General features: G+C 38.1%; 10 protein-coding genes and 1 long non-coding RNA gene across 19 annotated transcripts; 8 read left to right on the top strand and 3 right to left on the bottom strand.

Moving 5' to 3' along the window:
- The first annotated feature begins 15,006 nt into the window (after positions 1-15,006).
- LOC139779933 (uncharacterized) lies at positions 15,007-18,821 on the top strand. Its single transcript, XM_071718455.1, has 6 exons — positions 15,007-15,095; positions 15,207-15,402; positions 15,483-15,665; positions 15,824-15,928; positions 16,024-16,281; positions 16,604-18,821. The coding sequence occupies exons 1-6, from the start codon at positions 15,091-15,093 to the stop codon at positions 18,407-18,409; spliced, it is 2,553 nt and encodes an 850-aa protein (XP_071574556.1). The 5' UTR covers positions 15,007-15,090; the 3' UTR covers positions 18,410-18,821.
- Positions 18,822-22,029: 3,208 nt separating this feature from the next.
- LOC139779937 (uncharacterized) lies at positions 22,030-24,102 on the bottom strand. 2 transcript variants are annotated; one of them, XR_011720059.1, is made up of 3 exons: positions 23,865-24,102; positions 23,587-23,765; positions 22,030-23,464 (listed from the first exon to the last, which is right to left on the bottom strand). It is a non-coding gene; the product is annotated as an uncharacterized lncRNA (long non-coding RNA). The 2 variants fall into 2 exon arrangements; XR_011720058.1 differs by having other exon boundaries at positions 23,587-24,102.
- Positions 24,103-24,532: 430 nt separating this feature from the next.
- On the top strand, positions 24,533-37,506 carry LOC139779934 (putative nuclease HARBI1). Of its 4 annotated transcripts, none has more exons than XM_071718460.1 (6): positions 34,611-35,096; positions 35,251-35,410; positions 35,705-35,912; positions 36,129-36,269; positions 36,458-36,725; positions 36,910-37,506. In XM_071718460.1, exons 3-6 carry the CDS (start codon positions 35,725-35,727, stop codon positions 37,435-37,437), a joined length of 1,125 nt encoding a protein of 374 aa, XP_071574561.1. In that variant the 5' UTR covers positions 34,611-35,096; positions 35,251-35,410; positions 35,705-35,724; the 3' UTR covers positions 37,438-37,506. The 4 variants fall into 4 exon arrangements, with proteins under 4 accessions (XP_071574557.1, XP_071574561.1, XP_071574559.1 ...); XM_071718458.1 differs by having other exon boundaries at positions 34,615-35,072; positions 35,660-35,912; XM_071718457.1 differs by having other exon boundaries at positions 34,615-35,096; positions 35,660-35,912.
- LOC139779953 (uncharacterized) lies at positions 28,567-29,734 on the top strand. Its single transcript, XM_071718482.1, has 2 exons — positions 28,567-28,571; positions 28,624-29,734. Exons 1-2 carry the CDS (start codon positions 28,567-28,569, stop codon positions 29,732-29,734), a joined length of 1,116 nt encoding a protein of 371 aa, XP_071574583.1.
- LOC139779952 (uncharacterized) lies at positions 30,432-31,724 on the top strand. The gene has a single exon (XM_071718481.1). The coding sequence runs from the start codon at positions 30,432-30,434 to the stop codon at positions 31,722-31,724; it is 1,293 nt and encodes a 430-aa protein (XP_071574582.1).
- On the top strand, positions 31,728-32,435 carry LOC139779951 (uncharacterized). Its single transcript, XM_071718480.1, has one exon. It carries the CDS (start codon positions 31,728-31,730, stop codon positions 32,433-32,435), a length of 708 nt encoding a protein of 235 aa, XP_071574581.1.
- Positions 37,507-37,905: 399 nt separating the features above from the next.
- LOC139779936 (uncharacterized) lies at positions 37,906-41,439 on the bottom strand. 3 transcript variants are annotated; one of them, XM_071718464.1, is made up of 9 exons: positions 41,311-41,416; positions 40,993-41,028; positions 40,736-40,884; positions 40,183-40,239; positions 39,898-39,957; positions 39,676-39,753; positions 39,329-39,588; positions 39,050-39,239; positions 37,906-38,720 (listed from the first exon to the last, which is right to left on the bottom strand). In XM_071718464.1, the coding sequence occupies exons 3-9, from the start codon at positions 40,827-40,829 to the stop codon at positions 38,584-38,586; spliced, it is 876 nt and encodes a 291-aa protein (XP_071574565.1). In that variant the 5' UTR covers positions 40,830-40,884; positions 40,993-41,028; positions 41,311-41,416; the 3' UTR covers positions 37,906-38,583. The 3 variants fall into 3 exon arrangements, with proteins under 3 accessions (XP_071574565.1, XP_071574566.1, XP_071574567.1); XM_071718465.1 differs by lacking the exon at positions 40,993-41,028 and having other exon boundaries at positions 41,311-41,439; XM_071718466.1 differs by lacking the exon at positions 40,183-40,239.
- LOC139779935 (alpha-tubulin N-acetyltransferase) lies at positions 41,245-119,206 on the bottom strand. 3 transcript variants are annotated; one of them, XM_071718462.1, is made up of 9 exons: positions 118,242-119,206; positions 105,739-105,888; positions 101,783-101,954; positions 85,950-86,091; positions 79,974-80,076; positions 79,686-79,773; positions 78,443-78,492; positions 46,486-46,800; positions 41,389-41,529 (listed from the first exon to the last, which is right to left on the bottom strand). In XM_071718462.1, exons 1-8 carry the CDS (start codon positions 118,343-118,345, stop codon positions 46,512-46,514), a joined length of 1,098 nt encoding a protein of 365 aa, XP_071574563.1. In that variant the 5' UTR covers positions 118,346-119,206; the 3' UTR covers positions 41,389-41,529; positions 46,486-46,511. The 3 variants fall into 3 exon arrangements, with proteins under 3 accessions (XP_071574564.1, XP_071574563.1, XP_071574562.1); XM_071718463.1 differs by lacking the exon at positions 46,486-46,800 and having other exon boundaries at positions 41,245-41,529; positions 118,242-119,200; XM_071718461.1 differs by lacking the exon at positions 41,389-41,529 and having other exon boundaries at positions 41,587-46,800.
- A 6,304-nt stretch (positions 119,207-125,510) lies between these two features.
- On the top strand, positions 125,511-127,660 carry LOC139779950 (uncharacterized). The gene is made up of 2 exons (XM_071718478.1): positions 125,511-125,882; positions 126,956-127,660. The coding sequence occupies exons 1-2, from the start codon at positions 125,511-125,513 to the stop codon at positions 127,658-127,660; spliced, it is 1,077 nt and encodes a 358-aa protein (XP_071574579.1).
- Positions 127,661-127,668: 8 nt separating this feature from the next.
- LOC139779949 (uncharacterized) lies at positions 127,669-129,423 on the top strand. Its single transcript, XM_071718477.1, has one exon. The coding sequence runs from the start codon at positions 127,669-127,671 to the stop codon at positions 129,421-129,423; it is 1,755 nt and encodes a 584-aa protein (XP_071574578.1).
- A 12-nt stretch (positions 129,424-129,435) lies between these two features.
- On the top strand, positions 129,436-130,362 carry LOC139779945 (uncharacterized; the record flags this gene model as incomplete). The annotated part of the gene is made up of 1 exon (XM_071718471.1): positions 129,436-130,362. A coding segment is annotated over exon 1 (927 nt), but the record flags the coding sequence as incomplete, so codon positions are not given.
- Positions 130,363-130,380: the final 18 nt, after the last annotated feature.

The following is a 130,380-nucleotide window of genomic DNA, read 5'->3' as shown; positions in this document are numbered from 1 at the left end:
GTACTGCGTAAGTAGTCCAATGTGACGTCACGGGGTCCAATGTGACAGTGCGAGTTTTCTGTATTAACGTTCTGCAAAATAGTGACGGTGGGTATGAAAACTTTCGTTTTCAAAACATATAACTTCCATCAAAAAATTATGCCGAAATAAGCATATATACTTTAGTTAAAGGCAGATATGTAATTGGAGCCTTGCAAAGTAAATTTTTTCTTGTCATAACTTTTTGATATGTATGGATTTCTAGGGATTCTACAGTTAAAAAAAAATTCATAAGACGTTTGTCGGGATCTAGGTTCAATACCAACTTGCGCACAAAAACGTTTAATTGTTCTGTATCTGAAATATTTACGATAAATAATATCGATGTTCAGTGGGGTCCAATGTGACGCAGGTTGATGGGGTCCTCTGTGCCACGCTTACAGAACTATCTAACCTACCTACGTGACAGCGCGAGTTTCCGTAGTGTGTTTCGATCGCGGAATAGTAAATGTTAGTACCCAAATTTTCCGATAAAATGAAATAATTTCCATCGATAATCATATCCACACTTTCATTTTTTCTTTTTTTCACCCTTTAGTTACAGATCACATGTAATCGAGTCGCTGTGAGGCAATATTCGTTGATCTCTGCTAGGTTACGACAAAAAGTGAGGTTATAGGACTTTGTTTTCAGTTTTCAATTTCTTAGGTCATCTGATGAAACAAATATGACACGATTATTGATAAATTGGTTCTCTAGCACAGTCTTGGTTTTTCAATTGACCAAAGATTTGTAATAAACAAGATTTAAACAGATCTCTTCTATGTGTCACAGGGTACCCTACCTTTCACATTACATGTCACAGTGTACCCTACGCTATGGCTCAATCGACCCCACGCGTGGGGTCCACTGTGACAAACGCAGCATTTCGAAATATCATTATTTTTGCAAAATATTTCTGAAAATTTACTTCTTAAATCATTTACAAACAAAGTTTATTATATTAAACATCGAATAGTTTCATTTATATTATAGTGAAGTTATTAAAATTTTTAAATTCACATTTTTAATGTGATTTGAAAAAACGTGGTTCAAGGGTGCCCACTCTCCCCTACTGCGCCTGTACCACACGTTAGTATCCCACGATTATTTGATAAGTACTAAAAGAGTACTGGAGGGAGTACTGGAGGGAGTACTGGTGGGAGTACTGGAGGGAGTACACTGGGGGGAGTACTGGGGGGAGTACTGGGGGGAATACTGGAGAAAGTACTGGAGGGAGTAATGGAGGGAGTACACTAGAGGAAGTACTGAAGGGAGTACTGAATGAGTATTGGATGAGTACTGGGAAGGGGTACTGACGAAGTCAGTATGGTCGAATTTAGTAGTACTTTGAGTACTTATGTCTCCAGTACTTTCACCAATACTTTTTCCAGTATTAAAAACAGTACTACTTTTTCATAAGGGTTTGGAAAACATTTTTGAAAACATTTTTAAAAATGTTAAAAATAATGGGTTAACAGACCATTTTTTCATTGAAAAAGCATTCATTTTAACGTTTAAAAAGACATTTTTTTAGTGTTTAAAAACGTTTATTTTAACGTTAAAGAAAAATGTTTTTTTAATGTTTAAAAAAGGTTTATTTTAACATTTAAAAAGACATTTTTTTAATGTTTGAAAATGTTTATTTTAACGTTTGAGAAAATGTTTTTTTATGTTACAAAAACATCTATTTTAACGTGTTCTAAAATGTTTTTTTAACGTTTGAAAAACGTTAATTTAAGATTTGAATAAATATTTCTTTTACATTTAAAAAGTTTTTCTTAAATATTTGAAAAACAACATCTTAAAAATTGTTTTTTTATATATTTCTATTATTAGTTGTATAAAAATCTTAGTATTCGTATTAAAAGAACATTTTTCAAACGTAAGATGTTTTTCAAACATTTAAACAACCTTTTAAATGTGAAACAATTACACAGGCACACAAAAAAAAAGTGTCTTGGCCGAGACACTACACTAGTGTATTCCCATGTACTTTTTTCCGCTGAATCCGAATCCGAAGTCAGAATTGTCAGATTGGCTAAAATTTATGAGATAACCACAAAAAAACAATTTTTTTGCCTTTAATTCGTGTTTTTGAGCATTTTTTGTGGTTATCTCATAAATTTTAGCCGGAGGGTAGTGGGGAGACGTAGTGGACGAGTTGGCCCGGAGTGGAGAGGAGTAAGAAAAGGGTTTTGAGAGAAGGTAAAGAGTAAGGGAAGATGAAGTAGGGTGCGGAGCTTGTTAAGGAGGTTCGGAGGAAGCCGTGAAAGTGGAGGAGAAGTCGAGGATAGCGTGGTTGAAGAGTAGTGATGAGAGAAAGTAAGGGAACGCTTGAGAGGTTAGGATGAGAAGCAGGAAGATAAAGGGGCCAGGTTACACGATGAGGAAGCTGAGCGAGTTGGCAGCATGGAGTTTCGATCGAGCGATCGATCGACCTGTCGCGAGACAGAGGGATTGTCGATGGTGGCGCGGCAGGTGCGAAACGGAGCAGGGAGTCATCGAGACGGGTCGATGGATCGAACGATCGAAGGGGCCGGCCATATAGACAGGTGATAGAAGGAGAAGGAGAGAAAGCGACGAGGAAGGGAGTAGATTAAGGGTGAAGATGGACGAGGATAAATTGGTGGATACGAGGAGGGTAAGAGAGAGAGAGAGAGGAGAAGGAAAGGAGAAAGGAGAGGAAAGAGGAGAAATGTAGGAGTTTGAAGGGGACGGAGGAGGACGAGATTACGGAAAGGATGGAGGAGAGTCTGTTCGGAAGGGTTAAAGGTAAAGGCGGAGGTGAAAGAGGTAAGCGAGGAGAGAGGAGAAATGGAGGAGTTAAAAGGGGACGGAGGAGGACGAGATTACGGAAAGGATGGAGGAGAGTCTGTTTGGAAGGGTTAAAGGTAAAGGCGGAGGTGAAAGAGAGTGAAGGTGGAATAAGGAGGGAAGGCGGCGAGCGAGAGGATGGAAAGAGACGGAAGGAAAAGGGAAGAGCAGTGGCAGAAAGGAAGGAAGTAAAGAGGTGGCTGAAGCAAGGGAGGCGGAAGGAGACGGCCGGATGGAAGACGAAGGGAGGGGAAATGAAATATAAGGTCGCAAGGGAAGATGATGTTATAACACAGTTTATTTTCAGAGAGAAGGTGGAATAAGGAGTGAAGGCGGCGAGCGAGAGGAGGGAGAGAGAGAGACGGAAAGAAAGGGGAAGAGCATTGGCAGAAAGAAGGGTAGCAAAGAGGTGGTTGAAGTAAGGGAGGCGGAAGGAGATGGACGGATGGAAGACGAAGGGAGGTGAAATGAAATGTAAGGTCGCAAAGGAGGGGAAAGAAATTGTAAGGTCGTGTGGAGAAGGAGATCACGAGAAGGATGGAGGAGAAACGGACGAGGACGAAGTTCAGGGGAAGAAAGGAGGAGAGAAGGTAGAATAAAATAGAGGAGTGTGGTGAGCGTGAGGAGGGTGAGAGACGGAGGGAAAGGAGAGCAGTGGTGGATAGGAGGGAAGCGGAGAGGTGGCTGAGGGAAACGGACGAGGACAGGGAACAGTTGAGACAGGAAGGAGGAAAGCGAAGGTACGCGGAACCGGAGGAAGCAGAAGAAGATAAACAGAGGGATGAAGGAAGAGGGGGGAGGGAGAGGGAAATAGAATGAATTGTAAGGTCGCATATGGCCAGGGCGTGTGAGGGAGTGATTTGTAAGAGGTTTTGGTACGTTCCTCATAAAAAAACGCCTTGTAAACCCTACGGGGATACACAATAAATCTACATACATACATACATACATAAATTTTAGCTAATCTGACTTCGGATTCGGATTCAGCGGGAAAAAGTACATGGGAATACACTAGTGTAGTGTCTCGGCCAAGACACTACACTAGTGTATTCCTATGTACTTTTTCCCGCTGAATCCGAATCCGAAGTCAGAATTGTCAGATTGGCTAAAATTTATGAGATAACCACAAAAAAACAATTTTTTTTCCTTTTAATTCGTGTTTTTGAGCATTTTTTTTGTGGTTATCTCATAAATTTTAGCCAATCTGACAATTCTGACTTCGGATTCGGAATCAGCGGGAAAAAGTACATGGGAATACACTAGTGTAGTGTCTCGGCCAAGACACTTTTTTTTTGTGTGCCTGTGTTATTAAAGCCTATCTTAAAAATATCGGGCCTGAATTTTTGTCTGGGTGGCCGACACCCACTCGAAGAATTAAAATAATGTCGAATAAATATTAAATAAAAATTTTTTAAAATCATTATTGCAAATAAATGAGTAATGTAAAATAAATATTAAATTAATGTCGAATAAATATTAAATAAATGTTTTTTCAAATTACACAGGCACACAAAAAAAAAAAGTGTCTTGGCCGAGACACTACACTAGTATATTCCCATGTACTTTTTCCCGCTGAATCCGAATCCGAAGTCAGAATTGTCAGATTGGCTAAAATTTATGAGATAACCACAAAAAAATGCTCAAAAACACGAATTAAAGGCAAAAAAAAATTGTTTTGGCCGAGACACTACACTACTGTATTCCCATGTATTTTTTCCCGCTGAATACGAATCCGAAGTTAAAACTGACAGACTGGTTCAATATTATGACGTATCCTTAAGGACTTTCTCCGGTCCTTATACTAGAGAAAATCGATTTTCTTTAGATTTTCTTGAAACTGTGAATATACGTTAATTTAGGTGTGCTTTATGCGTGGTATAAATTTCAGTACCTCTTCCGGTATAAAAAATAAAGATACTGAGCCTCAAAGTTTCAATTTTTACCAAAAAAAATTTTTTAATTTAATTTTTTTTTATTTTGGCATTTTTTCCTTATATAACTCGACGAGAGGAGCAACTTTGGTCCTTTTGACCAACCTCGTATCTTTTACCGTTTGGCCTGGAAAACCTTTTCATTAGTAAAAGTTGAAACTTGGATATATGTGGGGAGACGTAGTGGACGAGTTGGCCCGGAGTGGAGAGGAGTAAGAAAAGGGTTTTGAGAGAAGGTAAAGAGTAAGGGAAGATGAAGTAGGGTGGCGGAGCTTGTTAAGGAGGTACGGAGGAAGCCGTGAAAGTGGAGGAGAAGTCGAGGATAGCGTGGTTGAAGAGTAGTGATGAGAGAAAGTAAGGGAACGCTTGAGAGGTTAGGATGAGAAGCAGGAAGATAAAGGGGCCAGGTTACACGATGAGGAAGCTGAGCGAGTTGGCAGCATGGAGTTTCGATCGAGCGATCGATCGACCTGTCGCGAGACAGAGGGATTGTCGATGGTGGCGCGGCAGGTGCGAAACGGAGCAGGGAGTCATCGAGACGGGTCGATGGATCGAACGATCGAAGGGGCCGGCCATATAGACAGGTGATAGAAGGAGAAGGAGAGAAAGCGACGAGGAAGGGAGTAGATTAAGGGTGAAGATGGACGAGGATAAATTGGTGGATACGAGGAGGGTAAGAGAGAGAGAGAGAGGAGAAGGAAAGGAGAAAGGAGAGGAGAGAGGAGAAATGTAGGAGTTTGAAGGGGACGGAGGAGAGTCTGTTCGGAAGGGTTAAAGGTAAAGGCGGAGGTGAAAGAGATAAGCGAGGAGAGAGGAGAAATGGAGGAGTTAGAAGGGGACGGAGGAGGACGAGATTACGGAAAGGATGGAGGAGAGTCTGTTTGGAAGGGTTAAAAGTAAAGGCGGAGGTGAAAGAGAGTGAAGGTGGAATAAGGAGGGAAAACGGCGAGCGAGAGGATGGAAAGAGACGGAAGGAAAAGGGAAGAGCAGTGGCAGAAAGGAAGGAAGTAAAGAGGTGGCTGAAGCAAGGGAGGCGGAAGGAGACGGCCGGATGGAAAACGAAGGGAGGGGAAATGAAATATAAGGTCGCAAGGGAAGATGATGTTATAACACAGTTTATTTTCAGAGAGAAGGTGGAATAAGGAGTGAAGGCGGCGAGCGAGAGGAGGGAGAGAGACGGAAGGAAAGGGGAAGAGCATTGGCAGAAAGAAGGGTAGCTAAGAGGTGGTTGAGAAGTAAGGGAGGCGGAAGGAGATGGACGGATGGAAGCCGGAGGGAGGTGAAATGAAATGTAAGGTCGCAAAGGAGGGGAAAGGAATTGTAAGGTCGTGTGGAGAAGGAGATCACGAGAAGGATGGAGGAGAAACGGACGAGGACGAAATTCAGGGAAAGAAAGGAGGAGAGAAGGTAGAATAAAATAGAGGGGTGTGGTGAGCGTGAGGAGGGTGAGAGACGGAGGGAAAGGAGAGCAGTGGTGGATAGGAGGGAAGCGGAGAGGTGGCTGAGGGAAACGGACGAGGACAGGGAACAGTTGAGACAGGAAGGAGGAAGGCGAAGGTACGCGGAACCAGAGGAAGCAGAAGAAGATAAACAGAGGGATGAAGGAAGAGGGGGGAGGGAGAGGGAAATAGAATGAATTGTAAGGTCGCATATGGCCAGGGCGTGTAAGGGAGTGATTTGTAAGAGGTTTGGGTACGTTCCTCATAAAAAAAAAACGCCTTGTAAACCCTACGGGGATACACAATAAATCTACATACATACATACATACATACATAGTAAAAGTTGAAACTTTGAGGCTCAGTATCTTGATTTTTTATACCGGAAGAGGTACTGAAATTTATACCACGCATAAAGCACACCTAAATTAACGTATATTCACAGTTTCAAGAAAATCTAAAGAAAATCGATTTTCTCTAGTATAAGGACCGGAGAAAGTCCTTAAGGATACGTCATAATATTGAACCAGTCTGTCAGTTTTAACTTCGGATTCGTATTCAGCGGGAAAAAATACATGGGAATACAGTAGTGTAGTGTCTCGGCCAAAATAATTTTTTTTGCCTTTAATTCGTGTTTTTGAGCATTTTTTTGTGGTTATCTCATAAATTTTAGCCAATCTGACAATTCTGACTTCGGATTCGGATTCAGCGGGAAAAAGTACATGGGAATACACTAGTGTAGTGTCTCGGCCAAGACACTTTTTTTTTTGTGTGCCTGTGTTATTATTGCAAATGAATGGAAATTCCTCCGTAGCCCTCGGCGGGGGAACAGGTGGATAAATGGTAGGAGAGTGAAAGGAGATGAAGGGAGAGATTGAGAGGTGAGGAAGGTGTTGATTGAAGGGGGTAGATAGGGGAGTACGAAAGGAAGACGGGAGAATGGAGGCAAAGCGGAAGGTGGTCTGGAGGAGACGGGAATCGTTGGTGAAGTGGCACGTGGAAAGTGAGGTTAGGGAGAAGGGCGGGATTGAAGGAATGGAGGTAGCAGCCCAGGTTACACGACGAGGGAGCTGAGCGAGTTGGCAGAAGGGAGTATCGATCGGGCGATCGATCGATCTGTCGCGAGACAGAGGGATTGTCGATGGTGGCGCGGCAGGTATGGAACGGAGTAGAGTCCTAGATAATAGAGAAGCGACATTGAAGGGAATGGTCTGATTGGCTAACTAAATCACGTGACCCAGCGCCATTTTGTTTCTCGCTTATGGGTAAATAAGTAAGGTTAATAGATACACGTCTGTGTCTCGCTGCACGTGAGACAGCGCGAGACATTACATGGTTCTGTGAAAGGCCCCTGAGGTCCTGATTCTGTAACAATTTATGAGGAGCTGAGCTTTGTACGAGCGATGTGCTCCCGCCCTTCGAGAGGGCAGCTCCAGCGTGGCGCGAGCCTCGGGGCGCCACGTGCATGCGCGATCGGTCGGTCGTTGTCTGAACTCAGAAGAGCCCGGTGTGTCGTTGAGTACAGACGTATCTAACGTGTGATATTATATAGATATAATAAAGAGTTCAAAGTAAATCTAGTGTGTGCTTCCTGTTCATTTCGTCTCACACCCATCTAAGACAAATAGCCAATAGGTTATGGGCCCAGGGCACGCTTCTGCAGCGTGAGGTTACAGTCGAACGTGTAACGCGAAGTGTGTGAGACGCCGGCAAAGGGAATCGAGAAGAACGGAAGTATCTAGAAGAATAGAAGCATCTAGAAGATTAGAGGGTAAGTAAATAATATTCCTCGCTGCTGACGAGCAAAACGAGAGAATTCTCAGCTAATAAGAACGTTCGTTCGATAAAGGCTGTTAGAAGGAGATAGATGTTTTTGCCTTCTTCTTGAAAGATAGAAATAGAGGTAACAGTGAAAATAAGAGAATTAGAGAATAGATGTATAAAGAGTAGATGCGAGAAATTAACTAAATTCTAATAGAAAGAAATAGATGTGTGAGATGGAAAGAGATAGATATATGCCGCTTGGTAACAAGCTGGCGGGAAAAGCGATGTGCGTGTGCAAGTCCGATCGTGAACAGCGAGAGTCATTTTTTTGGCGCGCGAAAGTCCGATCGTGAAAAGTGAGAGTCATTTTTGGCGCGAGGGACGTGTTGCCGGGCACGCGCTGACGCATGATCGATTGGAAAAACATAGCATCGATGCGACGCCATAACACATAAATATAAATACATGAATGTGTGTGGAATTTATTTTCAAAATCGTCATGCATAGGGTCGGTGATCAGGCATGACTTGCAGTGCGGTGTAGTTTGATCGCTGTTTAGGGAGGCCGCGTAAATTTGTAGGAGTCCCGTGCGCGTGCGTGATCAACCCGATATCCTATAGATCTTTTCAGCAGTGCTGGAGATCGCACGGGATGGTGGTGTGCGTGTGCGGATGGCTCTGCAGAGGCGCGTGGTTTCTCGCTTTCAGATCATTATGAATTGCAGTGCGTTCTGTATGGTCTCGTAAGCAATAAATAAGTTTTGTTGTTGAGAAAAACTCGACGATAAAATTATAAATTATTATTTGTCAATATAAATGCTAATGTTCAATTGACATTTAAATCCCTATCTAGATGGAAAAAGAGACGGAAAATCTTCCGATGGATGAGGACAGCCGTGATGCGCTGGTAGAGTACGACAGCGACAGCGATAGCAGCGTGGTCACGGTGGTAGAGAAAGAGACAGGAAAAGATAAAATCATGAGTAAAGATGAAGAAGAAAAAGAGAAAAAGAAGGAGACTGAAGAAAGGGGTGCAATCCCGAAAAGCAGCAAACCCAGAGTAATAGAAAATGTAGACGTGAGTAAGAAATGGGCAGAAAATCGTCCTGTTCTACCCATAGGGACAAAGTTACTATATGAAAAACAAGAAAAGATGGTAACAAGAATGGATACAGTGTCACAGATGCTAGAAAAGGTAATGACGAAGGCCACCGAAATGATGGAAAATATGGTGGAAGTCTCCCGCATAAATCTGGAGAAAGAAAGAGTGAAACTTAGACGGTTAGAGGTAAATAACAAAAATACGCAAAATAAAGTAGAAAACAATATACAAACGGTTAAAGAATTAGAAGTAGAGTCTAAAAAGAAAAAGTTAGATGAAACAGTTTGTTCGGCCGAGAAAAATAGAAGTTTAGAGACAATTAAGAGCGCTTTAGAGGTAGAATTAAACAGTCAAAGGTTGCATATTAGAAGAGAATATAAGCTGACGCAAAAATCCAATTTTGATCTTTGGATGGACTATTTAAAATCCGAGTTAATGAATAACGATTTATTAGATGTAATAGATTCAAATATTGAAAGTCCAGAAAATCTTTCCGAATTAAAAGTTGCTAAGAGAAAAAGTCTAGTTAGAGACATTATAATCAATCATTTAGATGAAAATTATCATAAAAGGATTCTACATGAGAAAGATCCAAAAGAAATTTTGAAGAAATTAAGAGGTTATAAAAAGAGTGAAGTAAACGTTACTCATGCATCGGTACGAACTAGACTTTATCAAATTAAAATGAAAAAGGACGAAAAAGTAAGTGATTTTTGAGAACGCTTTGATTCAATAATTAGAGAATATGAATCATGTGAAGACGCGGTACCTCTCACAGAACAAGAAATTAGATCTGCATTTTATCAAGCTGTGGCAATTAATGTGCCGGAGCTGAGAAATGTAGATTTAATTAGAAGACAAACCAATCTTAAAGAAATGAACATTGACGAAATAAAATCTTTCATGATGCAGTTAGAGGCAGAGACAAAGAGTGAAGTTAGAGAGAGGCCAGAGAAACCAGAAGTTAGAGTGCAGAGGGCTACCGCAGAAGATAAGAAGCAGGTAAAATGCTATAGATGCAACAAATTGGGCCATATGGCGAAGGACTGCCCACTAGCGGGATCAGATGCCTGGTTCTGTTATTACTGCCAGGAAGTTAGAGGTCATAAGGGTGACAGTTGCCCGAATGCTGGAGCCCAGGCGAACAAATCTAGAGGAAAAAGGTATACAAATAAAACCGTTAATAAAAATATAAAGAAAAAGGGTAGATTTGCGCAAAAAGGTACAAAAAGAGTAGATAATAAAGGGAAAATAATCAAAGTACAACCAGCCAAGAAACCTGTACCATCGAAAACAGCAATTGAAGGAAAATCAGAAGCAGGTAAATTGTGCATGGTTAAATTAATAGAAGATAAAGATAGTTCAAAAGAGTTAGTCAATTTCATTGTAGATTCGGGTGCTACAGATCATATTGTGAATAAGAATATTATTCTGTCCAATTTTGAAAAATGTAATGATAGAGTCATTAAATGCGCGAATAAAAATGAGCTTGCAGACATTTCAATAGATGGTAAAGGAGATCTTCTGTTAATAACGAATGAAAAAGAAAAGAGAGTCATTAAATTAACAAATGTAATTGCAACAAAGGAAGTATCCGAAAATTTATTATCTCTAAGTGTTCGAGATTACGTTATCACGTTGCGCCATCTCATCAGATGGCAGCATCGATCGGGTATCGACAGGCCGGATCGACGCGGCAGCTTGCGCAAGCACGGGCGCGCTCATCGCGAGCTTCTCCCTCGCGCCAGTGTGAAAACATGTCCGCGCTGTGATCAGACGTACGACGACCACGCGGTGCGTTTCGATAGTAGAACTGTATTACAGTGCCCATTGCAGTGATTGAAGCTGCCGAGAAGCTTTACTAACGTGTGAAGAGACCGCTCATCAACTTTGGTGCATCAACACGACTACTCAGGCTCACACGTGCGCGAGTGCCGACCGCCACGTGTCTCACCGGCTCACGGGCCACTCACCACACCAAGACAATTAATATAATTGATCTTGCTCATCTTCAAACATTCACAGACTTCTCAATCCTACACCGCTCACGGATTCTCAGGTCAGATTGTATCTTTTTGACGTATTAAAGACGGCTCAGACTGTGGTCTGAGTTACACAAAAAATAAAGGATTAATTCGTTAACACCCTCCACGCGCGTCCTTCTCATCCCGCTTCCATCGCCGGGAATTATCAGCGATTTCGCGAACACTAAGAAAGTTGGTTGATGCAGGGTTCAGTATTTATTTAGATGATAAAGTGTTTAAAGTTTACAATAAACTGACAAATAAAATAGTCTTTGAAGGAATCTATGAGAAACCAAATTGGATTATACAATTCGAGGTCAAAAATAATAATATAGAGGATGATAAAAATGTAAAATGTGCTGTGTATAGATGTAGAGCAGAAATAGTTCCACATTGTGAGCTTCCTGAACAATCGCAAGCAAACATTCAGACCAATGAATTATCAATTTCGGAGGGAGAGTTAGATGAGAGGAAGAATGTTGGCTCTGCGATTGGGAGGGAGAATGAAGGAGAGCTCGCAAATGTGAATGAAAACATAGAACATAACAATGCTGAACTCGATCAAGTCATTAAGTTAGAGGATATACAAACATTAGAGAATATAGAAGAAATGTGTGAAAGCTCAGTAGTTGAAAAAGTAAAGAAGTTAGAGAAAATAAATGAGGTGATGTTATGGCATGTTAGATTAGGTCATGCGTCGTTAAACTATTTAAGACAGCTACAAAAAGTAGAAAAGAGATTAGAAAAAGTTAAGTTTGATAACTCCATATTAGAGTGTGAAGTCTGTATAATGGCAAAGATGGCAAAATTGCCGTTTAAAGACAACAGAAATAGAGCACAAAGATCACTACAGGTGATACATACGGATATCATGGGTCCAATAAAACCTACATCTTATCCAGGACGAAAGAGGTTTATAATAACCTTTATAGACGACTACTCTAGATTAGCGAAAGCCTACTCCTTGAAGACGAAAGATGAATCGGGAAAGGCTCTAGAGAAATATCTAATATCCGCCAGAAATCTACTAGGAAAAGAAGAAAAGCTATGCTATGTGAAGTCAGATCAAGGCAAGGAATTTACGGGAGGTGCATTTAAAGAAGTATTAGAAAGAGAAAAGATAGAAGCCATATATGCACCACCGTACACTCCGGAACACAATGGAGTTGCAGAAAGGTTCAACAGAACGTTGCAAGAGAAAGTAAGAACATATATGTTTGACTCGGGATTACCAAAGAGTATGTGGGAGTTAGCAGTTGACGCTGCTGTGCATGCGTACAACAGATCTCCACACAAAACTATAGAATATGAGATCCCGTTGAAGAAGTTCTCATCAGAAACAAGTTGTCATTTCGAGCAAATAAAGAGATTTGGATGCATTGGATATGCTAGAGTACCAAAGCCTACGTCGAAATTTGACAAGAGAGCTATTAGAGGTGTGTTGGTAGGATATACTGACACTGGATATATACTCTGGCATCCAAGCACAAGAAAATTTATAGAGTCCCGACACATTCGATTTAATGAAAAGATAACATATAAAAATGTATATCAAAACAGTCAAACAGAAGAAGAAAAAGACTCAGATAAAAATTGGATGAAAGAATTCGTAGAAGATGAGGAAAAGGGAGAACAAAAACTAGAGATTCCTGAGAAAAAGAAAAGAGGTAGACCGAGAAAACAAACAACACAACTAGATGAACAGAAGCAGAAGGTCGCACGAAAGGAAAGTGAAACTCCAATGACTAGAAGTAAAACCAAAAGAAAACTAGAAGATAATGGAGACACTAATGTGCGGAGAATATTAGAAGACGTTAGCTTTGCTAATTACAATAATGCGAAAAATATTCAACGGAATATAGAGAATAAAGATGAATTACACCAATGTCTTATGGCATTGTTGAATAGAGAGCCAGTTACTTATGAAGAAGCTATGTCAAGTAACGAAAGAGAGAATTGGAAGATTGCAGTCAAAGAGGAACTTGAATCTATGTATGCTAATCAAGTGTGGGAACTTGTTGATAGACCATTAGAGAAATTAGATGGAAAACGACCTAATATAATAGATTCAAAATGGGTATATAAAAGAAAATTAGAGGCAAATGGATCTACCAGATTCAAAGCAAGACTTGTGATCAGAGGTTGTAAAGATAGAAATGTGTATGATTTAAAAGAGACATATGCACCCGTTTCAAGACTGTCACTGGTTAGTTCTATATTGGCAATAATAAATAAGTATAACTTATACGCTAGTCAGCTAGATGTTAAGACTGCGTTTTTGAATGGAGTTCTAGAAGAAAAAGATGAAATATATATGGAAATTCCAGAGGGAGTAGAAGTAGATGAAAACACCAAGAAGACAAAGGTGTGTAAATTGAATAGAGCTTTGTACGGATTGAAAATAAGTCCGAAAAGATGGAATAGGAGATTTTCAGAAGAGGCTAAGAAACTTGGATTAGAGAACGACCTACATGAGCCGTGCCTGTTCACGTGGAGGAAAGAAGGCAAAATAGTGATCGTACTGCTATACGTAGATGATATGTTGGTTGCAAGTAATGATCAGAAGAAACTAGAAGAAATCAAAAAGAAGTTGAGTGAGACATTTGAGACGAAGGATCTTGGGGAACCAAAGAACTTTCTGGGAATAACAATAGAGCGAAACAAAGAAGAAAGTTATATGTACATTCATCAGACGCGATATACTGAGAGCATATTAGAAAAATTTCATATGAATGAATGCAAGCCTCAGAGCACTCCTATGGTCACCAGAAAAGTGAGCAATAAAAACAAAAAGAGTAAACTAGAAGAAAAGAGTATTAGAGAAGAAACTAAAAGAGTTCCTTATAGAGAAGCTATAGGAAGCTTGATGTATCTGGCAAATGCTACACGACCTGATATAGCCTTTGCAGTGAACTATTTAGCAAGAAGACAATTAGAGCCCATGGAAGAAGACTGGCAAGATGTAAAAAGAGTCTTCAGATATCTTAGAGGAACTGCAAATAGAGGATTGATATTTGAAGGCAAAATAAATGAATTAGAGTCGCTGACAGATGCGAGTTTCAGAGATTGCATTGATTCTACATCCACTGGAGGATACATAATCAAATTATTTGGAGATGTGATAGCATGGAGAAGTCATAAACAGACATATGTCACACTCTCTACCTGTCAAGCAGAGTATCTAGCAATGAGTGAGGCCTGTCAAGAAGTAATCTCGTTAGACAAGTCACTCAGGTATGTTGTTGGAAAAACATTTTTGCCTGTAACAATTTGGTGCGATAACAGAGCTGCAGGAAACTGCACTAAGAAGGATGGAAGTCATAAACTTAAAATGTTTGATGACAATTTAGAAGAAATAAAGAAAAAACTTAGAAGAAAGAGAAGAAACTGGAAACAGAAAACATATGGCTGACACTCATGGAGATTTTATCAAGCAGTGTGTTGATCAAGGAAAGGTAAAAGTCGAATGGATTGAGACCAAAGAGAACTTGGCAGACATTATGACAAAACCTTTACCTTTAGAAGCATTTGCATATCTAAGAGATAAAATAATGAATTTAGAGTTTGAACAAAATTAGAGATTAATTTTACTCGAGAACTAATTCTTCGTATGTTTCAGATAAAGGAGAAGATTAGAAGATAAGAGGAAGACCACAGATCGCTCGCCCAAAGGGAGGGAGTATGAGGAGTTGAGCTTTGTACGAGCGATGTGCTCCCGCCCTTCGAGAGGGCAGCTCCAGCGTGGCGCGAGCCTCGGGGCGCCACGTGCATGCGCGATCGGTCGGTCGTTGTCTGAACTCAGAAGAGCCCGGTGTGTCGTTGAGTACAGACGTATCTAACGTGTGATATTATATAGATATAATAAAGAGTTCAAAGTAAATCTAGTGTGTGCTTCCTGTTCATTTCGTCTCACACCCATCTAAGACAAATAGCCAATACAATTACAGAATAGAGATACTTGGTTATATCCCGGTTTCCTGCGTATTCTCCTATTAATTATGACGTAAGTACTCTCATGTATATAAATCTTTATTAAATATAAATTATTCTACCTATTGAAAGGAATATTAAACTTCATTGTTTTTTATGAGAAACATTCTTTTTTCCTCTTCAGGATAAAGTGCTGTGTACATACATGTAAAAATATTTATAAAAGTAAAGGACGGAAGGTAGGAGACGAGAACAACAATGAAACTCTTATGTTTCATCGTTTTCCTAGAAATAAAGGACAGAAAGCTAGCTGGATTAACAGTATTAGGAATATTAATGGATCTACTTGGGAGCCTAAGGATCCATTGTTTGTGTGCTCTGTAAGCTGCAGTGTAGCAATAAATATGTACATATACATATATAGCGAAGTCATTTACTGATAGCATGCATATTTTTTCAGGAGCATTTTGACAGGTTTTCTTGGGAGCTTATTAGAGAAGATGGTAAGAGGAAACTCAAAATCGGAGCAATTCCTTCAGTTTTTAACGATAATCTCCCATCGAATAAGCCATTTAATGAGCATACATATTCAATGCCATTACAGGACATTAGTAACAGAAGTGATATTGTTGCACAATTATCTGTAAGTTTATTGAATAAAATTACTTATTTAACTTTTCAAATATTTATCAATTTATTAAGAATACTTGTAAACATTTTTGTAATTAACTTTTTATAAAATATTTGTAGTCAATTATTGAAATATTGTAATTTTATGACATTTTTAACATAATGTTAAAGGTTAAGAAGAAAAAATTACGTTCATTATGTGATAATGATCACACATATATATGTCGACCAATCTGCTGCAATGATGGAAATGTGCCTGAAATAGTTGTCAGTTCTGTGAGTTGTTCTGTTATGCTTATTATTTCTGTTCTTAATCTTGCAGCACCTCATACCATATTTAAAATATAATTGTTTTTTATTTTCCTCTTTAGGTTGAAAAAACAATAATATCCAAAGATAATGAAGAGAATGAAGCAGACTCATTACAAATAGAGACTGAAAAGACCGAACCAAATCCATTACAAATAGAGACTGAAGAGAATAGAACAGACCCATTACAAATAGAGACTGAAAAGATTGGAGCAGATCCATTACAAATAGAGACAAGCTATGCAACAATACAGCTCGGATACAATGGTTCAGATGTAAAAAGAGATTGTTTAGATGTCTGCACATCAACTGTTAATTCTGTGAGTTGTTTTTTAAATATTGTAACGACTTCAGTTCTTGCCTTTATATTCCTGTACCAACACCATGATATATATCCTTGTACAATAATTTGTTCCATACCTGACTAGTGAAGAAAGTCTGAAAGATACTTATTTTGTTCCATTTAATATGTATGCGTCATGTATGTACACATACGCGTACATAAGTATATGAATCTACTAGATGGAATAGCATGGGTATCTTTCAGATTTGCTATACTAGTGTAACATGGGACAAATCATTATTTATGGGTGTAGATGAAGAGAAGGAATAATTTTCAAAATAATTGTTTATTTTTCTCAGGTTGAAAGAAGTGCGTTGAATAATTTGGATTTAATGCAAATTAGTGCTGAAAGCAAAGAGATATCTGTACACTCTCATACTATGACACAAGATGATACACTTTCGGATTGGCTAACAGAAGTGAAAAAGGACATTAGTACTCAAACTACGAAAGAGCAAAACACTAACTTAAAAATTACATCTTTAACGGAAGAAAATGAGCAACTTAAAAAACGCTTGACAGAACTCGATAAAATTCTGAGTAAGATACTTGGACAAAATGGAAGGGGAATGGGAACAATAGATAACATTTATGTGTTGAATTACCTGGTGAACAGAAAGTTGGAGAAGAAAGGGGGAAAACTGATAGCATGTTTTGTGGATCTTAAGGCGGCGTTTGACTCGGTAGATAGAGGGGTATTAATAAAAGCGATGAGAGAAAGAGGAATAAGGGAGGGGCTGGTGAGGAGGACGGAGGAGATTCTGAGGGAGACGAAAAGTAGAGTAAGGGTGGGAAACGAAATAGGGGAAGAGTTCTGGACGGGGAGGGGGGTAAGACAGGGGTGCCCGCTGAGTCCGTTACTTTTCAACATAATGTTAGCAGATATGGAAGAGGAAATGGGCAGAGTTAAATGGGGAGGGATAATGCTAGGAGGTAAGAGGATATATACGTTGGCGTATGCCGATGACGTAGTGTTAATTGCAGAGGATGAGGATCAAATGAGGAGTATGCTTGAGAGATTAGAGGGATATCTAGGTAGGAAGAGGTTGGAGTTAAATGTGGAAAAAACTAAAATAATGAGATTTAAGAAAGGAGGAGGAAGGGACTGTAAGAGAAGATGGAGATGGGAAGGAAAAGAAATAGGAGAAGTAAAGGAATTTCGGTATTTAGGATATGTGTTCCAAAGGAACGGAGGGCAGGAGGCACAGGTAAGAGAAAGGATCAAGAAGGCGGCAGCGGTGATGGGGAAGGTTTGGGGGATAGGGAAGAGAAGATTTGGGAAAGACTGGGGAAAAAGAATGTGGCTGTTTGATAGACTGGTGTGGACGGTTATGGGGTATGGAGCAGAAATATGGGGATGGAAAGAGAGGGAAGGAATGGAAAGGTTGGAGGAAAGGCATATCAGATGGGTCTTGGGAGTAGATGGAAAAACGCCGTGGTACTTAGTTAGAGAGGAGCTCCAAAGAGAGAAATTAAGAGGGAGGGCGGGAATAAGCGCATGGAGATTCGAGAAGAAGTTAGAGGAGGGAAAAGGAAGTGAGCTGGCGAGGTTATGTTGGGAGGAGCTGAAGGGAAGGGAGAAGGAAGGGAGAGCAGGATCGAGCTGGGAACGGGAGAGAGAAGGGTTCTTTGAAGAAAGAGGAGTGGGGTTAAAAGAGCTTGAAAGGTTGAGAGAAGAGGGAGACGGTTGGCACCGCAAGCTAGTTGGAGGAGACAAGGAGACGCAAAGGAAAGAGAGATGGGAGAAGATCGAGAAATCGGATTATAATAGGTGGTACAAGGTAATAAAGGGAGAGGGTATCCCAGGATATCTGAAGAAGGGATGGGGAGAGAGCAGATGGAGAAGGGTGGCGAGGTTTAGATTAGGGAGTGAAATGAGAGAAAGCAGGTACTGGGAGGGGGAAGAGAGGAAGAAATGTAGGATGTGTGAATATAAGGAAGAAACGTGGGAGCATGTGTGGGAGGAATGTAGAAGGTGGAAATCAGGAGGAGGAAGTTGGCAGGAAGCGGTGGGTTGGGTTTTGGGTGAGGAAGGGGGAGGAGAGGAATGGATGATGGAAATAGAGAGGGAAAGAATGGAAGGGAAAGGGGAGTCGGAGGAGTAAGGAGAAGGATTAGGGGATGAGAGAAAGGGAGAAGGAAGAGACAGACAAGGGAAGGAGGAGGGAGAGGAAAGTAGAATAAAGGAGAGGAGAGCAATATGCGGAAGGGCTGTAGGTGAAGGCGGAGGAGTTTCTGAGGGATACGGACGAGGACAGGGAGGAGCCGAGACAGGAAGGATGGAAGCAGACGGACGTAAAACCGGAGGAAGCGGAGGAAGACAAACAAAGGGGGGAAGGAAGAGGGGGAGGGAGAGGGAATTTAGGCAAATTGTAAGGTCGCATAAGGCCAGGGCGCGAAGGGGAGTTTATGTAAGAGGTTTGGGTACGTTCCTCACAAAAACGCCTTGTAAACCCTACGGGGATACACAATAAAAGAGGGGGTCCAAAAATGGCCGTTTTGTGCCCCGCTGGGAAACCTGTGAAACATTTTTTTCCACCTTATTTAAGGTTGAAATAAGAAGGAAATAATAGTCATTTACCCAGGAAACCACGGGAAATATTTTAAAATCTATAATAATGTGTTTAAAACGTCTGTTAAAGTAACTGTGTTTGAGCGGTTTAATAAAAGGTGAAACGTTTTAAAACAAGCACTACATTTCCATTTAATGAATTTTGCATCATGAAATTGTATATAATATTTTTATTACATTTAAATACATATTTTTTATTACATACATATATATATATTTTTATACTTTCTGTATATACACATATATGCAGTCACATCTTTTTATTTTTGTTCTGTTTCTTTACTAACTACGTCAACCATTTATGAAAAATATTCAGATATATTTGAAAGATTACGAGATTTAATGTTCAGAATCTGATTCAGATGAACCATCATAATCATCTTCAAAATAATTATTTAAATAATCTGCAGGTAAATGTATTGTTGGTTGATGTACAGCAAACCCAAAGTACCATAGAATTGTTGCGACGTGAGAGCAGCAACCGACAACTTGTTTTCCTACTTTGCAGCCACATGTGTGACCAATAATTGCGTCTATACCACTCTTAGTTTTGTCTATAAGAACGTAAGAAAAATACTTAATACTAGAAGAGTGCCTAGAACGAAGTCGTACTTTAATTAGGAGACTGTTTTGTGATTCGACATTAATTTCAAAGTGCTGGTAATCCATATTCCTCGTGTCTTTTGAAACATGAAATTCAAAGTCCCCGTTTTATAAATGTATTTACATATGATAAGCGTATATGAGCAATTGTGTTATATGTACGGCATTTATATACAATTTCATGATGCAAAATTCATTAAATGGAAATGTAGTGCTTGTTTTAAAACGTTTCACCTTTTATTAAACCGCTCAAACACAGTTACTTTAACAGACGTTTTAAACACATTATTATAGATTTTAAAATATTTCCCGTGGTTTCCTGGGTAAATGACTATTATTTCCTTCTTATTTCAACCTTAAATAAGGTAGAAAAAAATGTTTCACAGGTTTCCCAGCGGGGCACAAAACGGCCATTTTTGGACCCCCTCCTTTATCTATCTACTTGGACAAAATGAAGTATTGCGTAACAGCAATAAAAATATGTCCAAGCAATTGGATACCTGGAAAAATATTAAGAAGAGAGAAGAAGGAATATTAAAAACTTTTAATAAAGATCAAAGAGAGGCACTCCGGAGAAAGAATTCTCAAGGTGTAAAGTGGGAATCAGCTACGTTGAAGCAGGCCTTAATATTGAAATTGAAATGTGGCTCGTCGGGATATGAAGAAGTGAGAAAACTATTTCCTTTACCAAGTCTTCGCACTCTACAAAGAAGAACAGAATATATTGAATTCAGACCAGGTATCTTGAATAAAGTTTTTGAGCTCCTTGCAAACGAAATTCACAATTATAGAGAAGAGTGGAAAGACTGTGTGTTAGCACTTGATGAAATGTCAATAATACCTGGAGAAGTAATCGATCCTAGTATTAATGAATCTATCGGCAGAGTAACGTTTGGGTGTCATGAAGGTTTTGCAAACAAAGCTTTAGTCTTTGTCCTTGGTGGTATTGCTTTTCGGTGGAAGCAATGTATTTGCTATCATTTCACTAGTTCTAAAACAAAAAGTGCCGAGAATGATGCTACAGGGAAGACATATGTTGAAATAATAAAGAATATTCTAGAATGTGCTGAAACAATTGGACTGAGCGTACACTGTGTCATTAGTGATATGGGCTCCGACAACAGGAGCATGTGGAAAATATTCGGTATAATGGCAAATCGAGATAAAGTGATACATGGTATATCTCATCCTGCTAGACCCTCATCTCAGTTATACATATAATGCCGGATGTTCCTCATCTCTTCAAATCTATTAAATCTATGCTCGTAAGCAATAAAGTTATATATCTTCCAGAAGATGTGGTACAGTGTGAAAATCTGCCTTCAAACACAGTTAAAGTGGAACATATTTTAGAGCTTCTTGATACTGAGGCACCTTTAGAACTAAAAGTTGCTTTTAGGCTGAAGAAAGAGAATTTAGACAAAAAAAATCGATTTAATGGTATGAAGGTTTCAACTGCAAAATCTGTATTCTGCCAACGTACATCCTCTGGCCTTCAGCTCTTAGCACTTTCAAAAGAAGATCCTTCTTACATCACAACTGCTTGGTTTGTACGTGTCGTCAATCATTGGTTTGACCTAATGACTTCAAGACATCACAGTTTAGCACTAAATAAAAGCAACGAAAAAGCTTATGAAAAGGCTATATCTCATCTCAAATTAACCATAAAAATATTTTCTGAAACGCGTATTGGGATAGATTATCGATGGAAACCAGTACAGTGTGGAGTTCTTATTGCCACTAATGCTATTCTAAGTTTACAACATTATTTTCTAAATGAAAGAGGATATAAATATTTGCTCACTGGAAGATTTACGCAAGATTTCTTGGAAAATATTTTCTCTTGCATAAGATTCCGTCAAGCTGTACCTAATGCTTTGACATTTAAACATCTTTTGAAGACTATCTCAATTGCACAATTTTGTACGGCAAATGCAACAAGCAGTTATGATCAAGACGATGGTGAAATAATTATTAACTTTTTAGATAATTCAAAACATGTAAATATGAAAAACATACAGTGCAAAGATCCTAAGTTAAATTTTTCCATTGATATACCTATTGTGGCAGATGAATGCATTGCTTACTTCGCAACATGGGAGAGAATAATACTATACGATATGGCAGGAAGTGCGGTGCACAGCGTGAAAAATGTATATTCGGTATGCGATATCTGTTATAATGCTTTGTTAAGGCAAGAAGAAGAGCCGCATTCATATGAACTTTTGACAGAATTAAATGCTTATGGAGATCACTGTTTAACCAAAGTATCTGAGGAAACATTTAAAGCTATCTGGAAAGCCGAGTTAACATTCAGACTAGTCAGAGAGGATCTTATGAAAACTAAAAACGTTAATGTTTATGACGTACTCGTAAACTCTTTGCAATATGTATGGGCATCGTCTGCTGTACCATGATGCCATGATATCACAACTAAAGTATTACGTCGATATTTTACTATAAGGTATAAACAGTACGGACAGATGAGAAAAGAAGAGCTAAAAAAACAGAGCAATGTGTTCAGTAGTAAAAGTGTAGCTATGCACAAAATTATAAAGTAGAAAAGTTTATTTGTTACAACACATTTATTTTCTTTACAATATCTCTAGTATTATGTTCTAGAGTAATTTATCTCGCATTGTATTAAAAGGTGAAGATACTTGTTTCGTTGTAACGTTATAAACCATTACGTTCATTTATCTTTTATTTCAATGCTAAGATATGTTTAGTTGTATTGTATTTCAATAGATTCTGCAATATTGATATACGCTGTGATAGTAATAACGTTATGAACCATTACGTCCATTTGTCTTGTATTTTAATGCTAAAATATGTTTAGATGTACTTCAATACATTCTGCAGTATTAATATACGCTGTGATAGTAATATATATACGCTATGATAGTAACAAACTATTACGTCCATTTGTCTGGTATTTTAATGCTAAGATGTGTTTAGTTGTATTGTACTTTAATACTTTCCGCAATGTTAATATACGCTGTGATAGTAATATATACGCTATGATAGTGATATATAGTCGAAACAGTTAATTATTACATAAATGATTTTTGTTCATGCATTTCGTGAATGCGCTTTTATGTCATGTTTTTGTTATTGGAATTCTTTATTGAAAAAATAAGCTTTTTTGTCATTTTTATATATGTTCCGCATATTTTATAAAACTAAGATTTTCATAAGAAAGTAAAGCATGTAAAAAAAGTTGAAGGAATAAAAATATATTTAAAATTTATTAAAAATGTATGTCTTCAAAAGGATCCCAGGTAGCATAGTGACGTCAAATTACGTATTAATAACGTCTTAATGACGTCTCTAACGTCAATAAAACGTCATTAAGACAGTTTTAAACGTCATCCTGCTACCTGGAATAATATTACATGATATATCGTATATATAAACAAACCTTATGATTATTACAAATTTGTGTCACAATGATAGGAAGATGAACAGAAATACCTATTCTGGCAACATCATACAATTAATATGTGAAAAATAATGCATTCTTAATTGCTTATTTCCATTATGCTGATTAAATTTGTTACAGTGCATTGTATTCACTTTGTACTTACATATTGGATGAAGCGAGTAGAATTACATTTTCACAGATCTGTACTTTTTGTCTCAATAATGTCTTTAACTCTTTATTATTCTTGACAGTAATAAGTAATAATTCCTTTTTCTTATTAATACGAGCTTTCTGAAGTTTGGATTCAACTAACAGCATTCCCAACTTCTTCCAAACTTCTTTCCTTTCTTCATTTTCTCTTTCAATACAAGATTTCAGCTGTTTCGATACATAAACTAGTTTTAAAAGAGGACCTTCGTCTCGATGAGTTGAAAACAATACGAAGCATACGTTCTTCACGTAATCTTCTGGTCGAGTTTGAAGAAACACAGTAGGGATAGCAGATAACTTCAAACATTTTCGATTGGAATTTTTTTCCCATTGATGCTCTTCGAAATGCAACTTACATAAAATTTACATTAATTATGACAAGTTTAGTTTCTTATAATAGTCAAATTAATACAAAGCCTGCCATGCTGATTAACGTGAACTAAAATTTAATACTCTGTCAAAAAAATACATACCTCACAAAGATACTTTTCTTCCATTGTATAATAACTTTCATTGCTCTTAGTGCCTTGTACAATTTCATTACTCCATATTTTTTTCAGTAGCTGATCTTTCGGTAACTTGAATAGTTGAAATATATTTCCCTCTGATGTTGTTGAGCATGACAAAGCAACACATTTTCTTGCCATTGTAACTACAAAATAATAAATTCATTATTTTCTATAAGAGAAACAAAATATTTAACATAATAAATATCCTTAGAAAATATTTACATCTTATCCTCCTTACTTACATTTTTCTTTTTAACTTTATAGGTTGTCCTCGTCGTTTTACTTTTTGCCAATTCCAATACATGGATGAGCGCCCAAACTATACCTCACACGTCATTTTACGCTAACCTGCTTTGACGTCTTCTCCTATTCCATATGGAGAAACAAAATGGCGACTTTATCGATATATCGCACCTATCGATTTCAATGTCGCTTCTCTATTATCTAGGACTCTAGAAAGTCTAGAACGGAGCAGGGAGGCGTCGCGACAGATCGATGGATCGAATGACCGAAGAGGCCGGACAGATAGACAGGTGATGGAAAGAGAAGGAGAGAAACGACGGAGTGGTAGAACGAGGAAGGAGAAGAGGTGACGAGCGTGCGTGAGCTGGACTTTGAAGGCAAGGAGAAAGGAGCTAGGGGAGTAGATTAAGGGGGAAGATGGACGAGGATAAAGCGGTGGAGGCGAGGGTATGGATACGGGCGAAGACGAGGGACATAGGAAGAAAGGTGAGTAAGAGGTAGGCGGGAGGAGCGGGGACGGATCAGGGGGGAGGGAGTTGAGAAGAGGGGGGGCCAAAGGATGGGGCCGGTTCAAGAGCGGAGGAGAAGGAAGAGGAAGAGGAACACGAGGAAGAGATACTTTGATTTATGATTCGAGTTTTGACTTTAAGATTGTTGTTTGTAAGAGGCTTTTGATTCTGATGTTGAGATTGATTTGTATTCGTTTTGTTTTTGATGTCTGTGTAAGAGGTTTGGGAACGTTTCTCATAAAAAAATAAAACGCCTTGTAAACCCTGTGGGGAAACACAATAAATACACATACATACATACTAAATGTTTCATGTTGAATTAAAAAATTTTTAATCCCGCAAAGTCGAAATAATTGTTCGCCATATTGGATTAGCCATTTTAGAATATTTAATACATATTCGTTTTTAGCATCCGCATCCTCGAAAACCCCTATATGCCACGTTTAGAATATATCCAATAATTTTTAAAAATAATCCTCAGCCATATTAGGTTCGCCATTTTGAAATTTTGACTTCAGAATTGGAATCAGCAATCCAAAAAACTATATATATATAGTTATAATTATAATTTTGTACATTTTAAGTGGGTTTGTTACTTTTGGCCACGCACAGAACTGAATCTCCTGCCCCACTGTGCATTGATTTCTGAAGGTTTTTTTAAATAACGTGAGAGGCGAGGGGACTTACTCAGAAAGCACCCCGAATACAGTGAGAGGCGAGAGGACTCGCTTTAACAAAGCACCTCGAATACAATGAGAGGCGAGGGGACTCATTTTAATAAAGCACCCCGAATTACCGATACGGTAATTAAGGGGTCTGAAATCGCACTGTAACCTCCTCGTGGTAGGCCCCGGAAACTACAGATTTTGTAGGCAAACTGCAGGCGTTTTAATTACATAATCATATCTTTTTATTGTGTAGGTACCATATTGGATCCGCCATTTTAAATTTCTGAATTTTGAGTACGGATTCGAATTCAGCAACCTCGAAAACCTTTTAGTATCAACTTGCTACACAATCGGAGCATTTTTAGCAATTTCGTCCGCCATATTGGATCCGTCATTTCGAATTTCTGAATTTTGAGTACGGATTCGAATTCAGCAACCTCGAAAACCTTTTAGTATCAACTTGCTACACAATTGGAGCCTTTTTAGCAATTTCGTCCGCCATATTGGATCCGCCATTTTGAATTTTTGAATTTTGAGTACGGATTCGAATTCAGCAACCCCAAAAACCTTGAACTATCATATTTTATAATAATTGGAACATTTCTAGTATTTTGGCCACTTTTTCAGTTTCCTGGCCCACTGTGGCGTGGGTTTAATTTTTCATTAATGTACCGATTTTGAACAAACACAAATTTGCAAGTTAAAAACTTGCATATTGCTTCCACATCATTTTATTTAGCTTATAAAGTTTCCTAGAAGGAAGCCAATTCATTATATGCTAATAATTTGAGAAATTTCTTATAGAGAAAAATTTATGAGTTAAAAAAACGGGCACAGTAACAACTGTGCCGCAAACACCGTAGAACTACGTCAACTGTCACTATTTCATGTTAAAGTATTCAGCGAAGGAAAGTAGAATTTGAAAAATATATATTTTTATATCTTACTTTGTAAAATATTATTTTATACATATATCTATATCATCGCAGCAGTGTTGGGTGAGCCTTGCGTTGTATTCCTGTCAAAGATATGTCTCGCAGATGTCATGCTTTTGCTTCCCTGGAGGCCTGCTTATATTAGCCCCCAACTGAAATTTACTTACGAGTTAGTCTTACCATTATGCGCCGCCTAGCGGCGTCATTTCGAACTAGCACAGAAAGATGCGCTACTATGCATCTTTCTTAATTAAGAATATTTTATAATATTTTAAAAATAATTGAAAAAAAGGATTTGTTCGAGATTCCGCTATCGCGTTGCGCCATCTCATCAGATGGCAGCATCGATCGGGTATCGACAGGCCGGATCAACGCGGCAGCTTGCGCAAGCACGGGCGCGCTCATCGCCAACTTTTCCCTCGCGGAGTAGAGAAAAACATGTCCGCGCTGTGAGTAGACGTACGATGTGTGCTCTGTGCGTTTCTCGAGTGGAAATACGGACAAAGTGCCCATCGCAGTGATTGAAGCTGCCGAGATACTTTGCTAACGTGTAAAGAGACCGCTCACCAGCTCTGGTACATCAACACGACGACTCAGGCTCACACGTGCGCGAGTGCCGACCGCCACGTGTCTCAACGGCTCACGGGCGAATCACCACGAGCGAGGCAATTCATATAATTGTCTCGCGCATCAAAGACTTCTCATTTATACACCGCTCATCGTTTCTCAGGTCAGATTGTACATATTTTGACGCATTAAAGACGGCTCAGACTGTGGTCTGAGTTACATTAAACAAAAGAAATAATTCGTTGACACCCTCCACGCACGTCCTTCTCATCCCGCTTCCATCGTCGGGAAATATCAGCGATTTCGCGAACATTTGGTCCTTCGAGCCGGATGCGTGGAACTTATGGTGTAACTCAGACACAGATCATGTGAAAAGGGCATGCCTTTCGCGAAGTGCCACGTAGACATTATCGCGCCTTCGCGAGTGAAGTATAGACATTCTCACGCGCGCTCGCGAGTGTTATACAAAGATGTTCACGCGCTCTCGCGAGTGTCATATAAACATTATCACGTGCTCAATACATGACTCTCGCTTCGCATAGCGCCTTTCTCTCCCGTTTCTCGAACGTTCTCGTCTCGTGCAGCATTTCTCACACGTTCCTCGACGTTTCTCAGGTTTCTCATCGTGCGCAGCTCAGGGACGACTCATCATGACGGATCCCGCCAAAACCGGGACGGGCGGAAAGACCCCGCCATTGCTCGAACTGCCGGGCGACAAGCGCACGTCAGAGCGTCAGGCCTCACCGGTGCGGCTGTCCGCGGAGCTCACGCTGAAGGTGCAGACGCAGATGAACCGCATCGCGACGGTGCGGGCCATTAGCCAGACGTTGCCACCTACCGCGGATGACACATCGGTGGATGAAATCCTCCAGATCTCGATCCAGCTCGAGGAAGTGCACAAGGCGTTCCTTAAGGAACACGCCTATTTCGAGGTCTCATGGCCGGCGGCGCTCATCGCTCATGAGTACTTCTCCAAGAACGCCTTCGCCGTGGAGGCGCAAGAGTGCATGGCGGCTCGTCGCTCTCTGGCGAAGCTTAAGGGCGCATTAGCGGAGAGGCTTGCTCCGAAGGCGGCGCTTGAACCGGCGCAGCCCTCACAGTCTCAACAGAGACTGCCGGACATAAACATCCCGTCCTTCAAGGGCGATTACGCTGCATGGCCCACGTATCGCGACCTATTCAAGGCCGTTATCTATGATAGCCGACAAATCACTGACGTGGAGAAACTCCACTATCTGCGGCTCTCATTGGAAGGCCCACCTGCTCAGCTCATTTCCGGACTGCCTCTCACCGCCGACTCGCTCAAACCATCCTGGGAAATGCTCGTCGATCGATACGAGAACAAGCGCCTGCTCATCCAGTCATACCTTGACCAGCTCCTTGTCAGCTCAATACCGGTGCAAAGGAACGCCGCAGCACTGGACAAGTTGCTCAACACCTTCAAGGAAGAAATCAAGGGCCTGCAAGCCTTGGACGTCTCACAAGATCTGGGGGACTGCATCCTGGTGTACCAGCTGTCTAGGCAGCTGGATCGCCAGACGAAGGAGCAGTGGGAGACGTCCCTTGGAGCCACGCGCGAATATCCGCGATTCGAGCAGCTCGAGCGGTTTCTCACCTCTCGAGCACGAGCACTCGAGAGGATAGAGTCCACGGCCAGCTCAGGGAGCACGGTCGCCCCAACATCCAGGCGTTCGGCGACAGCTCAACATGCGGCAGTTCAACCGGCCCGCACGGAACCATCAGACGGCTCCACTGTGTACCCGTGTGACTGCTGCAACGGCACGCATTTCGTTGTGACGTGCACCAAATTCAGGGATCTCTCACCGGTCGACCGACAGAAACTCGTCATCTCACGGAGGCTCTGTTTCAATTGCCTCGGCCGCCACAACGTCCGCTCATGTAAGAGCTCACGGGGGTGCAAGAAGTGCACCAACCGACACCACACGATGCTGCATGAAGCTCATCAGGCGAACTCATCAGCGAAGCCGAGCACCAGCTCAGCTGCGTCAGCTCAATAGGAAGATGGTGCAATCGTCGCTCACTTCTCTTCGGCCCGCTCATCACACTCAACATTATTAGCTACGGCCCTGGCTCAGATAAATTCATTTGTGACTACTCAGGCGTACGGCTTCTCATCGATTCAGGTTCAGAACTCACCTTCGTTTCTGAATCACTCATTCGGCAGCTCAACATTCCTCGTCATCATTCTGTCATCATCATTACTGGAATTGGGAGCGAAAAGTCAACTCAAACTCGAGGAGTTGCCTCACTCCAGCTCCGCTCACTTCACTCAAGATCAGACGTCATCATTCAAGCTCACATTCTGCAGACGTTAACCAACATCTTGCCATCATTCAACGCTGCACCACAGGAATGGCCGCATCTCACCAAGTTAACCTTGGCCGATCCAGATTTCCTCACGCCACGGCCAGTGGATATCATCATTGGAGCTGATTCATATGGGCAGATCATCAAGTCCAACATCATCAAACAAGATCCATTGATGCCAATTGCGCAGCTCTCAATTTTTGGATGGCTCGTCCTCGGACCTGTCGACACATCATCATCGGCATCTGCTGCAGTGCATCATGCCTCGATTCAGGAGAGAGAAGATGCTCTCGACGAGTTGCTGGCGAAATTCTGGACACAAGAAGAAGTGCCTGCAAGTAATACTCATGATCTTACGCCTGACGAGCAAAGATGTGAAGAATATTACAAGAGCACTGTTTCGCGGGACTCAACAGGTCGATACACGGTTCGACTTCCGTTAAAATCATCACCTGATACTCTTGGGGATTCGTATCACACTGCGCATCGATGCCTGCAGGGCTTACTAAGAAGATTCGCACGAGATGACAACTATCGACGCCTGTATCATCAGTTCATGACAGAATATCGAGAGCTCAATCACATGACGGAGGCTTCACCCGTTTCCAGCCAGCACGCGCAATATTACTTGCCACATCACGGCGTGCTCAAACCAGACAGTGCAACCACCAAATTACGTGTGGTGTTTAATGGCTCGAGTGCATCTACTTCCGGTCGCTCACTTAATGATCTCATGTACACGGGAGCCAAGTTGCATTTAGACGTCACAGACGTTTTGCTCTGGATTCGACAGTTTCGGCATTTAGTGGCAACTGACATCACCAAAATGTACAGGCAAATCAACGTACATAAGGATGACTGAAATTTACAACGGGTCCTCTGGATCGACAAACAACTCAAGGAAGTGGAAAATTATCTAACAACGGTCACGTATGGTACCAAGGGTGCCCCGTTCTTAGCAGTGCGAACACTGCTGCAACTGGTGAAGGATGAAGGCCATAAGTTTCCCCTTGCAGTGCCGCCACTCACTGAGGGTCGATATGTTGACGACACTTTTGGAGGCGCCGACACAGTTCAGCAGGTAAAAGAAATTGCAGTGCAACTGAAGAATTTGTGCATGGCGGGCGGTTTTCCATTATCAAAGTGACACGCGACTCATCAAGATGTGCTCACTGCGGTTCAAGCAGAAAAGGACCAGGGCTCACAAATTGCATTTGACGATTGCACAACCAAAATCCTCGAATTAAAATGGCTTCCTTACGAAGATTCCTTCACATTCTCAACAAGGATCTCATCGCACACCAATCATTTCACCAAACGCCTCGTTTTGTCTGAAGTGGCTCAGATATTCGATCCACTAGGCTTTGCATCACCAGTAGTGATCAAGGCTTCATAAGCTCCGATGGGATGAACCACTGCCATCCCAGCTCTCATCACGGTGGCTCACCATCAGAAAAGAACTCACCAGCTTAAGCAGAATCTCAATACCTCGATGGTATAACACATGGAGTACCTCGTCAGTGGAATTTCACGGCTTTTCTGATGCTTCTCAACTAGCAATGGCTGCAGTCGTATATATCACCGTCCGCAGCTCTAACGGCGCCACGATTTCATTGGTGTGCTCCAAAACTAAGGTAGCACCGCTCAAACGGCTCACCATCCCGAGACTTGAACTCACCGCAGCACTGCTGCTCTCAAGGCTCATGCGATACGTTCAAGCCACCTTGAAGTTGAACGTTACAGCAATTCACTTGTGGACGGACTCTGTTGTGACACTCACGTGGATCAAATCTTATGCATCGCGCTGGAAGGATTTTGTGAGAAACCGAGTTTCTCAGATTCAAGATCTCACTGCAAAGGCACACTGGAGATACGTACCTGGTACATCCAATCCAGCCGATTGCGCATCACGAGGATTGACTACTTCTCAACTTCAAAGCCACTCATTATGGTGGACGGGACCACCGTGGATACTCACACCTGAAGCATGGCCATCACAACCCGCGCTGTCGGACGAGTTGAGCTGCAGTGAGGCCCGTCCTGGCATTGCGCTACATGCAGCGGCATCTCAGTCGGACTACTACTGGGACCTCATATATAGGTACTCAACCCTCAATAAATTATTGAAAGTAACAGCTCTCTGTTTCAGGTTTATCTCTCTCTTGAGAAAGCGCCGAGCCAAGTCACTGGACTTGCACTCAGCTTTGGAGAAGGCCAGACTATTCTGGATTAAGGCTACTCAAGCGGCATACTTCACGCATGAGATCAAGATGCTCACGGCCAATTCGAGACTACCACCTACTCACGCATTCAGTCGATTGACTGCGTACATAGACGCTCAAGGGGTTATCCGAGTTGGCGGCCGCCTCAACCAATCAGCACTAGCTCAAGACAACAAACATCAGGCGATTCTACCTCGCCACTCACGGTTCTCAACTTTAATCATCGCCCACGCCCATTTGCGTACTCTACATGGAGGAACACAGCTGACATTGGCTCATGTCAGGCAACAATATTGGATCATCGGCGGACGGGCTCCGGTGAAGTCTCATATCTTACGGTGTGTCGTGTGTGCTCGGCAGAGGGGGATCCGTGCTTATCAACTGATGGGCCAACTACCTCTCTCTCGGGTTACGCCGTCACGTCCGTTTGCTCATACAGGAGTCGACTATGCCGGACCGCTCACCATCAAGACATGGAAGGGACGAGGTGCCAAAACATACAAGGGATGGATCTGTGTGTTCGTCTGCTTCTTCACCTCCGCAATTCACCTCGAAGTAGTCAGTGACTACTCATCAGAAGGATTCATAGCAGCCTTCCGAAGATTTTCAGCGAGAAGGGGAATTGCTTAGACCATGTACTCGGACTGCGGGACAACTTTCATTGGAGCAGACGCCGCGCTCAAAAAAATGTTCGTCCAAGGCGCTCAAGAACATCAACGGATTGCTCAAGTTTTGCAACTTGACGGCACAAGATGGGAGTTCAACCCACCAGGCGCTCCACACATGAAGGGCAAGTGGGAGGCGGTTGTAAAGTCCGTGAAGTTTCATTTGAGACGGACCATCGGGGAGACTCTACTCACGACGGAAGAACTAACAACGTTGCTTACGCAAATAGAAGCCATTCTCAACTCAAGGCCTTTGGAACCGTTGAGCGACGACCCTGAAGACGTCTCAGCGCTCACCCCAGGTCATTTTCTCATTGGAGGTCCACTCACTACCATACCCGAGCCATCTCTGATCGACCTGCCAACCTCGCGACTATCTCGGTGGCAGCTCATCCAGCAGCATGTTCAACATTTTTGGGCGCAGTGGTCGGCGCATTATCTGCAACGCCAGCAGGCGATATCCAAGTGGCATCATCCTAACAACAACATCAAGGTGGGTTCGATCGTGCTGCTCACCGACGAACGCTCTCCACCGTGCAAATGGCCACTCGCAAGAGTAACGGCTTTGCACCCCGGAAAGGATGGACTTACTAGGGTGGTCACCCTTAAGACGGCCACCACGATGCTCACCCGGCCAATTGCCAAGCTTGCCATATTACCCATTTCATCAGGATAAAGGATCAAGAGTAAGGAATCATCAACAAGGTTGCTGATGGCGGGCGGAATGTTCGAGATTCCGCTATCGCGTTGCGCCATCTCATCAGATGGCAGCATCGATCGGGTATCGACAGGCCGGATCAACGCGGCAGCTTGCGCAAGCACGGGCGCGCTTATCGCCAACTTCTCTCTCGCGGAGTAGAGAAAAACATGTCCGCGCTGTGAGTAGACGTACGATGTGTGCTCTGTGCGTTTCTCGAGTGGAAATACGGACAAAGTGCCCATCGCAGTGATTGAAGCTGCCGAGATACTTTGCTAACGTGTAAAGAGACCGCTCACCAGCTCTGGTACATCAATACGACGACTCAGGCTCACACGTGCGCGAGTGCCGACCGCCACGTGTCTCAACGGCTCACGGGCGAATCACCACGTGCGAGGCAATTCATATAATTGTCTCGCGCATCAAAGACTTCTCATTTATACACCGCTCATCGTTTCTCAGGTCAGATTGTACATATTTTGACGCATTAAAGACGGCTCAGACTGTGGTCTGAGTTACATTAAACAAAAGAAATAATTCGTTGACACCCTCCACGCACGTCCTTCTCATCCCGCTTCCATCGTCGGGAAATATCAGCGATTTCGCGAACAGGATTATAAACCCAATAATAAATAAATTTAAAATATTTTTTAAATATTTTGGAACAAGATTATAAAACAATAAATATGTAGATTTAAATTAATATTTCAAAAATATATTTCAAATATTTACGAAAAAATTGTCTGGGTGATAAAGAAGAACATTTTTATAAATATTTTTAAAAGATTCTTAAAAATGTTACGACAAAAGGTTTTTAGACTATTTTAAAATATTCCTAAAACCATTTTAAAATGTTTCTTGCAATATTTTTATAGAAATATTGAGAAAAATTTGTTGAAAACATTTTGTGCTGTATGGGAAATGCAATTAAATGTTTTTAAATATTTTTTTCTGTTTTTTTTTACAACAATCGATTCCTTTCATTATTCTACGTATATAAGTATAAAGTTAAAATCATCGAAAAGTGAATACTTTACGAGATATTTATATTCATATTTTATATTAAAAAAATTATGACAAAATTTTAAATATCTCAGAAAATTCTTAACGAGAAGAAAGATAACTTTATTATAGTGTTTTGAAATCGTCTCAACGAGATCTACAACTTTTATTTCAAGGAAAAAATCAAGTTCACTTTAAGAAATTAGTCGCCTTTAAAATTTCTTGAAAACGATGACATCTACGACATGACTCATATCAGAATCATATGTCCTCCTTTAGACCATATAACTTTTGTCCAAAACATTTTTTCATATTTTTCGAAATATTTGCTTGCGTCTATTAAAATTACTCACTCTACATTCTGAGTAGTATACGAGAATTTACGAAATAATATATTGTGCACCAAGGAGAGAAAGTAGCGTTTTTCAAACGAGTGTGAAGTTTGCCACCCGAGCCGAAGGCTAGGGCGGCAAATCACATGAGTCTGAAAAAGCTTTCGACCCGAGGTGCACACGATATTTTTCACAACACCTTTATGGAAATGTTCGACTTTTGAATGCCTGTAGAGTGTGTGCGTTTGGTGTTCCATTCGTACAGTTTATACGCGTGTATCGTTAAATAGAAAGAGAAAAATAGAGTGACGCAGGGGCGAGGCCCCTGGTGGGGGGTGTGGGGGGGGGGCGACGCCCCCCACACAACACGAAATTAAAATGATAATAAAATTTCAAAAAAAAATATAAATAATTTTCGAATAAGATACAAACCGTTTTCGGTCTAAGCTTAGATCTTATAGGCAGCTCAATATTAATTTCTGTGTATATGTATTATTATAATACATATATGTACATATATATTCCAATTTATTACTGCGCGCCGATCACAGTCGGATATAAATAATTTTAATTATTGCACTAAATCTGATTGATTTGGGATTTTATTTAGGGATATTATGTAAATAGGTATAATTAGTTATCTCATTATTTAGTGATATTATTATAAAGAAAAAACAATTCCAAATCAGTACTTTTAATACAAGTAATTTTTGAAATAGTAATTATTTATTAAAATTAATATAATTTTTACAAAGAAAAAGTTTTATTAGTTAGTAAATTTAATATTTACATTACAATTTTCAAATTGGAAGATCGGATTATTTCCTCGATTTTGTGTTTCCCATTACTTTACTTTCTGCCCGCTATACGGGGCAGAAAGTACCAATTTTCCTCCCTAGGGAGGAAAGTAAGCCCTGGCATGAAATTGGCCACTTTCGCCCCTCTCTACAGGCATGGAAAGTCGGACTTTCCGTGGAGGTGTTGTGAAAAATAATATACTACTGTGAGATATTACAAGTACGTCCTGAGAATTTACGAAAAATAATATATTATTGTGATATATTACGGGTGCGTTCGGGGAGCTCGCTATTAGCGCTATTCGGCACTATCGGTGTTCGGGGAGCACGCTACCAATCCAACCAACGCCATCGTGACGTCACTGTCGGTAGCGTTTTGACGTCATAATTCGTGCTACCAACGCTCTTGCCAGAGAGGTAGTGCACGAATAGCGTTAAGCGTTGATAGCGTTGGTGGTGTCTCCCCGAACGCATGGTGACCGCATGTATGTATACAACATACAAATCAGGTTAGGATTGAAGTGCAGTTTTTACCGAATCGCACTTTATTTCTGCTCTGTTACGTATACTTTGCATGGAAATCATACATTAATACAATATAAATAATTGTGAACATAAATGCCATCCTGCTAACCGTTGACTTATATTTTTTACTGTTTGCAGCTAACTCGAGAATATTGTTTACTGAAGAAATCTTCAAATTGCGGTTTTGCTGGTCGAAGTTTTCCGGCAAAATATTAACTAGCGTCGTTTCGTGTTCTACTCTTTGCCGAGTCACATTCCTGTATGTTCGAGCGTTAATATTTCTGCTTCCTGTATACTTGTAAGTTTTGTATATGCGACATTTTTACTACGTTTACGCGAGCGCTACTTTTGTAGTAACTTATGATAATTCACCCGTTTACGCGGAGTAAATTATCGTAAGTTACTACAAAATCCCGTTTACGCGAAGGAATTATCGTAAGTTACTACAGAAATAACGCTCGCGTAAACGTAGTAATAGTTTTATCATAAACATAATATAAATGCGAAATTTCGTTATTCTTAACATGGATTTTTGGTCTATTTGCAGTTGTGTTTGTAAGTCATTGAATTACGTTTTATTATCTAAAATTAGTAATAACCGAACCTAAGAAAATGGAAGAAGAAGAAGTAATAGTCGCAGCAGCAGTGCTGGTACTGCGTAATTTAATTTATTCATCTGAAAGTGATGAAGAAGAAGTACAAGTAATAAGGAATCCAAGAAGAAATGTTGCTAGAATTGAAAATTATGTTGAGCAAATAATACCAGCATTAACAAGAGAGCAATTTAAAGCCCACTTCAGGTATAATTTACTAATTTTTTTTATACGGAGTTATTTTGTGTGTGCATGCGCGTGTGTATGTATTTGTACGTGCGTGCGTGCGTGCGTGCGTGTGTGTGTGTGTGTGTAACATATATACAAGTCATATTTTGTAATTATTTGTAGTTATGTAATTTTTAATAATGTTACTAAAATAGAAATATTGTATTTATGTATATGCATAATGTGTGATTTCAGGATGGTTCCTGAAACCTGTGCTTATGTTCTATCTTGTATAGAGCACAAACTACAAAGGACAACATTTGGAACACCAATGATCTCTCCACGCACACAGTTCCTTTTGGCATTATGGCGACTCTCTACTCCAGATTCATTTAGGTAAGTGTTCATATATTGCAATGATAGTGTTCAATAAAATAAATATTAACACTTTTATTTTTATACTGTATGAAGGATTTCATTCTTTATGTATAAATGTCATTGGTACATAGAAAGCTATTTTGTCGCAAATGTAACCCTTGTTAAGTTTGCTATGTAATTTTTTACATGCGTTTTTTTATGTTTAGGTCTATTTGTGAACGTTTTAATGTTGGTAGAAGTACTGCACTGTACATAACAAGAAGAGTTGTTAAGGCACTTGTTGATCTTGCACCCGTCATTATTAAATGGCCTACGGGAGAACGAGTACATGAAGTTTGGGAGGGATTTCGAAACACGAGTAGTTTTCCAAAAATAATTGGTGCCATCGATGGAAGCCATATTACCATTCCAGCTCCGAAAAAGAATCCTCATTGTTACATAAATCGAAAAGGTCGTCACTCCATCCAAATTCAGGTACGTTTAGTGTTTTATTCCAATTGTTTGTTATCAAATTTTATGTAATTATATATTTTTTATGTGAATGGCTAAATGTTAACGAAACGTCGGCATAATACTGTTCCATGATGTGGCCTTTCATACTAACGATATCAAGGAATTGCGAAAATTTAAACTAGAATTTCTTTTTTTTACTGTGTAGGCTATTTGTGACCATAAGTGTCAATTTACTCACTGCTATATTGGACATGTCGGATCTGTCCATGATCAGCGTGTGTTTCGCCAGTCTGAAGTTCAACATTACTTGGGAGATGAAACGAAATTTCCTCAAGATAGCCATTTAGTCGGCGATCAAGCATATAAGCTGCATGAAAATTTACTTGTACCGTATCGAGACAATGGTCACCTAACCGAAAGACAACGAAATTACAACTTTTGTCAATCTTCAGCAAGAATTGCTATAGAGAGAGCATTTGGGATATTGAAAGGAAGATTCCGATGTCTTTTAACCACACTTGCAATGGATCGAGTTGATCTAATCCCTATGCACATTCTTGCATGTTGCATATTACACAATATTTGTCTGATGAGAAGTGATGAATTAGATATTGAAATAAATGTGGACGAAGGCGAAGAAGCAAATGTAGCGGATGAAAATGTTCCTCTTCCTGGAGCAGCTGTTGCCAAAAGAGATCGTATATGCCAAACGTTAAGAATGAGACATGTATAAGTACTTATATATGTATATTATTTGTAAACTTCAGTTACTCTGTTTTCAAAATAAATGGTTTAAATACAACTTTTATAATATTAAACTGTACATACCAATGTATATACATATATGACTTTGTAGAATTCGGACAAAGCTAGTCTGCTAAGTATACATAGCTTACCTTTCCATTTCTCATCTAATTTTAAAACGTCAATTGGCTCCCTCACTACACTTGTTACTAGTTTAGTATCTTGCTTCTTTTTCTTATTGTTTTCTATTGCACTCATGTAAAGTTTAATTTAATACAACTGTTCTACAACCCACTAGAACCACAAATAAATTTATAGAATAATGAGAATACTGATTATAATTGATTCTATATTTTACTTTCATAATTATTACTTCATTTCATATAACATTTATAAAATATCTAACTTATCTGCTTTCTGTCCGTTACATTTACGCACAAGTAAAAAAAATCATTCGTTTTATTTACAATTCTTTTTTTTATTAGATATCAATTGCAAATTATACCATTATACAGTATTGCCTGAAACAAGCATGGTATGCGAAAGATAATATATATGTATCATAATAAACAACGCGCAATAGTATAAGAAATTTTTTATAATAAAAGACAAGCAACTCAGTGAGCATATTTTATAGAAATATTCGTAGAACGCGACACGTGTTACATACACATCTGCCAAAGACTCCTTTCTGTATCACATATTTCTAAGTCATCAAAATAACTATTATATATTCTTTAAAAATCTCTTCCTTAAATATTGTAACTTTCTTATAAAGCTTTATCTTTACGTATTATATACGTAAAGTAACATATTTGTTGTAATACACATTTCCTACTACATATATGGTAAGAAATATTAATTACAAGAAATATGTAAACAAACATAAAAAACAAAACACAAAATATAAATCTAATTTGTTTTTATATAAATAGTAATGTAGCAAAATAAAAAAAATTATTAATCAGCGAATGTGTTTGGCCCAAAAGCGTTGGAGATAAAAAAAATTATTAATCAGCGAATGTGTTTGGCCCAAAAGCGTTGGAGACAACTTCGTAGGCTATGTATTAACAGAGGACGTCAGCGATTCCAGGATCGTGTTGTGTCACCATCGTGTGCAGAGTAACGTCGCATTTTAACGTGATAGTCTTTCGAGTAGTTGATCCAACTTGTTCATTATTTTTTCATTTGATTGTAGCCTTTCCTTATGTCTTCTCTCCTTATTTTCTTCCATAGTTTTTTGGTCCATCGTTGCATCACCCTTTCGTTTACCTGCAAATATACATAAAAATATTTTTTTAAGCTGTGCATCTAAAGAAGACGTGTCTTTAAAGCTGGTTTTACATTAATCGCAAGTAATTAGTTGCGATTTGAGATTGCCAATGAGCGTTGATGAGCTTTATATATGTAACGCGATGCTCATTAATTATCGCAAGTCGCAACCGACTGTTTGCAACTAATGTAGAACTAGCTTTACTATAACTTGGATTAGAGTATTATACATAGTCTACAATGGCCGTAGTAGTAAGCATCGAGTTTTGTATCAAATTACTACAAGTAATTCTTAATTTCAATCATAATGCAAATGTATGCTGACTTACGAGACCCTCTAACATTGAATTTGGAAGATTGATCGTCAGAAGAACTGCAGAAGCTTGTATTTTCTAGTGCTTCTGTTTCTAAAGCAATAGACAAGCTTGTATTTGCTGCTTTGTGTGTTTCTGCGCCAGTAGACGAAATAGTTGACATTGGTGTCATATACGGCTTTTCACCGAGAAGATTCTCCATCACCTGAACAGTTTATGCACAATATTATTAACTTTCGTCGAAATAAAAAAGATAGTGTCACTATTTTATACATGTATACATCGTATACTAACATCATAATATTTCCACGTTCGTTTATTATTTCCAGATTTATTGTTGTGATCCTTCACATTCTTGTATGTTCTTTTCATAGTATTTACTCTGGTCGTACATTGTTTGGCTGTTACAATGTATCCTTCGTTGTTTAATACTTCAGCAATTTCTTCCCATGCCTTTTTGTGAGTGATTTTGCCCGAATACATGGCTCGTTCCCGCTGTCTGTATGCTTCTAATAAAAGCAAAATCGCTTCATGACTCCATCTCGTAAAACCACCTGTTCGGCAAATAAAGATATTTAATATATATTTTATGTATTATGCATGTATAAAAAGATTACAAACAATATCTGAAATTTACTTACCCTCCATCGATTCTTCATCCTCCATTGTGCGTGCATCCTCTTCATTAGTTGTTACTGATGCAAAAGAATGCATTTCTCCTTAAAAAAAAACGCTTTTTAAAACATTAATTATATATAAATTATATATAAATTATATATAAATATATAAATATAAATATAATCATATAATAAATTAAACCATTAATTAGGAAGTAATTAGGAAGAAGAACAAATTAAACAAACCTGATGTTTCGATTGAAGAAACCGTATTTGAAACGCAGGGGGTAAGTATATTTTCGGTTCCTAAAAAAAAATATATAAATAACTTTAAAAAGTTAAGACAAGAAATGTACCAATGTATTAATATTATTATAATTATATACAATAATATATTATAATATTATGTATAATATTTTATTATGTTTTTATATAAACTATGTACGTATCATATATAATATTATTTATGTCACATGTGCCAGGATAAGAAAAATTGTTGCCAAGCATATAGATTTGTTATTAATAACTCACCACTACCATACCTCTCATTCCGTGCATAATTAAGTAAATCTGTCCTATAAGCCATATCTAAATGCAAGTAAAAATTAAAACGTATTAAGCAAATAGTGAAAAAAGAGACAAATGTAAACATGTAATAATGAAAAGAAAAGGATGAAAGAAACAATTAAAATGAAAACATTAGTTATAGGATTATATGACTATTATATGATTATAACAGTATTATACATGGAAAAAAAATGTAGCACAAGAAAAACAATAGCCCTGATATGCATCACAAACAAAACAAAGACTACACAAAGTAAAAAATAGTTCAAGATGCACACGTAGAAGTATAATAAATAAAATAGTTATAAAAATAAGCCAAAAAGTTAGTTATAAAGATAAATCTTCAAGTAAACTGTTATTCACCCTTTTTTCTAACATTTATCAATGCTCTTACTTAATTATGTAACATTCAGTGTCCGTTGTAATGAAAATAAAACGAAAAAATAAGTCGAAACTTTGCAACAGTTAAAATAAAAGTGTAAATATTGACCTGCTTTATCCAGTACTTTGAACTTACCGTTTTGCGCTCTTTTAAACTCCTGTGAAGTAAGTAATAATGTAAACGTTTCTTGTGTATCTTCATCATAAATACATAGTTTTATACGATCCATGACCAACAGAACCCGCAATTAGACGCTGATAAACAATATTTCCCGAACGAGTTTGCTGCAAACAGGAAAGGATCTTACTCAACAAGGTTAACTGGATGACTTTCTGTTCACAATTATCCAGATAATATATTTTTTCTATGCCAAATTTAACAATTATACTTACAGAAACCAGAAATATTAACGGACGTATACAGATTAGCTGCAAACAGGAAAGGATCTTACTCAACAAGTACTACGTTTACGCGAGCGTTACTTCTGTAGTAACTTACGGTAATTTACTCGTTTACGCGGAGTAAATTATCGTAAGTTACTACAAAATCCCGTTTACGCGAAGGAAAATCTCGTTTACGCGAAGGAATTATCATAAGTTACTACAGAAGTAACGCTCGCGTAAACGTAGTTAAGGTTAACTGGATGACTTTTGTTCACAATTATCCAAATAATATATTTTTTCTATGCCAAACTTAACAATTATACTTACAGAAACCAGAAATATTAACGGACGTATACAGATGAATATAGTGGAATGCAGCTCGGCAAACGGCAAGTTCCACCGCGGTTTTTGTTTTGGCGCCTGTGCAACGCACGCTATTTGCTGTTCGGGGAGCTATCGCGCTATTGGCTCCGCGAACAGTCTTGGTAGCGTTTGCGTTGGTAGCGCGGTAGCGAGCTCCCCGAACGCACCCTATACAAGTACGTCCTGAGAATTTATGAGAAATAATATACTACTAGAGATGTTATAGAAATGTTCGAAGTATATTATATACGGTACGTATATTTACAGTACGAGTACAGAATATTCGAATGATATCATGTGCTGTATGGGTTCTACATTCCAATATGTGATCTAAACTGTAATTGTCATGCATCTCTAAAGTGTCTACACAAATTCGCGTACGAATGTACAAGCGGCTTTCTTTCTTTCTATATGCATTACGTGTGTGTATTATTTTGGTAAATGGTCGCCAAATTCGAAGTAAAATACTGCAGGGAGAGCTGCGATCGTTTTTCGTTTTCTCCTCGTTACTAAATACAATTAAATAAAGTATTGATACACAATTTATAAAATTATTACTGATGGATGTGAAAAAATATATTTATCAAGATTGCCGGAAAACACATACACATGACGCGCACACAGGAAATGCAGATGCCAAGTTTCACAAGAAAGAGGTCTGCAACAGGACTTGTGTTCCAAAACAATCCATAAGAAAATTCCTCAACGTCGCATTATTCCTACATATTTTTGTGTCTATAATTTTATTAGGTTGTGATGTGGTCTCCGTTTACAAAACAGTATAGGTATCTTACCATCAGATAGCACACATGTCTAAAATCGGGACATAAAATGTCTTAAAGACGTCATTAAGACGTCTTATGTCCCGATTTCAGACATGGTACGTGCTATCTGGGTTGTTAATAGATGTAACGATAAACCCACGAATATGATCGCCGGACTATATAAATATATATATATAAATATAATTACACGTAATTACAATGCGCGCGGTTTAATACTTTTTGGCGCAAATATAGGTTCATTTAGTGAAGTTCGTTTGGCTACACGGAAAAAATGGTTTACTAACAACATTTTAGCTAACAGCAGTTTAATTGAAAATGATCAAAAATATTAATGAAACAAAATACGTCATGCTCTTGTTTTAATAAAATGTTATTTGTTTTACTAATATTATTTATTATTGACATTAACAATATTATTTTCAATGAGACTAATGCTGTTAATACAACATTACTTTTTTCCGTGTAGCTTCGTACAGTTTCTACACTTTTTCAATACAATCCATGATAACTATTGTCTCTCAAAAGCAGAAATTGATGCATATACTGAGAGCTTTCCACACAATATTCTAAAATTTTTTGCAATATTGTTTTACAAATAGACAATACAGTTGATTAGTTTTCATTATTCCGGTAATCGTCAGCTTTTTGTGCACATGATACGTACTTATTAAGTTAATTCTTGAATAGGTATATATGTATATATATAATGTATATATAATATATGTATATACGTATACAATTCATTCGCTTCTGATATATGTATGAATAAATGCATGGATGAATTATTAAAAAAAAGTGGATTATTTATTTTATAAAAACGATTTCTTAATTTTCGAACGCAAATCATGAAATGTAGGATAATTTTTCTCTCCAGTCACTTTATATTATAAATTTTTTAGATTCTTTTCCTGCAAGATAGATCTATTTTTCGTATTAAAATGACAAAATAACGAAGTAAGACAATAAATAATGCGATTCTTTAACGTGGACATTGATTTATTTTTGCGTCAGATTCCGCATTTACGACACGTCGCTATAACGGTTTTCCAACGAAAGGAATTAGAGAAACGCTTCTGCTATATTCAAAGATATGAAAAGAAAAGAAAGTTATAAAAATCGTCTACAAATCGCAGTGCTTCAACTGTGAGTAGCGACTATTATATATGTACTTTTTTCTCCTAGATTCACAATTCTATCAACATACACAGAGATAAGGAACCCAGATAGCAAAGAGAATTGAAAAAGAATTCTTTGAATTCCCGAATTATGAAATAAATTCTTTTTCCGTACCATCTGCTCTAAAAGACTCAAAGTTCGAGGAATTCATTTCTAGGTAAAAATATACATTAACTTAGCCTGCGATGACTTTGACCTTAACATATATTATAGAGGTCATCCTCCTGAGTGACCTTGATAAAGTCTTACAATTAGCCGTCGCTCGTTGTTTATCTAAAAGTTATGAACAAAAAAAGTTTGAGACAAGTTTGTGTCAGTGCTAAGAGAAATAATTTGCTGATACAAGCATATACATGTAGACTGTCTATACACACATATCAGCAAAATACTTCTCTCAGCACTGAAAAAATAACATATTATATACTATTACTGTATCCATTACATGATGATATTGCGTTTGATACAGCAATTACAGAAACAAAAGAAATGTAATTTACTCCTTTTCAAATTTTTAAATAAAAAATTAAGGTCCATCCCCACCCACTCCCGCTTATATGTGTACTGTCTATATACACATATCAGCAATAAATTACTTCCCTTAGTATATATTGACATTTCGTATAGCTTTCAAACTTTTTTGTTCATAACTTTTAAATAAGCAATGAGCGACGATTAAGTTTTAAGGAAAAGTTACTCAGGGTCGACATGTCCTTGACAACATATGTCAAGGTCAAGATCATCAGAGGTGGCTAAGTTAATGTATATTTTTACCATATATAGTTCCAATAAGTTTAGGTGCAGTTCCCAAACAAGTTAAACCTGCATAAATCGTATTTAATATAGCGATCGAGAACAATAAGAGATTTTGAAAATTGGAACGCAGTTTTATTCCAGAATGAAATAGATAGGAAGTACAAAAAAAAAACATTTAGCTTGAGCGCCGAGTATCTCACAAACTCTCCTTTTATCTTAGCGCATGAGGATTTTTGCTTACGAGAAGGTACTGATGCATGTATATTATAGCCACGTGGTGGTCCCTTACGGAAAGAAACTACAGCCAGTAAATATTACACTTGTGTAGTTACTACAGGACCACCTGTAGTTATCACAGAAAGGAACACAATAATCTGTAGTTATTACACGCTGTAATTACTTAGTGCGTGAAATCCCTGTAATATGGAATACACGTCTAATCATGAAGGGTGAAATCCACTACACGTGTAATCCACTATATATGTAATATACTACACGTGTGGTAAGTGACTTCCCAGGTAGCAAGACTCGTCATTTTGACGTCAATTGACGTCAAAAGTCTGTCATTTTGACGTCTTTTGACGTCATTTGACGTCAAAATGACGAGTGCTTGCTACCTGGGTTGTGTAGTAGACTACACGTGTAATCCATTATATGTGTAATATACTACACGTGTGGTAAGTGACTTGTGTAGTAGACTACACATGTAATCTACAAAATGTGTAATACACTACTACACATGTGTATTAAACGTAATGCTACCAGTAATCCATAAAATTTGAAATAGCGAGTCTTATCATATATGGAGGGGTAAAAACCACAGTGGTGTAAGTCAAATTTTTAAAAATATTTTCTCGTGTGCATAGATGCAATTTATATATTGTACAGATTGCATCTATACACACGAGAAAATATTTTTAAAAATTTGAGTTACACCACTGTGGTTTTTACCCCTCCACCTCCATATATAGTATACTTTTACTTCAATGCAGCTGTATATATATAAATTATTTCTATAAATATTGTTTGAAATTTATTAGATTTAATGTATCACTTTTTAACCACATTTTATTATTTTTTAATTTCATATTTTATAAGTAATTTCATAATGAGCCGGCACTGGTTTCTGACATTCACCCGACTTTAAGAAATATTATATCATATATCCAATTTAAAATTTTATTACTCTTTTTAAACTGAATTTGTTTCTTAAGATGATTTTTGAAAAATTATATATTTGTGCTGGTTATGACATATGTAGACTATATATAACACTTACATCAAATTAAGAAGTAGTCTACCACGTAAGGCAGTTGGCTCACGATCCAGAGGTCCCGAGGTCCCGAGTTCGAATCCCACCAAGGTGTGTTTTTCAAATACAAGAAAATATTTATAATCATAGACTGCATCTTAAGAAACAAATTTAGTTATAAAAAAGTAATAAAACTAAGAAAAAAATAATTTTTTTTTATGCCGGGTGAATATCGGAAATCAGTGTCCTCTAGTATTAAGAGGACTGCAATCTTGTAGTCCTGTAATCCTGTAATATTTTCCTGTAATCCGAGCGTATAGTACGAAAATATTACAGTATATTACAATACTTCAGTCTGTAATTTTGTGTAATACTTTTATGTAGTTCCTGTAATATAATTTTCTGTAATCCGCTGTAGTTTCTTTCCGTAAGGGGTAGCGCGCGTTACTAGCGCTCACAGTTTTTTTTTTTCAAATATGAAATGTGAAAAGGAATTCTTTTTGACTCTTCGTCAGTGAAAATTAATAAGAGGGAATTCTTTGACAAAACTGACGTTTAATCGTAATATTACATTAATCCATATCGTAATATTAAATTATTCTCGACGTTTCGACACTTGTTTTGTGTCCTTATCAAGAGTTAACTATCTATCTCATACTAGAAATTAGTCGCACAACAAATTTTCCTTGAAGTTTAACACTTTGTCAAAATTTCAATATGAAGGAGCCGCCGTCCATCCTTATCGTGCGATGTAGCACCAAATTAATATAACCGGAACGGAGACATGTAAAAAGCGTCGTTCCGAGTCGAAGGACGGAGTCAAACTCTTTCTAGTATGAGATAGATAGTTAACTCTTGATAAGGACACAAAACGAGTGTCGAAACGTCAAGAATAATTTAATATTACGATATGGATTAATGTAATATTACGATTAAACGTCAGTTTGGTCGAAGAATTCCCTCTTATGAATTCTTTTTGAGTTTATTTCGAATAAATTACGCGAATTCATAAAGAATTTAAAAAGGTGAATCCTTTTTGAGTTCATAACGATTACCTGTGCTATCTGGGAAGGAAAATCAAGTTTAGTGTTAACCCCAGATTGATCCGCTCCGTCCTAAGCTCCTCCAAGAAAACATAATAATAATAATAATAATGATGAAGAAGATAACTACGTGTCAGCCTAAGTGTCAGGGTCGTTTCACCACAAAGGTGAATGGTAGAACTTGAGATCCAAATGGCCGTGTTGATTGGTGCCGGCGGCCACTTCCTGGCCGCACGATGGCGACGGTTTCACGTTCTTCTCCATTTTCTCGGCCTCCAGCAGAACAGGGACGAAGGGCTTGGTTTGATTGTCTGGCACGACAGGCGTCGGGACGGTAGTCATCTCAAGGCTACGCTGTTTCTGCTCATCCTCGGAGTAGAGGCTCAACGAACGTGGTCGTTCTAGCTTCAGCGGTGGTGGCGGCGACGCGCTGTCACCGTTGTTGCTGAAAAATCAACTTGCCCGTCAAGTCGCGATAGGTGACGCAAGCAAACGATATGCGATCAGCAGCGACATACAATCGCACGTCTCTCTGTCTGTGAGAATTTTCTTTCGTATATCGGTAAAACTAAGGAAAAAATTCGAAGAGGAATTTATAAACACATAAGAGCGCGCTCGATTGTTTTATTAGTTATAAATTAAAAGAAACAATTGAAAGAGGCGATGCTGAAGTCATCTGTTTTACAGACAAAATGTAATTTTCGCGTACATACGTGCCAGTTTTTATTGTTTCTATTAGAGCTCCCGGTCAGAAACGTGTTTTAAAATACACGGGTACACATGACACGTGTAGTCGTTCTACACCCCATACAGCACATGTAGATTATACTGAGAACGTTCGAAGGATATCGCAGCAGTATATTCTCGTATATATTGCGTATATTCTCAAAACATTCGAGATACGTACTACGATTTACTGTGGACATACTGAGAAGATTTCTATGTCCGCCTTCTTCTAGTTCGTACTGTTCGTAGTATATACTGAGAATATTTCGCAGTAAATACCAAGAACATCACAAGTACCAATATAGAACTAAGGATAGAATGTGCACGGTATATGTACTTATTATGTTAGATTAAATTAATAAAATTATGTTTGTTGCCTCCTGCACTGTGCTACGTGAGATATAAGGATTAAGGCGACTTAAACTGATCCGCAGCAAACAATATCAAGGTTTAAGCATTTTGCAGCTTTTTTTTCTTCCAATGGATTAACTGCTGCAGTACCCAGGACAAGCCAAACCTGCATATAACATGTGAGATAATATACCGAAAAAACATAAAAAGATCTGAAATTGGAAGTGAGCTTAGTTCCAAAATATAAGATATGGGAAAATTTGCAAAAAACCCATAGGCATGAGAGATTTTGCAGCATCTCGCAGGCTCGCCTCTTATATTGAACGCGTGATGATTTTTAATTACGAGAAAGTACGCCGCGTGGCGGCAGCGCGTGTTACTAGCGTGATGGTAGATTGAGAGCCACCGCACAAGACTCTCGTATGGTCACGTAGCGTAACGTAACGTGAGTCAACGCACAAGAAATGTATCGGTTAGAGCCTCCGCACAAGCTCTCGCATAATAACGTAACGTAGATCAACGCACAAGAAACGTATAACGTCGTAACGGCCGTAACCAATACGTTTCTTGTGCGTTGGCTCACGTTATGTTACGCTACGTAACCATACGAGAATCTTGTGCGGTGGCTCTGAGTCAAATTAAATTTTTATAGGATGAGTTATTTTAATCGACGCAGAAAAATATCTCAAAAAATATGAAAGATACGGAAAAATGTTTCAGATAAAAGTTGTATGGTTTAAAGGGGGACACATGATTCCGATAAGAGTCATATCATAGATATCGTCGTTTTCAAGAAATTTTAAAGGCGACTAATTTCTTAAATAGAACTTGACTTTTTCTTTGAAATAAAAGTTGTAGATCTTGTTGAGACGTTTTCAAAACACTATAATAAAGCCTTCTTTCGTTAAGAATTTCCTGAGATATTTAAAATTTTGTTATAATATTTTTAATATAAAATATAAAATATTTCGTGAAGTATTCTATGACTTTTCTATGACTTTACCTTCATACTTTTATTATTATAAAATAATAAAAGAAAGCGAATAATAATGTTGCATTCGCGCTGAGTTCGTCAGCTTCGCCCGGTATTTTCCGCCGCGGAGCGTCCTTAGCAATGGGCGTTGCTATGAGTTGTTGATACAGCCCGGCTGTTAGATTTCCTTCTAACTGAAACTCGAGCGGACGTTTCGGTTCGCGCTCCGCAATTGTAAACGTACGCAATAAACCATCCTTTCTTTGCTAAACCTGTGTTCCCTTATTCCGTGGGTCGCGAGTGAACGCGCGAGCGAGTGCGGGAGTGCGGAGTGAGTGTGCGGAAGCCGCCGGAGTGCAACATTTTGGGGGCTCGTCCGGGATAGGACGAGCGTTCATTGAGACGAGCAGAGAGACGAGCGAGATGGCTTCGTCTGCGGCCCCCTCGAGAAAGAGAACGCGGGACGAGACCCTACCACAGGCCACGACGCAAGCCGAGACCCTCCAAGCGGTTCTTCAGGAGATGCGGGCGATGCGCGAGGAGCAGGCGCAGAGGGAGACAGTTTTTACAGCGGAGCTACAACGTCGGGACGAGGAGCTACTACTCCTCCGCCAACAGCTAAGTCCCTCCAATAATAGAGCGTCCGGGGATTCAGGGACGCATTTCGCGCTACCTGGCGCTACCGGGGGCGAGTGACGTGCGCGCGGACCCCACGGCCTATGCCGCGAATTCGGGAGTGAGCGACGCGCGAGAGAGTACGGGGGCGCGGGGCGCGATTACGGGCGTAAACGACGTGCGCGCGGAGCTCGGGTATAAACTTAAGCCCGACGTTCATGACGGATCGGTCCCGTTGCGGGAGTTTTTCTCCCAATTCGAGATTATCGCTCGCGCAAATCATTGGAGCGACACGTCAAGGACCATCGCATTGGCCTTTTGTTGTTTAAGGGGAAAAGCGCGTTCGATTCTGAACTCGGTCGAGGACGTTGAAAACCTAGAATACGCAGAGCTGAAATCGAAGCTTGAATTGCGTTTCGGGGAGGGGCACCTCTCCCAAAATTATTACTCCCTCTTCACCTTCACGAATCGAAAACAGAAATTTGGGGAGGACTTTGCATCTCTCGGCTCCGAGTTGGAGAGACTTGCTCGGTTGGCGTACCCCGAGTGCCCCTTCGCTGTTAGGTATAAGATTGCGTGCTCACAATTTATCTCTGCCTTAACGGACGGCTTTGTGAAGAGGACTCTCCAGTTGGAAGGAGTTACCTCATTGAAATTAGTGGCAGAGAAGGCGAAGGCCGTTAAAGCCATACAGGGGGAAAATTTCGGAGGATTCGGGAAAAGGAGGGAGAATTTTGGAAAACCTTTGGCCTCAAAACGAAGGCGGCGAAAAGTCCGAGGGAAAGAAAGAGAATAACATCCGCAAAGATTTTTCGCGCAATTATCGCGGAAACCGTGTCTCCGCAAAGGAATGCTGGCTTTGTGGTAAGGTTGGGCATTTCCGGGCCGAATGTCCCGCGAACACGGAAAAGGGAAACGCGGAATAGTTACTATCAGCGGAGGGAGAGTGACCCGCGCAGATAAAACCCCGGAAGTTACAATTCGTTCAATTAGTAATAAGTGTGATTATGATAATTTTTGTTACAAGGGGAAATTAAATGGGAAGGATTGTTCTTTTAAAATCGATACGGGTTCCGATGTTTCCATTTTGAGTAGGAAGTTTCTCGGAGAGATTAAAGGGGAAATTCGGGTCGAGAATTGTTCTCTTCGTTATCCCACGGGAGAGAGGGTCCCTGTGGAGTTTAAAATTGAGGTAGAAGTTCGAATAGGAAAATTTTCTGAGAAGGTTTTAATGTACGTGGCGGAAATTGACGATCAGTGTTTGTTGGGGAAAGATTTCTTAGAAATTATAAATCTAGGAGGTATTTTTGATTCGGTTTTTGGAAAAACGGAGTCAGAAATCGAAAAGGTTTTGTGTTGCTCTCGGGTAGTAAATTCTTCCGAAAAAGTTCCTTCTTTCTTAAGGGGATCCTATGGTGGAGGCCGAACTTCCTCGACGTCGGTAATGTCAACATTTCTAATCCTGTTTTCTATGTTATATATCTATATCTGTCCTTGTCTAACAAGAGGCATCTGTCTTTGTTCGATTGCTGCGCCATCTCTCGCTACACGCAATACTGCTCTTCCATGTCATCATTGCTAGTGCACGTTTGCAATAATGCTTTAGCACAGATAACTTTTTTGTTTAGAGTCTAAACCTAATTCTGACAACGGTATCGTATTTTTGGATGTAATCCGCTGGGCACTCCACAGTCTTTTTGTAACAATACATTGTAGAATTTTTATATAGAACGAATGTTTTCGCAAGTTGACGCATTGCTATATGCAGTTCCTAAAATTATTATTTTTATTCTCGGTATAAAATCACGTGGTGTGCCCTTTATTTCTGAATATGCTTCAACTTTGGAGAAGGATTTTTAAATCCGTAAAGCCAAAAAAAGATATCTGTGCTAAAAGAAATGTCGGTATTACAGACGACTTTAGGATCCCCTTAAAGGAGCTAGTTGAAAAAAATTCTGAAATTTGGACGCAGGACAGAGGGAGGTTTTTGCTGGATTTTTGGATGAATTTCAGAATGTCTTTTCTGAAGACGTCGTTGCGGGAAATTGTGGAGTCGTTAGTCATGAGATTAATTTGAAGGATCCCACCCTGATTAAACAAACTCCCCGACGTGTTCCTTTCCGAATGCGAGAGAAAGTCGACAAAATCATTGAAGAAATGAGGAAACAGGGCGTGATTGAGGAGTCGCATAGCCCTTGGGTCTCTTCGGTCGTTCTTGTCAAAAAGAAAGATGGATCAATCCGTTTTTGTATCGACTTTCGGAGTCAACGAGGTTACTGAAAAGGATTCTTTCCCCTTGTCCAGGATTGACGACATCCTGGACCAATTATCGGGTAATAGTTGGTTCTCTACTTTGGATTTAAAGAGCGGATACTGGCAAATAAAGATCCGCCCGGAAGATCGCGAGAAAACGGCTTTTTCTATCGGGAATGGATTATGGCAGTTTGTCGTAATGCCTTTTGGTCTCTGTAACGTCCCTGCCACATTTAAACGTTTGATGAAAAAAGTTCTACGAAAATTATCATCAAAGATTTGTTTGTCCTATTTGAAATCTTTTCGACATTACCTTCTGGGGCGCAAGTTTATCATTCGTTCAGATCACGCTTCCCTTAGATGGCCCATGTCCTTCAAGGACTTAGAGGGACAATTAGCTCGCTGGTTGGAGAGACTCCAACAATATGACTTTGAGATTGTTTATCGTAGAGGTCTTTCGCACGGAAACGCCGATGGATTATCCAGCCGTCAGTGCGAAATTGACGGCTGTACGTTTTGTGCTAGAGTAGAGGAGAAGAACTCAGTCGAATTAGAGAAGACAGTCGCGCGAATAATTTTGCTGGGAGAAACCTTAGATGAATGGAAGAAAGACCAGCTAGAGGATCAAAGTATCGCGACAATTTACCAAGGCAAGGAAACGGGGATACGGCCGTCACGATCTGAGATTTCGGCAGGAGACGTTTCCGCTCAAATTTACCTTTCCTATTGGAACGCTATTGTCTTGAAGAGTGGAGTTCTTTATAAGATATGGGAGGCTCCTAGTCTAAAATCCAGGATTTACCAACTTATTGTTCCACGAAAACGAATTAAACAGATTTTAGAAGAATAAGAGGATGATATCTATTTATAATCGCTCCAGCTATTCTGTAAAAGTCGCCTACACGTGGAACATACTGAATTTGCATTGTTTGCTGAACGAATTTGAATATGGATTTAAGATATTACAGAATAGCTGGAGCGATTATAAATAGATATCATCCTCTTATTCTTATGAGAGAAGCTAATGCTCAGATAGCCCAACAATTACTCCAGAAAGCGAGAGAACCAAATGTTGTTAAAGCCTTGGTTGAAGCTGAAAATCTCGCCACCAGAAACGTTCAGAGATGGGTTCTATTAAGTGCTGAAGAAGTATTAGACTTTCCAGTTTTAACTCTTGAATACCTAAAGAACTTTACCATCGGAGTATACCAAGTAAAACTTGCACCATCGTACATTCAAGATAAACAAAGAAATGAAGATGAAGAATTGCACATTGAAATGTTAAGAGATAGGAACAGACTACCAGAACCGGGTTTGTTGCGAGCAAGAGTATTTTCTCGCTTTCGTAATGCCGCAATACATCAGCTTTGGATCGCATATCGATCTACAAATAAGGACGAAAACGATCAAAAAAATGAAGATCCTATACAAGGGCACGCTATTACTGCACGTGCAAATTCAGTGCTCGCACTGTCGGTACCTGTGCATACATTGCTTCTATCATCTGGTTTATGGGTTACGCACGACATCAACCTAATATTCATTATCCTTCAAACCAGATAATCGAATCCATTCGTGATTCAGCGAACCGACCGCAGCGACGTAACATCAACGAGCGACTCTAATCATATACATTGACCGGTCCTTTTCAGGGCCAAAAGATGTACAAAATCCGATCGCGCAACTTCCACGCGGTGTACATTTGGTAATGCTAATGCCGACGGTGCACTGATTATAAGAATATACACGCGCCTACATTCACACACACACACACACACATTCACACACACACACACACACACACACACACACACACACACACACACACACACACACACACACACACACACACACACACACACACACACACACACACACACACACACACACACACACACACACACGCGCGCGCACACGCACACGCACACGCACACGCACACGCACACGCACCGCACACGCACACGCACACGCACACGCACACGCACACGCACACGCACACGCACACACACACATGCGTGACACACATGCGTGACACACATAAAGATGTGACCTTAAAGAATTATTGTCGTGGATACTCTAAGAATAGAATATCTCCAATATCCTCATTTTTACCATGTTCAACATCTGATAACTCGAAAAGTAGATGGTTTTCGGACTTCGTGCCCATTAACACTTTCGATCAGGAGATTATGAAGTACAACATACTACAGTTTCAACCAATTTGACCGGGATCCTGGAAACGTATCGCGAACGGTGCGTTTCGGGAGATATTGCGTTGGGCACATCGTGTTGTCCACACCGAGAGCCTCGCGGATATTTTGCGTCGTACTGTGCGGGCAAGTATCGTCGCGCTCGCTCGAAAGGGGATCTCGCGAATGTATTAATTGAGATATTGTGTCGTACTCGCGGGGAAATCGCGTCGTACTCGTGGAGACATCGTGTTGTATTCGGGTAGAAATTGCGTTATGTCGGAGATAGTGCGTTGCACTCGCCGAGGGTCGAGCAGAAGCTTCGAGTCGTTATATCGAGACTCACTGATGTGAAATTGAGACCCACCACATATGAAATATATTTTTATTGTTATTATTTATTCTGTGTCGATTGCGTTACGCTCCCTCTCCACCTTCGCTCCTCACAACGTAGAACTACGCCCTGAGCTTGTGTCGAGGCTGCAGAAACGGATATCGGGGACCGAGTGGTCTAACAAGGGAAGGGTCAACCCTCGGGGTCACCGATTTTGTCGAAATTTTACTAAAATGTAGTATTGATATAGAAGTGACAAATGCTGTACGGAGACGATGCGCTTCTCAACCGTTGCCGAGAAATCGCGATGTACTTATATTACAGTATACATCATATACAATATATTTATTATTATTATTATTACTTTTAGACAAAAAAATGTTTATGATTATAATTTTAAAACTGTGCATAAAATGTTCGTAAAATATTAGCGATTTTGAAAGTAAATAAAAATATATATATATATTGGCGGGGATATTTACATAATATTAAAAAAATTGTATGTATATTTATTGGTTTATTTATTAGTTTTGTATAGGTATAAAAAAAGGTTACAATAAAAAAGGCGTACAAAAAGAGAATATTATAATAAAATGATTGCGATTATTCGTCGTCTTGCTCTGTAACTTTACAAACTTTAGAGCGATTGAAATAAAAAAAAAAGTGAAACATAGAACTGACTTACACCAAGCACACTTTATAAATCCAATTTTTTCGCAACCACATTTTGTTTTTAATAATGAGACAGGAAAACACACGTCATTAACATTCAAAAAGCTCGGCCGTTCGCTCGTCAGTTTTGATGCAAACCATGCGTATTTAATCATAAGTGAAAATACCGGAGCATTTAACTGATGCAATATTAAAGAGTGAATTTTTATAACATCTTCACGAGATGCTATTTCTCTTTTTTCTTGTAGTAATATAGGAGCCTTTTTTTATTGTAACCTTTTTTTTATACCTATACAAAACTAATAAATAAACCAATAAATATACATACAATTTTTTTAATATTATGTAAATATCCCCGCTAATATACATAATATTTTTTTATTTACTTTCAAAATTGCTAATATTTTACGAACATTTTATGCACAGTTTTAAAATTATAATCATAAACATTTTTTTGTCTAAAAGTAATAATAATAATAATAAATATATTGTATATGATGTATACTGTAATATAAGTACATCGCGATTTCTCGGCAACGGTTGAGAAGCGCATCGTCTCCGTACAGCATTTGTCACTTCTATATCAATACTACATTTTAGTAAAATTTCGACAAAATCGGTGACCCCGAGGGTTGACCCTTCCCTTGTAAATGTGGTGCGCGTAATCGCACCTGGCGCCCAATTGGAATGTTTCGTCGGGAAGAACTTATACGGGAGATACTTTGGAGAAATTGATACCGCGAGCTACCGTCTGTTTAGTAGTTAATTTGCGGCAACGCCCCTTCGGCTAGCGAGACCGAAGAAAAACGGGTCGCAAAGTTAAGAAATTAGTCGCCTTTAAAATTTCTTGAAAACGACGACATCTTTGACATGACTCATATCAGAATCATGTGTCCCCCTTTAGACCATACAACTTTTGTCCAAAACATTTTTCCATATCTTTCGAGATATTTGCTTGCGTCGATTAAAATGACTCACTCTATATTCTGAGTAGTATACGAGAATTTACGAAAAATGATATACTACTGTGAGATATTACAAGTACGTCCTTAGAATTTACGAAAAATAATATACTACTATGAGATATTACAAGTACGTCCTGAGAATTTATGAGAAATAATATACTACTAGAGATGCTATATAGAAATGTTCGAAGTATATTATATACGATACGTATATTTACAGTACGAGTACAGAACATTCGAATGATATCATGTGCTGTATGAGACGTTACACCTGACACGGGTCACCGCGGGTACACGCGTACCCGTGTATTTTAAGGGGGTATTCTAGTGTAACATGCGTTTTTTTAAGCTTTTTTCGGGATTTTTTACAAGAAACCAGTGAAAATTGTCCATATTAGCTTTTTATGTATATATTTTATTATCTTTAGAGAACAAAAAATATTTTTTTGAGCTGAATTAATGAATATAAATATTAATGAAACCCTATCGAATACATGGCGAAAAAAATAGCTTTTATGATATCTCAAGATCTATTTGACCGATCAAGTCCAGCTTTTGCGTACATCCTCAGCAGGTGTGTCGCTATAGCTCGAACTAGAATTAAGTAAAAAATTTTTTTTACAATTTTTACAGCCTTCGAAAGATAAAAAAAACTCGCGAAAATCCATACTTAATTTTCAAAGTGCCGCCATTTTTTAAATTTTTATTCTAGTTCTTGTTATAGCCATACTCATACTAATTAAGAATCTTTTTGTATTTTTTGTTTTGGACAAGCAGAATGGACGCAATCATGGAAGCCATTTAGGGCGCTTTTTTTCGCCATGTATTCGATAGGGTTTCATTAATATTTATATTCATTATTTCAGTTAAAAAAATATTTTTTATGTTCTCTAAAGATAATAAAATATATACATAAAAAGGTAATATTAACCATTCTCACTGGTTCCTTGTAAAAAAACCCCGAAAAAAGCTAAAAAAAGTGCATGTTTATACACTAGAATACTCCCTTAAATTACTCGCGTGTATGTTTGCGTTCGTGTGTCACGCACTCGAACTTTAGAGTATTTATATTTATAAAATACGCGCGACCAATTCTATGTCTTAGCAAAATATCACTCTGGGCTGCTGAAGACACTCGGATGATGTTTTTGAACGCTCTGTTTGTTTATTTCGTTCGACAGCTTTTTAAATTTGTTTAAAAAATAAGAAACATATATTAAATATATTAGGACTTCCGTTTCCGGTTGGTTAGGTGTGAGACGACGTATTTTGTGTGTGAAAAGCGGAGTGCGAGTGTGAAAGGTAGAGTGAGAGAGAGAGTGTGTGACGAGCGAGGAGAGAGATCAGAGAGTGAGAGGGAGGGTGTGAGGAAGCGCGGAGGGTTCAGAGAGAGAGAGCCCGTGGAGGCAGAGGAGAAACAAGAAGGTTGAGGTTAGAGAGGCAGACGTAGAAGGAGAAGGGTATAGAGCGCTAGGGTAAAGAGCTAGAGAATTCTGGGGAGTTCGGGAATAGCGCGGGGAAGCAGTTCGGCCATAGAGTAGGAGGATAGGAGATGGCACAGTTCGCGGATAAATTAGGGAAAGAGAGACGCGGTAGTACGGGGAATATAGACGAGCTTTTCAAGAGGAAAAGGGATACAATGGAGAAGGAAGAAGGAGCGGTTGGGAAAGGAAAAGGGAGCGAGGACTTTTTTAAGAAAAGCAGGAAGGTTGAGAGAACGCCACCGGGGGGGGGGGGGAGATGTGGATATGAAAGAGTTGCTGAGAAAATTAGGAGAGGAGCTGCGGGAGGGGTTCAGGGGGGTGAGAGAGGAATTAAGAGAGGTGGCGAAGGGGCAGAGGGAGGAAATGGTGGAAGAAGTAGAGAAGATAAGGAACAGGTTAAGGGCGAGAGAGGAGAAATGGAGCAGGGAGAGAGAGGAGTTTAAGAATAGAATAGAAGATTTGGAACGAAAATTGGAGGGGATGAAGATGGAGTTAAAGGAGGGAAGTCACGCTGGAGGAAAAGGTGTAGAAGGATGCGGAGGAGGGAGAAGGGAGGAGGGGAGAGGGGAGTCTGATTGGAAGGAGAGGGTGGAAAGGCTGGAAAGGAGGTGTGAAGTGAAGGAGAGGGGAGAAAGGAAGAGAAACATTTTGATAAAAGGAGTAAAAGAGGATGCGGGAGGAATAAAGGGGGGAATAGAGGAGGTGATGAAAAAGATAGGAGTGGAGGTTAAGATAGAGGAAATTAGAAAAATAGATGCGGGAAGGAGAGAGAAGGGAGGTATGGCAGTGGTAAGAGTAGGAAGTGAGGAAGAGAAGTCAAGAATAATGAGAAATAAGTAGAAATTGAGAGATGAAAGTACTTGGATAGAGGAAGATTTGACATGGGAAGAAAGGAGGATAAAATGGAGGGTGAATCAAATTGCATGGAAGGCAAGAGGAGAGGGTAAAAGGGTACGGATAAGACAGGGAAAGGTATGGATAGAGGGGGAGTGGTGGGTGTGGGATGAGGTAAGAGATGTGCTCAGGGATAGTAGAGGGAGGTGTTAGAGGCAGGGCAAGGGAAAGAGGAAGAAGGCAAGAGAGATGAAGGACAAAAGCAGGGGGAGTAGAAGAGGGAGAGGAACGGGTAGGGTAGATGAAAGAAGAGTAGAAAAAGAGAAGAAAAAGAGGGAGGAATTGGAGAAAAGTTTTGGAGGAGGAGGGGGAGGAGGAAGAGAGGGGAGAGAGAGGAGGGAAGGAGAATATACAAGGTGGCTTTTTGGAATGTGGCGGGGTTAACAAATAAAGATAAAGAGTTCTGGAAGGGGCTGGAGGAATGGGATGTAATGGTGTTATGTGAGACGTGGGTGGATGGAAAGGGATGGGAAAAGATAAAGGAAAGTCTGCCGAGAGGTTACGTATGGAAAGTGCAAAAAGCAGGGAGGAAGAATCGGAAGGGAATGGCGGTAGGAGGAATAATAGTAGGGGTGAGGGTAGGGGTTAAAATGGAAAAAAGAAGGACAAAAAAAGATAAAGAAGGGATGATATCGATAAAGGTAAGGTTAGGGGACGAGTGGAGGAGTAGGAGTGTATATAAATAAGGATATGGACAGGAAACTGGAAGAGCTAAAGGAATGGGTGGAGGAGATAGAGACGGGAGTGAGGGTGCTGATAGGGGGGGATTTTAACGCAAGGACGGGGAAGGAGGGAGGTTTCGTAGAAAAGGGAGAGGAAGAGAAGGGGGAAGGGGAAAGAAGAACGAAAGATAGCAAAGTAAACGGGTAGGGAAGAAAGCTATGTAGGTTTTTGGAGGAGCATGGGTGGGCGATTTTTAACGGGGGAATTAGAGGAGATGAGGAGGGAGAATGGACATATACAGGGGGGAGAGGGGAGTCGGTGATTGACTACGTGTTGGGGGACAGGAGGACAAAGGAGAAGATAGAAAGGGTAATGGTGGAAGCGAAGGTCGACTCAGACCACCAGCCAGTGACGGTGTGGGTAGAAGGGGTGGAGGACGGTTTGAGTAAAAGGATGGGGGCGAAGGGAGGAAGTGGGAAAGGAGATTGGTCGGAGGAGGGCAGGAAAAAATTTAAGGATTTAGTGGGGGATAAGCAATTTCAGGGAGGGGGAGTGGAAGAGGAGTGGCAGGGGCTGAAAGGGAGGATAGGGAAGGTATTAAGGGAAGTGAATGGGAAGGGAAAGAAGGGTGGAGAGAGGGGCTGGTGGGATGAGGAATATAAGGAAGGGAAGAGAAAGGTTGGGCTCATGCTAAGGAAATGGAGAAGGGAAGGGGGGAATGGGGACAGTTATAGGAAGGAAAAACAGCGATACAAGTAGCTGTGTGAGGAAAAGAAAAGAAGGGAAGCGGAGATAAAGGAGATTAGGACAGAGGGGCAGGTATGGAAGGTGGTATACAGGGAGAGGAAGAGGAGGAGGATAGGTATTTTAGAGATTTGTTGGGAGGAGTGGAAAAGAGGGTGAGAATGGGAGCAAGAAGAGAGGGGGAGTTGGAAGAGGAAGAGGAGGAAATAAGGAGAGAGGAGGTGTGGGAAGTGGTGGGAAAGCTTAAGGAGGGAAAAGCGATGGGAAGTGATGGAATTCCAAATGAAGTATGGAAGTTTGGAGGGGAGGTGGTGAAGGAATGGTTGTGAGAGGTGTGTAATAGAGTGTGGAAAAGAGAGGGTTGGTCGGAGGATTGGAGGGAGGGAATTATAGTGCCCATAGGAAAGAAGGGGGAGAAAGTGGGGGACTACAGAGGGGTGACTTTAGCACAAACGGCGTACAAGGTGTACGCTGCCGTTTTGGCGGAAAGGCTGAGGAAGGAGGTAGAAGGGAAGGGCTTGCTACCGCCGAGTCAGACAGGGTTCAGGAGAGGGGTAAGGACCACGGACAACATCTATGTGTTGAATTATTTAATAAATAGGCAGGTAAATGGGAAGAAGGGGAAGATGGTGGTGTTGTTTGTGGACTTGAAGGCAGCTTTTGACTCGGTGGACAAGAGGATACTGGTGGAAGCAATGAGGAAAAGGGGAGTGAGGGATGGCTTAGTGAGGAGATGTAAGGAGCTGTTGGAGGAGACGGTATGCAGGGTGAGGGTGGGAGAGAAGCTGGGAGAGAGGTTCTGGACGGGAAGAGGACTTAGACAGGGGTGCCCGTTAAGCCCGAGTCTGTTTACGTTGCTGTTGGTGGATATTGATGACGAGATGAGAAGAGGTGGTTGGAGTGGAATTAGGTTGGGAGAGAGGAAGTTATATACGTTGGCGTATGCGGACGATATAGCGATGTTGGCGGAGAGTGAAGAAGATATGAAGGGAATGATGGGAAAATTAGAAGAGTATTTGGACAGAAGGGGACTGATATTGAATAGTGGAAAACAAAAGTAATGCGATGTAGAAAAGAGGGGTAAGGTGGAAAAAGGTGAGCTGGAGATGGAAGGGTAGGGTAATTGAGGAGGTGAGGAAATTCTGTTATTTGGGTTATGTAATAAAATATAATGGGAAGCAGGACGAACACGTAATACAGGGCCGTAGAGTTACCGCGCGGGCGTGTATTACAAGTGGCGTAGACCGCCACAAATTTTGACACCGGTTTCAAGGAAATCGATCCGTTAATAAAAAATAATCCATTAATGAAAAATTAAACTTATCCTCCAAAATTTAAAAAAATTTTGGCATTGGTTTCAAGAAAATCGGTCAATTAATACTTATTATTTCTCGAAATTTGAATAACTTCCAAACCGATTTCCAAAAAATCGGTAACAAAAAATTATTTATAAAAAAAATTATCTATAAAAAAAATTCAGCTTGATATCTCAAAGTTTGCGGAAATTGGAGCAATCACGTACATTTTTTTTAAACAGAAATCGGAAACCCCTTTACTATTAGCAATTTTTCTAATTCTATTACATTCTTTAGTTTTTTCTACCCCTATTTCATATATAATTCTTTAAGATTTGGTCAATTATTTCCCGAAAAATTGGAAAAATTTCGGAGCCGGTTTCCAAAAAATCGGTAACGAAAAATTATACACTTTATGGCAATCCCCGGAAAATTCTACTCCTACTCCATATATAATTCTTTAAGATTCGGTCCATTAACGAATGAGTAGTTCGCGGACAGACAGACAAACAATTGGGTTTTATATTATAGTATGAAGTATATATATGATATATAAACGGGTTTTCAAAAAATTGGTAACGAAAAATTATCCATAAAAGAAGAATTCAGCTTGATATCTCAAAATTTGCGGTAATTAGAGCAATCACGTACATTTTTTAAAACAGAAATTGGAAACCCCTTTATTATTAGCAAATTTTCTAATTCTATTACATTCTTTAGTTCTTCCTACCCCTATTTCATATATAATTCTTTGAGATTCGGTCAATTAATTCCCGAAAAATTTCGTAACCGATTTCCAAAAAGATCGGTAACGAAAAATTATACACTTGGCAATCCCCGGGAAATTCTATCCCTATTTCACATACAATTCTTTGAGATTCGGTCCATTAACGAATGAGTAGTTCGCGGTCAGACAGACAGACAGACAGACGTCAGGTACTTATAATAATATGACTAGATTTTTCGCCCGCTCTTCGCGCGGGCTCAAAATCTATTCCCCTCTTCCAAACTCACCCATTAATTAGGAGCACCAATAGAACCCCATGAAACCTCCAATTTTCAACCCCATAGTAGCCATCCCCATAAAATTAGTAATCTTTTGGTACCAGTTTTACAAGATCATCAACAAAAAATTAGATAAATTTTGGCACTGGTTTCAAGAAAATTGATCCATTAATAAAAAATTATCCATTAATAAAAAATAATAGAGGGTAGTGGGGAGACGTAGTGGACGAGTTGGCCCGGAGTGGAGAGGAGTAAGAAAAGGGTTTTGAGAGAAGGTAAAGAGTAAGGGAAGATGAAGTAGGGTGCGGAGATTGTTAAGGAGGTTCGGAGGAAGCCGTGAAAGTGGAGGAGAAGTCGAGGATAGCGTGGTTGAAGAGTAGTGATGAGAGAAAGTAAGGGAACGCTTGAGAGGTTAGGATGAGAAGCAGGAAGATAAAGGGGCCAGGTTACACGATGAGGAAGCTGAGCGAGTTGGCAGCATGGAGTTTCGATCGATCGATCGATCGACCTGTCGCGAGACAGAGGGATTGTCGATGGTGGCGCGGCAGGTGCGAAACGGAGCAGGGAGTCATCGAGACGGGTCGATGGATCGAACGATCGAAGGGGCCGGCCATATAGACAGGTGATAGAAGGAGAAGGAGAGAAAGCGACGAGGAAGGGAGTAGATTAAGGGTGAAGATGGACGAGAATAAATTGGTGGATACGAGGAGGGTAAGAGAGAGAGAGAGAGAGGAGAAGGAAAGGAGAAAGGAGAGGAAAGAGGAGAAATGTAGGAGTTTGAAGGGGACGGAGGAGAGTCTGTTCGGAAGGGTTAAAGGTAAAGGCGGAGGTGAAACAGGTAAGCGAGGAGAGAGGAGAAATGGAGGAGTTAGAAGGGGACGGAGGAGGACGAGATTACGGAAAGGATGGAGGAGAGTCTGTTTGGAAGGGTTAAAGGTAAAGGCGGAGGTGAAAGAGAGTGAAGGTGGAATAAGGAGGGAAGGCTGCGAGCGAGAGGATGGAAAGAGACGGAAGGAAAAGGGAAGAGCAGTGGCAGAAAGGAAGGAAGTAAAGAGGTGGCTGAAGCAAGGGAGGCGGAAGGAGACGGCCGGATGGAAGACGAAGGGAGGGGAAATGAAATATAAGGTCGCAAGGGAAGATGATGTTATAACACAGTTTATTTTCAGAGAGAAGGTGGAATAAGGAGTGAAGGCGGCGAGCGAGAGGAGGGAGAGAGACGGAAGGAAAGAGGAAGAGCATTGGCAGAAAGAAGGGTAGCAAAGAGGTGGTTGAAGTAAGGGAGGCGGAAGGAGATGGACGGATGGAAGACGAAGGGAGGTGAAATGAAATGTAAGGTCGCAAAGGAGGGGAAAGGAATTGTAAGGTCGTGTGGAGAAGGAGATCACGAGAAGGATGGAGGAGAAACGGACGAGGACGAAGTTCAGGGGAAGAAAGGAGGAGAGAAGGTAGAATAAAATAGAGGGGTGTGGTGAGCGTGAGGAGGGTGAGAGACGGAGGGAAAGGAGAGCAGTGGTGGATAGGAGGGAAGCGGAGAGGTGGCTGAGGGAAACGGACGAGGACAGGGAACAGTTGAGACAGGAAGGAGGAAGGCGAAGGTACGCGGAACCGGAGGAAGCAGAAGAAGATGAACAGAGGGATGAAAGAAGAGGGGGGAGGGAGAGGGAAATAGAATAAATTGTAAGGTCGCATATGGCCAGGGCGTGTAAGGGAGTGATTTGTAAGAGGTTTGGGTACGTTCCTCATAAAAAAAACGCCTTGTAAACCCTACGGGGATACACAATAAATCTACATACATAATAAAAAATAATACTTATCCTTCAAAAATTAAAAGACTTTTGGCACTGTTTTCAAGAAAATCGGTCAATTAATACTTATTATTTCTCGAAATTTGAATAATTTCCAAACCGGTTTCCAAAAAATCGGTAACAAAAAATTATCCATAAAAATTATCCATAAAAAAAAATTCAGCATGATATCTCAAAGTTTGAGGAAATTGGAGCAATCACGTACATTTTTTTTTTACAGAAATCGGAAAACTCTTTACTATTAACAATTTTTCTAATTCTATTACATTCTTTAGTTCTTTCTAACCTTATTTCATATATGATTCTTTAAGATTCGGTCAATTATTGAAAAATTGAAAAAATTTCGGAACCGGTTTCCAAAAAATCGGTAACGAAAAATTATTACACTTTATGGCAGTCCCCGGATTGCCTAAATTATACCATCCCCGAATCACTAAACGGGTGGACGCTTTTATTCGCGGCGATGAAAAGTATTTGCTTCTTCTTTTTCCTTCTCCCGGGAAAATTCTACCTCTACTTCATATACAATTCTTTGAGATTCAGTCAATTATTTCCGGAAAAATAAAAAAAGATCGGTAACGAAAAATTATACACTTTATAGCACTCCCCAGGAAATTCTACCCCTACTTCATGTACAATTCTTTGAGATTCGGTCATTCGGAACCGGTTTCCAAAAACATCGGTAACAAAAAATTATATACTTTATAGCACTCCCCAGGAAATTCTACCCCTACTTCATATATAATTCTTTGAGATTCAATCAATTATTTCCCGAAAAATTGGAAAAATTAGAAAAACCGGTTTCCAGAAATTTGGTAACCAAAAACTGCACACATCATGGCGCTCCCCGGACCGAATCCTAAAGAATTATATATGAAATAGGGGTAGAGAAGACTGAAGAATATAATAAAATTAGAAATAGCCCAATATTTCAAAATTTGCAAAAGTTAGAGCAACCACGGGAATTTCTAAAAAAATTCAATTTTTTTTAAAAAAGAATCCCTTTACCGATTATCGCCAAATTCAATACCAACTTTCTTTGAATGATACTCTATCGATTAAAAAAAAACAGCCTGATATATCAATGCAGTTAGAGCAACCACGGACATCAAATCCACACACGCACGCACGCACGCACGCACGCACGCACGCACGCACGCACGCACGCACGCACGCACGCACGCACGCACGCACGCACGCACGCACGCACGCACGCACGCACGCACGCACGCACGCACGCACGCACGCACGCACGCACGCACGCACGCACGCACGCACGCACGCACGCACGCACGCACGCACGCACGCACGCACGCACGCACGCACGCACGCACGCACGCACGCACGCACGCACGCACGCACGCACGCACGCACGCACGCACGCACGCACGCACGCACGCACGCACGCACGCACGCACGCACGCACGCACGCACGCACGCACGCACGCACGCACGCACGCACGCACGCACGCACGCACGCACGCACGCACGCACGCACGCACGCACGCACGCACGCACGCACGCACGCACGCACGCACGCACGCACGCACGCACGCACGCACGCACGCACGCACGCACGCACGCACGCACGCACGCACGCACGCACGCACGCACGCACGCACGCACGCACGCACGCACGCACGCACGCACGCACGCACGCACGCACGCACGCACGCACGCACGCACGCACGCACGCACGCACGCACGCACGCACGCACGCACGCACGCACGCACGCACGCACGCACGCACGCACGCACGCACGCACGCACGCACGCACGCACGCACGCACGCACGCACGCACGCACGCACGCACGCACGCACGCACGCACGCACGCACGCACGCACGCACGCACGCACGCACGCACGCACGCACGCACGCACGCACGCACGCACGCACGCACGCACGCACGCACGCACGCACGCACGCACGCACGCACGCACGCACGCACGCACGCACGCACGCACGCACGCACGCACGCACGCACGCACGCACGCACGCACGCACGCACGCACGCACGCACGCACGCACGCACGCACGCACGCACGCACGCACGCACGCACGCACGCACGCACGCACGCACGCACGCACGCACGCACGCACGCACGCACGCACGCACGCACGCACGCACGCACGCACGCACGCACGCACGCACGCACGCACGCACGCACGCACGCACGCACGCACGCACGCACGCACGCACGCACGCACGCACGCACGCACGCACGCACGCACGCACGCACGCACGCACGCACGCACGCACGCACGCACGCACGCACGCACGCACGCACGCACGCACGCACGCACGCACGCACGCACGCACGCACGCACGCACGCACGCACGCACGCACGCACGCACGCACGCACGCACGCACGCACGCACGCACGCACGCACGCACGCACGCACGCACGCACGCACGCACGCACGCACGCACGCACGCACGCACGCACGCACGCACGCACGCACGCACGCACGCACGCACGCACGCACGCACGCACGCACGCACGCACGCACGCACGCACGCACGCACGCACGCACGCACGCACGCACGCACGCACGCACGCACGCACGCACGCACGCACGCACGCACGCACGCACGCACGCACGCACGCACGCACGCACGCACGCACGCACGCACGCACGCACGCACGCACGCACGCACGCACGCACGCACGCACGCACGCACGCACGCACGCACGCACGCACGCACGCACGCACGCACGCACGCACGCACGCACGCACGCACGCACGCACGCACGCACGCACGCACGCACGCACGCACGCACGCACGCACGCACGCACGCACGCACGCACGCACGCACGCACGCACGCACGCACGCACGCACGCACGCACGCACGCACGCACGCACGCACGCACGCACGCACGCACGCACGCACGCACGCACGCACGCACGCACGCACGCACGCACGCACGCACGCACGCACGCACGCACGCACGCACGCACGCACGCACGCACGCACGCACGCACGCACGCACGCACGCACGCACGCACGCACGCACGCACGCACGCACGCACGCACGCACGCACGCACGCACGCGCACACACATACTCACTCACACGCACACGCACACGCACACACACACATACTCACTCACACGCACGCACACGCACACGCACACGCACACATACGGACATTTTTTTAATGCAATATTTCGACGTTTTAGAACACTTTGAACATATTAGCATCAAAAACTCAAAACCATTCTTTTCTTTGGTTTCTTCTACCCCTATTTCATATATAATTCATTTAAATTTGGTTGATTAGACCCAACTTTATACGCAATCATAGATTCATATGCGAAATTTATGAAAACAAAGCTTCCTCTATGAGGAAGCAAAACCGGTTTCCAGAAAAGCGATAACAAAAAACTATACACATCATGGCACTCCCCGGAAGAGTCTACCACTATTTCATACACTTTTGGTAAAAATTCGGTCCACTAACGAATGAGTAGTTCGCGGTCAGACAGACAGACAGACAGACAGACGTCCGGTACTTATATATATAGATCCGAACTGGTTTCCAGTGGCAATTAAACCCATCTTCGAAAAATTAATAAAATTTTTGAACCAAAAAATTGAAAAAATTTCTGAACCGGTTTCCAAAAAAATCGGTAACAAAAAATTATACACTTTATAACATTCCCCGAGAAATTCTACCCCTACTTCATATACAATTCTTTGAGATTCGGTCAATTATTTCCCGAAAAATTAGAAAAATTATGAGGAAGCAAAACCGGTTTCCAGAAAAGCGATAACAAAAAACTATACACATCATGGCACTCCCCGGAAGAGTCTACCACTATTTCATACACTTTTGGTAAAAATTCGGTCCACTAACGAATGAGTAGTTCGCGGTCAGACAGACAGACAGACAGACAGACGTCCGGTACTTATATATATAGACTAGCTGGTTACCCGGGCTTCGCCCCGGAGGACAAATGTAATAAGACACGCAAATAGTCTCTCTCTCTCTCTCTCCCCTCTCTCCCTCTCTCCCCCTCTCTCCCCCTCACTCCCCCTCTCTCCCTCTCTCTCCCTCTCTCTCTCTCTCTCTCTCTCTCTCTCTCTCTCTCTCTCTCTCTCTCTCTCTCTCTCTCTCTCTCTCTCTCTCTCCCTCTCTCTCTTTCCCTCTCCCTCTCCCTCTACCCCTACTTCATGTATAATTCTTTGAAATTCAATCAATTATTTCCCAAAAAATTGGAAAAATTATAAAAACCGGTTTCCAAAAAGATCAGTAACAAAAACTATACACATCATGGCGCTCCCCGGAAAATTTTACCCCTACTTCATATACAATTCTTTAAGATTCCGTCAATTAATTCCCGAAAAATTGAAAAAATTTCGGTACCGGTTTCCAAAAAGATCGGTAACGAAAAATTATACACTTTATAGCACTCCCCGGAAAATTCTACCCCTGTTTAATCTATAATTCTTTGAGATTCGGTCAATTATTTCCCGAAAAATTAGAAAAATTAGAAAAACCGGTTTCCAGAAAATTGATAACAAAAAACTATACACATTGTGGCACTCCCCGGAAAATTCTACCCCTATTTCATGTACTTTTGGTAGAAATTTGATCTATAATTCTTTGAGATTCGGCCAATTATTTCCCGAAAAATTAGAGAAATTAAAAAAACCGGTTTCCAGGAAATTGGTAACAAAAAACTATATACATAGTGGCACTCCCCGGAAAATTCTACCCCTATTTCATATACTTTTGGTGAAAATTCGATTCAGGGGTTTGGGCTGGGCGTTGATGAGTGAGTGAGTGAGTGAGTGAGTGAGTCAGTGAGTCAGTCAGGACATCTTCCTTTATATATATAGATTTTGTCATAAATTATTTAAAAATGTCTTATATGCTATATTATATAATTTCATCTTTAATTTTTTATTTATCAATAATTTTCCCTACCTAAAAAGTACCATTTTGATCTTTCTAAATAACTCAACTTTTTTTAAGATATCAGTCTGTACTATATTTTTTCTTGAACACTTCTGAAGTAAAAAACTTTAAAAGGATTTTTTTATACTGCATAGAAAAAAAAGTGTGCAAATTAGAAACTTGCACATTGCTTCCTCATCATTACAGATCGCTACCATTGCTCCTATTTTATTTCGCTCACAAAGCTCCTCTTATGAGGAACTTTGTATTTTATTTGATGCATAATTATTAGTATTTATTAGTTTGGCCTCCCCATAGAGAAAGCTTTATGAGCGAAATAAAATAGGAGCAATGGTAGCGATCTGTAATGATGAGAAAGCAATGTGCAAGTTTCTAATTTGCACATTTTTTTTCATTTTAAATTTAACCTTTTTTTATAAATTGAAAAAGGGTCAGCTTAATAGCACAAGTGGGTTTTTACAATTGACCCCATGTCAAATCGATGTTGACTTTGGAAGTTCAAGCTACATGGTACATATATGGACTTTCGAATATGAACCTTTGATCGCATATAAAGCTGGATCTAATCAACCAAATCTTAAAGAATTATATATGAAATAGGGGTAGAAAAGACTGAAGAATATAATAAAATTAGAAACAGCCCGATATCTCAAAATTTGCGGAAGTTAGAGCAACCACAAACATTTCTATAAAAATTCTAAATTTTATTAAAAAAGAACCGCTTTACCGATCATCGCCAAATTCAATCCCAACCTTCCTTACATGATACTCTATCGATTAAAAAAAAATGCATCCCGCTATCTAAAAAATTATGTAAGTTAGAACACACACGCACACGCACACGCACACGCGCACGCCCACGTCCACGCCCACGCCCACGCGCACGCGCACGCGCACGCGCACGCACGCACGCACGCACGCACGCACGCACGCACGCACGCACGCACGCACGCACGCACGGACATTTCGTACAGAAGTGATTTTTCGACGTTTTAGAACATTCTAATAGTCCAAGATCCCAGGGCTCCCAGACGTAACTTATTTTATGAAAGACAAAATGTGGGACATTGAGTAGTGTTATATGAACTTTGAATACCTGCGTACCTGCAAAGGTGGTTAGACGGCCGATTTACAGGTACCAGGTGAGAAAGGTAAGTAAAAATAGGACTAACTTAACTTAAATTCTGACGGCTGATTTTTATATATACTTTATAAAATATTATTACAAAATAATATTCAATACTGCCAGACACTTTCCGCCGGCCATAACTTCCGCCAGACGCTTTAAAGCTCCCAATAAAAAAAAATGAACTTTACTTGCATTCTGACGCTTGATTTTTATATATGTTACTTAGGGGACTATTTCAAAACTATATGTGCTTAGCCAGACAAATCGTAAGGGCCAAACATCCCCCCAGACACCAAAAACATTCAGCCGTGAGTATGAGCGCGAGGGTACTATGCACGCGTTTTAGAGCGAGTGAGATATCTATGTGAAAGTACGACTGTCGGTATTACAGACGGCTTTAGGATCCGCCTCAGTCTACTGTGTGCGTGTGTGTGTGCGTAAATATTTCCAGTATTCAATAAAATATAATGGCAGAGTTATTAAATTGTGCGTTTTGTAGAAAGTCCGATGAGAACTTATCATTGTTTACGGAAGAGACTTTAAAAAAGTGTCAAAAAATTTTAATTCAGAAAAAGATACATAACCTAAAATATAAAGATGTAGTTTTGCCAGTTGAATTGTTTGAAAGTGGTTATTACAAATAGTGTTACAAATCGTTTACAGGGTTAATGAAAAAATATTACTCGGAAAAATTGGTAACGACACAAAAATCTACCTCAAATGAAAATTCATTAAATATCGCAGAGGATACATCTACAGCATCTACATCAAGTCCACCAACTATTTCTGTAGTTGAGGATCCATCTACAGCATCCACCTCAAATCCAGCAACTAGTATTTTACCTGAGCCTATTGTAATACCTGAGCCAGCTGAGTTACTCAAACCGGCTTTATCTAATTCTGAAGGACATTGTGTGCAGCTGGAATGTGTTGTTGATTCCCCCTCTCAAAGCAATATTTCGTTTGAAAGCAACGTTAGTATTGATGAAAATGAACAAATTTGTATATTTTGTAACCAAAAGACAAAAAAACATAGATCAAAAAGACTGCTATTACATTCATCTAATAAAAACGATTTTCTGAATAAGATAGATGAAGAAGACGAAACATTTGCGGAGTTGATTAATAAAGTTAAAAATTGTATTCATACAAAAATATATTATCACAAAAATTGTCAATTGGAATATTCTTATAAAACATCGTCAAAGAAAAAAACAATTAAAACAAACTGGCAGAAGAAGCTGCTAGCGACGATAACGATAAAGATGATGATGATGATGATGATGACTTGAATATAGAGTATCATGATTGGCTTGATGATGAAATTTCTAATGACCCTAACGATGATGACCAGGACGATTAAGGGACAGTAAAATACTTTTAAATGAATAATTATTGATAATTAACTTATTATTCACAAAAAAAACAAATCAGTTCACATAGATATCTCACTCGCTCTAAAACGCGTGCATAGTATCCTCGCGCTCATACTCACGGCTGAATGTTTTTGGTGTCTGGGGGGATGTTTGGCCCTTACGATTTGTCTGGCTAAGCACATATAGTTTTGAAATAGTCCCCTAAGTAACATATATAAAAATCAAGCGTCAGAATGTAAGTAAAGTTCATTTTTTTTATTGGGAGCTTTAAAGCGTCTGGCGGAAGTTATGGCCGGCGGAAAGTGTCTGGCAGTGTTAAATATTATTTTGTAATAATATTTTATAAAGTATATATAAAAATCAGCCGTCAGAATTTAAGTTAAGTTAGTCCTATTTTTACTTACCTTTCTCACCTGGTACCTGTAAATCGGCCGTCTAACCACCTTTGCAGGTACGCAGGTATTCAAAGTTCATATAACACTACTCAATGTCCCACATTTTGTCTTTCATAAAATAAGTTACGTCTGGGAGCCCTGGGATCTTACTCTATAAACACTTTGCCAAAGATACTAGGTGCGCAACTAAGTTTCCGGGTTTCACACATAGATGGCACCAATAACACATGTACTCGACTTACATGTCTGAAGTTGTCTGAAGTTATAGCTTGGACATCTGTTAACAATAACCAGTCGTTATATAAACACATATCGCAACGCAAAAATATTTTTTCTAACAACGGAGATGTCGAGTTTTGTGCCAAATAAACAGCATTTGCGGGAAGCTTTGCTTTTCTGCTTTAACTTGAAAAAAAAATGCAGCTGAAGCACGTCGTTTGCTTGAGGAGGCTTACGGCGAACATGTACCATCGAAAACTACCTGTGAAGATTGGTTTAAACGCTTCAGAAGTGGCGATTTCGACACTGAGGACAAGGAGCGCTCCGGAAGACCAAAAACAATTGAGGACGTCGATCTGCTAGCGTTATTGGATGAAGATGATACGCAAACACAAGATCAACTTGCGGAGGCATTAAACATGACTCACCAAGGTATTTCCAAACGTTTACATGCCATGGGAAAAATTCAAAAGGAAGGAAAATGGGTGCCGCATGAGTTAACTGAGAGACAGATGGAAAATCGAAGAGCCACTTCCGAAATTTTGCTTTTGCGGCATGAAAGAAAGAGTTTTCTTCATCGAATTGTTACTGGCGATGAGAAGTGGATATATTTAGAGAATCCCAAACGCAAAAAATCGTGGCTTTCACCTGGTGAAGAATCAACATCGACGGCACGGCCAAATGCTCTGCGTTTGGTGGGACCAGAAAGGAATCGTGTACTATGAGCTGCTGAAACCGGGCGAAACTGTCAATGGGCATCGCTACCGACAACAACTGATCAATTTAAACCATACATTGCTCGAAAAACGGCCAGAATGGGACACGAGACACGAACGAGTGATATTGCAGCACGACAACGCTCCGTGCCATCGCAGTTCCATCGTCCAGGACACCATCAAAACGCTGAAATGGGATCTGCTACCGCACCCGCCGTATTCGCCAGACCTGGCGCCTTCCGATTATCACTTGTTCCGGTCGATGGCGCATGGCTTGGCTGGGCTACACTTGACCAATTTCGAAGAAGTGCAAAATTGGTTGGATGAATGGTTTCGGTCCAAAGACGCGTCGTTTTATTGTCGCGGTATTCATGTATTGCCAGAGAGATGGCGAAAATGTATAGCTAGCGAGGGACGATACTTTGAATAAACCTTTTCTTGTATTTCTCTTGAAATTTTCCATTTTTTATTGATCAAAAAAACCCGGAAACTTAATTGCGCACCTAGTACCTGAAAAAATTTTTTTTTCACGAAAACAAAGCTTTCTCTATAAGGAAGCAAAACTACAAATTTTTAAAGAAATCTATCTCTTTCCTTTATTCTTATTCAAAGTTTATTAAAAATAAAATATTATGTATGTATGTATGTGTATTTATTGTGTTTCCCCACAGGGTTTACAAGGCGTTTTATAAAAAATAAAATATTAAATAAACGATGTTTATCAAAATGATTATAAAACCGTCAACTACAATATAGACAGATATTTTGTGAATTTTTTCAGACTTTTTAAAATACTTTAAAATAGGAAAAATAACGTCGGACGCGACAGACCCATGTGTAAATTAGGAAGGCCCCAAAAAAACGTATACAGGGGTGGTGGGTTAAAAATATATTTTTCAATAAAAAATTTTGTTACTTTTGAAGATGCGTTCTTATTATTCCAATAATGTGTGTATTGAATGGCCAATAAACGGAAATTTATATCTATTTATTTGCAATTTAGAAAATTTTTATTTTTTTTAATTTAAAATCTATATTGTTATTATAAAATACAAATTTTTAAATTTTGAGTTTCTCTTTATGAAGCAATGATAAATAACTTTGCTAATTTTGAATAATCTTATTTTCTTTGTTAAATATCTAATAATTGTTATGTCATATAAGATTAGTGTGAAATTTGAACTTTCTCCCTTATGGAAAAATACACTCAACTTTTGGTGTTAACCGTTGAAAAAACACCATAGAAAGTCCTCTGTACCACTTTTTTCTCTGGCAAACAATCATTAAGATATCACAAGCTAAATATATATTTAAAAAGTTACCAAGTTTTCCTTGAATATTTCAAAAAGTATTATATATTATATAAAATATTATATAGAAAGATGGTACAATAAAAAATAGGGGTTTTTATTTAAAAAATTTGACTTATTGTTAGGCCCTATTGGGCTCAATACAGGCCCTGGATCCAAAATCCAATAAGATCGTCTATTGGCCCCCTTCAAACCTTTCAACTTTTATCTGAAACACTTTTCCAAGCCGTCAATTGACACTTAACGAAAATTAACACAATAACATTTAAACGATAAAGGAATCATGGCGACACTGATTAAATCGACATAGAACATTAAAGGTTAACACTCTGTTAACACCAAACCAACATCCAACGATGAGGATCAATCTCCAACCTACACTAAACATTGAGGCTTAATCCCTAACCTACACTTATCATTGAGAATAAACTCCCAATATACACTCATCATTGAGGATTAAACCCATAATTTACCTAAACCTTAATGGTCAACACTCAATCTACACCTAAATTTAAGTGTTGACACTTAACTTTGATGACAAACACTAAATTTACGCCCAAATTTCAGTGTTAACCATCAAAGTTGAGTGTACTTTTTCATAAGGGCTTACTTATTTATTCATTAATTTTAATATTTATTTATTGATTTATTCATTTATTTACTAATTTATTTATTCGTGTTTTTAAAACACGTGTAACCCGACACAAGGGTAGTACACGATACACGTTTTTGTTCACGTAAATGCTAATTACATGTGTAATTCGTGTACCCGTGTACACGTGAAATATATATACCCAGATAGCAATGCCTGATGATCAGATTTCATCACGTCATGATCTTCTGATATTGATCGAAATGTGATGTATGTCTTGTGATCATATTGTGATGATACACATCATGAGTACAAGTTAACATGTATATGAGGAAATATATGAGCTCAGATATTGACGTTACTTAGCCAACTCATGATAATCACATGCTGATCCTGGTGGAAATAATTTTACAACAATTACCGCGAGCGCTAGTACCTCACGCTGCCGCGACGCGGCTATACCACGCGTCACTTTCTCGTAATCAAATATCATCACGCGCTAGTATAAGAGGCGAGCTTGTGAGAAGCCTAATTATACAATAATGTTCTTTGCTGCAGATCAGCTTAAGTGATACCTCTGGTATCACATAGTGCAGAAGTCTGCGAAGCAATTTTTGATAAATTGTTGGATACGTCTTACTTATTTATTTACATGTTTTTAAATAATTTTATTAAGTCGTCGAAACGTCGAGTTAAGTTAATGTAAGAATCTTTGATATTTAAAGTCAGTTTGGTCAAAAAATATATATCATACGTCTCTATTTTTTTTCTTTCCCAACGTGAAGTTGACTCCGTCTCTTCTCCGTTTGCGTGTATACTTATTTAATCCTGGAAAAGGATTTATAATTCTATAAAACCAATAAAAAATGGCATGTACGCGAAAATTAGGTTCTGTCGATAACTCCAACATCGCCTTAAGAAGAAAAAAATATAGACCATGACAAAAATATAAACCGTGACAGACTTGCGTGAAACTGCATTTTTTCTTTTTCTTAATTCCAAAAATCAGTCTCTTGAAATCAATCTACGTCGTTTTAATTCTTTCTTCTTTAAGTTTCACATTTTTAACAAATGTGATAACAATCTAACACAGAGTGGCGCATAACGAAAGATGTGGATTAAAACGGGTAGATATTTAATTAAAACTTTAAATAATATTTGCTTTGAGATTGACAGTAGCCTATCGAAATCTCAGTACGCAACTTTTTAATTAGCAATTCTTATATACAATAATATATAAAATTTATTTTGTACAATTGTATGCGCAGTTAACAATAAGCATGCTTCGCTTATATGCTGACAAACTCTAAAACCAAAAATGATAGAATGTTCCGCCAATATAGATTAACAATAATAAGAGGTTTTATTTCGACTCAATTGGCATTATATAAAGTTGACACAAACGTTAGGACGTTTCGATCCTTGGTTCGGATCCTTATCAAGCAGTCTACAAAGCAATTTGGTCTAAAGTCATAATCAAAGTCATATTTTAAAATTAACGGCGCAAAGTTAAAAGCAATGTAATACCTACTAATAAAAAAGAACCATCACTTTCACATTAAACCCATAAAAATTTTTGCCGAAAAAATCATAAGTGTAAGATGTAGAATGTCGATGGTAGTGACTTGAATTGATGCAGTATAAATGCGCAAATTAAAACCATTATGCCGTTGTAAGAAGTAGCGCACGTGTTGTCGAGGCGTGCATGTTCATGCGAAAACTCTAAAACGTTAAAAAACCGCACAATTTTTTGTGCAAATATAAATTATAACTCAATTAACAACGAAGGGGCATCGAGCCGTAACTAGGTGTTAATGTTAATGTATTCAATATAATTTAAATAACAGACGTTTCGGTCACATATAGGACCATCTTCAGTGTCGTACAATTAACGCAATTTGTTAATATCGGATTAACATTGAAAAAATTACATGTTAAAAATTAAAACCTAAACTAAGCGCAAACGTTCGTTGGATTCGGGGTACGTCATGATAAAAGTTCGTTTCGTTCGTCGTGAGATAATTTGTCGAGTCAGCATTATCTGTGACGTGTTCTCTTACAATGATATGGCAAAATACTCCTGGCCAGGACCTATATGTGACCGAAACGTCTGTTATTTAAATTATATTGAATACATTAACATTAACACCTAGTTACGGCACGATGCCCCTTTGTTGTTAATTGATTTTTAATCCTGCAAGCCTTTACTTCTATATAAATTATAACATTAAAATATATATATAATGCTATGTAAAACTAACTATAGAATATCGCCCACATTGAAAAAAAAATTAATTACGTAAATAGATCGGGCGAATAGAAATTTTATTGCTCTTATGTCCATTTCTATCAACGCAGATTAACTTTAATCTCGGTTTAATTTACCTTTCATCTTTTTCTAATTTTAAGAGTTAGATAAAGATAGAAAGTAAGTTAAACCGAGATTAAAGTTAATCTACATTGGTAGAAATGGACATTATTCAAATAAATATCAAGTTTTGCAACTTATATTACGATTATTCGTGCATTGACAGAATTTACCCTTTTGCGAACGAATAACTTACTCAATTACTCCGATATTTATAATTAAAAAAAAAATAAAATAAAAAAACTGAAGACAATCGCCAGGATTATTTTTCAGAATACTCGTACATTTTGGATTGCATCGTGATGTTTTAGATTATAAATAAGGTGTCGAATAAAGTTCAAAAAGAACCTTTATCTTTCACATGCCATGTACAAAGTTGAAAGACATCTAGATTCCTGTTTACTTTCACGTCGGTCGAAGGGAAAATAAACTATGTGCGCAGCAAGTTAGCAAATAAAACTTTATTAACTCATATATAGATGCTAATAATTACATACAAACTTATAAATTATAATTTACATAGGGCGCGTTAAATAAATAGGATGTCCAAAGTCTCACACTCATAAATTATATAAATTAAGCAAAAATGTGCATGCGTGCGTACATGTAAACAAATATTGGCTTTTAAGCATATAAAAAAAATTCTCTTAAATTTTCTACACTTCGCTATCTCATTCATTTCTCTTTGTAAATGAAACTAATCCATATTTACACATTGCGATATTACAAATATTCGCAATATAAAAATCCTCTAGTGCTTCTCAGTATCTTTCTTTATATATCATCAATATTATTATTATTTAAATTATAATCATTATTTTACACGACCTATTATGTATGTATAATATCTTTAATATTATTAATGTATGTAAGTCGACAAGTTTAATGAACTGTATAAGTAATTCAATCGTTTGTCGACGTACAGAGAGGAATGTGTATAATGAAAATAATTCCTTCAAAGAGAATCAAACAACTTTAATGTAATTTATACAAATTTTAACATGTGCATATCTCACCAATCAGTTAATGCATCGTGACGAGTTAAAGAGGATTGGCTTCTAGATTCCATTCCATACATTTTTAGAATTAAAAAAATAATGAATACAACATATTAGTATTATCACAAGACTATGTAATATCAGGATGAAAATCTTTTATTATAAAATGTTTATTTAGAAACATTGACGAATTATACGTTCGATTTCATACTATTTATATTTTTCTCATTTAAAACACAAATTTATATCAAAGTCCAGTCCTACTTTCAATTCACAGGGTCTGAAATCTGAGATTTGGATAATCGAGATAATCGAAGTAAAACCCGGAAATATTTATCTGCCTATGTCCTGACAACAGGTAGCGTTTATGTACACCATGTAATAATAGTTTCTCTCTCTCTCTCTCTCTCTCTCTCTCTCTCTCTCTCTCTCTCTCTCTCCCCTCCCTCTCCCCTCCCCTCCCTCTCCCCCTCTCTCTATATCTATTTCTCTCTGAGAGGATTATCGCTATATCATCACATGTCTAATTAATCTACCAACTCTAAAATGGACTTTTCAATATTGCAAATAACAAAATTAAATCGATAGTTATTGACGCAAGACATTATAACAACAAATTATTTGAAGCATCTTGGATTATTTAAAATATTTTAGATATCTTGAGCACACTTACAATTAGTACGATTAATTAAAGCTTCGGTGGTACTTGTTACAAGGGAAAACGTTTGTTTACGGTGCAACAATGCGAAAATAAATATAAATGCAGGCAACACGTACTTTCATAAATTTTCTCTCACAGTTCCGTTGTTTAAAATGCGTTACGTCCGCCGAGTATCATTTTGCTCTTTACGGCTAAAAACTTTTCTCGAAGTTTCTTAAAAATTAAATTTTTATTGCATACAATGAGAGAATAGCCTTCCAAGATATCACAACCAAAAGAATATTATTGCACACAACAATATCTTTCCTGTGCAATACTGTTATTATACGCATAATAATTAAATATTAAGGAAAATTATAAGGCAAGCACAGTTCGTAGGCTCAGACTCGCAATCACCTCAACGATCATTGCGTGAATTATACTCACCCGGTATGCGGCTCGGCTGATTGACCAAGCATCGCTGTGTTATGGATTATCTAAAAGAAAACGTCAATTTGTATTATTAGTCATGCTATGCGGCGTATTATACAGGTAAGGAAAGTATTCAAAGCCTAAAAGAGATAATCTCGAGATTGTACGATTAGTTTCCAAATACGCACTAACATTAGATTCAAACGAAGAAAATTTCTGTTCAGATATCCATCATATCTATATTTTGCCAATACAAAATTTCTTACGCTTGATTGCATTTGATAGCAATGAGAAATGATAGATAGGATTGTAGGACCGTACCACGTATATTTTTAGCAACAATTAAAAAATTTTAATTGTTTTTATATAATTAAATTCTATATATATAAAATTAAAAAATAATGCTATATTTTATTATATTCTACATTTAGAAATAAACATTCAAACTTTGCAAATATTAAAATTCGGTGATTTCAGCGATGTCATATACATTACATACGTATATGTACACATTTGGAACTCTCTCTCTCTCTCTCTCTCTCTCTCTCTCTCTCTCTCTCTCTCTCTCTCTCTCTCTCTCTCTCTCTCTCTCCCTCTCCCTCTCTCCCCTCATTCCCCATACACATTACAATTTAATGTAAATAAATTATACATTTGCAATGCGATAATTATTATAAACATGCGTTGGAACTGATAAAGAAGATACGATAGCAATTTAAAAAAGGGATCCTGGAGTGACGGCCGAAAGCGCCCTCATTTAAGCGGAATTAAAAATGTCGATAATTTTGACATTTCTAATAATCCCGTTTCCTATGTTATCGGTCTTTCTTATTAGGCTTTTAATCTTAGCTTCAATGATGCAACGCTATTCTTTGATCTAGTTCGAGTTGCGAGAAACTTTCGATTTGTACACGTAAGCGTCGTAAGCTATATAATTTGTATATTAAGCTAACATTTCCTTGAAGTGACAGTTGTATTATAGGTACAAAAAGTGCAACACCAAGTAATAGTATTAAATACAATTTTCTTAAGTTTTTATTTACCATCTCGATGGTAAATTTTAAGTCTTAAATTTACCATCTCGCACATGATTTCTGTACGTAACTTTAAACGTAACTATAAATGGGTTTTCCATTTCTGTAAAGCCAATTCGAAGAAAATCGGGCGAACTGTAAATATCGGTAATTGCCGTCACTCCAGGATCCCCTTAAAGGTTTTTTCAGCTACTTGAATTACTTCTCTACGTTGTTGTACTCACATTTGCCATAGAGCAGGGCGGTCGCGCCGCGGCGTATCTACCGAATGCACTACGCGAAACGGATGCCACATACGGTATCCCGTTGAGACTGAAAAGCGATATATCATTTTCTTCTGTACACTCACCGGCAGGAATGCCTGGACATTTTGATATGTATATGACATATATATATGTATATGTATTAGGTATGCCCAGGCATTCCTGCCGATAGAATGTACAACAGCAAACGGTTTTACGCCTTGCATCTGTCGCCTCGTAATCGCACGATGTTCGACTTGACGCACCTACCTAGCACCGTTCCTTCCGTTGTTTTCGTTGTTGCCTGACGTATCGTCGTCCAAGCTCGCTCTAGGAGGTAAGCTGTATCTGTTGCTCCTTACGTCTCGACTCTCTGCGAACACGAAAACGATGACAGATGAGAATCACACACACACAAAATTTATGAAAACGTAAAGACAAAAGCTTTCACAAACAAATCTGTTTGTATAATATCTCCCATAGCCCAGTAGCTAGGTAAGTTTACCCTGCAAAAGGTCGGGTAGTTTTGATTTTTGGATATGCTTTATATTTTGGGGTCTTAATGAAAAATCCAAGTTTTCGACCTTGGCGCACACCCGGGCGCGCCGCCATCTTGAAAAAATGGAGCACAAAACCGGTTTTTTCGGAATATCTCCTTACCAGTAGGTATTTGGGCAAAAATAGTTATTATCTATTTTGTAGAAGATATAATTCCCTACAACTTTTGTCTGAAACATTTTTTCGTATATCTAATAGATAGCAAGCTACAGCACTGTCAAGTGGAGCAAATTATTAAAAATATCACAAAAGGCTCCGTTTTAAACATATTTTAAATAGAAACAATAAAAACAATATATAGAAACCTTTTATATTTTTTGTCGCTTTGATGGTCCCGGTTTGTTGGTAACTATGTCCTCACAAACAATATAGCTTTCGGTGTTGTTTTGTGAGTCATAATTCTCGATCTCCTCGTGAATCTGCGTAACGGAAAGCGTTTCTCCTTCTTCATTTTCACTGTCGATCAGAAGCTCTGGCACATTTTCACACGATTGTCCATTGCAAAATCCACAAATAATGGAGCACTTTAATCCAGCTTTCCTGCAGCCACATGTTCCTCTACATCCTTTTTTGCAATTGCATGATATTACATTGAGCAAGGCCTGAGGAGCTGGATCTTTTGTAGTTTTTACAGGAGTGAGCCCATTATTACTACGTTTCCAGCCCCACTCCTGTGGAATTTTTTCAATTCCATACCATGCTTGCACTTGATGGTACGTCCTGAATGAGTGATATCGTGCAGCATCTCTTGTTGGCGGCAGATTAGCAAGATTAAATTGATTTTTAGTAGTTGACTTTCTAAAACGTTGGTAGCGCACTGCATCTAATGTTTCATTTTTTATGTCACCACCATACAAAGCGAAAAATATTTTGAAAATATTTTACATATATTTATTCTATTTAATTATAAATAAATAATAATTAATTTATATGTTCAAGTTGGCGCGCAGTATTTATTGGAAATAGTATTAAAAATTCACACGAAAAATTATTTCGCGAAAAAAATCATCATATGCCTCGGTGATCGAATTAATAAAATATGCTTAAAAAGGAGCCTTTTGTGAAATTTTTAATAATTTACGGTGCTGTAGCTCGCTATCTATTACATATACGAAAAAATGTTTCAGACAAAAGTTGTAGGGAATTATATCTTCTATAAAATTGACAATAACTATTTTTGCCTTAAAACGTACTGGTAAGGAGATATTCCGAAAAAACCGGTTTTGTGCTCCATTTTTTCAAGATGGCGGCGCGCCCGGGTGTGCGCCAAGGTCGAAAACTTGGATTTTTCATTAGGACCCTAAAATATAAAACATATCCAAAAATCAGAACTACCCGACCTTTTGTAGGGCAAGACCTATTTTTTTCCCCCTGCTACTGGGCTACAATGGAAGACGCTAATATGTGAACATCCAACGTTCCTAAATTTCGTTAGAGATCCTTATTTCATTAACTTTATAAACAAACAATTAAGAAACAAATGAAAAAGGGGGTTGAGAGTGCAACGCGGTTATTGTTAGTGTGTAAGTTATTCGTATAACAATTTTTAATTATTAATCAAAATCAAATAATTAGGACTCTCGATACTGAACAATAAAAATTAAATCTGGCCATGAGAGTCAACGCGGTTATTTATGCATGATAAATCAAATTTATTTATTAACATCATCAGCGGTATAACAAATACAATTTAATATTCTCACGATCTCCGTTACGCTATGAATGAATACTTCGGGACTGGAAAGTCGGAAAGCCAATCTGCTCGTAACGTGTTGACGTATGGTTGGAATGTGATGTCATTGTTTGTGTAATGTATAATGTATATTAGTTATGAGTCTAATTATTAAAGTTCCGAGACAACTCACCAAGTAATCAGGAGAACGCAAGTATGAGAATTGATATCGTGGTCATTTTTAAATCCGTTGTTCAGCAATTGCGATTAAGACAAATTTTAGACAAAGAAACATTATTTTCGAAGCGTCTAGTCTCTGAGATGGCACATATAAAATAACAAAAAAATAGCCTCCACTTACAAACGGATACCGAATTTTTATACCACGTATATGTTTCAATTTTGAATAAATTGTAAACCGTGCCCATTCCCACTATATGTTTTAGTCATTCGTAATTTTATAATTTAATTTCAGTTTCTTTTTACACTTATATTTTACGTACTTTAACTTATTTATTTATTAATTGTCCTTTTTTACTGTTTTGTTATTTAACACAATGACTCATCTCGCTGTATGCTATTTATATTTAACGTGTAACTTCAAACATTATGTGGCAGTCTCCTCGCACATCATTGAACATGACAGTTCTCTGATTTTATATGTCATCTTAATCGCATTGCTGAACAACGGATTTAAAAATGACCACGATATCAATTCTCATACTTGCGTTCTCCTGATCACTTGGTGGAGTTGTCTCGGAACTTTAATAATTAGACTCGTAACTAATATACATTATACATTACACAGACAATGACATCACATTCCAACCATACGCCAACACGTTACGAGCAGATTGGCTTTCCGACTTTCTAATCCCGAAGCACTCATCCATAGCATAACGGAGATCGTGAGAATATTAAATTGTATTTTTTATGCCGCTGATGATGGCTCAATGTGGAGCCGAAACGTTCGGGCGAAGATGTAAAAAGAATTAATAAATAAATTTGATTTATTACGTACAAATAACTGCGTTGTCTCTCATGGCCAGATTTAATCTTTATTGTTTTAATTTTAATAAGATAGTACATAATTATACATATATAATACATCGAACGTTCCCGCTCTACTTTGAGTCATCTTCAGCGATGCAGTAACAAATAAAATAAAATAATCTCATGTTCTCTGACGAGCCAGATGAGTACTTCCAGATTGATTGATCTAAAAGCAGTGCATTTCATGCTAGGAGATCCGAGTGAAACTTTGGCTAATGATCATAGTCCAAATAATCCAGAGAACATGAGAATAAAAAATAAAGCCGTGCTAAAACATTGAATGATAAGTCATATCTCAAGAGGAGGTAAGCGATAAAATTGAGTTAATAATACAGTTATGATATAAAATGAAAACTAAATCATCTGGCTAACAAATAATGACTAAAGTTGAGAAGTAATAAATAATAATTAAACCCATTTTTTACTATGATATAGCATCTATAGTTTAGCGACTACTTGCCAAGTTGATATAATCAAGTATTTCGAAAATTTCGAAAAATTGTTTAGAAAGTATTTTAGAGAAACATATTTTTATCATCTTTCTAATGTATGCAAATTATAAAAATTTGTTTTTGTACGCTCGCTTAGTTTTCCATCCTCTTTATATCGTACTAGACTACAGACACAAACTCCGGGGTTCTCTTCAATCAATCTTTAAGTAGCTCTACACTTGACGATATCCGTTAAATATACCAGTTATCGTTTCGTCGTATTGGTGCCACTCATTGTTTTGCGATCGCATTTTTTTTCCATGTTTAATGCTCCGTTTTCTAGCGTATAAAAAACGCTCATCGATTTCTTGTCAACGCATTATTATCAATAAAATTAGAGTGGATTGTACATAATTAGCATAAATGTGACTCAAGCAGTGGCTCGGCCGTCTAAGGACGGAGCTTGATCGATCGTAGATATAACCGAGGCATGAATCGTCCTTAGCACGGCATTGACCGCAATTTTGACCCTCCCAGAGCGTACATTGCCGATTTAGGACGCGAGAAACTCGATGCGAGTGACTCGCCTCGTAGGGCGATGCGACCTTCAGAACCAGATCGACAATGTCTGACCTTGCCATCCGTATAGATACCCGGGAAAAAAAGATTATATATAATTATATATAATCATATATAAATATATGTGATTATATGTAATTATACAATATGAAATTTGGTGCTTTATATATAATTATATGGGTCCATATATCATTATATATGGGCATATATAATTCCAAATATAACTAGATATGAACAATAGATCATATATGCATTCATGTATGGATACATATAAGATTCATATGGAAGTATATATAACCCTATATGATTATATATAATTATACAGGCGATTAAAATATATTTAAATATATATAAATGTTTTATATACAGTTTGACATATTATATATAAGTTCATATAATTTATATATAAATTATATATAAGAAGCATTTATCTATGTAAATTATATATGATTATATATAATCATATATAAACTTTAAATTCGGATTATCCAATAGATGACATTCGATAGGATTCGTTTCTCGTATTTAAAATTTGACAGACAGTGGTATAAAAATGTCTCACGTCAAGCAGTGCCAAAGTTATAATATATGGAATAAATCATTTCACTTTTGATTCTATAGCTTTTGAAAAAATATAAATCTTAATTTATCAATGCTTTATTATCGAAGTTAACAGTTCTTTTTTAATATATATTGACTATATATGGTCATATATGATTATATCTATTTACATATGGAGGGGTAAAAACCATAGTGGTGTAAGTCAAATTTTTAAAAATATTTTCTCGTGTGCATAGATGCAATCTGTCACACTGCAAATTGCATCTATGCACACGAGAAAATATTTTTAAAAATTTGACTTACACCATTATGGTTTTTACCCCTCCATATATATAATCTCATTATATATGTTCATATATGATTATATATGATTATATATAATTATATATGATCATATAGAGACAAAATTCATATATAATTGAATTATATATAATCATATATATTTATATATAATTATATATAATCTTTTTTTCCCGGGTAGACACCTTGAAATTCAGCGAGAAAGACGTCATGGGAGCTCGGATTGTATCGTGGGGAGAAAAATTGAAGTCGGTCATTTCGGAGAGAGCACGAGTAACAGAAAGCAAAAAATTTTCAGAGGAGAGAAGAATATCGATCACCTTTTTTATATTTGTCTTTCAATCATCGTTATCGTACTCGGCATTCCAAAATAATCTCGTTTCCGTGTTGAATTTACGGAATTAATCGCATATGGCGCTTATCGTGTCATTGATAACGAAACCGCGCGAAAAGAACGATCGATACACAGATTTTGCAGAAATAGCAAAGATCAAATCTTGACGTGAGACTTATCATTCACCGCGTATATTACTGTATGTATAGGTATTATCTTTCGCCGAAAATAACGGCACCGCTTTATTATAAGACATAAGAGAAGCATTTTACACGGTGCCTTTGTTCATATCGGAGTGTTATCTTCACTTTAATATAATTTCACTTTGGCATAATACATTTTAGTGTTTCTTATAATAATTCTCAGGCGAAAGAGAAATGGTGCCTTTTTCAGCCTCATTCTATTATTACAGGATTAACGAGGAATTTTCCTAGTTTTCGTACTACCCCTTCCTTCCTTTGCTCACACGCTCCATGTCCTTGATTATTCACAACCATGAAGGCGGAATAATCACTGTACTTATAAGTCAATGTAAGCATAGAAAACTATTACAATCACAGAAATTATTACAATCGTTTGGTTTATCATTTGTTTTCTAAGTTCTTTATCACATGTATTTGTAACGATAAAAAAAAGATTATAGATATATCAGGAATATAATAGAATTAATATAGATTATTATATTAATAAGTTATTAAATTTTTCCATTTGTCACACGTAATTCAATAAAAATGTATGCAAAAGTAGTAATTACGTACCGTCATCGAAGAATCCTTCAAAAACGACGAATTTATTGTTCTGCGGAATAATCTTCGAGAGTCCATAGTATTTGTGTAGAAAAGCCAAGAACTTCTCCGACGGTCGATCGATCGCTAATTTCACTGGCCTAATGTTCTCCTCCTATGAATCAAAACATTTTTATCAGAAGTATAATAAAGATAAGAATACATCAAGATCAAAATATGAATAAGCAAAAAAACATAAAATTTATAACTTATAATTTATAAATATTATAGCTTCAAAATAAATATTTGCGTTATTCCAATCTTAATCCGGGAATAGCTTATACTTATGGTTAGTCGTTTTTGCGGAAACGATCATCTAGGTGTTTTGTTATACCCCAATTAAAAGTCGCTATTATTAATTATAATAGTGTATATTAATGATTGTCCTGCAGTTTATTAGTATTTGAGATTATTATGTATACAGGGTGTCCCATTTTTATCTTCTCCGAAGGCGAATTACTCAAAAACTGAGCTTGGCAGACAAATATCTTATATCTATAACAGTATTTCAAAAAAGTTGTATTATCTGGAGGAGAGCAAATACGGGGTAAAATCAATTTTCGAAAAAATTATTTTTAAAGGTCAAATAAAAGACATTTTATTCTGGCATAATTTGATTTAAAATATAAAATATCTCGTGAACTATTGATTCTTTGACAACACTACTTTAATACTTTTATACATATATTGAATAACTAAAAGATTCATATTATGTAAAAAAAATCATATAATTCCATTAAAAAATGACGATGACCTTCATATGACCTTAAAAATCGATTTTTTAGAAAATTGATTTTAGTATTTGTTCTTCTCCAGATCATACAACTTTTGACTGAAACATTTTTGCCTGTCGAGTTCGGACTTTTCAAGTAATTCGCCAGGAAAAGGTAAAATGAGATATTCTGTATGCATTTAGTCAATATTTTCTAAAAAAGTAAGGGAAATGAAAGAAATGGTTATAGATTCTCGATAAGTAACGAAAACTACTATAACTGAGCTTTATTTTTTCGCTGTTAAATGTAAAAATCAGGTGAATTAGTCTCAGATTAAATAAATTGAATATCATGAAAGAGCAAGATATTAATTATCTGCTTCTAAGCAAAAGAAAGACAACTTAAAAGATTAATTATATATTTATACGTGCGTACTTCTTTTAATATCATTCGCATAACACGCGATATTATTTCGCCAGACTTTTAAATGCTGAAGTTTTTGATTGATTGATAGGATATATGGTACATATACATGCGACCGTGGAAGAATGCAGCAGTGTAAATGTGATTAACTTTCATAGGTCAGGCTGCCACGCCGCTGGACGCGATTAATCGCGTTTAATGCGAAACCGCGAGTTTCCAATATTAGTCATTTCACGTAAAAAGAGCATGATTAGGAAAAAACGCTCGTCGGTGTATTACGAAACACAAAGCGGCGAACCGTGCCGAAACAAAACGGGCAGGACGAGTTCAGTCACCTTGCGAGTTACCTTCGAGCGTAACACCCGGCCGCCCTCCGCATATTGTGCACGATATAATGACTTTTTGTCACGCGCCTATTTAAGATCGGTCACGTTTTATGCGCGATATCTCGGATTCTGACCACGAGAAAGTCGCGGCGACCACGAAATAGATAGCCTGTGCACTATAAAATCACAACCGCGTGAGAGATAAGGAAGTTCCAGCGATTTAAAACGAGCGTTGCAGATGATATCGGCATTGATGCTAGAATAATACTGCGTTTTTGATTAGGCAAGCTTTTCTACTTGGGCAATAAAATTGTACCATCGTCTTTAGTACGTATAAGACGCTGTGCTGTATAATCGCAAGAAGTCTCGTCAACATATACTTTGTAGTCCAGTCGCTAGGTCGATTGAGTATAATTTTCGAGATTGATGGCTTAAGTTGATGTTTTTTGGGTCGTAGAACAAGAATCTGTAAATAGTTTTTTCGTAAGTCGATGCAATAAAAAGTTATTAACAATTTATTTGTTTAAATTGCCCTAGCGATCAAACTATACATCCTATAAAAAAATGAACTCGAGAAAATTTGTTTCTCTTTTCACGACGAACAAAATGGCGTTTTAATTTTTCCAAAATCTTGATTATTGACGGAAATATGTCAATTTTTAGGTAATTACTGCCTACGCGTCGCGGCGTACCCTAGGCGTGCGCGATCGCGCTCAATTGTACCGCATGAGTTTTGCTCCTTTAATTTTAATTTAATTTATTTTTTTTTATTTTACAGAATTCTAAGTTTTTCTCTTTGTTACGCGCGTATTAAGAGACACGGTAGTGTCTCGCGCCAAGTACACGCGGAGCGAGACCGACCGTGATATATACTATACTTTAAGTACTTCGAGAAAAATTATTTCTCGCTGAAATTTTCTTTCAAATGTAATTATTAATTTTAACTTCTGCGTACTCTGCTGCTTGTCAATTATTCCAATTAATATTTAATTATTATTAATTTATGTATATCATGTATTTTTGTTAAAAAATATAAATCGCCAAGTTACAATCTATGTTTGAAGTGCTATAATTAATAGAAAAATTAATAGAGCATATTTTGTATTTGCCAATACAAATGTTTTATTTATTTGTAATTAATTTTTGTTTAAATATATTGCATATTTTAAATACGTGGTAAAATCGATTGTTTTAAATTTTTATACAATAATATTAATAACGCTAAAATATCGATGATACATCATTAATATCAACATTATATTTTTTTATATTTTATGGTATATTTTACTTGCATAAACACCCGAAATTTGTTCAAAATTAAGCAAACTTTTTACTAAAGCGCATCCATTTTTTCTAGAAAAATTATTAAAAATCTTTTAATTTAAATGGTTTAGTATATGTTTTTGTTTCGCCAATAATTGATTAACGAGAAAAATCTCTATTTTTATAATCGACAACGTTTGGCTAGTGTCGTGACAGTTCGACCATTGGTTTTGGTCGAATTAATCGTCACGACTTTTTCGACCATGGGTTTTAGTCGTTTCTAAACGTACGACGCCCTACACGGAATGAGGGAAGTTCCAGGTCCGCATCCTGGCTGAGGTAATATTTTTCGCAATAAATTTAATAATTTAATAATTTAATAAAAATGAGATGCTTATATATGTAAGTATCAAAGATTATATCAATTTAGAAACGACCAAAACCCATGGTCGAACAAGTTGTGACGATTAATCCGACCAAAACCAATGGTCGAACTGTCACGACACTAGCCAAACGTTGTCGATTATAAAAATAGAGATTTTCTCGTTAATCAATTATTGGCGAAACAAAAACATATACTTTTCTGTTATTATACACCGTTGACCTAAATATCGGTGGTTCCATCTTACAATGTGTTATTGCGATAAATATTACCACATGCCTCGGTGGTCGAATTGGTACGACGCCCTACACGGAATGAGGGAAGTTCCAGGTTCGTATCCTGGCTGAAGTAATATTTTTCGCAATAAATTTAATAATTTAATTTAATAAAAATGAGATGCTTATATGTAAGTATCAAAGATTATATCAATTTAGAAACGACCAAAACCCATGGTCGAAAAAGTCGTGACGATTAATCCGACCAAAACCAACGGTCGAACTGTCACGACACTAGCCAAACGTTGTCGATTATAAAAATAAAGATTTTCTCGTTAAATGGTTTAGTTGTTTATGATTTTTATGTAAGGGTGGTTTTTATGTGATAGAAAAGTACATCCTGCATAAAAAAATTTGTCATATTTTAGATTTATAAAAAATTCTGAAAAAATATGTAAAATTTCTCAGATACCCTCAGAAATAATTGGATGAGGATTTTCGGAATATTTCAGTATCTGTATATATGAAAATTTCTAATAAATATATGCGCGGATTTTCTCATATTTATTCAAAGTTCTTACAGTGTTTGCTGGTATCTATATAAAATTATCTAGATAATCATCCATTTCTTTATTTGCAAATAAAGAAATGGAATCATCTTTATCTTATCTAGATGAAAAAATACAAAGTATATTCATCTTCATCTTAGGTGAAAAATCATGTCATCTTATCTAAAAATTATATAAGATAGTAAGATTTTCATTCTTTCTGCTATTTCTTTACCGCCATTTAAATTAAATTAGATTCCAGAACGTTATATGTATAAAATTGTGTAGAGACCTATTTTTGAAAGAATATATTTAGATTATTTATACTCCAAGAATGTGTCATTACACTCGAAAACAGATCAACTTCTAGTAACGGTGAGGAAGATTTCTTCTGCAATATTTAAAAAAAAAATTAATAAGCAAACAATTATTAATAATAACATCGAAGCAATTTTGTATTTGGAATCTAAATCGTAGCAATTCCAATCTCTTATAAATTTTCCAAATGTTAACAATATTTTTCTTAAATATAATACATCCCGGCCATCGGTGCCAATAGGTGGGATGTCTCATAGCTCAGTGTGAGTGCGATAGACTCATATGCTAGGGATCATGAGTTCGATCCCGATCACCCCACATATTCCTCTTTAAAAGGAGGTATCCCTTTTAAGGGACAAACAAAATAATTTTAAGGGTTATAAGAACTCGAGGTTACATGAAGGATCCCCCGATTAAGGGGTAGATATTGACTTAGGGTAGACCGGGGACAAAAGTAACAGAGTACAGTTGTAACATCGTGAATATTTCTTAAACTATAAAAGGTAGGGGAGACCGGGGCTAAGCCGACAACGGGGCAAACTTGACACTAGGCTTTTTGCCAATTTAAATCTATCGTAGAAACTTGCCTTTCCTACTGTAAATGCGTCTTTATGTGCCAGTATTATCAACGGAATTTGGTAACATTCTGAGTTATAGTGTAATTTTTAACGCGACATAAGCGTTTTTGATAGTGAAAAGTAATTTTTCTGATCTTTCGAAAATGTCTACTCTTTCATCGAGCTTTACTCTTGCGAATCTACCGGTAAGTGATTTTGATGGGAAATTTGATGCTCTATATGAATCCGATAATCGTTTTTGCATATTTTCAAAATTTTCATGTTTTTGAAGTGACAAAAGTGAAAAACGACGTCCGGGGCAAAGTCAACACCACGCCGTTTCGTCGGCTCCCAGTAACTAACAATGCTTGTCATGCAGCCGTATGGCTCATGACAAATGTATGCGCACGTCCGATCGCGAGTTTACCTGCATTAATTGTTTTTCAGACATGAGTTTAGATGAAGATAATTGAAAGTTCAACAATTTTTGTTCTTATTATTTCAAATGATTGTTCTAGCTACTTTATTCCAAATTTTTGTACTTTTTAAATACACAATAAACAATGTATTTTCATTTTCAGACAGTAAAAAATAAGTTCCAGATCAAATTGTGTCGATCAGACAAAGTGTTGAGTTTGCCCCGGCGGGGTGTCGAGTTTGCCCCGGCATTTTTCAATTCGAAAATTTGTCTTCGCGTCACTTTTCTTTTCCTGGCGGCAAAACAAAGCGACGTACAGCAAAACTTCCTGAATCAATTTTGTACCTGAAGAAACACTCTTTAAATATGTACCATTGAATTTGCCTAAAAATTTTAATTAAATATTAAAAATTGTCTTTGAAAAAATAGTGTCGGCTTAGCCCCGGTCTCCCCTACGTGTGTGGGACCGCGAGGCGAGATCCGCTAGATGAAGCGGCATTTGTTCCTTAGTTCATTGCCGCCCCTCGCGGAACGTGCACGTGTGCAGGAGAAGAAGTTACTTTTTTCCTTCCTGAAGTAAGTTTTCTTACGTGCATAAAATCTGAAATATTTTTCTTTCTTTATGCCGAAGGTATAAGATTTTATCTTTATATGTTTTAGTGATTATCTATGTTGATGATTTGCATAATACGATTGACTTTCATCCAGATATTTATGTAAAAAATTTACTTTGAATCATAAAATATCATTAGGGGACAATTGTAACATCAATGCCTGGGGACAGTTGTAGCGTTACAATTGTCCCCGTTGCTCGGGGACAACTTCAACTTAACCTAACCCCGTTTGGTTGGTCTTATTTTAGTGTTGTTTTTTACAATGTTATTTGTATTTTTCTTCGTAGAATGCCGCGAACAAGAAAACGCAAGACGCAACGGGGCACGAAAGAAGTAAATTTATACGAACAGGCGTTTAATACTGATATTGTCATGTAACAAATTATTTTATCATTAAAGTTGCATTTCTTATAGAAAATTCGTAAGATTGATTAATTAAACCTACTAAATAACCATTATTTTGTTTATAGATGATGTGGTACAATCGTCCCCCTCTGCTGTTACAATTGTCCCGGGGGTTGGGACGGTTGTAACAGTATTCCTCATATTCTTTAAACAATAATAAATTTTTTCCTAGTGAAATTACTGAATTCAGCACAAGAAAATTTTGTAGTCAAATAAATTCTACATCTAAAGGTACAGGTCTTTTTTACGTAGATATTATATTTTAACTGTTATAAAATCTTAAACTCAAAATGTTACTTTTGTCCCCGGTCTACCCTATTGTAGAAAGCACATGTGCATCTCTTTCAATGTTTCTGTGTTATCATGCGAAATGGGTTTTTTGCAAGTTTTCCCATATTGTAAATCTGGAAATAGCGTACTCCAATTCTATTAGAAATTATAGTCTCGAGATTTATTTAATAAAGTAAATGCAGGTTTGGCTAGACCTAGGTACTGCAAATAAAATCAAACGGATTTTTTTTTTAAAGCGGTGCCAATAGAGCGCCTTTTTAGTTTAGCACAACAAATAATAAGTGTCCCGTCAAAACGTCTTCTTATCTTAGACAAAACATTCGAAAAACTTTTATTTTTAAGAAATAAAAAATTAAGGGTGTTGTGGATGGTTCAAAATGCTACGAAGTTGATAAAAACAAAATTTTCTTCTTCAAAAAAGGTAAAAAAAGGCGCTAAGTACACGCAATGTCTTTTGTAAATTCGAAAATCTAACCCAAGTGGTAGTTTAATTTCTCCTTAACAAAATTATATCACAAAATTATGTTACCTAACTTAACCCAAGTGACATGTATTTCAAAAAAAAGATGTGTGTTCGCAATCGAACCAAAAACCGGCGTCGGTTAATTATTACCGCGAATTAAAATAATCATTCTTTCAAATAATTTCTGTCAAATTCTGCCTTTCAGTTTAAAGTTGTCTAAATTCAAAGTAAGAATAGATCCGTTCGCAGAAATAACATCATATTTCCTGGTACACTGGAAGGGCAGAAAAACAGAGCTCAGTTTTTGCCTATACCGACTCGCCCCTTTGTCTCGGGGACTCGGTGCGCGAGGCACACACCCGGGGCAAAGCGAGCGAACGATATTTCAAAACAGTTGATCAGTTGCCGGCCTCGAGATCAGTTTGACATTCGTCAAATACGAATTTCTCGGGAGGTCGACAGCTGATTGGCTCAGCTGATTTTTCGGCTCGTTATCGGGGGTCCGGAGGATTCGAGAAAATTCTGAAGTCGTGGGAATAAAACCTCGGACCTTCGCGCGCGAGCCCGCATTCGACTAAAGTATTCCAGCAAACGTATATCTAATAAAGTCTCTCGTATATCCGTTGCTTGCGGTTATCGTATACTTGCTTCACGCGCGGGAACATCCGTCGTTCACGAAACTATCTGTCCGTGGCTCGCGGCATAAAGATACTGTAAATACTTTGTAAATACTGTACATAATTAATTTCATTATAGACTTTTACATACTGAATAAGACTTCGACATTAAATTCAAAGTTCCTTCTTACTCGCGACTCCTTCGACCATTCGCGCACAATGTGAAATCTTTAAATTGCGGCAATTGCAAAGAAAATGTATATATATATTGCTTTGAAAAATAATTGTTGTGCAACTACTTTTAAAAAATAAAATCCAACTGGTACATATCTTTTGTTCCCATTAAAGGATCTTCCTATTCCAACCCAAGTGGTAATAGCTTCTTAAATCTCCTTAACAAAATTATAATATCTATTACAAAGAATTATTTTAATCACAAAGAATTTAAGAGGTAACAGTACAAAATAAAAATATTTAATTAAAATAAAATAAATAAATTCTTGTAAAAAAAAACTTGGCGCTGCTTTTTTACTCCCGTCACATTTTTCCCTAAATTATGTTTATTGTTTTTTTATTTAATCAATAATGTTTAAAATTTAATGTTTAAATTTCGAAGTCTAGCAGCGCGCAGCGCCAAGTTTTTTTTACAAGAAAAATTTATTTATTTTATTTTAATTAAATATTTTTATTTGGTACTGTTACCTCTTAAATTCTTTGTGATTAAAATGATTCTTTGTAATATTATAATTTTGTTAAGGAGAATTAAGAAGCTATTACCACTTGGGTTGGAATAGGAAGATCGCTTAATGGGAACACAAAGATATGTACCAGTTGGATTTTATTTTTTAAAAGTAGTTGCACAACAATTAATTTTCCAAGCAATATCTATATTTTCTTTGCAATTGGCACAATTTAAAGATGTCACATCTTTTTTGGAAATACATGTCACTTGGGTTAAGTTAGGTAACATAATTTTGTGATATAATAATTTGGTTAAGGAGAAATTAAACTGTTGGTTATTTGAATTTACAAAATACATTGCGTGTACTTAGCGCCTTTTTTTTATTTTTTATGAAAAAGGTAATTTTGTACGCGTGATATCGTTTTGTAGCGTTAAGCAGGGATCGGCAAAAAATTTTTATTTTTAATTATTTAATTATTCACAAAATTAGCAATAACAATAAATTAAATTTTTATTGAATTAGCAAATCACAAAAAATTACTAATTGCATAAAAATTAATAATATTTAGATAAAAGTGAAGTACAGATTACTTAAAGAATTCGTAATTTGTCAGAGAAAAATTTCTAGTTCGTAAAAGTTAGTATTTAGGTAAAAATAAATTAATTTATTTTGCAAATTGGTAATTAGTAGAAATAAATTCTTTATTATTAAAATAATTAATAGTTGTCAAAAATAAATTACTACTTATTTGAAAATTAAAAATTAGTAAAAAATAATTATTATTTTTTTCAATAAAAAATAACTAGTCTCTACTTACAATTAGATAAATTACTTATTTTAAAAATTGTTAATAGTTGAATATAAATAATTTAATTATTGCAGTTAAAGGTGGTTTAAAAAATAATTATGTTAATGTTATATTAAATATATAAACTGGTTTGTCCACTTTCAAAAACTTTGCTATTATAATTTTTATTATGATATATTTAGTTTAAATATTAATTAATCCTTTTAGAGTCTAATCTTTTTTGTGTGTGAGAAGAACATATTTAATTTCATTATTTTTTTAAATGTTAGAGATTGCTGAATACGAATATAAAATTTACCAAAATTTATTTTGTTGTTATTGCTTTCGTAAATAATTAATATTTCCAGACACCAAGATATAAAATATATTTCTCGTTCTTTCAACTTTTACAAGATAGCAATTTACAAGACATTTACAAGACAGCATATGCATACGTGTGTGATTTTGGATGCACCTTCCTTCTTAAAGATCTCCTCGGTATCAGCTCCCTCCGGTTAATATATAATATTATATGATATATTGATGATCACACACACACACACACACACACACACACACACACACACACACACACACACACACACACACACACACATACGCACACACACACACACACACACGCGCGCGCGCGCGCGCGCGCACACGCACACGCACACGCACACACATTCCTTCACGCACACGCACACGCACACACATTCCTCCACGTAAACGGGGGTTCTGTAGTAACTTATGATAATTCATCCCGCGTAAACGAGTGAATTATCGTAAGTTACTTATACAGAAGTAACGCTCGCGTAAACATAGTAACGGTCACGACTGTCACTTATACATATCTCCGACCCGCTGATATTTCGCCTCTTGTGACACCTACATCCTAATTTCGTGGCACTTCGATCTTTGCGTGACGCGACCGAAATTCGGAATTAAACGATCGTAGTATTTAACAATGAGAGACCACGGTGTTATGCGCGAACGCGATATGTATTTCTAGGTTATAACTGATGACTGACAGCCCGCTGTCCGCGCGAGCGCACTGAGCGACGAGCGCACACGTACGCGTATATGCTGTCTCTTTTCAGTGTAGCAACATTGTCATGGAGGGGACCCGGGGGAACGCTCGAGATGTTCTCAAACGCCATTTATTGAAGCAAAAGCAACCGTACGGCGACGACGATGACGACGTTTCTTAATTGTAATATAAAATGTAACATTTCGGACTTTGCATCGTAATATCTCCGCTCGTAGGGCACGTAGCGGAAAAATAAAAACACTTTTATTATATAATTCAAACCCAAGCTATCGATCAAGTCTACTTAGAACTTGATCCGTTCACTCGTTATTAAGATCTCAAAATCTCGGGTACTCGCAACTCGTGCGTTCGCGTAAAAGAGTCACGGTGCGGACTCGCTTCGCGTGTACTTGGCGCGAGACACTACCGTGTCTCTTGATTTAATATCATATTCTGTATTTTCTTTCAAAGTCCGGAGCCTTTCAGATCAATTCACAATTTAGATAAAAAGTTATAAATTTTTGAATATCCGAGTTTTAAGTACGTAACCTTATGGTGTTACAGAGAAAAGTGTAAAAAAAATTTAAAAAATGTGCAAGTAGAAACTTGTACATTGCTTCCTCATAGTTTTTAAGTGTGCAAGTGGAAACTTGTACATTGCTTTCTCATAGTTTTAAAGTGTGCAAGTAGAAACTTGTTTAAGTGAGCAAGTAGAAACTTGCACATTGCTTCCTTATAGTTTTTAAGTGTGCAAGTAGAAACCTGCACATTGCTTCCTCTATGAGGAAGCCTATTTTTTTATGCATAATTATTAGTAGATATTTATTAATTTGGCTTCCTCATAGAGGAAGCAATGTGCAGGTTTCTACTTGCACACTTTAAAACTATGAGAAAGCAATGTACAAGTTTCCACTTGCACACTTAAAAACTATGAGGAAGCAATGTACAAGTTTCTACTTGCACATTTAAAAACTATGAGGAAGCAATGTGCAAGTTTCTACTTGCACACTTTTTTTTATGGATAGAGTATCATTAAAGATAGATTGGTGTTGAATTTGGCAATGATCGGTGAAGGGGTTACCAATTTTTGCCTAAAAAGTGTACAAGTCATACATGTAATCTTATATATAAGGTATCATTAAAGGGAGGTTGTTTTGAATTTGGCGGAGATTAGTGAAAGGGTTACCGATTTCTGCCTAAAAAATGTATAAGGTAGACCGAGGCAAATCGGATTACTAATTAGAACGATAAAATAACTCGTTTAAAATAAAACACTAACGAAAATTGTCTTAAAACTTATATTAATCCGATTCGCCTCAATCTACCCTAAGTTATTGGATGGATAAATTTTGAAATATTGGACTATTTCTAATTTTATTATATTCTTCAGTCTTTTTTACCCTTATTTCATATATAATTCTTTAAGATTTGGTTGATCACTTCTTGAGTTAAAGACATTTAAAATTTTGAAAAATTCAATATAAAAAAAGAACCTTTTTACCGATTATCGCCAAATTCAATACCAACCTTTTTTTAATAATACTCTATATAAAATTACATGTATAACTAATACACGTAACTTTTTAAGCAAAAATCGGTAACTCCTTCACCGATTCTCGCCAAATTCAATACCTTTTTTAAATGATACTTTATCCATCAAATAACTTACACATTTTTTAAGCAGAAATTGTTACACATTTTTTTGAACAGAAATCGGCAACTCTTTCACTTCGCAAAATTCAAAACAACCTTCTTTTAATAATACACTATATAAAATTACATGTACATCTTATACACTTTTTAAGCAGAAATCGGTAATCCCTTTACCGATTATCGCCAAATTCAATACCAACCTTTTTTAAATGATACTCTATCGATTAAAAAAAAATTCAACCCAATATCTCAATATTTGCGGAAATTAGAGCAACCACGGACATTTCTAAAAAAATTCAAAATTTTTTTTAAAAAGAACCCCTTTACCAATCATCGCCAAATTCAATACCAACCTTCCTTAAATGATACTCTATCAATTAAAAAAAAATTCAACTCGATATCTCAATATTTGCGAAAATTAGAGCAACCACGAACATTTCTAAAAAAATTCAAAATTTTTTTTAAAAAGAACCCCTTTACCGATCATCGCCAAATTCAATACCAACCTTCATTGAATGATACTCCATCGATTAAAAAAAAAAGAGCCCGATATCTCAATATTTGCGGAAGTTAGAGCAACCACGGACATTAAGTCCGCACATACATACACACACACACACACACACACACACACACACACACACACATACGGACATGCGATTTTAATGCGATATTTCGACATTTTAGAACACTCTGAACATATTAACATCAAAAACTCAAAAAACAATCTTTTCTTTGGTTCCTTCTACCCCAATTTCATATATAATTCTTTTAAATTTGGTTAACTAGATCCAACTTTATACGCAATCAAAGGTTCATATACGAAATTTACGAAAACGAAGCTTCCTCTATGAGGAAGCAAAATACTACCAATATAATGATATTTCACACACAAGTAGATCATCAACAAACAAAAATATATGGCAACAAAATTTAAAACAATTTACAACATAGTTTTAAAGAAATTGCAAAAAACCAGTGAAATTATTACGTGATCGGACTTTCAATTACTTTATTTTATATTTTTTCACAAATTTCTCTTTATTAAGTTGAATTCAGGGCAAATTTACTCTCAAAAATTTTTATTAGGTTTTTATTTTTATTTTTTTAAATTATTATTATTGTTATTTTATTAGACTTGCCGTAACTATTTATACATTTTTTGGTCTTTGGATTTCTATGATTCTGACCTAACCTAACAATCCAGAACATCCTTAAAATAAAATTGTGAGTAGGGGAGACCGGGGCTAAACCGCCAGTTTTTTTTCGGTGCCGATTTTTAACAAGAAAATAAATAATTTTAGTTAAAAGTGGTATACCACTGTAAAGAGTGAACCTTTAGCTACAAAATTTATATAGGAAATTTTGATCTACATTGCTTTGTTTAACCGGTATAGAGCAAAAACGACAACGGTGGAAAAATTGAAATCTTAAAAATGACGGGGTTGAACCGCCACCCCCCGGGGCTAATCCGCCACACTGCATTTTCAATACATATACGTATATCTAATCCTGAAAAATGATAGGATACATTTTAATAATTGTTTTTTAAGAGAAAAATATAAAAATTTATTTAAAATTTTTATGCAAAACATTATTAAAAAATAATTGTTTTACCTATTCCATAAAACAATTTAGGCACGTGAATACAGAGGTTAACCAAATCGTAAAATCCCCAACGGCACGTCACATTGTCAACGCGGGCAACCACGGGGAATACGCGTGACGGCGTTCCGGTGCCATAGGATCAGCGCGGACCCTCGAGCAACCTAACCAAGCCGCGTTTCTCGCGGGGGAGCGATAAATAGCGACAGGGGGGTTAGAAAAGCTCGCGGTGGAGCGCGACCATTTTACCGACTCGACGCCGTCCTCGCGCCGATTCCTCGACGCGCCGACGACGACGACGACGACGGCCATGACCACAACGACGACGACGGCCACGACCACCACGACGACGACGGCCACGACCACCACGACGACAACGGCCACGACCACCACGACGACGACGACGACGATGACGATGACCACCACGACGACGACGACGATGACCACCACCGAAACCACTACAACGGCGGCGACAATGACGCCGAGACGATGCGGCGAACGCTGGACGATGCGGTCGCACGCGCGACTGTCACTGACACAACGACCAACAACGACGATTTACCGCGGCCGGGAGTCGGGACGATCTACAGCGCGCGCGGCATGTCAACTCTCGCGCGGAAATCGCGGGATCTCAGAGCCGTGCCGTGCCTCGCCGTACCTCGCCGACGTGCCGTGAGCGTGAGCGATCTCGAAAACAACGGTCCGCCATCTTTTCGGTCGGCCAAAACACCCGTTTTGCGATACGTGCGTACCATTTCCCTCCTACACAAACTGACGCACGTGCAAGGGAAGACAGAATCACGCTCGAGGGAAACCTAACCTGAAATCGCCGTGAGCTGAAGTCGTGCGCCCGGCGCACCACAGTGACGAGACTGGCGGACCAGCCCCGGGTGCTTACTGGCGGATAAGCCCCAAACATAAGTTTCAGGTTTGATCGCCCACGAAATATTAGACATCAACGATAATGAAAAAACTACACTGGATTCGTGTTCAGCATACATTACTCTTTATAATCACGTACCTCGAGATTTGGAGAGCAAACATTATTGCAGTTATTACAATATTTCCACGCGCAGAAAATTTCACTTTCACCTTCCGAAAACACGTTTGCCCTCGTAAAAATCATAACACGGCAGGTAACCTGCCGAAACTCCGTTGGTCACATGGGTACCATAAGCAGCGTTTACAATGTTAATAGCGAGTTCGCACAATATACAGGTTCCGAGATATTTGATTTGGCGGTTCAACCCCGTTGGCGGTTTAGCCCCGGTCTCCCCTACTGTACTTTTAATATCCCTTTTACAATCTATGTAATTCTTTCTGTACATTTTTAATTTCATAAACTCAAAATTATCTAAAAAATTATCTAGATAAATCGCGATAATCACCTCATCTTTTATCTAGATTAATTAACAATAAAATTATCTTCATCTCATCTAAGATAAATTTACGAATTTTTATCTTATCTCCATCTTAGATTATTATGAAATTATTATTTTGAAATCGTCGGATGATCAATCAAATCAATACTGGAATCCCACAAAGATCTCTTGGCAGGAAAAATTTGAAATATCTCATTATTTTGTTTGTGTTTTTATGGAAAAACGTATCAATTTGTACAAAAATTCTAAGAAAGTTTTAAAATGTTGATGAAAATTCTGATTAATAATACGAAAAATTTGAATACGAATTGCAATAAAATTATATGTTCGAAATAAATATTGCCGGTCTGTTACGTAAATATTATTCGTTCCTTTCTTTGTCGCTACGTAACTGCTATTGCAGTGGTCAAGCCTCTGTTTCGCACGGAACCTTAACGATCTAAATCATGATCGCGCGCGACGCCTTCTGCTCATGTACAGGAAATAATTACGCCTCGTGCTGGCGGCGCGGTGTATCGAAGATTTGTCTTCGAGCGGGTATCATACAGCGGAAACTCTCTCTTCACGTGAGAACGGCCCGTTTCTCGTGGTCTCATTAACATACAATTATCGAAAGAGAATGCTACATCAATTAAATCACCTTCTGGCAAACATTTTAGAAATAGCAAAAGTAGCAAAATTGTATTATATTTTACGTAATAAAATAATTAATCACAACATAACAATGTAAAAATAAGAAGTTACGGTATTCACCATAATTAAATCCTGGATTAATTATTCATTAAACACTGGAAGAGTAAAAACTCCCTTGCGTGAAATATTATTCAGACTTGTAATCAGAGATACGCTCTTTTTCTTAGAGATAATCTGAAAGAGGGAATTAAAAATTATAGTGTATTTCATTATTTTTAATTTGTTTTCATTAATTACAATTTTAATAATTGCGACCATTACCGATCAGAGTTCGTTAATTGTACCTGTGTTCTTAATTGTACGTCGAATTAAACTTATACTGTAAACTTATACCGAAGGCAATTCTTCACCGGCGAAGATAATTCGAGATTAAACAGTTAATTTAAGATTCGAGAATGAAAGAGCATACGCTGAACTTACAGATAACATGTGCTGATAGAGAATATTGCCCAGACCCATACGCTGTCGCGACTCGTGCACGTAGAAATCCAGGATGCATCTTGCCTGCAGCTGATAATGCTTCCCCGTTTCGCCGAACAGAAACAGATTCTTGGATCCCGTTTTTAGTAATCCCACCACGCTACCGAGTCCGCTGCAAAATGAAGCAATTTTATGCGAATGAATCACAGTCTCTCGCGAGACGACTTTGGAAGACACTATATTACGTCGTTGTCTTAATGATCGCCAAATGTATAATATCTGTGTATGGTCTGACGCGTGTCTCATGTTTTTCAAGCGTTTACATCGAAGAAAACAATAATTCTTTATTTACAAGCAATTGAAAAATTTAACTCCAGAGCAGAAAACTGCGGAAAATCGCAGATCCATATTCTATCGTCAAGTATCTGTAGATTGACTTTCATATCTCAATAAAGACAATTTCAAGTTAGAGCTTGATCAGAATATAACGTTACAATCTGAAAAGTTGTAATGGAAGCGTTTATCTTGCTATTCTCGCTAAAGAAGAGTCAAATTGATCAAAGTATCCGTTGACAAAGGCTTAATAGTTCGAAGACGCTCTATATATTATGAAAGTATTTTAATTATATTGTATCTTAATTAGATAATCTTAAAAATAGGCGAATTATGTAGATGGAAAGAATTAAGGATCATGTGTTAACAATTTTAAAGAAAAATCTAACGAATGTTGCTTCGACTAGAAAATACCCATTTTGGGATATTATTTTAAGTATATTGCTCCTTTAAAATTCGCGAATTTAAGATATCTCGATTTGTCTAATGGTTGTGAAACGTAATAACAATAAAAACTCTTTTAATAAAAATTAAGTAAAAAGGACTCTCGAAATTAAAAATAAAAATAGGAAAGGCTGTGAGAGTCAGACGCGGTTCTCCGTGCGTAATATCAGAATCACTGATTTATTAATTATTACGTTTTACATCTATCTATCCGTACGTTTCGGCTCAAGTTTGAGCCATCTTCAGTGGTATAATATTAAAAATGACATTCTCCGTTCCACACAGTGGTGAGTTTCATGATTCGAGATTTCAGAAACGAAATTGACTAAGAGATCCATGTCTGTAAAAGTAATTTCATTATTACTATAGATATTGTTATAAAATCTAAGAAAACTCACCAAGTAGTCTGGATAACGAGAACATCGAAACATAAAGCAAATCGAAGTAAATATAATTATGGTATGACATTTGGTACAAATAAATTCTCTACGAAGAGATCAAAAGATCTTGTCGACACGACGCACAACAATGATATGATTAGATATTGCAAGAAGGGGCATGTCTTAGGTCAAAGCAACAGAGAAATAAGAATTATAGAAGTGTAGGTCAAACCAGGAAAAACTAAAATAATAAATATCACAGGCCAACAAAAAAAAAGTTGTCTGCGCGATGGACTAGACCATGGTATTCCCATGTATTTTCGCCTGCTGAAACCGAATATGACCTCAGTTTTTCCCCTACACGTCAGGATTTTTTTCTACAGCCAAAAACAAGGTGTTTTGCCCCTACAAAACACCCTGTTTTTGGCTGTAGAAAAAAATCCTGACGTGTAGGGGCAAAACTGAGGTCATATTCGGTTTCAGCAGGCGAAAATAAATAGGAATACCATGGTCTAGTCCATGGCGCAGACAACTTTTTCTTTTGTTGGCCTGTGTATTCAATGTATAAACAATAAAACGTGATCTGACAAAAGACAAAATGTTTATGGACATGGTTTACAATATAATTTATTTAAAATAGACACATATACATGGTGCATAAACTCTGTATCAGTATGAGAGTTGAGACTATTCTTTTGTAACTTAATATGGGCCATTTCAGAAACTAGTCGCTTTGATAATCTCCTTATCTAAGATTTCAGTGTTCTCCCAATCAAATTCGTGATCAAAATTAATTCTATGTTCCGTAATGACAGACTGAGTTGTTGTATTTCTATGAATATGGTTACATTGCAATGTTCCGAAATTCTAGTCTTTAATTGCCTCATCGTCTGACCAACATATGAAGCGTCGCAATTTTTACATGATATTTTATACACAACATTTTTATTTGATTGGATTGGGAGAATATCCTTTTGTACTTTAATAAAATTCTTAAGTTTATTCAAACTATAAAACGACAAGTTAACATTAAGATCTGTGACAACACTTTTAAATTTTTCCGAAATATTACAGACATATGGAACCGTAAACCAAGTGCGTTGTTCCTCTTCATTCGTTGGTGGAGGATTGTTCTGTTTACGAGTATATTTATTGAGCAACGATTTAATTCTGGTATTAATTGTGTTAAAGATGAATGATAACGGGTAGTCATTGTAAAAGAGTGTCTATTATGAATTTCATATTCTTTAAATGATATTTCGGATGTGATAATAAAAATGCTCTATCAACCATGCCCATATATAGCTGTGCCTTTTTTTTAGGAAACAGGGTGTTGCGACATAAAATTAAGATAACGGCCTGAAAACGTCGATTTGTGAAACCAATCAAATTCTAGAACGTCTTTGTTTTTAATAATTGTTAAATCTAGAAAGTTTAATTTTTCACCTTCTATTTCAATGGTAAACTGTAACCTAGGGTGATAAGAATTAAATACATGTAATATTGTGTCAATAGAGTCAGGAGGTGCAGCCATAGCTATGTCGTCTACATATCTAAAATAAAAAGGTAAAATAAATGTGAGTAATTGTAACACCCTACTTTCCAAATCCTGCATTACCATGTCAGCAACAATGGGAGACAAAGGAGAGCCCATAGGAGTGCCAAATTTTTGTTTATATATGATGTTATCAAATGTGAAGTAGTTGAATTTAGAATTAATTCTATTGCCTTCATAAATTCATCCTTTGGAATGTTGCAATTGTTGGAGATATATGATATTCGTGAATAAAGAAATTGCATCTAATGAGATAAGAACGAAATCATTATATTATTAATGTGTGTTCTGTTAAGTTTTGTGACTAGTTCGAAACTGTTATCTATGTTAGGTTTTGGTATACTTGTAGAGATAATCTTGTGGAGAAAGCTAGTGAGTATGTTGGACTATCAATGGAAGAAATAATTCTTCTAAAAGGATATCCTGATTTATGTATTTTTGGTAATCCGTAGGCCCTCGGTAGAATACCATCACTGCATAGTAGTTGTTTATATTTATCTCTTAAAAATTCTTTTATTTTTTATAATTTTGAGTATTAGTTGCCACAAATTTTTTAAAAACCTATTAAGAACTTTAAAAAAATTGAGGAAAAAGTCGAGAGAGAGAGAGAGAGAGAGAGAGAGGGAGGGAGGGAGGGAGGGAGGGAGGGAGGAAGGGAGGGAGGGAGGGAGGGAGGGAGGGAGGGAGGGAGGGAGGGAGGGAGGGAGGGAGGGAGGTGAGGGATGGGGAGGGAGGGAGGAGGGAGGGAGGGAGGGAGGGAGGGAGGGAGGGAGGGAGGGAGGGAGGGAGGGAGGGAGGGAGGGAGGGAGGGAGGAGGGAGGGAGGGATGGGGAGGGAGGGAGGGAGGGAGGGAGGGAGGGAGGAGGGAGGAGGGAGGGAGGGAGGAGGGAGGGGAGGGAGGGAGGGAGGGAGGGGAGAGAGGAGAGAGAGAGAGAGAGAGAGAGAGAGAGAGAGAGAGAGAGAGAGAGGGGAGAGAGAGCGAGAGAGAGAGAGAGAGGAGACGAGAGAGAGAGAGAGAGAGGAGAGAGAGAGAGAGAGAGAGAGAGAGAGAGAGAGAGAGAGAGAGAGAGAGAGAGAGAGAGAGAGAGAGAGAGAGAGATCAGATTATGTATCGAAATATCGAAATTCTTAACGGTGTTGTTTGCATTATACACAAATGATAGATTTCAAGTGTAAATAACTATATATTCAAATACAGATATTGCATCTTAAGTGAATCTATCGAAATGGAGAGAAGAGCTTACTTGTTCGCCTCATTATCTACAAGCAAATAAATCGTGTGATCCGTGTCACGGAGTTTAAGAGCGCTAGTGATGGGCTTGTTGAGTCCTTGAGCTCTCGCCGATGCTTCGCCCATATCGTCCAATATTCTGCTCAACAATCTCTGACATTCACTGAAAAAAAGACGATATTTATTAAATATATACTTACGTTTATATTTGTAGGGCAACTAAATAAAAGTCGGACGCATTTATACACAGAATAATTCGCAATTAGCAGATTTAACTGTATGCGTTGCTACAAGATGTTATATAAATCGTACGCGAAACTTCTTATTTTTCTCATTTATTTTTATAACACAATTAATTAAAAAAATATAATCGAATCAACACGGTCAGAAATTAATCTCTGAGGGCATCTTAAACATGATTGCAAAAAAGTAAAGTAAGAATTTAGTGGATATTAAGAATTTTATTTCTGATTAAAATAATTTGATAGATATCGAATAATCGTTGCCGATACCTTTTAAAATAAATAGCGATAAAATAGCAAAAAAATAATAACGTCTCGAGCAAGCATTGCTGTTTTTCAACTACATAGATAGCGATTTAACGCTGAAATAGCACGAAACAGACACGTTCTACTTTTCTTGCTTAGTCTTCACATTTTATGTTACGAGCATCATTCTCATAGATCTATACTAATTAATTCCGGACGGCAAATTAGTTTCGATCCGCTGCTGTCAAGAATTTAGGACAAAACACTTTTCAAAACCAGCATTCCAACCAGCGAAAAGTAGCATGAGTAAGTATAGAAAAAAGTGGAAAATATATCTATTAGAACAAAGCACTCAGATAAACTTTTATATTGATATATAAATTCTTTTTACATTGAATGGAGAATAGTTTATTTCCGAAAACTTTTATTTTTAAATACCGATCATAATTTTTAAATGTTAATACTAATAATACATAAAACCGATGCAATTATTCTAAATAATAATATAAATTATTTATTAAATAAAAAAATATTGATTTATAAGAGATAAGGTGGAAAATTTTGTTATGCATACAATAATTGTTAATATTAAATATATTGTAAAACAACGTGCAATTTGACATTTATTATTCGATTTTGGTTATGCAAAATTACATGTTAGAAATTTACATATATGCAATTATTTACACTGCTCTAGTAAGAAAGGTTCTTCATATAACATATATATCATTCGGTTACAAACGGTGACCTTATTCCCATTTGGACATGTGCCAATCCGCTTTTGCGGTATAGATCGATCGAGTTAATTTATTCTATCGGCATTATATCTTCGCTTATGACCATTGTGCTACAGGCGCGAAGTGTGATGGATTGTGTGACGATGACGTGAGTAATCACCGAGTATGGAAAACTGCATTGCGAAATCTACAACTCTTGAAGACATGAAATTTCGCGGAGATATCTTATATAAAACGCTTGTTTAATTTTGACAATGGATTGTTTAATAATAATTTCACAATCCATATTTTTAGTTTTTTATTTATGAGAGGGTATCAAAACACTATTATGAAGATGTAAGTTGTACGATATACAGGATGAGCCACGCAATTGTATCTCGAGTTTGGTTAGTAATACAAAAAAGTTGTAGAAGAAAAAGCTTTATTGAAGATATTAATAGTAAATACTTGCGGACGTAATGTCAGCGATCAACAACATTCGTTGTTGAACAACACTATGTGAAGGCAAAATGTTCGAACATCTTTAATAAACTAAAATATTATTTTATTGCTCGACTAACTGGCACAATGTAAAAAGTATGCACTACGTTTCGGCTCAAGGTTCGAGCCCTTCTCAAGTGCGGTCTAAAATTAGGAAACAACATTATGCAATACAATAAATATAAATATATGACATACCCAGATAACAATGCCTGATGATCAGATTTCATCACGTCATGATCTTCTGATATTGATCGAAATGTGATGTATGTCTTGTGATCATATTGTGATGATACACATCATGAGTACAAGTTAACATGTATATGAGGAAATATATGAGCTCAGATATTGACGTTACTTAGCCAACTCATGATAATCACATGCTGACCCTGGTGGAAATAATTTTACAACAATTACCGCGAGCGCTAGTACCACACGCTGCCGCGACGCGGCTATACCACGCGTCACTTTCTCGTAATCAAAAGCCATCACGCGCTAGTATAAGAGGCGAGCTTGTGAGAAGCCTAATTACAATGTTCTTTGCTGCAGATCAGCTTAAGTGATACCTCTGGTATCACATAGTGCAGAGGTCTGCGAAGCAATTTTTGATAAATTGTTGGATACGTCTTACTTATTTATTTACATGTTTTTAAATAATTTTATTAAGTATGAAATATTTAAAATTGTTGTCATTTCTAGAGCTTTATATGCACACAATATGCAGTATTTCATTGAACATTTATGTGTTCATTATGTCACTATTTTGTAAACTTTTATAAATTTCATAACATGTCTGCATTCTGAGCAACATATGAGCCTGCATCTGTGTCTATTCTTGCCATCATGTTTTTAATAAACGTGAGTACAATATGTACTCAGAACGAACACATTTTGCTATCTGGGTAGAAATAAAGTCAAATCAATAATCGTTATGTTGGAGAGCAATACCTAATCGTCTAACGACTCGTCATATGATAATCAACAGACATGCCTGTGTTCACGAAAATGTTCCAGCACAGTCATAAATAACAGCTGTGGGCAATAATTCATATAGCGACAATATGTGAAGAGAGAATGTAAAGATCGAGCGAGACTTACGTGTCTGATATGTCGAATTTCAATTTGCATGTTCTTTAAACACAATGAATCTTTAAACACAATGAATCTTTAAACACAATGAATCTGTTAGAATTAAACTGGTTAATAAGTTTCATCTAATAGTTGACAGGCAAGATACGTGCGGTTCGTTTTTTAATATTAACAATAAGAAATGGTTAATCAACTCCACTGACAAACCAATCCCGGATTCGGTAAAAAATATTTTAAGCTTAGGTGACAATTTTGCGTTGCCTGTTTCTCGTTTATGTAAGAAAGATCGGTGCAGTGCTGTTTTGGAAACTATTAAGAATATTGAGATTAGTAGCTACAAGATTCCTCCGAATGCTATCAAGAAAATACGGGGCACAATAGCCAGTTCTCTTCAACTCTTCTTAAATAAGAACAAACATTTTTGTTATATAGACCGACACATCCTTAACGAGTTTACGAAATGTAAAAAATTCTTGCATGATAACGATGATGTTTTTGTCACCAAAGCCGATAAAGGTCAAATAACGGTTATTATGGATAAGTCTGACTATATTAACCGCATGACGGAATTATTAAGCGACACATCAACTTATAAAAAGATAAAGAAGGATCCGATTAAGCAAATTACGACCAAACTTAACCAACTTGTAAAGTCGTGGCATGACAACATCATCGATTATCAGATTTTTAAGCGTCTCATTTGCACGAATGGAAATCTTCCTCGATGTTACGGCTTGCCAAAGATACACAAAACCGGATTTCCAATGCGTATCATTGTATCAGCAATAGGCAGTCCATTGTAAAATGTGGCGAGCTTTATACACGAATTTTGCAAAAGTCGATCCCTAAACCGAGATCTCATGTAAAGGATGGTTGGTCATTTGTAAAGAGGATTGAGAGTGTAAATATCAGGTCCGATGAAGTCCTTATGTCTCTTGATGTCACGGCATTATTTACCAACATTCCTAAAGAATTGGTATATGAGGCTGTGAGGAAACGATGGCACTACATTTCCCAACACACGGAACTTAATTTACCACAGTTCCTCCACGCTATCGAGCTGATTTTACAGCAAGAAACATGACAGCAATTTCTCAGTTGTGAGCAAGCGTCGAATACATAATGACCATAATTTCAAGTGGTCAGATCCGAAAATTCTGCATAAGGAATGCAATATGAAAATGCGGGAAATTGCTGAAATGTTCTTCATAAAGAAGCACAATAATACCATTAACCTTAAGAAAGACACAGAGAATTTAAATTCTGTATACGACGGTGTCATTACGTCTGTTTAATTGTTTATCATTCCCCCTCTAAACCTTCCTGATGCCTTGATCACGACCCTTTCTGAAAGTCCGTAGTCTCCGAATTACTTACATACGCATAACATACATATATGTCACAACGGAGAACTTTTAACATGCAAATTGAAATTCGACATATCAGACACGTAAGTCTCGCTCGATCTTTACATTCTCTCTTCACATATTGTCGCTATATGAATTATTGCCCACAGCTGTTATTTATGACTGTGCTGGAACATTTTCGTGAACACAGGCATGTCTGTTGATTATTATCATATGACGAGTCGTTAGACGATTAGGTATTGCTCTCCAACATAACGATTATTGATTTGACTTTATTTCTATGTCATATATTTATATTTATTGTATTGCATAATGTTGTTTTCTAATTTTAGACCGCACTTGAGAAGGGCTCGAAACTTGAGCCGAAACGTAGTGCATACTTTTTACATTGTGCCAGTTAGTCGAGCAATAAAATAATATTTTGGTTTTAATCACTGGCGGATGAAGTTATTTTTCTATATCTTTAATAAAGTATACGACTTACCAAAAATGTGAAATATCTCACGAATTGTAGATTTGATAATTATTTACAGTAGGGCCTTTTCCGAATTTTGATATTTTTTTTATATTTTTTTGCGGCTCTCTTGGTAAAAATCTTTGTTGTGACTCCGACAGTGATAATCAATCAGGGGGAGCCCGAAAAATATGTAACCTACGTATTTTTTATCTATTTTTTTAAGTATAGTTCAACTTTCCACGCAAACTTCTACGTTCTCTTTTACTTGAAAGTACACATGTAAGCGGGGGTGGGTCTACCGTTCCTCCTCCGCAGGCAGAGGTGGGTGGGGATGGACCTCGGTTTACGTGGAAAATTAAAAACCCGAACCGTACAATGTTAGACCTCATTTCGCCTTATAAGCAGAGGTAAGGTGAGGTGGCGTGGACCTCGGTTTGCGTGGATGTTTCTCTGGACAGCATTGTACATTCCACAAAGCGAGATACACTCCACCCCTGCTTATAGGGCGAAATGAGGTCTATCATTGTACGGTTCGGGTTTTCAACTTTCTACGCGAACCGAGGTCCACCTTCATTCACCTCTGCTTGCGGGGAAGGGGCGGCAGCCTCTCCCCCGCCTATATGTGTACTGTCTATACACACATATTAGTAAATTACTTCCCTTAATATTGATACAAACTGTTTGACACAGAAATGACGCAATATACACGCAAATAGACATGATTCACGAATCACTATTGGTCCTTTTCAGGATCAAAATCAGTCCTTTTAAGAGTCATTATATATTTATAACGTCGGAAAAACCGGAAAGCCACATCGGAAAAAATAGGTAAAAAATAAGTTAAAAAATGGTTTAAAAAATAGGTAGGGTAGGAGAGACCGAGGCGAAGTCGTCACTATTTTTTCGGTGCCAATTTTTAACAACAAAACAAATAATTTTAGTAAAATGTAGTGTACCGTTGTAAAAAGTAAACCCTTGGCTACAAAATTTATAAGTGCATTTTTGGTATACGTTGCTTTGTTCAACCGGTATCGAGTAAAAACGACAAAAATTGAAATGTCAAAATTGCCGGGGCGGAGTCGTCACTCTATTCTTGGACTGGATTTTAAATAAAAATTTATAATTCCGATCATGAAAAATGATAGGATACATTTTATTAATTATTTTTTAATAAAAAAATGGAAACATTAATTAAAAACATGATGGCGGAAAATAATTACAAGAAAAGCGCACGCACTTATGTACCCTACGCTCGCACGAAATGCACTAGCTGTTTCTCGTCAGCTCTGTTCTCTGTATCTCTTAGCACACGCAGCACATATTATCCAAGTCCTCCGTACAGGAATCCGACCACCGCTGCTTCCTTGACTTTGATTTTCGCCCGAAGCCTTCATGATATCGTACGGGCACGTCATCCAAGTGTGCTATTTCATCATTATTCTTCTTCAGCTAGTCGTTCAACGTAGTTCTCGGGACTCCAAATTGTTTTGCGGCTACTTTTTGTCTTAATTTTATCTTTTGTCTTAATTTTGTCTTACTTTGTCTTAATTTTATCTTTTTTTACCGCAAGAACTGCCTTCCTGAATTGCTTCTTGTCGGCGGGAGTCGTTTTGCAATGGTACGTGCATATCATTTTCTTGCAATTGAGAAATACAATGACGCATTTGCAACGAAAATAAATAGAGTGAAACCACCGGGATAAAGTCGTCACAGTGACGAGCCCCGGTGGGTTGGTGACGACTTCGCCCCGGACACAGATTTTAAGTTTGATCGCTCATGAAATATTAGAAATCAACTAAAATAAAAAAACTTTACTGGATTCGTGTTCAGCATGCATTACTCTTCAGAATCACTTATCTCGAGATTCGGAGAGAAAATAATATTTAAAATATTAAAAATTTTCGACGCGCAAAAAATTTCACTTTTGACCTTCGAAAACACATTTGCCTTAATGAAAATCACAACATGGCATATAATCTCACTAAACTCCGTTGATCACATGGGCACCATAAGTAACATTTACAATATTAATGGCGAGTTCACACAACATACAGATTTCGAGATAATTGTAGTGACGACTTCGCCCCGGTCTCCCCTATATATATTTCAGGCTCCCCCGATTGATTATCATTGTCGGAGTCACAACAAAGATTTTTACCAAGAAAGCCGCAAAAAATAGCAAAATTCGGGAAAGGCCCTATTGTAAATAATCACCAAATATATAATTCCATTTTAAAAAAAAGTGCATTTGCATTTTTCAGGTGCATCGTTGCATTTATGAAAAAAGTGAACTCGTAAGAAACTAGACCTTCCTATATCATTCAACTTTTCCCTCTACAACTTTTTTGTATCACTAACCAAACTAGATATAACCCGTCCCAATTGCGTAGCTTACCCTGTATATTTAATTAATACTTATAAGATTTTATGTGTATATCATATATACAAAATTTTTTATATAATTGTATCTTAACCATCTAGAAGAAATATTACTGTGTAATTTTAATTATTTTAAAAAATATTTTTCTCTACAAGTGTTTTATGTGTTATGTAATAAAGATATACCGTTCGTACCAAAGTTCCGGAACGGCTAATTATCTCAAAAAGCATTGGTTTATTGGAAAAATGTTTTAGATAAAAGTTGGAGGGTTCAAAGGGGGCCAATAGACGATCTTAGGGGCCCAACGCACGGGCTTAAAATCTAATAAGATTGTCTATTAGCCCTCTTTAAACTCTCCAACTTTTATCTGAAACATTTTTCAATAAGCCAATATTTTCTGAGATAATTGTCCGTTCCGGAACTTTTGGTACGCACATATACAGATAAAAATTCTTTGACTCAAATATCCGTTTTAGATTTAAAAGATTTGATACATAAAACTCGACTTGGATACACACAATTTTAAACATCTATATCTATACTAGAGTACAAGAAAAGAATGTTCCAAAGAAAATATAAATATATTTCTTAATTATTTTATCTCCACCATTTAATCTTTATATCGGCTGGTTACGTTACATTCCCTTCAATATCATTCAGTAAAGTTACTCTAAATATGGTTATATCTGGCAATATCATTGACGCCGGAAACATTACACGCCGTTTCCATAAAAACTAAGAATCAAGGTGATCAAGAAAATAAGGTATATCGATCGTCCTCGCACCTCGAAGGAATATACGGAGATTACTCGTGTTTCTTGCTCCGATAATTTTACTTTATCTGTGTATTTAAAATTATTAACCGAAATAATTTCGTATATTATCTATTAATCATGTTTAACGAGAATATTTTGGTGTAGGGGAGACCGGGGCCTAACCGTCGCCGGGGTTGAACCGTCAAATCAAATATCTCGGAACCTGTATATTGTGCGAACTCGCTATTAACATTGTAAACGCTGCTTATGGTACCCATGTGACCAACGGAGTTTTGGCAGGTTACCTGCCGTGTTATGATTTTTACGAGGGCAAACGTGTTTTCGGAAGGTGAAAGTTACATTTTCTGCGCGTGGAAATTTTGTAATATCTGCAATAATATTTGCTCTCCAAATCTTGAGGTACGTGATTATAAAGAGTAATGCATGCTGAACACGAATCCAGTGTAGTTTTTTCATTATCGTTGATGTCTAATATTTCGTGGGCGATCAAACCTGAAACTTGTGTTTGGGGTTAATCCGTCTGTAAGCAGTCCGGGTGCATTTCCAAGGCATTTCCGGGCATTTCCAGGCTTACTGCATATGGAATATGGATGAGACGGGGATTACAACCGTTCAGACACCGAATAGAGTCATCGGACGTCGAGGAGTGAAACAAGTCGGGCGAGTGACTTCTGCGGAAAGAGGAACCCTTGTAACTATTTTTTAATAATGTTTCGCATAAAAATTTTAAATAAATTTTTATATTTTTCTCTTAAAAAACAATTATTAAGATGTATCCTATCATTTTTCAGGATTAGATGTACGTATATGTATTGAAAATGCAGTGTGACGGTTAAACCCCGGCATTTTTGAGATTTTAATTTTTCCACCGTTGTCGTTTTTGCTCTATACCGGTTAAACAAAGCGACGTAGATAGAAATTTCCTATATAAATTTTGTAGCTAAAGGTTCACTCTTTACAGTGGTATACCACATTTAACTAAAATTATTTATTTTCTTGTTAAAAATCGGCACCGAAAAAAAACTGACGGTTAGGCCCCGGTCTCCCCTACACGTTAAAAGAATTAGTAGAACTCGCGAAATGTTTCGAGAATGGTCAGTTATACTTTAATAAGATTATAAATTGCTAACAGTACAGTTTGCGGTTTACGTTATCTAATGATATAATTCATCATCCATACAGAAATAATAGTAGTACTTTCTAATCAATAACATAGATAATAGATGAGTATAAGTAGGTATGTAACATAATGTTGCGAGAGAAACAATTTTATAATTTTGTATTTTTTTCTGAAAAATAATTAATTATATTAGTAATGACAGTAATAAAAATAAATTTTAGCTAGAATAAACTTAGCATTACATAATTATAATTTGTAAATTTGTTTTATAAATCAACGCAACAAATTTTAATGCCTTTTTTTAGAAATGGATTTTCGATATATCGTGATCTTACATATCATCTTTGTACATCATATTTACATCTCAGTTAAATAACTGCAATTTCGTGTAATTTCCCAAAGTTTCCTGATGTATACCAAGATGTTTTATGAAATAAATACCAACTGCACGTTTGTTCACAATATTTGATGGTTATTACGTATAAAAACTCATTCCTTTTTATATACAATGTGCATATAATTATATAGGTACAATATGCATATAATTAAAAAATTTTCTCTTACTAAATAATTAATATTATTGTTTAAACTAATTACGTCAATTATATACACAATATAATTAGTATTTTAGAATTCAATTTCTAGTACTGCAGCTAACATAAAAATAATTTATATAGAACTTGAATATTGTTAGATGCACACATTTACGTTTACATATTAACGCTATGTAATTAACAAGATCGCGCAGCTTCAAGACGACTATTTTCAATACAAAAATATAAATTAAAAGGAGTACATAAAAGGACGGATTTCCACACTGAATATCAGGATAACAATCAATTTTCTAGTATAAACACGCGTGTAATCATTGCGTCAACTGCTCTCATCAAGGAGGACAGGCAGCCGGAGACTGGGTTTTCCGGATAATGACAGACAAACCTCTCGCGATGAGTAACTATCACTTCTCTGCCATTTCGTCATAGATTTCCGCGAACGTCGCGAGTCACTGCCCAAGAATTCGATGGAGGTTGTTGCAAGTGAACTGAGTTCCTTGAACCAAGAATCTACGGGTATATAGAAGCCTGTCTGTCCGACTTTACTGTTCGAAAATACTCATTTACTTCGCAATCCGCGAAGTTTCTTTCACGACGAAAAATTATCTCGAAGAGTGGAGGTATCCCACCATTCGCTCTTCATTCGGAGAGATAATTGCATCAATTATCATTTAATGATAATGGTACATGATTTGAAATGTGTATCGTAGATTCCGGTAGAATGACATATTATCAAAAATGTCAAATGGATACTATGAGCTCTGAAGAAGTAATGTATTACGGGAACGAAAGTCATAGTAACGCGAGTATTATAACTTTGTAATGAATAGATTGTACGAATGTTGAAGCGCGGAATCTTATCTAGACTTTATTATGAAAATCGCTTGCGTAATATCATGATCTAAATCTTAATTAACGGGATGACATAAAATTACAGTACTCTGCAGCTTCTAAATATTCCGCACTGACTTTCAATTAGCTAAGCAAATATTCCACAATCATTCAGCAATCAGATGATGGCAATCTGGTGATGGTATATTTGACGATATTTGTTAGTGTCTCGCGTTTATATTACAAAAAAAACATTAAACAGGTTTATTAGATTAGATATTTATTAGATTAGATTAGATAATTATTAGAAAAGTGAATTGGTATATGATACATAACTTTCAAATATTCGAAGCACATGGCGCATCATAAACTGTAGCGAGCGTCGCGAATTAATTTGCTTCCACAATTATTGTACGTGGTATTTTATGGTAATTTAAAATACTATGATTTTGCATTACGAAATAAGAATTTTCCTAAAGCGCGATGATATTGGGCAAATTATTAGTGCATCACTTCGCAATTGTGTCATCATCAGCTAACAAACATCTGTATTCGGATTCTGACTAATTATATAATCAAGCCAATTATATATTCGTTGAGAATAAATACATATGGAATTTATAACCAGACTTGTAATTGTACATTTTTAACTTCAATCACCCCATCTAAATCGCCAAACAGTTTACGAATCAACGATAGGTCTTGATGCGATATAGTAAAGAGATTTTGCGTTGTTTGATACATATTATGTTTGTAAATCGGTAACCGACGCATACAAAATATAACGAGATACGTCTCATTGCATAAACGAACGTATAAGGATATTCACTATAAGCTCGTGAATAAATTTACAGATTTTATCTCTACAATTTGCTATAAGCAGTAAAAAGATTTATCTACATATTTACAGCATTCACTACGTGGTACGAATAAAAATGTAAATAATGCAATTAATAGGACACTATATGTTTCTCATATCAGTTGTGGATCACTATAAAAAATTTGAAATTACATTCACGATAAATTAAACCGATGTCATTATTTCATGCAAATACTTCATAAATATAATATGACAGAAACGATGAATCATAAAGAAAGAAAGAAAGAAAATGATAACAATAGCGATGAAATGGCATAAATGTCATGAAAAAATAATGTATATGATAATAACACAGATCAAAAGTAATGAAGTAATACAAATCAAAATTACGTTAATAACAAGATATTGTTTCCCAGAAATTTTGTTCCCAGATATTATTTTCTCAGAAACAGGACGTCGAAACACACTGATGACAAGCGGCAAATTTGCTATGTCATTAATACGTAGCGAAAGTTTTGCGCCTATATATATGTCCATTATGTATTACGATCAGCAATGTAACCTTGATGATACACAATACTTTCACGTATTGTCGCATTCTTTTCATTCTGTCTTTTTTTCTACTAATGATCCACGCGATCTTAAGTCTTAGTTAAGAGACGACGGAGTATACATCTAATTTGGCTAATGGTTTTTATGAACCAGCAAAATTGATAATCAAGCTTATTTTAATAATGATCAACGATAATTCAGAATTATTGTTTGATAGAGCCCATCGGTGCCTTCAATAATTGTCTTTCGAAATTGGTGCCGAAAAAATATAAAGATCTCATTACCAGTTATTTCCACGATCCAAACAGTCCTCAATTCTCGTATAAATGTCGGAATCTGATAAATTTAAAAAAAGTCCCAGAAATTGTAAATATAAATTATTGCATAATGCGACATGGAAAATTATTTCTAAAAAGAATTAGTATAATATGCGTATCTTATTTGTGTGTGTGTGTGTGTGTGTGCGTGCGTGCGTGCGCGAGCGCGTGCGTGCGTGCGTGCGTGCATCTATATACATATATACATATATACTGATATATACTGATATATATATATATATATATATATATATATATATATATATATATGTATATATATATATATATGTATATACGTGTGTATATATATATAATTTATATACAATAAATTTTCCTACTATATTAATATACGCTTTACCTATCTTTACATTTGTGATATAACAATTTAATAAATATAGAAAGCCGCTAAGAAGATTCGCGAAATTACAGACAGGCGCGAGTTTCGATATATATATATATATATATATATATAATATAAATGGACATTACGTAGCGCGATTAATAGTTCGAGGGAGCTATTTTAAGATCTTACGCCTGGGAGTACTCACTTCAACTCGCGCCGATCGCCTTTGAAGTCTTCCGGCACCAGGTTATGCGTGACCTTGTTGATCTTTCTGGGCAAGAGTTTATTTACGTTGAACTTGAACTCCATCTCGACGACGAGATGATGGAGGGGCTCCTGTCACCGTTGTCACAGGCCGTGCGCTTCTTCGTTCCCGTCGTTCACGTTCTTCGTCCTCCTTCGATCGCGTCCCGTCCCGACGGACAGTCGCGAGATCGTTTTTTTTTTTTTGCGATTCTGCGTCTACCCGGGGCGACGACGAAGGCTCGCCTTGAATATGGCCGTTGTTCGCGCACCCTTTCGCGGCAACTTCACTTCACGTTGTTGATTGTCACGTGAACATCGATCGGTTTCACTCTCTCTTTCTCTCTCTCTCTCTCGCTCCTGTACGGTGAGCTCCTCTGTCACTGACGCAGAATCTCGCTCGAGCCTCGTATCGAATTGACACCTTCGCGCGGCACCTCCAATCGTCACGTGGGTGCACTACGGCAGCCACCGCCTGTTCTCTCCTATTTCCCAATCGTCTTACGCTCCAAACTTAACTTGTCTCGTCCCGGAATTATTCTAGCGTCTCTCAGCATGACGAGCCGGAGAGAGATCGATCATCTCTCATCTTTATATCGTACGCGGGGATACAACTCGACTTCTGCTTTGATTTAATGACACTTGGACCTTCCGGGTCCAATGCGGCCAGGGAGGACACAACTCCGAAACGCTCTGACCGAACAGAGCAGAGCGAGCGGGCGAGAGAGCACAGCTCCGTATGATCGATCGCCTCTCGATGGCGCAAAGCCGTGCACCAGCCACGAACTCACGGTTCACGCTCACTTGACGGCTCACGGTCGACTGATAGCCATTGCCGCTGCTCGCGTCGCGTGTGCTGAGCACGAGGATGCGGTTGCGACCTCCGCGTCTCTCCTTCACGAAAGAGCGACCGGCGATGTAATATGTAATGCTCAGGCGTACGCTCGTTCGAATATCGAACGAATGGCTTCCAAACAATCCAAACGGCCAATACAAGCGGTACTCAAACATCCAACGACGAATAAAAAATCGAGACTGAATATCGAGCAAAATCCGAGACAATCGAGATAATAAATAATCACGGCGAAAATCCGTGCGATTTATATATCGTGCGATTTATTATTGTGTTCCCAGATTTTCATTTTAGCGAGAAACAGCCGCGCTGGGCTTCATTGCTTTTTGGAGCGACACGTTCAATTTTTCCTGTAAAAACCGCGCGAGTCTCGCCAAAGCGCGCGCGTATACCTCGGATGAACGGCAGGGTCGTATTTAAGGTCTATCCAGACAAACTTGCATAGCGCATAAACATATAAGCATAATACCCATTCTAGACCTGAGCAGCGATCACGTAACTTTTTCCCTAGAGCGGAAATATGAAAAGTAAAAAGTTTCATGTAACTATCTTTTTTATTGGTGTTGAATAGAAAGCGATAGTCACATGAAACTTTTCACTTTTCACATTTCCGCCCTAGGGGAAAAGATACATGATCGATCCCCTGAGGATGATCCTATTTTTGGGTCATCCTAGTGAGTAGTGTAGACGGGTAAAAATCATGGATAAAAAAATGATTTTACCCGTCTACACTACTCACTAGGATAAGCCATAAGTAGGATCATCCTCAGGTCTAGAATGGGCATAAGGAAATTGATTGGTCCAATGTATACATGTGCATAAGGAAATAGACCAATCCATTTTTTTATGCATATGCTTATGCACCTATGCAAGTTTGTCTGGATAGACCTTTACGTGCGAGGAACTTGTATCGATCGTCAAATATATACGGCGAAGTCTCCTTTCGATTCTGTCTTGTCGTCGAAATACACAGGAAAATAAGATTTATGTCAAAATATATTTCAATAATTCGGAATTTGTATTATAACATTTTTATGTGGAAATAAAATGCATATTAACACGCAACATTGCCTTTCCGTCGCATTGTTATTTCTTGTTTCACTCTCGAAATATCGAAATATATACCGGACGATGGACGCGAATTACTTGGAAATAAGCTAGACAAGTTGCGAATTGGAACTTTATACATTACGATGGGCTTTGCGCTACTTTATAGATAGCAAACAATTATAAATAATTTATTTTGACAATTAAATTTTTTTATTATTTGAAGAAAAAACTTACCATTCAAAATTTGTTGGAAAATTTTATTCATATTTTATAATCGAAAGTTAGGTACACACGACACATAAACTTACATTTTATGCAATTTTAGTATTCATACTAATACTAAATATTTTGAAACAAATATATATATACACATACCAGGGAAACCAGCTGAGACAGGCCATCTTTTTGTTCTTTCTGAAGACGCATAGTAGGTATCATAATCGGATCTAAAGCCTTGTGTGCACGATGCTAGAAATCGGTCCAAGTCCTCGATTCAAGTTCTCGAATAGAAGTAGTTGTACTTTGATGATTCTAGATAGCGTTATAGTCGAAAAATGTGGGGTCGAGAGCTGAGTATGAGCCTGGGCCCGTGGAATATATATATATATATATATATATATGGAGGGGTTAAAAAGCCATAGTGGTGTAAGTCACTTTTTTTAACCTATCGAGTTAAGTTCATAGATGCAGTCTACACATGCAGATATGTTGAAAAAAGAAGAAAAAAAAGTGGTCAAAAAAATTGACTTACACCACTATGGCTTTAACCCCTCCATATATAATTCTCTTTTCTCTATTTATCAAAGATTTATGAAAGTTATATATATTTCCGTTGTCCAACGTTACATTGACCATCATTGACTATTATAGGTATTTATAAAGTAATAACGTTGGCAACATGGAATTGAATCGATAACTTGTACGGAAAAATGGGACAGGATGCATTTTTCTGTACGAGATTTCTATTCGAGAAATTCATCCGAGTTGCCTGTGTAGTACACGATTCGAGTTCTAGTAACTTTTTCTCGGGCCGAGGACTCGGACCGATTTCTAGTATCGTGTACATACATACATACACAAAGCTAAAGGGTGCGGTCCCATGGACTGATATTTTCCGCGTAACACGTATCGCGTAACCCATCATAGACGTTCCGCGTTTTCTGTTACGCCTGTTTTAAAAAGTTGCGTATTAAGGCCGTCACACACAAAATGCATAACGTCGCATAAGCATAGCATAAGACCGTTGGACCAATGAGCATCTTACGTAAATTAATATGGCGACATTATGCTGGATGCTCATTGGTCCAGCGGTCTTGTGCTATGCTTATGCTACGCTATGCATTTTGATATTTTTCTATTTTGTTAAAACATTACTAAATGTCGCAGTTGATTGGTTACGCGAGTATTTATTACGCAAATTTTGTGTCCATGTGAACGGTAAAATCAGAATATCACGTAAATGCATACAAATATATTATTTGAATGTTCCATAACCTGACTGACAGTGAATAAAGCGTAACCTCTAAAATGAATTCGGAGTTACTAACAGCTATTATTGCTCTACAAAAGCAAACAAATAAATAAAAAAGACTATAGAATGTCAATCATGAAATTAAAAAAATTAGTTACTCTTTTCTTACTGTACAAAGAAAACGAGCGAAACAAAATAGTAAAACGGAAGTATTGAGTTCATCCAATTTTTACAAACGAAAAGCGAGAACGGTATGGAGCAAGTAAAACTCTTATTCTGGTGAAAATAATTTTACAACAATTTACGTATTTTTATGAAAAATTACAATTTTCTACAACAAATCACAAATTTCTACAAATTTGTGAAAATTGTAGAAATTCATGGTAAATTGTAGTAAATTCCCAGGTAGCAAGACTCGTCATTTTGACGTCAATTGACGTCAAAAGTCTGTCATTTTGACGTCTTTTGACGTCATTTGACGTCAAAATGACGAGTGCTTGCTACCTGGGTTGTAGTAAGTTGTAAAAAGTAATAGAAAATTGTAACAACTTTTTTACGAACATTTTTATGAGACGTAGTAAATCGTAGAAGTTGTAGATTATTGTAAAAATCATAACTATTTATAACTATCTACAACATTCTGCGAATATTTTTTATGAGAACGTAGTAAATTGTAGAAGTTGTAGATTATTGTAAAAATCACAACTATTTACAACTTTCTACAACGTTCTAACAAAATTTTTTATAAAAATTGTAGTAATTTGTAGAAGTTGCAAATTATTGTAAAAATTACAACTATTTACAACTTTCTACAATATTCTAAAAATATTTTTATGATTAAATGTAAGATATAAACAAAGTATACTTGTCCCGCTCTAACTTATATTGGATCAGTGTGCACGAGTTCAGCAGTGCAGGAATAGAAACAGATCTTATTGAAAGTTGTAGATTTCAGCATAGTCTGATGTAAAAATGTCGAACATGTCGCATATTTAGTATGTTTATCCAGTGAGAAGGCTGATGTCGAATCGACGTCAATTCAACGTTGATTCACCGGAAACTCATCGACATCGAAATTAACATAAAAAATCAGCTGATTTCAATCAAATTGTTTTGGCATCATGAGTTGCTTCTTTCTAAGTTACCTGTGTTCAAAACTCTAAAAATTTTGTCTAAAATTAAGAGACTATGGCCGGTATTCATAGTCGGATCTTATTTCAAAACCGTCTTAAGTTATGTCTTAAGACGCTAAAGCCCCTTGCACAATGCCAGGCAACAGGCAATAGGAACAGGGAATAGAAATCAGAAATCATGTATAAATGCAGAATAAACAGTGACACAGGCAATAGACACAGAGTTTCCGTCACGTTGGAAATTCTGTGCCTATTGCCTGTTGCCAACCAATCATAGTATTATAATTTTTTAGGTTGTAATTAACGATTTTTTGGTTATTTCCTGTTCCTATTGCCTGTTGCCTGGCATTGTGCAAGGGGCTTAATACGGCTATGCGATTGGTTCATGACATTTTAAGATTGAACTTAAGACGGTCTTGAATATAAGAACCGACTATGAATATCGGCCTGTCACCATGTGAGAGTATGAATAGTCATCGGTTCGATATCGATCGACATCGAATCGATGACTATCTGCATACTATATGGTGATAGTCTCTTAATTTTAGACAAAATTTTTAGAGTTTTGAACACAAGTAACTTAGAAAGAAGCAACTTGATGCCAAAACAATTTGATTGAAATCGGCTGATTTTCAATGTCAAATTCGATGTCGATAAGTCATCGATTCGATATTGAATAGATGACCGACATCAATTTTGTAAGAAATATATATATATATATATATATATATATATATATATATATATATATATAATAAGCCGACCCTATTAAGAGCTGACACGTTCCGTACGTCTGCTAACAGTAAGTGTAACATATATAGACAATACGAAACGTCTTCATCAATCAATGTTGTAGCACAGTGCGGAAGGTGACTGACTCAAGAGCCAGGAGTTTCAGGTTCAAATCCAGCGTGGTAAGCAAATTTTCTAAGTACAATATAAATTTATTTAATTAAGCTTGCACGTAATCAAGATTTTCAGCAATAAAATAATGTTCAACGAGAGAAGTAAATTTTATATTTTATTTTGTAGTATATCCAAAAAGTTGTAGTTATTCATAAAAATTTCTACGTAAATTTATGAAAAATTACAAACATGGCCCAAATCGCGTACTTTTGACTTAAAAATTACGTAAAAATAGCGTGAAAAGTTGTAATTATATTATAAGAAATTGTAGTTTTCGCATAATGTTTGCGTGAAAATTTGTAAAATTATTTCCACCAGGGTATAAAAGAATTGTATTTTCATAATGATAAAAAATTAGATCTTTCTTTAACATTTAAACGATGATCGTTGTTCATGGTTGTGAGAATAAATTTAGTTCTAATGGAAGCTCAGAGATAGCGCTGCGAGAGCTATCGAGGCGCCGGCCGCGCAAGGAGGAGGCAGAGAGTTATTAGACATGGCGGCAGCCACACGCACGCGGAATTTTGTAAAGAAATAGTTATCGCAGTAAAACCATTGTAAAATAGTCAAATAGTGTTCCTAACATTATTCATCCCCTCGCCAACATTGGCGCCCAACAAGCATACGAACACACGGCGCTGGGAAGACGAGCCAAGCGCAAAATTCGTGTGAGAAGCACGAAACGCATCGAGGCGGCGCACGGCGTCCCTCACGTAATCGGACCGGCGTACGGCGCCTTTCATAAATCGGAACGGCGCACGGCGCCTCGCGCAATCGGGACGGCGCACGGCGCCTCTCGCGCAATCAGGAAGGCGCGCAGCGTCTCTCTCAAGGTCGAGGCGACATACAACGTCTTTCTCAACGGTCGGGACGTACACAGCGTCTCTCTCTCTCACGCTCGAGACGGCACACAGCGTCTCTCTCATATACAAAGGGAAGTATTGCATGCTCGAATTAAGATTCGTACACAGCCACTTGCAAAAACGAACGCAACGTGGGGCTAGATATTGGGTAAGTGAATCGCTAATAATCCTTTCCTTGTCCTCAGGTATTCCTGTTAATTTTCGCATACAAAATGGCAGAGTACAAGCAGTTAAAAACAAAACGTGCTACGATAAAAGGAAAAGTCACTCGTGTGCTGACATATTTCGAGTCACCAGAAGAAAAATCGGCAGCAGATGCGCAAATCAGGCTAGCAAAGCTCGAAGACTGTTGGACAGCTTTCGAAGAAATACAAACGGAAATTAAAACATTGTCGATAGAAGACGAGGAAGTACTCGCGCAGCATATGTTGGACGGCGAAGCGGAAAGAGAAGTGTTCGAGGCGAGCTATTATAAAGCAGCAGGAAAAGCTTAGGCAATTATCGATCAAGATCGAAGGCAAAACCGGCAGGGTCTAAACGCCGCGCAGGATATGGCAAATGGACCACCTATTGGATCAATCGTTCAAGAAATGCCGAGGCAAAGGCCGAAGCTACCCGAAATAAAACTCCCAGAGTTTAGCGGCGAGTTTACGAAATAGATGTTCTTCAAAGATAGCTTTGAAACGACGATTCATGAAGAGCGAGATCTCACCCCGATGCAAAAGCACCAGTATTTGGTCGGTGTACTCAAAGGCGAAGCACTAAAAGTAATAAAAGGATACAGGATCTCGAACGAGAATTACGAGCATGCATGGAGGCTCTTAAAGGATACATATATGACAACAAAATAATCATAATCGAAGCACATCTCGACGAGCTCTTAAATTTCCCTGTCATCTCCAAGGAAAATAAAGCAGATTCAATCAGACAGTTCGTTTGGCACATACGAACACACATGACGTCGCTGGAAGCACTTGGTCAGCCAGTAAATCAATGGGAAACGATAATACTCCATTTAGCGAAGAAGAAGCTTGATTTCGTAGAACAGAGAGATTGGCAAAACATAATAAAAGATCGGAATGCGGCAAACATGCCCAGAATAGAGGAATTTCTCAAATTTCTCACGGATCGGTGCAACACTCTAAGGGTTCTCAACCAAGGGAAAGAGAAGGCAGCTACTACGAAATCGTCGGAGAAGAAGAAAAGTGACAAAAGGGTCACACTAGCTGTCACGGCGCAGGAATGTAAGTACTGCAAGAGAACTCACTCAATCTACAAATGTGAAGTGTTGCAAAAACTATCGCCGGTCGACAGAAAGAAGGAAATCGTTAGCAAAAGGCTATGTATTAATTGTCTCGGAGAAGGGCATATTGCAAGAGATTGCAAATCGACTTCATGTAAGAAGTGCTCTATGCGTCATAACACCCCAAGGAGCGCCAATGCGCGTATAACGTGCTTTTAATGCGCGTACAATTGCATTGGCTTCAAAACTACATTAATTGTGTGTTCAAAATGCGCGCATTTAAATGCGTAATTAATGCAAATTGAGCATTTGATTTATAAATAACAGGTTTTATATTATATTTACATAAATAAGTAGCTTCTTACTCATTATGAAACATTTTATTTAAGTTTTTAAATTTTATATAAATTGAATTTTAAATAAATAGTTCCACTAACTATCTTTGTTCTTATTTCTGCGTTTAAAGCATCAATGTGTAAATGCACGTGTAGACTCTTAGATCCCCTATAGGGTAAGCAAGTTGGTGGAGCTTCGGTTGTCCATAGTGAACTCTACACAGATAAAAAAACATTCTTATTTAGAGAATATCTTTATCTTTGACATGTAATTCTTAAAACGAGATTATACGCTATATAATCTCATTTCAAGATTTACATGTCAAAAATAAAGATATTCTCTAAATAAGAATGTTCTTTTCTTCTGTGATAGCTGTACTGGAATATGCTTACAGTAATGCTTAGAATAATTAAATTATTGGTTTAATAATCCAGATATTGGGTCTAATAATAATACAATTGAATAAACTACTTATGTTTTTGTGGCACCCCGTGATAGCACTTTAATTGAAGCAAAAGCTTTTTTTCTCAGTGTAGGTTGCACTCAACGTCCATTTCTTTCTCTGTCTGGACACAGTGGACACTGAGCAACCTATCCCTTTTTTCTTCGTGTCCGGCCTCTAAACATTGTAGTGAGCATTCCAATATAGTACAGAGTTCACTAGTTGTCCGATTGGGCTTCTCGATCAATGAGCGTAGGTGCACTTTTTGGTATGCGTTGCCATAATATGCATTAAATGCGCATATAATGCGGGACAAATATGCGCTTTAAATGTGCATTTACGACCCGCATTTAATGCAAAGTTTAATGTACATTCAAAGCGCATTATACGCGCATTGGCGCTCCTTGGGACTTTGTTGCACAGAGATACAGAGTCGCAGACGAAAGCAGAAAGCGAACCGGACACAACGGCAGTGGTCACGTACTGTGCAGATAAATCCATTGAAAAGTCAAGATCATCAAAGAAGATCGAAGACGAAGAATACATAACGAATATTCATTGCGTCCATAAGCAGACATCGAGCATTATTCTTTCAACGGCACGGGTGCATGCTTACGACATCGACGGAAATCCTCAGATATGTCGAGTACTGTTGGATCCAGGGTCGCAGTTGAACCTGATAACGGAAAGTTTCGCAAGACAGCTGAAATTGAGTCATAAAACGGAACATCGACCCATCAGCGGTATAAATCTAGCAAAGACAAACGCCAGCAAGGTAGTCACAGTTCGAATAGAATCACTGCAAGAGGAATTCTCGACGAATCTTAAATGCTTGATACTGCCAAACATTACGGAGCAGTTACCACAAAGTCGAATCGACGTAACGCAGATAGCAATGCCGAAGAGCATACGCTTAGCAGACCCAGTGTTTGACAAACCTGGTCAAATAAATCTACTAGTAGGAGCAGGACTCTATTGGAAGATCCTCATCGGCGACCCGAGAAATCAAGTTCCTGGACAACCAGCTCTACAAAATACGCGCTTAGGTTGGATAATCGGAGGTGAAATACCTGGAAAGCAATAAAATCATCAATGGCGCATTTATCGATCACGAATGATGTGCTGAGCAGACAAATCGAACGATTTTGGAAGCAGGAAGAGTTTCCGGAAATCCCTCAATACACCGAAGAAGAAAAGTATTGCGAGGAATACTTTGTGAATACAGTCAAGCGAGAGCCAGACGGTCGATTCGTTGTGCGACTACCGCAGCGATCGGATGTCCTTCTAGGAGATTCGAAGGAGCAGGCATATCGACGGTTATTGTCGCTCGAACGAAGATTCTCAAAGGATCCAGCATTTCAGAAGGAGTATGTCAATTTCATGGATGACTATCTAAAGCGAGGTCACATGTCCGTATTAGCGGATGAAGAAATTCAAGGATCGGAAGGTTACGTACTTCCTCACCAGGCGGTGATACGACCAGACAGTGTCACTACCAAATTGCGTGTTGTTTTCGATGCGTCTGCCAAGACAACACTCGGAACATCACTGAATGACAAGCTCATTCCGGGACCGAACTTGCAACAGGATTTAGTCTACATAATCCTACGATTCAGAATCTATGTGTACGTAATGACGGCGGACGTGGCCATGATGTACAGGCAGATTCTGGTGGCCAAGCCAGATCGTATATTTCAGCGCATACTATGGAGAAGAAGTCCGAGTGAACGCGTTATGTTATGTGAGCTAAACACTGTGACCTACGGACAGGCAGGTGCGGTTTTTCTAGCCATTAGCTGTCTGAGGCAGTTAGCTGCAGAAGCAAGAGATTTGCCACTCGCGGCAAAAGCATTGGAAGAAGAAACCTACATGGACGATGTCCAAACAGGAGCTGACACATTGGAAAAAGCAATCGAGATGCAGAGACAACTGTCCGAGTTACTAGCACGAGGACAATTCTATCTTCGAAAATGGAGAGCTAATGATTCGAGAATACTGCAACATTTCAGTGAGGCATGTAAAACTGATAAGCTGCTGGTGTTGGACAAGGAAGAAGCCCAAAAAACTCTAGGCTTGCTCTGGAATGCGGCAGAAGACTGCCTGCAATATAAAGTAGAGATCGAAGAGGCAAAGGTCACAACGAAGCGTACTTTACTCTCGAAGATCTCGCAAGTATTCGATCCGCTGGGATTGATAGCGCCGCTACTCATTAACGGCAAGTGCATCATGCAAAGATTATGGCTGCTTGAAATTGGTTGGGATCAAACTCTTCCGCCGGAGTTTCTATCGACTTGGGAAAAGTACTACACTTCCTTGCCAAGAGTAAATGAATTACGCATACCGAGAAACGTCATACCTGTTAATTCACAAGAGAAGTTCGATATTTTTGGTTTTGGAGACGCGTCTGAAAAGGCCTACGGTGCTTGTTTGTACGCTGTGAGCATAGACAAATCGGGAAAAGTCCAATCTCATCTCATCTGCGCAAAGTCCAAAGTGGCTCCGTTAAAAACTATAACTTTGCCACGTTTGGAGCTAGAAGCTGCGCTATTATTATCTGATCTTTATCATACTACAGAGAAGGCTTACGGCGCTCGTATCCGTAATGTGCGACTATGGAGCGACAATACCATAGTCCTCGGTTGGATCAATACTCCACCCAACGTGTTAAAAACATTCGTGACTAATCGCGTAGCGAAAATCCAACTGCTAACGAAGAATATAAAATGGTACCACGTGCCCTCTGAAGATAATCCGGCAGATATGCTGTCGCGAGGAATTGAAGTTGACCGATTAATCGAAGATAAGCTGTGGTGGCATGGGCCTCAGTGGTTGACAGAAGAAAATTAGTGGCCAAAAAACATGAAGACACCTGATATGGCACTACCAGAGATGAAACCAGTAACTGTAGCATTGGTGGCAACTACAGCAGAGAAGATTCTCGAGAGATTCTCTTCTTATAGCAAACTGCAAAGAGTTATCGCTTACTGTTTTCGATGGAGAAGCAGTAGTCAAGCAGGTCCAAGAAATTGCCCTGTCGCTGTGGAAGAACTAAGAAATGCCGAAAAAATCATAGCAAGAATAGTGCAACGAGAAGCATTCTCGCAAGAGGTTCAAGACTTAGAAAACGGTCAAGAAGTACATCGCAAAAGTAAATTGAGACCATTAGACCCCTTTCTAGACAAAGAAGGATTGATTCGCATTGGCGGTAGGCTCCGACATGCAGCTATGTCCGAAGATCAAAAGCATCAGATTATTCTACCCGCTAAGCATTTCGTTACGAATTTGATAATGAAGAGTGAACACATACGTTTACACCACTGTCCACCTACTCAGTTATTGAGTGCTGTACGATACAGGTTCTGGCCGTTAAGCGGTCTAAGAGAGGCTCGAAAGGTAATAAAGGCTCGTCTGCCTTGCTATCGTTTCAGACAGACGTTCCCTGAAGTAAAAATGGGAGATCTACCAGCTCAGCGAGTTAGCGGATTTTCGCGCCCGTTCGTGACTACCGGCGTAGACTATGCCGGTCCCCTCCAAATCCGAGAAACCCGACGGCGTGGAAGAGTTCACGTATCCAAGGGCTACGTAGCAGTATTCACGTGCTTTAGTACAAAAGCCGTGCATCTAGAATTAGTGACCGATCTCACCACTGAAGCGTTCATCGCAGCTTTACGAAGATTCACCGCGCGAAGAGGGATCTGTTCGCAGCTCTTTTCCGACAACGCAACGAATTTTGTTGGTGCGGCTCGGGAGCTGAAAGAAATCTACGAGTTTCTAGAGAAAGAAAAGGTCGAGATAGAGACATAT

This window comes from Temnothorax nylanderi, unplaced genomic scaffold (genome assembly GCF_030848795.1).
Source record: "Temnothorax nylanderi isolate EJ_2023f unplaced genomic scaffold, tnyl_v1.0 TNYL_tig0251_pilon, whole genome shotgun sequence".
In the NCBI taxonomy this organism is placed as follows: Eukaryota; Metazoa; Arthropoda; class Insecta; order Hymenoptera; family Formicidae; genus Temnothorax; species Temnothorax nylanderi.
Note: the sequence above shows the minus strand (reverse complement) of the source record. Positions and strands in the feature narration are given on the sequence as shown.

What these genes read in the sequence shown, in the direction of transcription:
- LOC139779933 (XM_071718455.1), top strand. An exon ending in ATCCATTGTTTGTGTGCTCT is followed by an intron (nt 15,403 to 15,482) that starts GTAAGCTGCAGT and finishes ATATTTTTTCAG; the next exon opens with GAGCATTTTGACAGGTTTTC. An exon ending in ATATTGTTGCACAATTATCT is followed by an intron (nt 15,666 to 15,823) that starts GTAAGTTTATTG and finishes ATAATGTTAAAG; the next exon opens with GTTAAGAAGAAAAAATTACG.
- LOC139779934 (XM_071718456.1), top strand. Translation starts at nt 27,195, where the DNA reads ATGACGGATCCCGCCAAAACCGGGACGGGCGGAAAGACCCCGCCATTG.
- LOC139779952 (XM_071718481.1), top strand. Translation starts at nt 30,432, where the DNA reads ATGGCTGCAGTCGTATATATCACCGTCCGCAGCTCTAACGGCGCCACG.
- LOC139779951 (XM_071718480.1), top strand. Translation starts at nt 31,728, where the DNA reads ATGTACTCGGACTGCGGGACAACTTTCATTGGAGCAGACGCCGCGCTC.
- LOC139779936 (XM_071718465.1), bottom strand. Translation starts at nt 40,829, where the DNA reads ATGGATCGTATAAAACTATGTATTTATGATGAAGATACACAAGAAACG. An exon ending in GTTTAAAAGAGCGCAAAACG is followed by an intron (nt 40,240 to 40,735) that starts GTAAGTTCAAAG and finishes ACTTGCATTTAG; the next exon opens with ATATGGCTTATAGGACAGAT. An exon ending in TTCTTCAATCGAAACATCAG is followed by an intron (nt 39,754 to 39,897) that starts GTTTGTTTAATT and finishes TTTTTTTTTAAG; the next exon opens with GAGAAATGCATTCTTTTGCA.
- LOC139779935 (XM_071718462.1), bottom strand. Translation starts at nt 118,345, where the DNA reads ATGGAGTTCAAGTTCAACGTAAATAAACTCTTGCCCAGAAAGATCAAC. An exon ending in GGCGATCGGCGCGAGTTGAA is followed by an intron (nt 105,889 to 118,241) that starts GTGAGTACTCCC and finishes TCTTTTTTTCAG; the next exon opens with TGAATGTCAGAGATTGTTGA. An exon ending in TGAAGGATTCTTCGATGACG is followed by an intron (nt 80,077 to 85,949) that starts GTACGTAATTAC and finishes TCGTGTTCGCAG; the next exon opens with AGAGTCGAGACGTAAGGAGC.
- LOC139779950 (XM_071718478.1), top strand. Translation starts at nt 125,511, where the DNA reads ATGACGTCGCTGGAAGCACTTGGTCAGCCAGTAAATCAATGGGAAACG. An exon ending in TCGACAGAAAGAAGGAAATC is followed by an intron (nt 125,883 to 126,955) that starts GTTAGCAAAAGG and finishes GTACATTCAAAG; the next exon opens with CGCATTATACGCGCATTGGC.
- LOC139779949 (XM_071718477.1), top strand. Translation starts at nt 127,669, where the DNA reads ATGGCGCATTTATCGATCACGAATGATGTGCTGAGCAGACAAATCGAA.